The 144179-nt window shown below is 51.0% G+C and overlaps 1 protein-coding gene and 1 long non-coding RNA gene across 2 annotated transcripts; both read right to left on the reverse strand.

Moving 5' to 3' along the window:
• Positions 1-7355: 7355 nt before the first annotated feature.
• Positions 7356-8454, reverse strand: LOC138521892 (uncharacterized). Its single transcript, XR_011283161.1, has 3 exons — positions 8391-8454; positions 7944-8010; positions 7356-7449 (listed from the first exon to the last, which is right to left on the reverse strand). It is a non-coding gene; the product is annotated as an uncharacterized lncRNA (long non-coding RNA).
• A 19554-nt stretch (positions 8455-28008) lies between these two features.
• On the reverse strand, positions 28009-94170 carry LOC138520526 (E3 ubiquitin-protein ligase TRIM39-like). Its single transcript, XM_069632873.1, has 7 exons — positions 93744-94170; positions 82570-82665; positions 63325-63555; positions 57999-58021; positions 30743-30855; positions 28147-28167; positions 28009-28049 (listed from the first exon to the last, which is right to left on the reverse strand). The coding sequence occupies exons 1-7, from the start codon at positions 94155-94157 to the stop codon at positions 28009-28011; spliced, it is 939 nt and encodes a 312-aa protein (XP_069488974.1). The 5' UTR covers positions 94158-94170.
• Between the last annotated feature and the right edge of the window lie 50009 nt (positions 94171-144179).

Consider the following 144179-nt stretch of genomic DNA (forward strand, 5'->3'; position numbering starts at 1 on the left):
TGGGCTGTTCTGCGGATTTTCACCCAGTAGGTGGGGGCTTGCTGGAGACACTGCTCACTCTCAAACGTAGGTGTGCTTTCACCTGTTTTTAAATTTGCATTTGAAAGTATTTAAAATTGCACTGTGAAAGTAGTTAAAAATTGCATTGTGAAACCTGGGCCTTTTACCCCCCTATACAGGACTCTCAAACTTAGGTGTGTTCTTCTCCTGTTAAAACTTAAGCGCCTGTCTTCTTGTCCAATTGTCAACTTGTCTCATCTCCCTCTTTCTCGTCTGCTTGCACCCTGCCCTGTGTCCTTCCCCCAGTGTTCTCCCCTACCCTTCCCCACTCCTTACTCTTCTCTCCTCTCCCTACCTACTCTATGGTGCTCTCTGGCTCTCCTAACTTTTCTAACTGCTTCTCCATCGACTATCCTGCCCTCCTCACTAAATCTGGCAGGAAGAAGTTTAAAAAGGACATCCTGGTCTCCAACCCAGGCCTCCCTATCACTGACACCTATACCAGTGCCTCCTCCAGGCAAACTTTCACCGACATCCTCTTTGTCGTTACCTCGCCAGACCTATGGACTCTACATATGGTCTCTGTGCTTTCTCCCTTCTCTTCCTCTCCCATTAATGGTGTCACCCGGTGGGAGGCCCTCTTGGCCTCCTTCCACTCCTCTAGGGTCATCATTAATGTTTACTTGAATGGTACCGTCTTTGTCAAAGGCCCTCAAGCCAACCTTGTCCTCTTCAATAGATGCTTCCTGCGCCTCATCAATTTCCTTTCTTCTCCTGCTGTCCCCTCTCTCCCCTCCACGGCTTCCTCGCCTACCCCTGCTGTCTTCTGCTTGGCTACCTTGCCCTCTCCTCCTTCCTCTTTTGTCCCCCCTCGGGCTGCTTCTACACCTCTGCAGGGTGTACCTCTGATTTGTACCCCTCTCCGGAAGACTTTCAAGATGGCAAACTTCTCCACATTGCCACTCAAAACTCTTGCTCAGCTGTCAAACACTCCTCTGACATCTGCCGCCTCCTTCAGGAACTTGACTTCGAGGTCCTCAGTCTCACTGAGACATGGTTCACGGCCAGCTCTGTCACAAGCTTTGACACTCTCCTCCCTGATGGCTATAAGATCCTCTCTGTGGCCAGATCCAACCGCTCCGCAGGGGGTGTAGCCCTGATCTTCCCCGAGTGGATTCCTGCTTCTGTCATTCCTACGCAGGACTACTCCTCTTTTGAATGCCTCGTCTGCAGGCTTTCTCTCTCTCCTGGCCATTCCCTTACTGTGGCTACCATCTATCGGCCACCTGCTCAGATCTCCTCCTTCCTCTCTGAGTGGGTGGACCTCTCCTCTTCCTTCCTGGTCTCAACCACTTAACTCCTCCTTCTTGGAGACTTCAACGTCCACCTGGATGCTTTTTGTCCTTCCACTGGACTCTTTTGTGACCTCTGTGACTCTCTCTCACTCACTCTCTATTCTCCCCTCTGGCTCGACTCTGCAGGGCACACTCTGGATGTTCCGATCTCTTCAGACCTTCCCCTTTCGTTCCCTGTCACCACTCGTCTCTCCTGGAGTGATCACTTTCTCCTTTCCTCCCATCTCACCCTCTCTACCCCTCATGCCAAGCTAACTCCAGCACTGCCACCTACCTTCTCGGTTATCGCACCCATGAAGCGTGTGTCAGTTGAGGTTTTCACCGCCACTTTCTTACCCCCACCCCTGCCCCCTTGGCTGACTCACACCCTGACACAGCCCTTTCCATGCTCCACTCTGCTATATCTGATACTCTCGATGTTCTTGCCCCTGTCATGAGGATCCGCTTGAAGCCCAAAGCCAAGTGCAACTCTTGGTACGACTCAGACCTCGTCACCCTTAAATGTAAGACGCCTGCTCCAAAGGCAATACCGGCTCTCCGTCCGCACCAAGAAGAGAGCCCGCATCCAAGCCCAGGTCTCCGCGGCATGTAACAACTCGGCCCAACTCTTTAAAATAAATCTGCAAGGAGCTGGCCAATCCTGCTGTAGTCTCTACCTCTCCTGTCCCCTCCCAGGCCCTCTGCACGGCCCTACCTTCTCATTTCATCTCTAAAACTCAGGACATCCTGTCCTCTCTGTTCCTTTCCTCCGCTTGCCTTCTACTCCCTGCTCTTCCTTTGGCCCGTCTTCGGCCACCTCTCCTCCCTCCTCCTCTTCCTTTTCCCTGTTCTCCTAAAACGAGGTTTCTAGACAAGTCTGATCTATGAAAGTCTGGTCAAAACAGGTTCAACCCTGTTCCTCCAAAACCATCAAGGACCACATTGACACCCTGCTCTGGCTGACTTCTGCAACCACTCATTTGACACTGGAGTCTTCAACCTCCCCCCTGAAGCACTCCCTTGTGCACCCTCTACTTAAGAAACCCTCTGCCGACTCTTCCTGCCCGGCTAACTATTGTCCAATCTCCATCACTCCTTTCCTAGGCAAACTCCTGGAAAAGCTGGCCATCTCCCAGCTTAATCTTCACTCTGAATCTGTTGGTTGTCTCCACGACCATCAGTCTGGCTTCAGAGCTGCCAGAAGCACGGAAACTGCTCTCCTGAACATCCGTGAAGACCTGCTCTCCAACCTTGATTCCAACACCCCTGTGTCCTCATCTTAGTTGATCTCTCTTCTGCCTTTGACACGGTCAACCATGCCATCCTGCTCAGCCGTCTCTGTGATAACCTGGGTATCACCCATCCATTCCAGCTCCTCTGCCGCCTCGGCACCCTACGTGTAACCCCTGGGATGCGTCCCCTCTGTACAGCGCTCCGTTGCTTCCCAGCTAGGGTTATGCTCTGCCCCTGCTCTTCCTACCCATTCCAGCTCCTCTGCCACCTCGGCACCCTACGTGTAACCCTGACGAGTGCAGCCCCTCTGTACAGCGCTCTATTGCTTTCCAGCTAGGGTTACTCTCTGCCCCTGCTCTTCCTACCCATTCCAGCTCATCTGCCACCTCCACACCCTACATGTAACCCCCAGGGTGCGTCCCCTCTCTACAGCGCTCTGTTGCTTCCCAGCTAGGGTTACGCTCTGCCCCTGCTCTTCCTACCCATTTCAGTACCTCTGCCACCTCCGCACCCTACGTGTAACCCCTGGGGTGCGTCCCCTCTGTACAGCACTCCGCTGCTTCCCAGCTAGGGTTACGCTCTATAAATCCCCTGCATACACACATTCACTCTGGACATGGACAGTACGTTTCTTCCTCATAGGTGAGGATTGGTTGTCCAATCAGATGTGCAGATTGCGGCCCATGGCGTCCATGTTCCTGCCGGTGTAGCTCACTGACATGGGTGGAGTCATTGGATATGGCGGGGAGGGTCACTTTCTAAATGCAAATAATGATTTCATGAAAAACAACCATCGTAGAAAAAGCTTGTGTGTGCGCGGGCGCAAGTGTGTGTGGTGTAATATCCTGTGTAAATAAATCTATGGAGGAAGCCTGAGGAATGACACCAGAGGGGACTAAGGCAATTGTACAGCATGGGCGCAAATGCAAGAAGGGTTTTGATAATGCCCGAAAAAGAATACACAACATATAATGGACAACTTGGTATGTACATGTCATTCAACCCTCCCATGATTCAAGGACTTATAAAACAGTGAATTTAAAGATTATTTGGGAATGGGATTTTGCAGTGCCACCCGTGAATCGCTAGGGTGATAAAGTTTACAGCTAAATTGTATACTTCTCTGTACCCCAAGTCTCCTGTAACAGAATAAACCGGCGAGTGGAGCGGGACAGTGAGCGGGCTGTTCTGCGGGTTTTCACCCAGTAGGTGGGGGCTTGCTGGAGAAACTGCTCACTCTCAAACGTAGGTGTGCTTTCTCCTCTTTTTAAATTTTCATTTGAAAGTATTTAAAATTGCACTGTGAAAGTAGTTCAAAATTGCATTGTGAAACCTAGGCCTTTTCCCCTCCTATACAGGACTCTCAAACTTAGGTGTGGTGTTCTCCTGTTAAAACTTAAGCGCCTGTCTTCTTGTCCAATTGTCAACTTGTCTCATCTCCCTCTTTCTCGTCTGCTTGCACCCTGCCCTGTGTCCTTCCCCCAGTGTTCTCCCCTACCCTTCCCCACTCCTTACTCTTCTCTCCTCTCCCTACCTACTCTATGGTGCTCTCTGTCTCTCCTACCTTTTCTAACTGCTTCTCCATCGACTATCCTGTACTCCTCACTAAATCTGGCAGGAAGAAGTTTAAAAAGGACATCCTGGTCTCCAACCCAGGCCTCCGTATCACTGACACCTATACCAGTGCCTCCTCCAGGCAAACTTTCACCGACATCCTCTTTGTCGCTACCTCGCCAGACCTATGGACTCTACATATGGTCTCTGTGCTTTCTCCCTTCTCTTCCTCTCCCATTAATGGTGTCACCCGGTGGGAGGCCCTCTTGGCCTCCTTCCACTCCTCTAGGGTCATCATTAATGTTTACTTGAATGGTACCGTCTTTGTCAAAGGCCCTCAAGCCAACCTTGTCCTCTACGATAGATGCTTCCTGCGCCTCATCAATTTCCTTTCTTCTCCTGCTGTCCCCTCTCTCCCCTCCACGGCTTCCTCGCCTACCCCTGCTGTCTTCTGCTTGGCTACCTTGCCCTCTCCTCCTTCCTCTTCTGTCCCCCCTCGGGCTGCTTCTACACCTCCGCAGGGTGTACCTCTGATTTGTACCCCTCTCCGGAAGACTTTCAAGGATGGCAAACTTCTCCACATTGCCACTCTAAACTCTTGCTCAGCTGTCAAACACTCCTCTGACATCTGCCGCCTCCTGGAGGAACTTGACTTCGATGTCCTCGGTCTCACCGAGACATGGTTAACGGCCAGCTCTGTCACGAGCTTTGACACTCTCCTCCCTGATGGCTATGAGATCCTCTCTGTGGCCAGCTCCAACTGCTCCGGAGGGGGTGTAGCCCTGATCTTCCCTGAGTGGATTCCTGCTTCTGTCATTCCTACGCAGGCCTACTCTTTTGAATGCCTCGTCTGCAGGCTCTCTCTCTCTCCTTGCCATTCCCTTACAGTGGCTACCATCTATCGGCCACCTGGTCAGATCTCCTTCTTCCTCTCTGAGTGGGCGGACCTCTCCTCTTCCTTCCTGGTCTCAACCACTCAACTCCTCCTTCTTGGAGACTTCAACGTCCACCTGGATGCTTTTTGTCCTTCCACTGGACTCTTTTGTGACCTCTGTGACTCTCTCTCACTCACTCTCTATTCTCCCCTCTGGCTCGACTCTGCAGGGCACACTCTGGATGTTCTGATCTCTTCAGACCTTCCCCTTTCGATCCCTGTCACCACTCATCTCTCCTGGAGTGATCACTTTCTCCTTTCCTCCCATCTCACCCTCTCTACCCCTCATGCCAAGCCAACTCCAGCACTGCCACCTACCTTCTCGGTTATCCGACCCATGAAGCGTGTGTCAGTTGAGGCTTTCACCGCCACTTTCTCACCCTCACCCCTCCCCCCTTGGCTGACTCACACCCTGACACAGCCCTTTCCATGCTCCACTCTGCTATATCTGATACTCTCGATGTTCTTGCCCCTGTCATGAAGATCCGCTTGAAGCCCAAAGCCAAGTGCAACTCTTGGTACGACTCAGACCTCGTCACCCTTAAACGTAAGACGCCTGCTCCAAAGGCAATACCGGCTCTCCGTACGCACCAAGAAGAGAGCCTGCATCCAAGCCCAGGTCTCCGCGGCATGGAACAAAACGGCCCAAGTCTTTAAAATAAATCTGCAAGGAGCTGGCCAATCCTGATGCAGTCTCTACCTCTCCTGTCCCTCCCAGGCCCTCTGCACGGCCCTACCGTCTCATTTCATCTCTAAAACTCAGGACATCCTGTCCTCTCTGTTCCTTTCCTCCGCTTGCCTTCTACTCCCTGCTCTTCTTTTGGCCCGTCTTCGGTTTCCTCACCTCCCTCCTTCTTTCTTTTCCCTGTTCTCCTCAGACAAGGTTTCTAGACAAGGCTGATCTATGAAAGTCTCGTCAAAACAGGTTCACCCCTGTTCCTCCAAAACCATCAAGGACCACATTGACACCCTGCTCTGGCTGACTTCTGCAACCACTCATTTGCCACTGGAGTCTTCCCCCTCCCCCCGGAAGCACTCCCTTGTGCACCCTCTGCCGACTCTTCCTGCCCGGCTAACTATTGTCCAATCTCCATCACTCCTTTCCTAGGCAAACTCCTGGAAAAGCTGGCCATCTCCCAGCTTAATATTCACTCTGAATCTGTTGGTTGTCTCCACGACCATCAGTCTGGCTTCAGAGCTGCCAGAAGCACGGAAACTGCTCTCCTGAACATCTGTGAAGACCTGCTCTCCAACCTTGATTCCAACACCCCTGTGTCCTTATCTTAGTTGATCTCTCTTCTGCCTATGACACGGTCAACCATGCCATCCTGCTCAACCGTCTCTGTGATAACCTGGGTATCACCAATCGGGCCCTGGCTTGGCTGACCTCCTTCCTCTCCGATCTACCCTCCCAGGTCCAACTTGGGTCCTTCCTCTCCTCCATCTCTATCTCTACCTGTGGTGTTCCCCAGGGGTCTAACCTCTCTCCCTGGCTGTTCAAACAATACCTGGCACTTCTCGCCCACTGCATTGCAGCTCTCTGCCCCAACTTTCAGTGCTATGCGGATGACACTCAACTCATTTTTAGGCTCCCTTCTGCCACCTCTTCTCCCTCTCTCATTTCTGATTATCTGTCCGCCATCCAGGAGTGATGCGCCACCAATGATCTCTGCCTTAATGCCAGTAAGACAGATTCTCCTCATCGGCACACCTGCTCCCTCCTTTCCTGTCGCTCTCTGGCCGGCCTCTCTTGGCCCTCTTCCTGCTCCCACCTGTGAGGCTAAAAACCTCAGGGTCATCTTCGACTCCACACTTTCCTTCTCTCCTCACATCTCTGACGTCTCTAAGAAGTCACACTACCAGCTGTACCTCCCCAGAGGTATTCTTCCTTTCATCTCCTTCTCCCAGAAGCTCACTGTCTCCAGAACTCTGGTTCTCTCTAGGCTGGACTACTGCAACAGCCTCTTTCTTAATCTGCCTGCCTCTACTCTCTGCCCTTTGCAACTCATCGAAAACAGGACTGCGAGACTTGTCCTTGGCCTCAAGCCCAGGGATCGTATCTCTCCAGGACTGAAATCTCTTCACTAGCTCCCAGTGGCGGCGAGGATTAAGTTCAAAACCAATATTAGCAGGTTGTTGGGTGGTTTAACGCCGACCTACACAGTCTGCGACCCGATGATAGATTCTCATACGTCAATGTACTTGTCGCATTTGGCAGGAGAGATAGAGGTACACACCCCCACCTCTAAGATATGATATGATAGTGTGACTCTCCTTTGTACAAAATGCACCAAACTTAGTTAGAGTTGGTTTCCAAATTTAAGATTTATTTGTAAGTGCCCTTCATGGTAACACGTGTTTCGGCAACACACGGGTGTCTTTTTCAAACCAGGGCTATTGAGTCAATTGTCAAAATAAAACATTTATATTGTTAAATGTGCCAATTTCATGATCAATATGTAAAAGAATAATCAACAATGTGCATTACATTTTCATATTTTGCCAATACAAGTGTTATAATTATCACAAATGTGTTTATAGGCAGAGAAGAAACATGGGGATGGGTTAAGGGGAGGATAATTAGGGTAAAAAATGCACACAGAGAAAAAACAAATGAAAAATCAGAATTAATGATATAAACGCAAAAACCTTCTAGTGATATTGTTTTTATCTAATGGTTGTTACTAACATGGTTGCGTGAGCTTTGATCTATGCACTGTTAACAATTCTTGAAATTCATATAACTCAACGTTCAATTATTGCGACTGACATTATAGATTTTTCGTGTCCCGTGAGACACAGGGTACAAATTGCCCTTACTCAGAACAAAATACAATACTTAGAACACTTATTCTGCACCTTTAGCCATTTGGTTCTGATAATGTTACCTGTTTGCTTGATGCTAGATAATGTATAGATTGCCGTCTGTTCCGAAATAGTACTCGGGGTAAATCCCTGAAAAAAATGATTCCGATTACCTGATGATATGCCTGAATTGTTTGTGACTTGTTATAAAGTGCTGGCTGATATTTTTGCTTATTCCTTTCTTACTTTAGTATATCATGCATACCTTGTTTACTTTACTTTAACAACGGCTATACAGTTTCTTATTTCTATTAGAAGAGATGCTATTGTTTTATTTTTGCATGCATGTTGAGCGAATCGGACGCACAACTGAGGCGGCTGACTAATCGCATCGAAACTTACATATTTGACGCGTTTGTGTAAACGCATTCTCGCGTATCATACTGCCAAGCAGTGTACAGCATCATAAGCTCTTTGGCTTACTTGTGCAAATGGGGAACGAACGAAACGGAGAAAGAAGAAACGCTTACCGTGCAGGTGCGGGCGTCTACGCCTTATGGATCAACCTGCATCCTCTCGGTTTCGCTACTTTTGAGAGAATGGGGAGTTCGTGTTGTCGGCAGGCGTCATGGCAACGCGTAGTCCTTCCTTAGGGTTTATAGTCATAATTTAGAAAACAATAATGTCGAAAGTCATTTTTTAGAAAAAGAAATTTCGAAAAAAAAAAATTCGAATTTATTTTTCAATACGTTTTTTTTTCTAAATGGGGGGGTTCCCCCCCAACCCCCCTTTTTTTATTTTACCCATTTTTTATACTTACCAAAGCCAAAAAATACATATAAATAAAAAAATAATACATTCGACATTTTTTTTAGACATTTTTTTTCGTCATTTTTGTCATTCGACATTATTTTTTCTAAATTATGACCGACCACCCTTCCTTAGTTGTCATGACCCTGTCTAAGCGGCAGGGGCGGCGGGGAAGGACAATTACGGCTCAGCTTCCCCCAAAGAAACGGCACTCTCCCCGCCCAGGAGCACCTGCAAGGGCAGGAAGGCTCGGATACTACCAAGGCTGGGAGAGTTGGGCCTACTAATGGACTCTTGGGAAAGGAAAAGGGGGAAGCAAGTTCTTGGGACACGGAGTAGTCGCCGCACCTGGCAGACAAAGTTTTCCACAGATATGTACAGTTTGGTTTTATGATTGTGGAATAAATTCTGCGGCCTTCTTATGCCAACAAACAAACAAGTCTCATTCTGCACTTTCTGGGGGGGAAAGGGCAATGAGTTATGATTATATGTTGGTTGTCATATGGACGGATGCCGGGGTTATGCCAGGTCCGACGACACGGAGCCCGGCGGAATGGAGGAGGCACCCCCGATAACCCGGGCGGCGTCCTTCTCAGTCCCCAGCCCCTTCCCCCTTGGAAAGTGGGGGGGGGGGGGTTGCCGGGCCAAGGCGGCAAAATTGGGAAAGCCCGCGAAAGAAATGCGCGGCAAGCAAAAGAAATGCCACCGAAAGCCGAAGCGCGGCAAATAACGAAGCAAGCCCGCGAAGGGCAACAAAGGGAAAGGGGAGGGGTTTCCCCTTCATAAGGAGCGGGGTTCCCGCTACTGACAAGAAAGCAGCTGCAGCCGAGGGACACCCGTGCACTTCCACGGGACTGCAGCAGAGGGTTTTCTTTTTCCCACCCACCAACCCTACGAACAGAACAATCAGGAAACGCCTGGTCGTCGGCGTCGCAGGACGACAAGGCGGTGTGGCGGTGTTTGGCCAGACAAACACAGTAGACAGACTCCGGAAGAGCCAGGAGAATGCAGGAAGGGTCTTCGCTCTTCCCAGACCCAAAGCCCCTTGGGAGCCTAAGCGGCAGGGGCGGCGGGGAAGGACAATTACGGCTCAGCTTCCCCCAAAGAAACGGCACTCTCCCCGCCCAGGAGCACCTGCAAGGGCAGGCAGGCTCAGATACTACCAAGGCTGGGAGAGTTGGGCCTACTAATGGACTCTTGGGAAAGGAAAAGGGGGAAGCAAGTTCTTGCGACACGGAGTAGTCGCCGTACCTGGCAGACAAAGTTTTCCACAGATATGTACAGTTTGGTTTTATGATTGTGGAATAAATTCTGCGGCCTTCTTATGCCAACAAACAAACAAGTCTCATTCTGCACTTTCTGGGGGGGAAAGGGCAATGAGTTATGATTATATGTTGGTTGTCATATGGACGGATGCCGGGGTTAATCAGGGGATGGGGATGGAGAGGATGGGGGAAGAAAAGTACTTCTGTTTTGGATGGGTTTAGGTGGAGAAAGTGGGAAAGCATCCAAGATTGCATGGAGTTTTCTGATACTCTTGGGAGTGAAGAGTATCAGAAAACTCAGAAAAGGAAAAGAACGGAAGAGGAGGAGAAAGATGACCTGCCCAGAAGACAGAGTACCAGAGAGGTCGGATTTAAACCAGGTAAGGACAGAATCAGAAATGCCCAGGGGGGAAAGAGAGGAGAGTAGAGTGGGGTGTCAAGGGGTCTTAGGGGCTGAAGTGGCATGTTACAATCGCCCACTAAAAGAATGCGCAATTCATTTGAATACTTCCCTCTAGCCAGTCTTCCTCTGTTCTCCACCAGATCTATGATGCTATGGCAAGGAGATTATAGACATTGAATAAGATGACCGGATGTGCCAGTTCTCCAGTAAAATGCGTCTCTTGTAGCTCATTGGAGCCGGTATCAAGAGCTGTGGTGTCATAATTGAGTGTTGAGTCAATCCATGGGGTTAAACCTCCACAGGGTCGACCTTTAGGTCCCTTTTTCGCTGTAGTGTGAAAGGACTTACATCCTTGGAGATCTAGTTCCGTTAACGCCCAGGATCCCTGCAGACAATTGATTTGCCACTGCCTTAGATAATTGCACCATTCAGCATTTACCATATATTTAGCAAGAACCGCGATGATCCAGGATGTCAGTCTATCAGTGTCCTGGAGTATATCCAGCTCACTGGTATAGCGTGTGGTAGATACATGCGGGCTGGGATTGGTAGCTAGGCAATCAATGGCGTTGATAGCTCACTGCTATAGCGAGTGGTAGGTTCATGCGGGCTGGGGCGTCGACAGCTCACTGGTAAAGCGTGTGGTAGGTTCATGCGGGCTGGGGCGTCGACAGCTCACTGGTGTAGCGTGTGGTAGGTTCATGCGGGCTGGCATTGGTAGCTAGGCAATCGAGGGCATCAACAGCTCACTGGTATAGCGTGTGGTAGGTTCATGCGGGCTGGGATTGGTAGCTAGGCAATCAATGGCGTCGACAGCTCACTGGTATAGCGTGTGGTAGGTTCATGCGGGCTGGGGCGTCGACAGCTCACTGGTGTAGCGTGTGGTAGGTTTGTGCGGGCTGGCATTGGTAGCTAGGAAATCGAGGGCATCAACAGCTCACTGGTATAGCGTGTGGTAGGTTCATGCGGGCTGGGATTGGTAGCTAGGCAATCAATGGCGTCGACAGCTCACTGGTGTAGCGTGTGGTAGGTTCATGCGGGCTGGCATTGGTAGCTAGGCAATCGAGGGACTTCGCGTGGGTGCGTTATGATGAGGAGTTTAGAGCAAGGTTGGCGGAGGACAGACAGGCGGTTTGGGGGGAGATAGATATGGATCTCTGGTTGCAATGGATGGCGCCGACGAGGCCAGCTCCAACGGTACACACGGCAAGCAGTTTACCCGTGCCTTACCGGCCCTTTCTTGGTCGGCCCGCCCCAGAAGGGGCGGGGGTAGGAGGCAAGGGTCAGCCCTCAGCAGCATGTTGGGCTTTCAATAAAGAAGGCTGCACGAGGTGGATGTGCAAATTTAAACACGAGTGCAGCAGGTGTGCGGGTCGGCATCCGGTTACAGATTGTTTTCAGGCAGGGGACAGTGGGTCAGGGCGAGGAGCGGGGCAAGGAGGTGGGGGGGGAAGGACCGCATGCCAGGTAAATTGGAGTGTTCTGGTAGGTCGGGCTCAGTTTATCGGAAAAGGGGGGGGCACAAGGTTGGATGAGAGGTTTTGGGGGTGATCCAAAGGGGGTAGGAGAGGGGTGAGGAGGAAGACGCTTAGGTAGGGCAAGGGAGGGCCACACGGGGGATGTAACTGTGGAAATTGTTAAGGGGTGGTGGCCGTCGTTTGGAGGGTATGTACGACGGTGGCGAAGCCCTCACGGTTGCCGCACGACAAGGTGAGTAAGCTTTAGGCTGCATGGACGGGGGTGCAGGAGCGCCTCTGGTGCAGCAGGGGGAAGTGATGAGATGGGTCTGCATGGATGGGGGTGCACTAGGGCCCCTGGTGCAGCTAAAAAAAAAAAAAAAAAAAAAAAAAAAAAAAAATGGAGCAACGAAGCAAGGTGCTGGAAGAATACGTTATGTGGGATGGATTGCATGGACGGGGGCGCAGGTTTGGCCCCTGGTGCAGCAGTGGAGAGGAGTAAGGCAGGATAGGGGCCTGCATGGATGGGTGTGCACTGGGGCCCCTGGTGCAGGTGGGAAACAGGGGGTAATGGACGCGAGGAGCTGGAAGATTAAGTTGTATGGAATGGACTGCATGGACGGGGGCGCAGGATTGGCCCCTTGTGTAGTGGCGGAGAGGAGTAATAAAGAAAAGGGCCTGCATGGACGGGGGTGCACGTGGGCCCCCGGTGCAGGGTGGGCAACGCAGGGCCATATTAGTAAGGTGAGGGAAGGTGGGGGGCAAGGGTGAGCAGGCGGGTAATAGGTTGGAGGAGAAAGGGGGTCTAAATGGGATTAGGTGTATTGTTTAAAGGTTAGGTGTGAAAGGTGCGAAATATTGGGGGACAGGTAGAAGAGGACCGGGGGTGTTTCCGTAGAGGGATAAGGGGATGGCCAGGAAGGATAGGTTCCTGAGGAAGGTGTTACTAGTGGTGTGGGAAAGGTTAGGAGGTTGTAACTCATTCATTTAGGATGGGTGCAGCATCTGAAGGTAGCAGGCTGGCCTATTCAGAGGAGTAGGTGAAAAGTTTGGGACGCTGGAAGCAAGGGAGATACAAAGGGTATGTCAGGGACCTGGGCAAACGGGATGTTTTTAAAGAATTGTTTCAGTGGGCAGCAGGAGTGTTGCATTTAGTAGGATGTTGTTGATTTATAAGTGATTTTGTAATTTCTTTTTCAGATGCTGCTAGGAGGCCGGGCCAGATGTCACAAATCTGGTTGTGGGACATTCTAGGGTTAAGTGGGCGGGGAAAGAAGCTGAGAAAAGGGTTGTTGGCAGGCAACTGGGTTGCAGCTATAAAGATGTTTGGTAAGATGGTCCGGATTAGGGGGGATTGCGATGGGATCAGTTACTTCCTATGCTGGCTGGGTTGAGGGAACGATATGGGCCTCCAGATGTGGCGATTATTTATGCTGGGGAAAATGACCTGGTAAGGGATACGGGTGTGGCTCTTCTTAAGAAAATGAAAAGGGATTTGTTATGGGTACCAGAATTGTGGCCTCAAGCATTTGTAGTGTGGACTAAGTTGTTGTCGCAGAGAGTTTGGAGGGGAGCGAGAAGGGAGGGAGCGATAGAGCGGGCAAGGAAGGGGATAAACAGAGAGATGGAAAATATTGTGCCTCAGTGGCGGTACAGGTTTTGGATCATAAGGAAATAGTTTATGAAGGATTCATGATATTTAGAGAGGATGGTGTACCCTTGTCGGTTTATGGGAATAAGCATTATCTGGCGGACTTGAGCTCTTGGCTTGGAGATTGGTTAAAGAGTTGGAGGTAAAGAGAACTGGTGGGGCGGTGGGGCAGAAAGAACACCTTCGTGGAGGGTTTTTCTGGTGCCGGGGGCATGGCCCCTTTAGATGTGGGGGGAGGGAAGCACAATGGAGGAACGGCGCGGGAAAGGATGGGGTGGTGCTGTTTGCACAAGCGGGCTACCCCGGGGGAACAGGTATTGAACCTGGAGGGGCATGGCCCCGGGGAGAAAGCGGGACGCATGGAGAAGGGGTAAGGAGACGGTAGGGTCCGAGGGATAGTTAGGGAGAAAGTGGGTTTATTTAATTATTTAATTGTTGGGGAAAATGAAAATGTTTAATTATTTAATTGGTTGTTTAAATTAGTTTGTTAGTCTGTAAGGCCATGGAGCCAGTAAGCGTTTAATTGTAAGCTTTGGCCTGTCACATTAGAGCGACCTTTTCCACTTTAAATGAGTCTGGGTTTTTGTGCAGTAAGCCAAAAGGAGAGGTTGCAGGGGATGTTGAATCCTAGAGGCTGTGCCTAGGGGTGAGTGGGGGGGTGAATCCATCAAGTCATTTCCATCAGCATCCTTTGGACTGGAGCTGCTTCATAGATCCCCCGAGGAGGATGAACTCGGTCTGGAGACGAGGTATTGCCAAGTATCACATAGAACATGGGTAATGCCATGGACCCCACACAGTAATGAAGATGACAAGGATGGTGAGGTAGGGATTGGAATAAAGATGTGAAGAGCAGAAGCTGAACACAGCTCCTGTGTATCAAGCATCGAACAGTGAAAAGGAGCTACCTCTGGGGAACTAGAGGCTAATACATAGCTTCACACTAATCCAACTTCCACATGTGATGCACACTATGTGTCTGCTACATATGACCTATTCTGCTTAAAATGACGTCTTGCAGTTTATTAATACACATCTAACCAAATAACACACAGAGTAAATGTCACGAGGTAGGGTTGTGTGATACAAGTTCCTTTAACGTTGTTATTCTGAAATTCAAAAGGTTTTTATGGGAACAACTAAACCATAACGTCCCTTTAACGTTTCTTTCACTTGATATATCACGCAGACTGTTCATGAGATAAACTGGAGAAGATATAAGGAGTAAGTGAAGAAAGTAAGATAAGGCGGTAAAAGGAGCAGAGAGAAAAATTATCCAAGTTTTTTGCAAATGTTTAGAGAAGGGGAGATGGTCAGAGGTAAGTGCAAGTAGTTAGTAAAACCATCTCAGAAAATAAAATAATGAATTGATAGTTGCCAAGAGTCAATAGTGAGACATAAGTACAATCCAAACATAGAAAGTAACATATCATTGCAAACATGAATGTGTATGTAGTTAGTGCAGCTGTGTAACAGGATATAATAAACTAATATACAGCTGAAGACCATGGGGTTTGAAAAGATGTCACCAAGAGAGAGAACAGCAAAAAGAAAACCATAAAACAGCTTGTTTTGAAATAAATACTAACATGTATTAAGGCCTACCAATGGATGTAAATAACCCCTTCCTAAATGTGCCACTAGGGGCCAGTGTTGGCTAGGGAATGGAAGACCAGCAATTACCGAGAAAGATGGTGATTCATAACCAAGTAAAGTGGCTTTCCTGCCATAGAGATGAGCCGTAAAATATAAGTGAAACTCCAAAGGGCAGGAAATATCACTGAAGAAATGACTCCACACCAAGCGCCTATAGCAGGACATTATATAATAAATATTGCACATAAAACTTATATTGAAAAGCCCTTCTTGTGCGGAAGCGGGTGACGAATGAGCAAAGTTGCAACAGTTTTGCAATATAAATGTGAGAGCCGCATATATGGGGGTGTAGATAGGCTGGGAAGATGAGGGGGGGCAAAGGGGGAATGCAAAGGGTGTCTCAACTCAGATGGTAGATATATGCATTGAACCATCTGGATCAAAATACCAGTGCCCCCCCTTTCAGATACAGGACAGTACCCCAGCCCCCCTCCCTCATTTCTCTCCCCACTAAAGAGGCAAAAGTACCCTGCACTTCTTAAACATCCCAGGACAGCGCCCGAAAGAAGTAGTTGCCCCCCCCACTTTGCAAGAACTTCAGACCCGCCCCCCCCAGTAAACTGTCAGCTGAGCCCCCCTACAATGGACACTGCAAGGACGAGACACTGCCCCACAGCTCCCCCTTACCTTTATATACCGCTGGCCAGGACCCCCAATCCACCCTCACAGACACAGCCCCGCCAGTGCCCCATCCTCACAGACAGTGCCCCCACACCTGCAGCCCCCCCCTTACCTGCTTCCCCCATGCCCCACCCTCACAGGCAGCCCCCCTTACCTGCAGCCCCCCTAGACACAGCCCCCGTGCACCCCTCCACAGACACAGCCCCCCCTTACCTGCTGCCGGGCTCCGCTGCTCTCAGTCCCCTCCTGCCCCCGGGAGGATCCGCAGCCCCCCCTTGGGGCTCCAAGTTCTGAAGTAGGGCCGCAGGGTGCGGGGGAAGGAGGCCCCCGGGAAGGTGAAGAGCAGAGCCCGGTCCTGAGCATCGTAGACCGAGAGCCTGCCCGCCTCATAGTCCAGGCAGAAGCCTAGGACCCTGGGGGAACGCGGGGGGTCAAGGGGGTGCGAGGGCACGTGTCAGCCCTGTATTTACCATCCCGGAGCTGCACTGTCCAGAATCCTCCCTCAGGTGATGCTGTGAGCTGCCACTCTTTCCTGGGCACAGACTCATCACAAACCCCCAGCTCCCAGTCCGTGCTGCCCCCCACCTCCACCTCCCGGTAATGCCCCCCGGAGCTCAGCCCCTCCCTCCCCAGGACGATGCATTGATAAGTGAATCTCTGGGGGGTGTCGGGCAGGTCCTGGGCTCGGGGTCCCCGTCTCACGCTTCTCCCGTCCGCGGACACGATGAGCTGGGGATTCGCGGTGCCAGGATCCAGAGTCACCTCCTTCTTCTTCTTAATTATCGGAAACGTGGGCGGACCCACGCAGGCGCTTCCCCATCCTATAGGATGATGTGCACCGTACCCACTAATTATTATTTGACTCTATTTAAGCTCACAACTCCTCCCACCTCCCCGTCTGCCTCACAAAATCCAACATCACACTACTCCTCCTCCTGCCTCCCTCCCCATCACCTCCCAGTATAATCTTCTCACTCAGCTCAGCCACTCCCAGTGCATTCAACCGAACCCTCATCAATTCTCTCTCCATAACATGTCTTTCACACCTAATCAAAAAATGTCCCACCGTTTCAGGTACCCCACACACCGCACAGTCCCTTGATTCACGCTTCCCTATTCGAAATAGACAGTCGTTCAGCCCCACATGACCTATCCTCAACCGATTCAGCATCACCTCCTCCCCCCTCCTCCATTCTGAACTCCCTGCATCCACCTTCACCGACACTTTCCCACGAACACCGAACATCCACCTGCCCTTCACCCCATTCACCCACCTCTCCTGCCATTCATCCAGGACCCGTCTCATCATCACAGCCTTCACCTCATCCACACTCAAAGGCAACCTCACCTCAATCGCTTCCCTCCTCATACCCTCACCCGCCGCCAGATCCACCAACTCATTTCCCAAAATGCCACTGTGACTGGGAACCCACGCCAACTCCAAATCCATACCTCCGCGCACACACCGATCAATCTTCATCCTAATGTCCAAAATCACATCCTTCCTATCACCATCCCCTGCCACAATCGCCTGTAACCCACTCAATGAATCTGAGAACACCACCACTTTCTCATACCCCAACTCATACACCCTGTCAATCACCAAAGCAATCGCCACCAACTCAGCCGTACAAATAGACACATCATTCGTCAGTCGTCCTATTTTATACTCCCCAATGCTTTCTAGATAATACGCCATTCCCACTCTCCCAGACGTAGGATCCTTTGAACCATCCGTAAACACCTTATATCCTTCCTTTCCTGCCACATACTCCTGACCCAAAGCTTTGATCTCACCGCGCATACCTCTCTTCTTCGATACCACATTCGCCAACTCCAAACACACCTTTGGAGATCTCATCATCCACCTCGGCCTTCTCTCCAAATCCGTATCAGTCACAATCATCAAATCACCCACACCCCACTGCACTCCCTTCTCCCACATGTGAAACCCAAAAGTGCCCCCCTTCCTCCTCCACCGATCCCTGTAATAGTGAAACCTCCAGTTATACTTCAAACATTCACGCACCGGATGAGCCACACTCTTCGCACTACACTTCACCCACCATCTCATATTTAACGCATCCCTCCTCAACCCCAATGGCATCTCTCCCACAAGCACCTGTACCACATTCACTGGGGAGGACCTCATCACACCCGAACACACTCTCAATGCCCTCGCCTGTACTCTGTCTAACCGCAACTTCTGACTCGACGTATAACCCACTGACACCTGACACCCAAAATCCATCACACTCAAAATCAATCCTTTATACAACATTCTTAAACACTTCTGTTGCGCACCCCATTCTTTCCCAGTCACCGCCCTCAACAAATTCAGCCTGCGTTTACATTTATCCACCACACCATCCACTTGCACATTCCAATTCAACTTTCTATCAAGAATCACCCCCAAGTACCGAAACTCTTCCACGCTCTTCACCCTCACACCTTTCAAAACCAAATTCAACTCCTGCTGCACTCTTTTCCTTGAGAACACCATACTCACACTCTTATCCACAGATACCGAGAAACCCCATTTCCCACACCATTCCTCCATGCGTACAATCGCAGCTTGTAACCGTCTCTGTACCAACAACAAACACCGCCCTCTTACCCAGACCACACCATCATCCGCGAAGAAATCCACCTGGCACCCAATTCCTGCCAAAGCTCGAATCAACCCATCCACCATCGCATTAAACAGCATCGCACTAATCACACTCCCCTGAGGTGTCCCATTCTCCATCTTCCAAACTTCAGACAACACCCCCCTCACTCTCACCTGAAATGTCCTATCTGCCAAAAATGCCTTGATCCACCGAAACATTCTTCCCTTCACACCCATCTCCAACAGTCTCACTAACAACCCTCCCTTCCATACCATATCATACGCCTTCTCCAAATCCAAAAAGAACGCTCCCACCAACTCTCCATCACATAATGCCTCCTCCACCCCAGTCACTAATCTCACCAATGGATCAGCCACCGACCGATTCCTCCTGAACCCACTCTGAAAGTCACTCAAACATCCATTCGACTCTAGATAAAACCCCAATCGCTCAACCACCATCCGTTCCATAATCTTACACAACACAACAGTCAACGCAATCGGTCTATATGACTTACACTCTGTAGGAACCTTACCACCCTTCAAAATCGCCACTACAATCGCTCTTTTCCACATCTTCGGCAAAACTCCATTCTTCCAGATCTCATTGAACAACGCTAATACCTCCAACTTACATTCCTCAGGCAACTTCTCCAAAAATACATACATAATTCCATCCACCCCAGGGCTAGACCACTTCCCCTTCCGAATCGCTCCATTCAACTCTACCATTGAAAATGAAACCTCATATTGCTCCTCCCAAGACCCAACATTCGCCACCACCTCTCGCGTTTCCTCCTCTACCGCACTCATTCGTATCCTCACCTCTTCTGGGAAGTTCCTTGAACTGTGAACCCCCGCAAAGTATTCCCCCAACAAATTCGCCTTATCCCCATCCTCACTAATCACCTCTTCTCCTTTCAACAATACAGACATACCACCCTGCGACCTCATTAATCCGGACATCCGCTTGAACTGTTTCCAAACCTTACTCACACCAGAATCACTCCCCAGGGACCCACAATAGCCTCTCCAATATCCTCTCTTTCTTTCCCTAATCACCCTCTGCACCACCGCCTTAGCCTTCTTATATTCCACCAAATCCAGCAACATTCCCGTTCTCACCGCTCTTGCCCTAGCCTTCTTTCGTGCCGCAACTGCTCTTGAACATTCCACTGACCACCAAGGAACCTCTATCTTCCCACCCTTCCCCTTCTCAACCTCCGGAATTGCTGCCACAGACGCTGCTTTCATTCCTTGCATCAAATGCTCATTCCATTCATCCAATCCCCCCTCTCTTCCCCTTGGACCAATCAAATCTCGACACACTCCTTTGTACACCTCCCAATCAGCCTTCTTAAAATTTAACCGACTTCCAGTCATACGTGACCTGGTCCCTACCTCACCCCTCACAGTTACCAAAATAGCAGAATAATCACTCCCCATGTCTCCATCCTCACGCACCTTCCAATCACATTCTCCTGCAATTGCAGCAGTCACCCAGGTCAAATCCAAGCACGACAGCTTCCCAGTCCTCACATCCAACCTCGTACCCGACCCATCATTCAGCAATACCAGACTCAATTCATCCGCCATGTCTTCCAACAATTCTCCATTCATATCTGTCCTATCACTATCCCACAACGTGTTGGCACTGTTAAAATCGCCACACAAAACACACAGTCCCACATGTCCTCTTATCACTCCAGTCAACACACCCACTTCCACTACCTCACACGGATTATAATAATTCAGCACCAATACTTCCGATCCTCCTACCCGAATCCCTACCCCAATCGCCTCTACTGCTCCATCCACCACAATCTCCCTTGCAAACAACCCCTTTCGAACTGCTAAAGCCACACCCCCCTCTCCCCTCCAACCTATCCTTACGAAACAACTCAAAACCTGGTATCACAAACCTCAAATCACCCCTCAACCACGTCTCTTGAATACAAACCACATCAACATTCAACTCCTCACACAATACGGCTTTCAACTCCTGTCCATTTCTCAACAAACTCCTCGCGTTCCACTGCAAAATCCTCATGCCGGCACCCCACTCTGCTTCCGCACTTTAGCAACATTCTTAAACACATCTTCTTCTGATACATCTACAACATTCAAAAAACCTTCTCGCGGCTTCCACTACTCCTTTCGTAAGGTCTGATGAACTGATGGACGCATTCCCCTGAACCAGATCTAGCACATTCACTATAAAACACAAAAATTCTGTTTTCGGAACAACCACCATTTCTACACCTTTCACTTCACCCAGCACTTTCTTTCTTCCCACAACCTCATCCACCACCAACTTTTTCTCACTCGACTCACTCACTACCCGTACTGGTTTCACCTTTGCAACAGCCTGCGTATAAGACAGACCTTCCGCCGCCCTCACCTGAACCACTTCTCTCGCCACCCTGTAACTCTCACATCCCCTAAATGCGGAAGAATGCTCCCCCCCACAATTCACACATTTCTCTGGAGTCCCCTCCTTACATTCCTTTATATCATGCTCTCCACCACACCTCCCACAATGTCTCTCATTCCTACATGCTCTTGCCACATGTCCAAACCGTTGACATTTATAACACCTTAATGGCATTGCCACATATGCCTTCACACGATACCTCTGATAAGCCATCTCCACCACCTCCGGACACTCCGTTCTCTCAAATCTCACTGCCACAGTTGTAGACACCACATCCCTATGTGCATCCCTCCTCCCCAACCTCCATGCCTCCACCACCCCCACTCCCGATAGTTGCTCCTCTACCTCAGACATACTCATAACCACTGGCACTCCATACAGCACTCCCTTACAAGACACTCCACTTTGATCAAACACTCTTACCGCATGCCTACCCAGACAATGTATCTCCAGAATCTTTGCTTTGCTAACAGCATCCAACCCCTCCACCAACAATCGACCCCCAGCCACCACTTGTACCCGGGAAACATCTCCCACTGCTGCCTTCAACCATCTAGCGATCTCCGTTGGATTCACCCCCAGAAACGTCTTATCACGATTTTCAGGTTTCAACACTACCTTCCACACTCTATCAGACTGCATCTTTTCTTCAGACATACTGCTCACTGAGGCTTCCAGCCCCTCCAAAATGCATTTTTCTGAAGCCCCCAACCCTGAGATGTCCCGGACCAGCCCCCCTTCATCATCCCTCTGAGGGGATCTGCTGCGATGCCGTCCCTCATTTCTCCCCTTGCCCCCCTCCACAGGTGTACATTTCACAGAAGAAGCCTTCCCCCTCTTTGTCTCCTCCTCCTCCACCCCCCTTTCTTTTCAACCTTCCCTTTCCCCTTACCCATTCTTACCGCCTCCTCTGAGCACTCTCACTCCTTGCATCCGACTCCAGAGACTGCTCCTCCTCCTCGAACCCAGCACCCTCCACCCAGTCACCGCTCTGCCCTGCCTGGGTCCCCCTTCTCTGAAAGTCTCCTCTCCTCTGTAACAGAGCCACCGTCCCTAGTTCCCGATAGAGGAACGGATCTCTGCTAGCGTTCCTCCACAATGTCCAAGCCGACTCTCGTGTCTAAACGTGTGTTCCAAGCCTCGTTCCACTCAATCACGCTCCGGCTCCATTGAAAACCTCCCTCCTTCCTCCTCGGTCTCAGGCTACCGTCCGGAAGTAAGAGACCAGTTTCCCAGAGAAAGAGAGGACCTCCGACTTCCCCCCGTTCTCCTCAGTCACTCCCTCCACAGCCCGTAGCGTCTACTTCCCATTTCAGAAACGGACCATAGCAACGCTCCAATGTCAGCATCCACCGCCTACTCCGCAAGGCTCCTCCAGAGTCACCTCACCTACAAGAGAGAAGCCCGGCTCAGAAACCAGCCAATCACAGGGCGCCAACAGCCTGTCAATCACACCACAGTGAGAGCTCAGCCAATTACAGCCTTCCGTCCCCAGACACCTGCAGACCCCGCCCACAGCACAGGGGGAATGAGGCTGTTCCCCGATTATTAAATGAAACCTGAAGTGACCCCCAAATTCCAGAGAACCGGGAGACCTCTCCCTCCTCCCCACAATTCTCCCCACTTCCTCATTCTCCACCTCCATCAGTCACCTTCATCTCAGGCCCCACGGGGTCTTCGGGTCTGCAAGGAATGGGGGGGGGGGGGGGTCAATGAAAATGAAGAAACAGAGAGAAGAACGCAAGAAGGGAGGAAAGAGACAGCCAGAGGAGAGAGCAAGAAAGTAAAGGGACAAGCAAAGATAGAGAGACAGGACAATGGCAGAGAGGAGGGAGAGGGACACAGAAGAGAGACAGGCAGGGAGAAGAGAGAGTCGCGTATAAGAGATCCGCAGAGAAGAGAGGGAGAGACGAGACAGCAAAGAAGAGGAGGGAGGGACACAGAACAGAGGCAGAGAGGAGAGTGGGAGGGAGAGGGGCACAGAAGAGAGGCAGGCAGGGAGGAGACAGAGAAGAGAGGGGGAGACGAGACAACAGAGAAGAGAGGGGGAGACGAGACAGCAGAGAAGACAGGGAGAGAGGAGTCACGGACAGAACGGAGAGACAGACAGTAGAGAGAGACTCAGAAAGGTAGACTGAACAACATGCTGAGAGGAGACCGACTGTGAATGTCGGATAGAAATAAAGAAATATTGCAGATTAAAGACAGAAAAGAGAGAGCAATAACGGCAAAGAGACACGAGAGGGAACCGCCGAAGATGCAGAGAGAGCGGCACATGGAGGAAAGGATGAGTGGAAGAGAGAGACACGTGAAGAGGGAGAGAGCAACATGGCCATGATGAGAAGCAGAGAGAGGAAGAGAGGAGAGACAGTGAACGGGAGACAGTCAGAGGTGGAACACAGAGAGACACTTCTAATCCCTCTCATATTATTCGGAGAGAGTCCTCCCACCTCGCAGGCAGCCTCGTGATACAACAGAGTGAACTCCTGGAAAATCCCCCAAAATCCCCAAACCCCCCTCTCTTCTGACATCTTTACACACCTCACTCCCAGCCAGAGAGTGACCTGCAGCTCTGCCGAGCAAAGGAAGTGAAGGGGTGAAGAGAGAGCACAGAGGCAGACAGCGACAGGCAGAGACTGGGAGAAAAAGGCAAACACAGAGAGTGGGACAGGCAGAGATGAAAGAAAGAGACAGATCGGAAGGTAGGGGAGAGAGATGCGAGAGAGAAACAATAGGAAAGAGAGACAGACTAACAGAGAAACAGGAAAGAGAGACCGACTAACAGAGAAACAACAGGAAAGATAGAGACAGGCTAACACAAAGAAACAACGGGAAAGAGACAGACTAACACAGAGAAACCACGGTAAAGGGCAACAGACTAACACAGAGAAAGAACGGGAAAGAGAGACGAGCACAGAGAAACAACAGGAGAGACAGACTAGCACAGAGAAAAAAACAAGAGAGAGAGAGAGAGAGAGAGAGAGAGAGAGAGAGAGAGACTAAGAGAGAAACAGGAAAGATAAAGACTAGAGGAGAGCGAGTGAGGGTGATAAGGGGAGTGGGGAGGACTTTGAGGCACAGTAGTAGGAGGTGAAAAGGGACATAGAAAGAAGAGAAGCCAAGCAAGAAAGACAGAGAGACAAACTAACACACAGAGGAGGAACGGCAAAAAGAGAGAAATAGCAAGAAAGAGACATGTAGTGACAGGAGACGAAGAGAGAAAAGGGCGGGAAACTAACAGCGGAGGCCAGAGAAATACAGGCGAAGAGAAAGAGGTGACAAGAAGAGAGTGACGGAGGGAGACCGGGTGAGTGACAGAGGAGCATGGACAGAAACTTAACCAGGAAGACACAAATGGAAAGACAGAGACAGGCATACAGGAGAGAGAGAGAGACAGACAGACGGTGACAGAGGAGAGAATGCAGGCCTGCAAAGGGGAGAGACACTAGGAAAAGAACAGAGGAGGCGGAAGAACAGAGAACATGGACTCAAGAGAAGCAGAGACAGAAGAGATGGAGAGAATGTGAGTGGGAGAGGAAGACAGAGGGGGCAGAGAGTGGGGAGTATGAAAGGGAGATAGAGGGATAACGGGAAAAGGCAGAGAAAAAGACACGCAGAGACGAAATAGAGGAGCCGGTGACCAATAGGCAGACAGCAAGGGAGATAGAAATCCCAGCAGAGGGAGAGAGGCAGGGAGGAGAGAGGGAAGGAGATAGAAAACTAAAGAGGAGGGAGAGAAATGAAGAAATAAAGGTAGGACTGTCGCCTTGGTCCCCCGCCCACACCCCTCTGCACTCGTTTTGAGGGAAGACAGGCGCTTCTCTCATGTTTTTAATGCAAATGCTGGATATTGCTTGAGATTCCAAAGGTGAGGGATTGGATGAAAGTATGAAATAAACCCAGAGGGGCAGAGAGAGAAACACAGCAAGAAAGAAAGATTAGCAGGCAGAGAAACACAGCAAGAAAGAAAGACAGGGAGAGAGAAACAGCATGAAAGAGGCAGTCAGAGAGAAACACAGCGATAATGAAAGACAGGCAGAGAGAAACCCAGTGATAATGAAAGACAGGCAGAGAGAAACACAGCAATAATGAAAGACAGGCAGAGAGAAACACAGCAATAATGAAAGACAGACAGAGAGAAACACAGCAATAATGAAAGACAGGCAGAGAGAAACGGCAATAATCAAAAGGCAGGCAGAGAGAAACACAGCAATAATGAAAGACAGGCAGAGAGAAACACAGCAAGAAAGAAAGAGTCACAGATAAACACAGCAAGAAAGAAAGACTTGGAGCAAAGGAACAGAAAGACCGGGAGAAACAAGCAGAGATGAGAGACTGAGAGAAACAAGCAGAGATGGGAGACAGGGAGAAACAAGCAGGGATGAGAGAGAGAGAGAGAGAGAGAGAGAGAGAGAGAGAGACTGGGCGAAACAAGCAGAGATGAGAGACAGGGAGACCGGGAGAGGAGTCAAAGGAGGGATCAATCACTAATGAACCTTCTAACAAATAAAAAAGAATGGTAAAAAGTGCAAAAAGGCGGCACACATGAAAAAGGCTCATACTAAATAGGATGATTCCAGGATGGGCAACAATCCTGGCTTGATTAATTCCAGCTCCAGAGTTACTACCCTTGTGATCAGTGATCAGGGCTCATATGACACTCTACCATTAGAAGGAAATAGGATCAAAGTCTCCACTTAACATCCTACTAAAAAACAAAACTACATCAAAAGGCTTCCAGCTGCTGAGTCCAATACTCTTTCTACTAGAGGTGTCTCCAGAAATAAAGACGGCATCAGCAAGAACTGCCGTTTCCCCTAAAAGCACTGGCTCATTTATACAGATTACAGAAACTATTAAGTGCCAACCATTACCAGAAGATTCCCACACTCTGCAAGATTTGGAAAACCCTTTTCAAGAGGACAATCATGGGATACCATCTAACGCCATTGCTTCAGACACGCAACCTAAACGGCTCCACCTAATATCCATCCATGAGGAAAATGGCGTCGTTAAATCAGTAAATGGAAAGAGGGGCCTCTACCAACCTAATTCTAATTCGGATGCTGACTGCTTGGCCCTCAAAGTAAAGAGACGTTTTTATGTTAGTCGGGACTATTATCCAAATCGAACAACCATCTTCCATTTAGTTCATGACATCATTCCTCTGCGGTGTCTACAAACGGAGGACATCGTGATTGTTGACCTCATAGAAGACGTACTATGCTAGCGCAATATTTTATTTTCACAATCCCGCTGGACTAGATTGTGTCACGTCACATGATGCTAATTTGGGAAAATTAGGTTATGACTGTTCTATTATTAAAGCTCCATCTAGAAAGTTTGGGCTGCATCTAGTTAGGGGGGTACTGAAATCTAGTAGACTTGTTCGTTTGCTTTCAACTAGACCCCTAAATCAAAACTATCTCCCAGCTCACAAGCCAACGCTATTTCTGTCGCCATTGATGCTCTTGGGTTAAGCCATGTTGATATTCACTCTCCCTTAGAAGAGAAAGAAGGGTTGGCTGCTACCAGCTGACAGTGGTTATCTTCAATTCTACAACCACAAAATCCACGCAGATCCTAGCCTGTCTTTTACCATTTTCTCCTGGAACACCCGAGGCTTCTCCCACTTCACTGAACCGGATGGTTTATTTGAGAACATCCCCAATTTCTGTGTAGTGGCATTACAGGAAACCTGGCTCCAGGATAACTTGGAAATCGGCGGCCGCCATTCCATTCAACCTATGGCCACAAGGGGACTCAAGGGTGACCAAAAGGAGGATTGATCATTAGTGTTGATAACACTTACCAAATCACCAAGATCAGCACTTCGGGCGACTAAGTGCTTGCTGCTATTATTAATTGGGCCCCGAAGTGTGGCAATACAACTTCTCTATTAATCATCAACATTTATGATTTACTCCCGAGGCTTTATCATGCTAAACGGTCTTTGGCCAGGGGTTTCGCCGGAGTATACCAGATTAACTGATAATAGTGCATCGACTATCGAGAAGGTCTTTGTAAACATCAACATGTACCCAAATATGAAGATCCTAACAAGAACAGAAAGGGACCACTTTCCCCTCCTCTCCTATATAAATTACACTGAGCCGGTTCATGATAGTGACCCTATCAGCAACATTACTATAAACCAAGGGCGAGTTGGAATCCAGGTAATATCAAGGCCGTTTGCTTGATAAGCGATCTTGAATTATATTCACAAGCCACTTGCAGTGCAGAGGCCTTAATCAACCGCAGCATCGCTTTCCTGCGAGTTGCATTGCAGACGTGGGCCTGATTCAGAGGTGCATGTTAAAATGGAAAAGTGATGTGTCTCTAGGCCTGATTCAGAGATGCATGTTAAAATGGAAAAGTGATGTGTCTCTAGGCCTGATTCAGAGGTGCATGTTAAAATGGAAAAGTGATGTGTCTCTAGGCCTGATTCAGAGGTGCATGTTAAAATGGAAAAGTGTCGTGTCTCAGTTGAATGACACATGTTTCCAGGAAGAAATGGATTCTGATGTAATCCGAGAGTGGCGGCAATATATCAAGTCTGCCACTCCTGCAAAGCCGTGATTTACAGCATAGCCTTGCCAACCACCTCATGTGTAAGGGGCTGGCAAGGACTGATTTCTGAAGTTTAGAGCACACTTTCTGCACCAGCCTAAAGAGGCGTTAATTAACGGCACCCTGGAGGTGTTGTTAGTAATGAAAAGAGGCAGCATTCCTTACAAAGTGTTAGCTTTTTCGTAAAAAAATTCTAGGACTGTCTGAAATAAGTTTTCTTTTCAAGCTGCCAGCGCCACATTTTCTGCGTTACAGAAAGTGCTGCCGAGACTCTTCAAGCTGCCGACACTTTCTGTACTGTAGAAATATGTCTTTTCTTTTTGCATTTTGACCAGAGGTGCTCTGCACACGGTAACCCTGCAGCGCTCCATCTGCACATATTTTACATGTTTTTTCATGTCTGCTGCCCGACATCTCTCCTCCACGCTTCCTATTACCCTCAGAATGCAGGTGGGAGGATTTGGGGGGGGATCTCGTATTACTGTTTCCTTTCCTATGACCAAGTGTCGCTGCAGGGGACTCAAGCTGCCTCAACTACTGGTGACTCTATGTGACTCATTTTCCTTTCCTATGAGCGATCGTCACTGCAGGGGACTGTGGCTGCCTCGCCTAACAGTGACTCCTGAGATCCAGGAGGCCTCATGGAGGGTTAGAGTTTGGGATTTGTAAATCACAAGTACTCACGTTCACAGGATTTCACGTATCTCCAATCTGAAAGTAAGAAGAAAATGTAGGGTTTGTGAAATCAGACAAACCAGCGAGACATTGAAGTATGTTAAATATATTTATTACCATTAATTAAACGTACCCATTTCTGCAGGAAATGTTTCTGTAGTAAAAGAAAAACAAGTGATGTATTAGATCCCAAACGTTTCTACTGTAAAACATAACCCAGCACTCCCTGCCCTTCCCCCAATGCCTCCCCTCCAGCTACCACCACTGCACCCCCACCACCTTGGGTGTCCAATTGTAATGTTTTGACATTTCCTCCCCGGCATCCCATAGAGGAGGTCACACACCCACAGATCTCACTTTCTCAGAGCTTAACATTCTCAGCACACAGTAAAGGACCAGGGAAAAGGGCATTAAGATCACAGATAATGTAGCCTCTTTATTGGATCAGGCATATCATGCCACTAAATCTGATAAAAAGGACCTCCTATTTTAAACCCAATACTGGCTCAGTGTCCTTGCAAGCAATACTTTGGGGGGATTTAAAAGTGACCCCGAGGTATTGCATTACCCCCTACCTGTGCATCTCTCAAATCGGAACGATTGCAATTGACTGCATTGGGAGAGTAACTTCATGCATTGGAACAAACATACCCTATTACCCCAACACCACAAGATCTAAAGGCGTTGCCAAGTTTCAGGTTCAAGCCGACCGTGAGGCTAAATTATTATCTGAGCCGGTCCGAATCCAGAAGTCTGGGGAAGCCGATATGCCCGAGACAATGTTGGCCAGACTGTTGTGTCGCGAGTACGGTCAGACCTGTATTCAAACTATTCAGAGGCCAAGGGGTCCCTGATGCACCGCTCTCAGGATATCATTCATGTCTTTATTGGCCTTTTGGGGTTCTCTCTACTCTACTCTAATCAGGAGACATGGTCTACTGAGGTGGTAAAGAGACGATATTCAGAATCAGCCCTATGGATAGATTCTCAGAGGCCACCCTATTCTGGTGAACAGGACGACACTAATGTCTAGCCAAACTCTATGAAGGTAGTGTGACTGGGCAGTAAGGCTTAGACTTGGGAGAGTGTGGGTGGTGATGGGTTCAATTAAGCACAGAATGTATACAAATGCACTACTATTTATTAGGCCTTGAACCATCTCTTATCAATGAAAATCACTGGGAAGCAAAACTACTAACCGTACACTATCAACATATGTACATGCGTCATTACGACCTCCAACACATGGTATAGGGCGACAACAGCCCTTGCAGCCGCGACTGCAGAACCGCTCAGTTTCCACTGCAGGAAGAGGAGGGTCCAAGCCACACATATTCTACCGGATCTGTCTTTTCACCACAATACTTCTGACCGAAATAAAATCTCTTTATTTTTGCAACACATTTTTTTAATGAAAGAAGTCTTTTGGCACGTCTCCTTTTAATATCAACAACCGTTTGGTTTATTTTTTCTGCATTATAATTTATTTTAAAGTTGTGTTCCTCCCTTCTCTAAAGTAAAATGGTAAAAGACTGGTTAGCCTTTTATTGTCCCCTTCTAACTTCTCCCGCTCCCCTTCTTTAATGATTTGTGCTAGTCCTTCCATTTATCCTTTTTTAGGAGTTATTTTGACTAACTAAATTGAATATTTATAATTTAATTTTCCAGTTCATCTTTTTTCACACCACTACATATTTTGCTAGATTTGATGAGTTTTATGTAATGAGTTTTATGTACAAGTCAACGAGTGCATTATCAGTGAAATGTATATGCATTTAGTTTTTTCATCCAGTCATGGATGACCGGTTCATTTCTTATAATCGACTCCACAAAAAACATGGTTTTTGCTTGTCGGGAACCCCACCAATCAAATACTCATCCAATCAAACACTCATCCAATCATGGTTCATCCAATCAAACACTCATTCAATCATGGCTAGCTAACATGGACCTCAAAGAGTTCACGCCAAAGCTATCCCCAAGCGACAAAAATGCCCAGACGGCTTGGTAGCAACTAGCCGGACTGCACACAATCAAATCTTTCTAGCCAGCCTTGGGTTTCAGGGTTGCAGTAGTCCTCAGTTCTAGCCCACCTGGAAGTGGAAACCTACTCCTCTCTGACCTCCCCCCTCAACCCTCGCACCACACGAATCATCGGCATCAAACAGTTTGACTGCATTCCCCCAACCTTTCTAACTGCCCAAATAATCTTTAAAATAGCCTTTATTACATACAAGGCTGTGGTAACCCAGCCACACATGTGCCTAGCAAAGGAACTGGTCACATTAGGAAGCCAGAGCAATTCCAGATGCCACACCCTGGCAAGACTGGAAATAAATACATGCCCAAAAGCAAATGGACAGGAAGAGAAAGATCCCCCATTATGCGCCAGCACTGTGGCACACGATCCTAACCGCGCAGCACCATTATGCCTGCAGTTTACGAAAAAACGGAAGACCTTGCTATATAAGGAATTTCTCTAAAAACTCGGTGCACCAGGTAATAGCATTCAGGGTATGCGGCTCTCGGCACCTGGACTCAACCATTGTGACGCTCCCCATTGCTTGCTATCTACCTGTGCGCTATACAAGTACAAGAATGCCAACGTGTTTGTTTTTCATTTAGCTGTGCATATTTACATGCATTTCAATTAAACAAGTGCGTTGAGATGGTTGGAAAAGCCTTCCCGATCAGCATCACCTCTTGGGTGGGCCTGGACTCATATCTACCTTTTAATTCTGTGAGCTTTTCCTGCAGGTGGGCATGTCGCGTGGTGCTCTGCAGCGTCGTCTCCATTCCAGCGGCATCTTCCTGGGGCTTCAGAGCCTTCACTTCACTGCACCTGAGAATTATAGAAAGATGCTGCATATAACCCTCAGCCTCCAGTGACAAGTGAGAGTAATGGGGTCTAAACGGTGAGATAAGGGGGGGGGGGAGAGACGCCATTCCTAAAGATGGGAAAGGAAGGCTCTGAATAAACATGCACGAAAGGGAGGGGAGGTATATCCCCTGTAAAACAGAGGGGTAGACAGCACCACACGTGTGATAAATGAGAAACAAGAGACCGGCAGGGGAGTGAGGAAGGGCAAAGGAGCCACTACTGGGAGGCACATTCTGAATGAGAGACCCCCGGAGAGCAGAGTGTGGTCTGGGGAATCTCTACATTCTGAATGAGAGACCCCCGAGGAGGAGAGGGTGGGCTGGGGTATATCTACACTCTGAATGAGAGACCTCTGGAGAGGAGAGGGTGGGCTCAGGAATCTCGACATTCTGATACATTTTGGTATGAGAGACCCCTGGGGAGGAGAGGGTGGGCTCGGGAATGTCTACATTCTAAATGAGAGATCCCCGGGGAGGAGAAGGTGGGCTCAGGGATATCTACATTCTGATACATTTTGAATGAGAGACCCCCAGGGAGGAGAGGGTGGGCTCGGGAATCTCTATATTCAGATACATTTTGAATGAGAGACCCCCGGGGAGGACAGGGTGCGCTCGGGAATCTCTACATTCGGATACATTTTGAATGAGAGACCCCCGGGGAGGGCAGGGTAGGATCGGACTCTACATTCTGCCGGCCTGGCAAGAAATAGCGACTATTTTGTGTAATGGTGACTCGCGTAGCATTTGGGCCATCTTGGGTGAAGCAAAGGGATGCATTAAACAATCTATGATTAACCCCATTAATGAGCATGAGTGGGTGGTGTTCCTGGCTCAGCGTAATTCCTTCCCCCGGGGCCATTACCTTCTCAGATAGAGTTTAAACCGTCTGGTTTGGTATTTAAGATTATTGAAGAGGACATATATATGAAAATTAAGAGTTTAAAATCTTCTCGGGCTCCTGGACCCAATGGCTTGATGGCATAATCCCCATTTTTGGTCCTCCCTACTTGAAATATTATTTGATAAGGTCCTCGCTGAAGGCACAATTCCGATCTCATGGCAAACTGCAATTCTTGTTCCAATACTAAAAAAAGTCTCTCCCCTGGACCCTGTTAACTACCGACTGCTATCTATGTTGGACTCTACTGGGAAGCTTTTTGCTTCATTCCTTCTTAAGGAATTACAAAAGTGGGTAGAACATGGTAGTATTTTGGATAGATACCAGTGTGGATTCATTGGTTAAGCAAGCACAAGGCCCAAATAATCCCCCTTTATATGCTGTTTTTATCGACTTTAAAGCAGCTTTCAATACAGTCAGGAGGGATTTGCTCTGGCGCAAATTAGATTTATTAGGCTGCCCATCGGGGATACTCTATTACCTAGTTACTACACAGTAACAACACGGTGTGTCTGAGACTGGATAGTGGTGGGGCTATGACCAGCCCCGTTATTCAAATCTGTGTGGTTAAGCCCGGCGTTGTGTCACGGCTCCTCTATTATATAATCTCTATGTCTCAGACCTTCCCCTGTTTTTGTCCCAGACAAGAGGCTGTCCCCCTAAAATAGATGACACGCATTGCACGGTACTGGATTATGCAGACGATCTGGTGCTCCTGGATCACACTTTCAGTCGCATCCAACGCATAGCCAACGCTCTCTGGGCCTATCCGGATAAGAACGGGCTTGTTATTAACAGGGGAAAAACACAGTTTATGTTATTTGCTGGCAAATGAATAGCCAGACCCAGGCTGCTGGTGCAGGACACTGAGATTGCCTATACTTTGCAGTACAAATATCTGGGGGTCGAATTTGAGGCTGGAGCGGGCTTTAAAATATGCATCGAAGGCCGTGCTAGGAAGGCAGCACAATTGACTGCACTTGCTAGAAGAAGGGCAGGATATTCGCTGGCTGGAATAAGACAATTGTATTTATTTATTTGCATTTGTATAGCGCACATGCAGCCCAGAGGCATCGTGGCGCTGTTACATGATTGCGTAGCAGAGTTTTGGTTTAAGTTGGTTACATGCGACTGTGAGGTCTCTTGGTTACAGGTACATAAGTAAAACATACAAGGATTACAGTGGACAGCATTCAATTACTATTCAATTGTATCTACAGTGTCTTGTTCCGGCTGTCATTTACGGCCTGGAGAGTCTGGTAGATATTGATTTAAAGTGTCTCCAGCTGATTGAGGGTAGATTTTGGAGGAAATTACTGGGTTTACCTAAGTGTGTCCCCATGGCTATACTGAGGCTCGAGCTGGGTATTGATTCACTCAAATCTTTGGTCCTGAAGAAGAGATCTATCATGCACATAAAAATTGTGAATGGACCATATAATCCTCTCCTAGAAAGGAACAAGTTACTTACCTGTAACTGTTGTTCTCCAGCATGGGTCTGGCATGGATTCACACGCTCATAAATATTCCGTCGTCAGGCTGGGAATCCTTGGTAAAGGAAAAAATCTGTTTAAGTTTCATTTCTGAACGGTCTTTCTCCTAACAACCAATCACTGAGCTCTGGGTCATACTGCCCCCAGCCAATGACTGCCCTCCACCCAAGCCCCTCCCCTGGCAGCCATCTTCAGATTTGGCAGCACGTAAAGTGGCAGTAGGACCAAGAGAAGAGCCGCAGAGGGGTAGGCGGGAGGGTTCGCATGTGAATCCATACTGGAGAACAACAGTTACAGGTAAGCAACTTGTTCCTTCTCCAGCATGGGGTCTGGCATGGATTCACATACTCATGAATAAAGAATACATAGCAGTACACACATGCACAACCACGGGAGGTGGCAAGGCTCAACATAAGCATCTCTTACCTCCTCACCAGGCTCACCTTCAAGCCAACAGGTTGTGCAGCACTGCTTGGCCGACTCTGGACTCCTCCCTGGGATCCCTGTCGATGCAGTAGAATCTTGTGATGGTGTGTGTCGACCTCCACGTAGCAGCCCTGCAGATGTCCAGCAGGGGCACACCAGACAGGAACGCTGTTGTAGCAGCGATCACTCTGGTAGAGTGGGCTCTCGGACAGCCAGGCAGCGGTCGGTTTGACAACCAGTGACAGTGCGAGATACAGCCGGAAAGCCACCTGGAAATGGAAGCCTTGGCCTTCCCATGGTTCACAGGACCAAAGTTAACAAAAAGCTGAGAAGTCTTCCGGAAACTCTTCGTGCGGGCCAGGTAGAACTTCAGCGCTCTAGCCACATCCAGCGAGTGCAAAGTCCTTTCAGCCGGCAACAAAGGAGTCGGAAAAAACACAGGTAACACCAAGGGCTTGTTTAGATGAAAGTCCGACAGCACCTTGGGCATGAAGGAGGGGTGCGTCCGCAGCACCACCCTCGTCTCGTAGAAAGTCAAGTAAGGTGGTTTACAGGATAGGGCCTGGATCTCCCCCACTCGCCGTGCAGAGGTGATGGCCATGAGAAAAGCCGTTTTCCACGGCAAAAACTTGAGTGGTGCAGAATGCAGAGGCTCGAATTGAGGACCCATGAGCCTAGTCAGCACCACATTGAGTTCCCACGCCAGGGCAGGAGCCTTCACCGGCGGGAACGAGCGGAATAGTCCCTTGACGAATTCCTTGACCAATCGATGCAACCACAAGGATGGCCGTCCTGGGGATCTGGTGTAGCGGGAGATGGCCCGGCCCAAGATGAATCTTAAAGGAGGCGTGGGCCAGCCCCGACTTGGCCAACAACAGCAAGTATGGAAGCACCTGAGGGGCCTTGACCCTCAGAGGGTCGCTCTTCTTAGAACGGCACCAAATAGCGAATCTCTTCCACTTCAGTCCATAGCATTTCAAAGTAGATGATGCCCTAGCCTTGGAGAGAACTTCCTTGCAGTCCGCCGGGAGATCATAGCCACTGAATTCTAGCGCTGCAGGAGCCAGGCCTTCAGGTGCAGAGACCCTGGGTCGTGGTGAAGCATGGCGCCTCCTTCTCAGGCGAGAAGATCCGCAACCACTGGCAGCTTGACTGGCGGTGCCGCTGACAGGCCGAGAAGGTCCAGGTACCAGACCTGCCTCGGCCACGCCGGTGCGACGAGAATCATCCGGCACTGGCACTGTTTGAGTAGACTGATGACTCGAAGTAAAAACGGCATTGGGGGGAACGCATACAGAAAAAGGCCTTCCCAAGGGAATGAGAATGCGTCCCCTATGCTCCCCTCCTGGGGAAACTTGCTGGCAAATCTCTGGCATTTGGCGTTCGGATTGCCGCACAGGTTCTCCACTAGGTCCTGCCGGAGCTCCCACTCGTGGCACAAGCGGAGTTCTCTGCTCAGTGAGTCGGCAACCGTGTTCTTGACCCCCGCCAGATGAAACGGGACGAGGAACATTCCCTGAGTGACGGCCCAATGCCATAAGTCCTGCGCTTCTTTGGAGAGCGCTGGAGACCTGGTGCCCCCCTGTTTTCTGATGTAAAACATCGTGGTGGTGTTGTCTGTGAAGATCCGCACCATCTTGCCCCTGAGGGACGGCAGGAACGATCTGACGGCCCAAAAAACTGCTTGCAGCTCCAGTACGTTGATGTGCAACAACTTCTCCGGCAACCACAGGCCCCTGACGTGGAGACTCCCGGTGTGGGAACCTCATCCCTCCAGGGAGGCGTCCGTCATCACTGTCTCCGGATACGATGGGACCTGGAAATCTGCGCCTCCGGTGAGGTGTGGGCGAATGCCCCACCATCTTATCGCTCGACGGAAACCCTTGTCGAGAGCGATCTTGTCTTGGAAGCTTCTGAACACCTGAATCCAACGGGCGTCGAGGAACTCCTGCAGCGGCCCCATCTGCAGCCGGCAGGGCTGGATGAGGTAAATGCATGACGACATCATGCCGAGCAGAGACTTGATGGTCCTCACTGTGGCGACCGTCATAGCGAGCAGCCGTTGCACCATGCCCAAGATGGCCGCCACTCTCTCCTCCGACGGTGACGCCAGGCATGATACTGTGTTGAGACGGGATCCCAGGAACAGCGCGTCCTGAGATGGAGTCAAGCAGGACTTGGCATAATTCACTGAGAACCCCAGATCTGTCAGCAGGAGGACGGTCCTCGCTGTGTGTTTGACGGCGGTGTCGCGGGAGCCAGCCCGGATGAGCCAGTCGTCCAGGTAGGGGTAGACGTGGATCCCCTGCAGCCGCAGATGTGCCGCCACCAGCGCCAGGCACTTGGCGAAGACCCTTGGCACTGAATTCAGTCCGAAGGGAAGGGCCTTGAACTGATAATGCTTCCCTTGAACAGCGAAGCGCAGAAACCTGCGGTGACCCTTGTGTATCGGGATGTGGAAGTACGCATCCTCCAGATCCAACGACGACAGAAAGTCCCCCTCTTCTAGCTGTCCGAGAACGTGTTGAAGACTGACCATACGGAACTTCTGAGACTTTATGTACTGACATCGCAGGTCAAGAATCGGCCTCTAGCCCCCGTTCTTTTTGCGCACGAGGAAGTACAGCGAGTAAAATCCAGAGCCCCGGAGTCGCTTTGGAACCAGCTCTATCGCCCCTTTTCGTAGCATGGCCCGGACCTCCAACAGCAGTTGCGGGACGTGGTTTTCCTGCCGGGCCACCGCTGGTATTCGGGGACACTTTCACTGGAATTCTAGGGTGTGTCCATGGGTGACAGCATCCAGCACCCATCGGTCGGTGGAGATTGACTTCCACATGCTGACGAAGCTCGCCAGCCGACCTCCCACCGGGGTGCACGGGTGGGGGCCTGATGTCACAGCCGGTTCAGTCCTGCTTTGGGGCCGCCTTGGGAACCCTGGCGGCGGCGACTCCCTCCACCGAAAGCCTTGGAGCGGCCCTGGATAGAGTCCTGGGCTGAGGAACGGGAGGGTTGGCGCTAGAAGAGGAGCCCCCACCGTAACCCTTCGAAGAATGGGGAGACTTGGATGGCCGTTGCTGCTGCAACGTGCCTAGGGCGTGTGCCGTCTCCGTGTCCGCCTTGATGGCCTGCAGAGACTCATCAACAGCCTTCCGGAAAAGGTTGTCTCTGTCAAAGGGCATGTCCAAAACCCCTGTCTGGACCTCCTGGCGAAAATTAGTGGCCTTGAGCCAGCCCCGGCGACGAAGGCAAATGCTGTTGCCCATCTGGCGGAAGCCCGCGTCGGCAATGTCCATGGCCACCGTAATGACGTGGTCGGACGCCACCTCGCCCTCCTGCAAAATCTTGATTGCTTCTGACCTCTTGGCATCGGAGAGGAAGTCCAGCAGGGGTGCTATTTTGAAGCACAACTCCCGGTCGTAGCGCGCTACGTTTGCGAGGGCATTGACGGCCTTGATGGTCGTTGCCGCCGAGTAGATAACCCATCGTCCCATTGCATCCAACTTCTTCCCTTCATTGTCCGGAGGAGTGGGTGCAGCTGAAGAAAAGCGCCGGACGACTTCTTCTTGGCCACTGCCGAGACCACCGAGTCCGGAGAGTGCTGGGCCCGCAAGCAATTGGGGGCAGAGTCCGGGACCCTCTACTTCTTCTCGAGGTTGTCCGACTTCGCCGGGGACGTTCTTCATGAGGGCCAGGCCCTCGTCCCAAATGTCATCCATGAGAGGTACCGAAATTATGGTCTTCCTCTTCGCCTCCCGAAGTTGGTAAGGGAAGCCTTCCCTCTTCTTCTCCTCTGGGGCGAGCTGGAAAAGCTCCGAAGCCCTGGAGATCATCACGTGGAACGAGCCAATTTCGTCCGGCGGTGAAGACCTGGGAGGTGGCGACGGGAGGTCACCCAAACCCCCGTCGTCGTCCGTGCCAGTCGTTGTATCGCTGGATAGCCATATCCAGGTACGTCTCCTCCCTCTGGGGGGAAGACGGGAACGCAGGGTGGCAAGGAGGAGGAGGGTGCCTCTTCCTCTTCTTGGACGGTGGCTCCCCCGAAGCCAGCGTGTCGGCCGGCAAGGGGGCCGAGGGAGGGTTCACTGGTGTAACGGGCATCCTCCTCTGGATCTCAGAAACCAGTGTGTGCAGGGTAGAGAGAATGACCACGAGAGGTCCCTTTGGGGCGGCTGAGGCACCAGGTCCCTAGGAGGCCCCTCGGGAGTCAGGTGGGGGGAAGCTGTGGGGCAGGGGTAAAGCCATGACCCTAGTCATCCTGCTGCCCTTCGTCGTCCTCCTCGACGGTGTCTTTGCAGTCATCACCCTCACCGTCGCCCTCCTCTGCGCCCTAGCCATAGGGCGTGGCCTCGACGTTACCTTCGTCACCAACCCCCTCATGGATGGTCTGAAGGCAGATGAGCTCCTCCTCGGAGGAGATATCCGTGCCCTGGAGTACCTCCGTACCCCCCCTTTCTTCACGTCCAGTGTGGACAGTCACGGGGAGAAAACCGGCATCTGCTTCACCGGGGTCCTCTTGATGGGCTTGAAAGACATTTCCCTCCTGGCAGGGAGGGAGACTCTCACCTTAGGCAGCGTACCCCGCGGGTCTGCCTCCGCGGCCTTCACGAGGGAAGCCACCACCACCTCAAGGGAAGGCGGGGCCTTCGCAGGGTGCGCCTGATCCTTCACGGGCAGGGCCGGTGCCTTGTCCTGACGGGCCTTCTTCTCCTTGGGGGACGGGTCGGCACCACGGTCCCCCTTGGCCTTCTCCGTCGCTGACTTCTCCAGGGCTACCTTGAGCTTGCCTGGATGGTCCGACTTCCTCTTAGACGTAGCGCCTGAGAGCTGGCTGGTGATAGAAGAGGCCGGTGACGACGAATGCTCCCTGGCAGCCGAGGAGCCTGCCGCAACAGCGCTCCCTGAGGCAGTGGACTTGCGGTGCTTGGCCTTTTGTTGGACCCCCGCGGGAGGGGCGCCCTCAAAGTTCTTAGAAGCCCGCTCAGGTTTCTTGGTACTGGGAGAGGCATGCTGCTGGGACCCACCTGGAGCAAAGGCCTTGGACTTCAGCCAATCCGCCATTCGTTTATGCTGATCCCGCAGCGTGCGAGGCGGCATCTCCTGGCAAAACGCACAATCTTCTTCCATGTGCGTCGGGTACAGGCAGTAAAGGCACTGGGAATGCTTGTCGTCCGCGAAAACATTCCTCGTGCCGCATGTGGAGCAAAGTCTGAACAGAGGGGCTGAATCCTTCTTCTCCTCCGACATGGTCCACGGGGTGTAGGCCCGAGAATCTTCTGGAAGCCTCCACGAAGAAACTCGACGAAATCCGCCCTTGAGGGGCGTTGAAGAATCTGAGAAACGGTCCTCGTCAATCGGAAGGTAGATCGATGGAGTGCAAGGCTCAATAAACCGAAAAATAGAGCAAAATCTCTCAAAAAGCAAAAAAAACGCAGCAAAAGCACGAGAGCTAAACACAAGGACTCCCAACACTGGAACGTGCAGTAAAAATCTGAAGATGGCTGCCAGGGGAGGGGCTTGGGTGGAGGGCAGTCATTGGCTGGGGGCAGTATGAGCTCAGTGATTGGTTGTTAGGAGAAAGACAGTTCAGAAATGAAACTGATTTTTTCTTTACAGAGGATTCCCAGCCTGACGACGGGGAATATTCACGAGCATGTGAATCCATGCCAGATCCCATGCTGGAGAAGTCTAGGTAATTTAGAGCAGAGATTGGAAATGAAATCCAGCTTTAGAAAGAGTGTGAACTCTTTATTTAAAGATATAGGTTGGATGCCCAAATGGGGAGAAGAATATTTCAATCTCCGGCGTTGCTTTGAAAAACGCCTAGACTTGTGGGACTGGAATGAAAATGTTGTACATTTCAGCTTGTTGAAAAGCTATACCTTTGAGCCTGATATGTTATGCACCTTCAAGAAGATGCAATCCTATTTAGTCTTATCTCCTTCAATTCAATTGAGGAGATTCATTCTTCTATTACGTATTAATAGGATTCCGGTGTAGAGTGTTTCAGGCCATTCACTTGCTCTGCCGGAACAGGAGTGTTTATGTCGTGTGTGCCTTGAAAAGGCACACACTGAGTCAGCTACACATGTTTTGACAGAATGTGCAGGATTGGGTCCAGTATACATGAAACATTTGAGTAAATTCGTATACCAACTTGACACCATTAAGGATCTGTCATTCTGGGAGAAATGCTTAAATACCTATAATAGGGGTTTGCATATTGCCTTGTATAGAGTATGGAAGGTGGTGGAAACACATTTAATTACGGTATATAAAGAAGGAAATGAAAATGCACTTTAACGTATCTACGCCCCGGTTAAATGGGGCACAGAAGGTGACGAGGATATGGTGACCCTGATTATTTCAATATTTCAATATCTCAATATATGCTGCCAAGTTGCTGAGTTCCTTATCAGTTTTTCGTTTATTGTTGTACTGTTTAAATTGTTTAAACTTGGTAACCTGCTTTTATGTATTTTAACACACTATTGATACATCTTATTTATTAAATATGCATGGTGGCAACTATGAATTTGACACTGATTGTGATTAATTGCCGATTGATTGTTGATCGTCTGATACAGCGGCTTTCTAACTATTTAACTATCAATGTCAATAAGTGTATGTATAAGTGCATGTCAATTCTGGTTTTACTTCTGTGTATTGCTATTTTGTGTATTATTTATTGTATATGTGTATGTAAGGATGAGGCAGGAGGACCGGAATTTAGAAATTAACAGCCTTTTATTCAGGAAAAAAAAAAAATCAAATATATTTTCAGTTCAATCTTCTGCTCTTTCCTTGGTAGGGATGCACTTGTAGCCTTCTTAAGTTAATCCTCGTAGGCCCAAAGCGTCTCCGGTGTGGCTCTCTCTCTCTCAGCTCGGACGTTCTGAAAGGAATCAGATGAAACACACACAGTCCGTTGTTAGTTTCTTCCTTATATAGGGGACAGAAGGCTCTTGGCCAATCAGAATGTACTTGGTGGTTAAGTCTATAAATATCCCCATAAGTCCCGCCCCCTTCCTCTCTGAACGAAGGTTGCCAAGATGTCTCCTTCCCTGTTCCAGTTAATTTTCCCTTCCACGTGCTGCCACCGACCGGAGTACCAGGTAAGTTTAATGTTTGTATGCCTGAGCGGGAAGCGGGTATTATTAAGTTTGTGTCTTTTCCTTCGTGGGTTACAGTTACTGCCTCGTCAACCCCCTCCCATCTGGGTTCGCTCTTTGAGTGTTCCGTTTTCTCTGATGTAACCGCGGCCGGGATCCGTCCCGTATTGCCGCTGTTATGTGGTTTAGCCTTGTCTGGGGTTCCCCTCAAAAGCCGCCCTGCCTCGCGGTCAGCAGGTAATTTATGCTCCGGCTCGCGACGGGGGTTTACTTTAGCCTCCGCTTCGCGGCCGTCACTTAATGCAGCCCCGGCCTCGCGGCCGGCATTCTGGCGGCCGGCATTCCACACAGCCTCGCGGCCGTCACTTAATTCAGGCCCGGCCTCCGCATCCACACGTTCACAAACCCTCCCCGAAGGATCGAGCCGTTCGGGTTGATCTACACTTCTGGATAAGTAATCCCGCACCACCTGGAACGCCGCTGGTCTGTGTAGGGTTTTGAAACAAAAAGCCTGGAGGGTAAGAAACCAACGCAGTATTCTTTGGTTGGAATCTTTATGAATTGCGGCCACTGTAAAGGGGCGTGGTCCGTGAATACCGTAAAAGTTCGCCCCAAGAGGTAATACCTCAGAGTCTCCACAGCCCACTTGATCGCAAGGCACTCCTTTTCAATAGTCAATTATGCCATTTCATGTGCCAAGAGTTTTCGACTGATAAAGGCAACAGGGTATAAGCTATCCTCAACCCCCTGTGAAAGCACTGCACCTAGCCCGGAACCGGATGCATCCGTCTGTAAGAAGAACTCCTCTTTGAAATCGGGACACCGTAGAACCGAGAGAGTTGAGATGGCCTTATTTAACTGATTGAAGGCTTGAAGGGCCTCAGGGTCAGAGTGCAAAGTTTGTTTGTAGGTAGATTTCAGGGCCTCTGTCAATGGAGCTGCTATGGAAGAGAATAAAGGGATGAATCTCTTGTAGTAACCTACAAACCCTAAAAAGGCTCTGATTTGTTTGCGGTTACTCGGCATAGGAAGCTGTAGTATGGCATCCACTTTGTCCAACTGAGGTCGGATTTTCCCTCCTCCAACCAGATATCCCAAATATCTGGTCTGTTGTGCTCCTATTGTGGTTTTCTTTGGGTTGATTTTTAAACCGGCTTTGTCTAGTTCGGTTATTACTTTTTCCAGATGGATGAGATGATCGTTCCAACAGTTGCTAAACACTATTATCTCATCTAAATAGGCTGAACAGTAGTCCCCATGAGGTGATAATATCTGGTTCATTAGTGAGTGGAAAGTAGACGGTGCTCCATGTAGGCCAAACGGTAATACCGTGAACTGGTATAATCCAGATGGAGTCACAAAGGCTGTTTTGACCTTGTCCTCTTGTCTTAAAGGGATTTGCCAGTAACCTTTAGTAAGGTCTATGGTTGTCAAATATTGGGCCGCCCCAGCTTCTCCAATAATTCATCTATGCGAGGCATAGGATAGGCCTGGTAAGTTGAAATGTGATTTAGTTTCCTATAATCCATACAAAACCGTGTGGAACCGTCCGGTTCTGGCACTAACACTATTGGAGACGACCAATGACTGGTAGAACGTTCGATGACTCCCAGTTTCAACATTTCTTCTACCTCATGCTGGACTGCAGCCCTTTTACTTTCAGGCAGCCTATATGGTCTTGTTCTAACAAATTGATTCGGAGGGGTCTCTATTTTGTGTTCCATAAGGGTGGTTCTGCCAGGTACGAAGGAAAACACATGCTTTAAAGGGGAAAGGAATCTCAACAGTTCTGTCTTTTTCTCTTTTGTTAACTCTGATCCCCATTGAACTGACTGAAGTGCGGTTGGCTCTGACTCTTCTCCGGTATCGGATATGCACATGGTCTGGACTACCAAGGGTTCTTTCCACTCCTTTAATAGATTTATGTGATAGTTCTTGTTTTTTTCTTTTCTGTCTGGTTGTTCTATTAGGTAGTTGACGGGTCCTTGTACATCCAAAACCTTATATGGGCCTCTCCATTGTGCCAACATCTTGTTGTAGGAGGTAGACAACAACACCAATACCTTATCCCCCTTTTGGAAAGACCGTACCCGAGAGGTACGATTGTAGTATTTCTCTTGGGTTGTCTGGGCTCTGCCAAGGTTCTCTTGAGCCACTTCTCTCAATTTTGTTAGGTTTTCTCGTAATTCTATAACATAGTCTGTCAAGTGGGTTTCCTCTTCCTGTTCTTCCCATTCGCTTTTTGCAATGTCCAGGACTGTTCTTGGTTTGTGTCCAAACAACAGCTCGAATGCTGAAAATCCTGTAGAGGACTGAGGGGTATCTCGCAATACCATAAGGACCCAGGGTAAGGCTCTGTCCCAGTTTGCTCCTGATGGCTCAGTGACCCTTTTTAACATCTGCTTAATGGTCTTATTATACCTTTCCACAAGGCCATCCATCTGCGGATGATAAACCGACGTTCGAAGTTGCCTAATCTTTAGTTGTTGTCATACCTTCTGCATGACCCCTGAGACAAAATTCCTTCCTTGGTCTGTGATTATTTCAGCCGGTAGACTTACCCGGGCAAAGAAAGGTACCAAGTGGTTACATACATTAGTCGCACTGATACCCCGCATGGGAAAGGCCTCAGGGTATCTGGTGGCATAGTCCACAATGACCAGGATATATTGATGGCCGTGACTGTTAGGTTCCAGTGGGCCCACTATATCCATCCCTACCCGAAAAAAAGGTTCTTTTATTAGAGGCATTGGATGTAATGGAGCCTTCGGGGGTATACGGGGATTAGTCTTCTGACATACTACACACTCTTCACAGTATCGACCCACGTCTCGATACACCCCTGGCCAATAAAACCCTTTAAGCACTTTCTCTTGGGTTTTTTCCCTGGCCAGATGACCCCCAGTGGTATCATCGTGAGCTAGTTGTATCACGGTTGTTCTAAAACTTAGGGGAACTAACAATTGTTCAATTTCATCTGTTGTTTGACCCTTTGTCACTCGATATAGAAGTCCCTTTGATGATTTGAACCAAGGATAGGTCGATCCTTTCTCAGGTGAAACAATGGACTGTTCCCATGCTGTTTTCAGAGTAGGGTCCGTCCTCAGTTCACTGCGATATGAAGGATGCTTAACATCGGGTAACCAGTCTATCAAGCCCGTAAATTTGTTCCCTTCAGTCCACTCCCTTTTTCCCTTTCTGACTTCACTCCTGCTTTTCTTGTGAGGTTTTAGGGCCGCACTCCCTAAGTCTACTTGGGAAAATGGGGCGGTTTGTAGCCACTCAGCCCCTTTTACACACTCTTGGAAGGATGGCAGGTCTGTTCCTAATAACACCGGGGTTGGTAAGTGAGGCATGATGGCTACCTTCATTATAGATTCAACCCCCTTAACCTCTATGGCAACTTCCTTGGAGGGGTAGGTCTTAGTATCACCATGTACACATTTGATAGGTATTGGAGCCATCGTCCCAGCCCCATTTCCACTTACTTCCGGTCTGACTGCCGTCTGTTCACTTCCGCTATCAAGCAGGGCTTGGCTGGGCGTCCCGTTCACTCTCACGTTCAGGAAGTAGGGGTCTCTGCTTCGCCTGAATTCTTTTCCTTGAATGTACCCAATTTCCATTGGTTCCGCTGGTTTGGGTTTTTTCGGGCAAAATCTTGCAATATGTCCCCAGTCCCCACAATCGAAACACTGTGGTTGTCTGCTTATGCTTGGCCAGGTTGCAATCTTTGGTTCCACCCGTGGGGTTCTGGGTTCCACTGCTCCCGGTCCCTTCATAATAGTGGTTCTTGGTAACTCGAAAGTCGTTCCCCGGACCGAACCTGCCTTCTGGTAGGCGGAAGCAATGTCTATGGCTTCTGCCAACGTGGGTCGGTGGTGCTGTCTCACCCACCTTTGCATGGGTGGGGGTAGAGCCTCAGTAAATTGCTCCAGTTTTATTTTATCCACCACATCTTGAACAGTACTATTAGCTGGTTTTAACCACTTGTCCGTTATATCCTGGATACGATAGTACAACTGATGGGGTGTTTCCCCTGGCTTTAACTTGGTCTCTCGGAGCCTTATTCTGTAAGCTTCATCATCCATTCCCATACGTTCTAGTATGGTCCTTTTAATATCTGTATACGCGGTATCTCCAGCTGGGTTAGCCACTTGATAAGCCCCTTGCATGGTTCCTGTTAGTAATGGGGCTATGATGTGGCCCCATTTCTCCACTGGCCACTGGGCGTTTCGGGCTACTCTTTCAAAATTGGTAAAGAAATAGCATGGATCCTCCCCGGGTTGGAACTTCTGTAGGACTGCCGTTGGGGCCATAGGGTTTCCTCTAGTTACCACAGCCTCAGTCACCTTCTTTAAAGCATCTTGACCGGCGACCTGCAATTGTAAGGCTTGCTGCAGGGTTTGGCGATCAGTCTGGGCCTGGTGAGACTGCACTTGGATTGCTTGTTGAAGTTGCTGTTGTCCTTTAGCCAGGGCTTTTAGGATGGCCTCCATTTGCGTGCTGCCTGATCCCACCGCTGCCACCAAATTTGTAAGGATGAGGCAGGAGGACCGGAATTTAGAAATGAACAGCCTTTTATTCAGGAAAAAAAATAAAAAAAATATATATTTTCAGTTCAATCTTCTGCTCTTTCCTTGGTAGGGATGCAGTTGTAGCCTTCTTAAGTTAATCCTCGTAGGCCCAAAGCGTCTCCGGTGTGGCTCTCTCTCTCTCAGCTCGGACGTTCTGAAAGGAATCAGATGAAACACACACAGTCCGTTGTTAGTTTCTTCCTTATATAGGGGACAGAGGGCTCTTGGCCAATCAGGATGTACTTGGTGGTTAAGTCTATAAATATCCCTATGAGCCACGCCCTCTTCCTCTCTGAACGAAGGTTGCCAAGATGTCTCCTTCCCTGTTCCAGTTAATTTTCCCTTCCACGTGCTGCCACCGACCGGAGTACCAGGTAAGTAATGTTTGTATGCCTGAGCGGGGAGCGGGTATTATTAAGTTCGTGTCTTTTCCTTCGTGGGTTACAGTTACTGCCTCGTCAACCCCCTCCCATCTGGGTTCGCTCTTTGAGTGTTCCGTTTCCTCTGATGTAACCGCGGCCGGGATCTGTCCCGTATTGCGGCTGTTATGTGGTTTAGCCTTGTCCGGGGTTCTCCTCCAAAGCCGCCCCGCCTCGCGGTCAGCAGGTAATTTATGCTCCTGCTCGCAGCTGGCATTTACTTTAGCCTCCGCCTCGCGGCCGGCATTCTGGCATCCACACATTCACAGTGTAAAGTTTTACATTAAAACTATAACACATTAAATAAATAAAATAAAGATACATTTTTAATGAGAGACCCGCGGGGGGGGTGCTGGGGAATCTCTACTTTCTAAATGAGAGACCCCCAGAGAGGAGAGGGTGGGCTCGGGGACCTCTACATTCTGATACCTTTTGAATGAGAGAACCCCACGGAGGAAAGGAGGGGGTTCAGGAATCTCTATTTTCTGATACAATTTGAATGAGAGACCCCTGGGGAGGAGAGGGTGGGCTTGGGAATCTCTTCATTCTGAATGGGAGACCCGCGGGGAGGGGAGGAGAGGGTGGGCTGGGAATCTCTACCTTTAGATGATAGATTCTCAATGACAGACCCCCGGGGAGGAGAGGGTGGGCTCAGGGATATCTACATTCTGATATATTCTGCATGAGAGAACCCGGGGAGGAGAGGGTGGGCTTGGAAATCTCTACATTCTGATACATTCTCAATGAGAGACCCCCAGGGAGGGGAGGGGGGGCTCGGGAATCTCTTCTTTCTGATACATTTTGAATGAGAGACCCCCGGGGAGGAGACGGCGGGCTTGGGAGTCTCTACATTCGGATACATTTTGGATGAGAGCCCCCCAGAGAGGAGAGGGTGGGCTAGGGAATCTCTACATTCTGATTCATTCTGAATGAGAGCCTTCCGGGGAGGAGAGGATGGCCTGGGGAATCTCTACACTCTGAATGAGAGACCCACGGGGAGTAGAGGGTGGGCTTGGGAATCTCTACATTCTAATACATTTTGAATGAGAGCCCTTAGCAGAGGAGAGGGTGGGCTCGGGAATCTATACATTAGGATATATTTTGAATGACAGCCCCCGGAGAGGAGAGGGTGGGCTGGGGAATCTCTACATTTGGATACATTCTGAATGAGAGACCCCAGGGGAGGAGAGGGTGGTGTGAGGAGTCAGAAATGAGAGTCGCATACAAGTCAGCCATGTTTTGGGTTAAAGACTTATTGAAAATAAAAGGGTTGGGAAAAGGCCCCTCTGACCCAGCACTAAGAGGAATTTACCTACCTAAAACCAAAACTAAAGATCTGTCTGAGTCAGGAAGTCAAAACAAACTGCGCAGTGTCCAAATCTCTATTCTGACCCTCACACTAAAACTAAACTCTATGGTGAAAAAGGGACTTGTCTTTAACCTTAAGTGATTTGAAAAAGTGTTAATAAAGTAAGAGGACTTAAATAAAAAGTGCCTTCAAGGATGACGTTCTTGACTCCAGAGGGTAATTCCCTTCCACTGGATTTTTCTTTACTCCTTGAGGGTGTTTCACACACAACTGTTCTTTGGGTCTCTCATTGCCACGTATAACACTTGCACAAAAACGGTTTGGTTTCAAAATCTCGGTTTCGCTCAAAAACAGTTCTTTGGGCCTCTTCTGGCCAAGCACAACATATGCACAATAACTCTTGGACTTTACAATTGTACTTTCTATCCAGAACAACTGTTTGGGCCTTTTTTTGGCCAGGGCAGCACTTGCACACTTTACTTGTTTTACTTAACAATATTGGCTTCTTTCAGAACAGTTCTTTGGGCTTCTTTTGGCCAAGTACAATGCTTGCACACCAATTTTGTTCTACACACTTCAATTTGCCTGGCATACTCCCCTGCCAGGACCTCTGCGTTATACAATTGAGACTGCCTGGTGTACTCTCCTGCCAGGACTTCTACTTAATTGGGTCTTCTGCCTGTTCCAAAAGCTGCTTGTTTTTGATATTGGATAATGTATCTTCTTGATATATCATCTTCATTCTGCTCTTTTCATATTGACACTGTGTACATTTACACGTTAGAAAGGGGTTTATTTTCGATTTAAATGCCCTTTCCTGCACATGTCATCTCTCTGCTTTCTCTCATGTATTCAACCTTCAATTGTTCGCTTTCGGCACTCTCGCTGACACGCCTCAGTGTCCCTGTTGCTCTCAGGAGGACTCACCGGTCTATGTAGGCGTTGGTTTCTCCTCTCGCGGGCAGCCAGTGAAGGAATCCCTGCAGACTCCCTCTCACGTTCTGCTTTCCTTCACTCGGCGGTCCTCCGTGGCTTCCACTCGACACACCTGCTGTGTCTCGGCTCTGGTAAGCAGAATACTGCTGTTCACCAATGCCCAGGAACTCTTCACCAGCTCCAAGCATTCTCACAGCATCCCACGGCTTAGCAGTTCCTTCGTCCTCTGGTGGTGCACCGCCTGGCCCCACCATACCGGTTCTGGCTTCTCGTCTCTCCGCCTCGTGCAGAGAGGTGCAACGCTCCCTCGCCAGTCGCCACAGCAGCTGCCTTCCATTCTCAGTTTGGGATGCTTAAATTTCCCGGGCACAGGTGTGTGTCTGGAAACACTAGAGCGCTCACTAGGTTGGCAGTCTTTCCTATTCCACATTGCTCGATCTCCCTTCTTCGTCCCAGTACTTCGTGAACTCAGGGAATAGAAGTCCAATGATTTTGGAGGAGCATTAAACGGTTTTGATGGTAAATCACTTTTGATGGACTGATAAGTGGAATTGAAAAAAGTAATTGCATCAGATTGGCAAGGTTGGTTCACAGATCTGATAAAAGGGGTTTTGCTGCTCTTCTTGGGAAAGGGAGTGTAAACATGGCAATACGCCATGAGGTTTTCAGACATGGGGAGGTTATTCTCAAGGGAACATTGGGAATACCATTTGTCACCCGATGGAGCCATGACAGCTCCCCGGAGGCTGTCTCCTCCCATGTGATACTCCCTCATACTACCACCCCCAGGGTTTATTTATTTATTTCATTTGTTACACGCCCAGACCCTGGGGTATCACAGCGTGGTTACAGACATCTTAATAGTTGGTCATACAAGCAAGATAGTTGGTCATACAAACAATACATGTAAAGAATAGCGGAAGGCAGGTTATACAGGTTAAGCACGATAACGTTGCAGATTTGGGCAGATGGACATTATGCTAGTGTAGGAAAAAAACAAAATAAAACGGGTAGTAGTATTGGTTGAATAACCAGGTTTTCAGTTGCTTTTTGAAAGTGGGGAATGAGGTCTCTTTTTTGATGTGAATAGGGAGGGAGTTCCAATGTTTGGGTGCTAGTACTTGGAAACTGCTACCCCCTGCTCTAGTATTGTTGTAACGGGGAGCCAGTAGGAAGTGATTATCATTAGATCTTAGTGTTCAAGTAGTTACTTTTTTCTGAACTACATTATTCAGATAAATAAGTGCTTTTTTGTTAAGGCATTTGTGTGCAATACAAAGCGTTTTAAAGATTATTCTGGCTTCAATGGGTAACCAGTGTGCATCCTTACTAGTCTGCGAGATGTGATCAGACTTTTTTATTCCTAATGCTGCCCTTAGTACTTGTTTTGCATGAGTTGTAGTTTGGCGAGGTTGGCCATTGAGCTTCCTAGCAATAGTACATTGCAATAATCCAATTTAGATAAAACCAATGCTCTGGCTAATGTGAGGCAGTTGGTTGGGGTCAGGAATTGGCGGCTTAACGCTATCAGTTTAGAAGTGTATGCGGTAGATGAAGAGAGGGTACTGATACATTTGGTCATCGTGAGGTTAGCGTCTAGGTAGACACCTAGTGTTTTGACTTGCTTGAGTACTGGAATTGGTGAGCCGTCTATATTGATAGAGGTGTAGTCCAGGTGAAGTGAAGCTATTTTGGTTGGTGATCCTACGATGAGAATTTCAGTTTTCTCATCGTTAAGACAGAGACTGTTTAATGCCATCCAGTTTTGGGTGATCGTGTAGATTTTGTTGATGACCAGGGTGTCCTGATCATAATTCCTTGAGATGGGTATACGGATATGGGTGCCATCTGCAAAATTGGTATAGATGATACCCATATCGTCAAGGGCAGAGAAGAAGAGCTTGGTGTATGCATTATACAATGTAGGGGAGAGGCATGAGCCCTGGGGGACTCCTATGGGCACTGGTATAGGATCAGCAGCTTCCTTGCCTATGGCCACTCTGGAAGTGCGTTCTGCCAGGAAAGATTTCACCCACATTGTGGCATCACTGGAAAAGTTAAAATCATTGGCTAACGAGGTGCAGAGTTTATCATGGTCCACAAGGTCAAATGCTGCAGAGAGGTCTAACAGCAGGAGGATGCAGAGTTTACCTGAATCTCTAATTGTGTCCATCTGGATTTTGAGGTCCAGGAGGGCCGTTTCCGTGCTATGGTTGGGCCTGAAGCCCGATTGTCTGGTTCCTAGCAGTTGGTTCTGTTCAAGGTGTGCTTGGATTTGTGTGTATGCTATTTTATCAATGAGTTTGAGTAGGAATGGTACCGTTGTTATTGGTCGATAGTTAGTAGGTACTGTGGGGTCCAGTGTTGGTTTTTTGAGGAGTGGGTTGACCCAGGCTTTTTTGATACTGGCTGGGACTGTATTAGAGTTAAAGGAAGAGTTGGCAAAGTTGGTAATAGTGGGGGTGAGGGTACTTGCGCATGCTTTAACTAGTTTAGCTGGGACCCTATCGCCTTTGCAATTGGTAGCTTTGAGTTTGGTGATAGTGTTGAGTACTATTTCTTGTGAGACTGGGCTGAAATGAAAAGGAGGCATTGGATTATCGAGAGGGGTTGGTGAGGCGTTGGTGATTTCGGAGTTTTTGTCTGCTAGAAGCAATCTTTTGGTGGTAGTTTTATTTTGTAGCAACGTGATTTTGGCGGCACGTGCGTCTTGAATAGTGGTGCACCATTCTTTGCTGGCCTTTTCTGTGGTGGTGTTGGGTGTTGGATTTTCTAATTCTCTGAGGATGGAAAAGAGTTCTTTGGCATCAGAGGAGGCATTGTTAATACGTGAGTTGTAAGCGTTGGCTTTGTGGGATATTATGGCTGATATATAGATTTTGTTTGAATCCTCGAAAGCTTTGGCGGAATCAGAGGTGGGATGTTTGTTGGAGGCATGTTCAAGAGAGCGTTTGGTTCTTCTTAAAGATGCTAGTTCTTCGTTGAATCAGAAGTGGGACCTTTTGTCCGTGCGGCATGTTTTACTTGTCATAGGTGCTACTTCGTCGATGGTAAGGGAGAGGCACTTGTGGTAATAGTCTGCAATGATATTAGGATCATCACTGGTGACTGAGTTGGATAGCAGATTTTTTTGGAGGGTGGGGGTGAAGTTCTCTACAGTGAGCTTGCAGGGATTTCTGGTTTTGACGGTGTCCAGTAGTTTAGGTTTGGGAGGAGGGGGAGCATCAATCATGATGGTAAATGTTATAGAGTGATGGTCTGTCCAGCCAATTGGGGTGATAGAGTCAATGGTTAGTCTAGTGTTTAAGGTCAGAATCCAGTCCAGAATTCTACCCTTGATATGAGTGGGATAATTCACCATTTGGGTAAAGTTCATGTCTTTAAGAGCTGCTTGTAATATTGCAGCTTTGTGGTCTTGGTTGTCATTATATCCTAGGTTCAGGTCTCCAAGGATAGTGCACTTTGTATTGGGTTTAATGAAGGGAGTGAGTAGAAGGGGATTATCTGTTTCTGGGTGACTATTTGAGCTAGGAGTTCTATATATCACTATGATATTGATAGTAGTTTTCTCATTTATGGAAAGCTTTGCGAGCAATAATTCATAACCTGAGATGTCTTCAATGGATATTGATCTGAGTTGTATGTTAGTCCTGGCTATAATGGCTACGCCTCCACCTATGGCATGTGTTCTATCCGATCCTAGGATGTTATAGTCAGGTGGTAAGGCCAAAGCAAGCAAAGGGCCTGAGGCTTGGTGAAGCCAAGATTCTGTGATTATCAGGAGATCCAGATTTTATTCAGTGATAAGATCATGCATTTCGATGGCATGGGCTCTTAGAGACCGAGCGTTGATAAGAGCGCTTTTGAAGTTGGATGGTGTCTCAGGCTTATCTATTTTGTCATTGTTAGGTGGTTGGCATTGAACCTCCTTGGGTGGGATGATCGAGGCCTGGGCATTACGTAACATTTGTTTTTTGCTAAGTATAGAGTAGTTGGACTTGCGTGGGTTGGGCGTTGTGATAGGGAGTGGGTAGTGATTGTGTTTTGGTGTGTGATCTGAGGCGAAATAATCTGGCACTGCCAACAATAGGGCTAGTATTGGGGTCTGCTGGGAGCTTAAGAGTGGAAAGGTGATTGGGTGCAAGGGTAAAGCTAGTTGCAAACGGAGGAGTGGATGGCAGGAACGGAGTTGGGCAGGGTATGGGGTGGTGTCTGGGGCATGCTAACCTAGATAATCCGTTTCTGAGGATCAATAGGTGATTACCTGTGCATAGAATGCTTTCTGGGACCACGTAGTATGGGAACATGGTGATAAATAACCAAACTAACATCACTATGTCTAGAGTGGGGTGATCCTATGAGAAGTAGGTATGGCTATATTTGATATTCGTAAACTTAGCGTATGGTGTAAAGTTCAGGTGAGGTAAGGCAAGTGGGCTAGGACCGATAAGGTCTCAGGATTCTGAAATGTCAGGGTATACTAGATGCAGAGTGTCAACAATAGCGGTATTTGCAGGGCATGTTAAATGCAGTATATAAACCAAAAACAAAGAATCATGGTGTTGGCTAAAAGGCAATGCGAAGGTTGACTAATATGCAGTACAATATCAGCAGCACAAATATCAAGGTATGCTAGATGCAGAGTGTCAGCAATAGCAGTATTGTTAGGGCATCTTAAATGCAGTATATTAATCAAAACATAGAAACATGGAGGTGCAGTGAGTTGGCAGTAACGTAGTTAATGGGGTATGCTAGTTATGACAGTATATTCGGATCAGAGCATTAGTAGAGGCAAGATGATCGGGATGTAATATCCTTCCAATTAATGATTTAGATCAGTGGAGGCATCTGCGTGGGCTACAGAGGGGCGAGGAGCTGTACCACAGAGGAGACTAGGCAATTTACCAGGCTGTTACAAGTTTACATAGGCTAGTGCGGTATACAGGATGAGGATTAAATAAAAGCAGGTTGTGCTGAAGGGGGCAGTGCAGGTGGAGAGCAATGGTGTTTGTAATTTTAGAACCGATTATAAGGGTGTTCTGTCATACAACATTTCGATATCTGAGAAGAGGCACACGTTATTGTGCAGTACCTGAGTGTCTCGTAGTCCGGAGTGCATATGATGCAGTGTTTAGGTGCCGAAAGGCTAGATGAGGAGTTCCACAGACAAAATGCAGTGTGACATGGCGTATAAGAGCGTCCTTGATACGGCCGTAGACAGACCAGAGACAGGCAAGCGCCTTATAGTGCGCGCCTTGGATTTGCGAGCCGGCTAACGCCTTCCAGCGATGACGCTGGGGTTAAAGGGGGAAGCTGGCCCAATCAGCGTGGCTCGCCGCAGTGCTTGTTGCTAGGCAGCGGCCCTAACAAAAATACATGCAGCCATTTTGCAGCTTGTCGGGTGGTTCACGGATGATACGAGTCAGCTGTTGAGGTCGCTGAAGGCTGATCTTCAGCCCGGATTGCCCAGGAAAGACAGGCTGCAGCTCAGTGCTGCTTAATGATTACTGGCGTGCTCCTCTCTGGGGGTGATGGTGAGAGGGCTCCTGCCCTCTCACGTCCTCGGTCGTTAGGATCAGGTAGCGGCTGCCGTGCCCTTGCCACATGAGAGGAGGTTACCACCAGGAGATCAGTGATGACTCAACCGGATTCATCACAGTGGGCTTGGGAATTTATACATCCTGATACATTTTGAATGAGAGACCCCCGGGGAGGAGAGGGTGGGCTCGGGGATCGCTACAGTCTGATACATTTTGAATGAGAGACCCCCCCAGGGAGGAGAGACTGGGCTCAGGAATCTCTACATTCTTAATGAGACCCTCCGGGAGGAGAGGGTGGGCTCAGGAATCTCTACCCTTAGATGATAGATTCTGTGTGAGAGACCGCCGGGGAGCAGAGGGTGGACTCAGGGATATCTACATTCTGATGCATTTTGAATGAGAGACCCCCAGGGAGGACAGGGTGTTCTCGCAAATCTCTACATTCTGATACATTTTGAATAAGAGAACCCCAGGGATATCTACATTCTTATGCATTTTGAATGAGAGACCCCTGCGGATTAGAGGGTGGACTCGAGAATGTCTACACTCTGAATGAGAGACCCCGAGGGAGGAGAGAGTGGGGTTGGGAATCTCTACATTCTGATACATTTTGAATGAGCGACCCCCGGGAAGGAGAGAGTGGGCTCTGGAATATCTACGTTCGGATACATTTTGAATGAGAGACCCCCGGGGAGGAGAGGGTGGTGTGAGAAACCTGAAGGTGTCTCACTTATTAGACCCGGGGATCTGTCATCCAGGTGGCCAGGACGTGGCCATCGATATGGGGTCCATTTCCTGGGGATGGACCAGTGCAGGAGGATCACCTGGGTGAGGGGTCTTCGGGGAGTGGAAGTGGGACACTGAAGGGTGAGACGCGGTATCCACAGCCTCATGACACCTTTTCCCCAACCTGCTCTGTAGGATATCTAGAAACTCAACCCCCCACCCCCTTTTTTGACACACACACTTTCTCGCAGACCGATTACCATGACAGACAAGGGACTAACAGCCATATACCTGACATATCCCAACACAAGAGTCAGGCAGAGTCAGGCAATTGCCGCTAATTACACACACACCTGACTGCCCTTTCCCTTCCCCATAGGGATAAACACACTCTAGGCAAGGCCAAAAGCATGAGGAAGCAGCGATTCCAAGACGGCAGTTCAAAAGAAGGAGAAAGGCGGCGAGACCTGAAAGGACGTCAAGGAGGGAGTTGCCTTTGCCCTTTTCATCCCAGACCCACAAAGCCTCTGACAAAAGAAATATAAGACTGGAATTGCAGCTGGCGAATGGTGTGACGGGTGTCAGCGGTACATGGAACCCTCCTGCACTGATTGCCAAGGCGGGGAGACGAGGTTGCCATCGTGGTACCGTCCTTGACTCCAGCGGCAAAAGAAACACCAACGAGTTCAGCACAGCCGGTGAGTCGGATGAACCGGATAGGGGACCGGACTGTGTTAGGCGAAAGGTTGCAGTGGCAACATTAAGAAGAATAAAAATACAAAACTCTTTTGTGATCGAACTTGGTACCAGTGATAGAATGGTCCGGCGTCACGTAGGCACTCGTTCGGAGGCCTCTGGCTGTTACCACCAGTCCTGAACAAAGAGACTGTGTTGAACGGAAAAGGTATAGAAACAACAAGTACCAAGACGCCATAGGGAAGGCCGACGTGAGGTGTCATGGTGGTCATACAAGTGTCCAGCCAAACCCCTTGTACAATCGAAAGTCCTTGACACGTTGATAAATGTTTAAGTATCCGAGGGAATAGTGAAACCCGCACTTGTCAGACACTAAGAGCGACCCAGCGAGACATGATTGCCCTTCAGAAGTCTCTGTGAGTGAAGTTGGCAAGTGCTTTGGAATGTCTGAGCCCAGATGAGGGGGACCTAAACTAGCTGGATGTTTAAAAAGACATTGAGACTCTCTGATATTACAGGTAAAGAGATTTCGATTGAAAATGCAGCAGATTGTGATGACAAACGTGAACCCGACTGAGGGATGTCCACAGTGAGTGGTTGGTGAGTGGTTGGTCTGAGCCCGACTGAGGGAGGCTAACATTGTGAGAAGGATCGGAGCCCAGCTGAGGGGGATCCACGGTTGAAGAGTAATCGCACGACGTAAAGAGAAATAGAAGGAACTTTTATTTTGTCATTTTGTGATACATCAGGCCCTCTGAAGCCAGAGACTTTGCATGAAAGATTCTCGGACACAGACGGTCCTGATATAAAAAGAAAAGAAACTGTAACCTTGTGCTGGAGAAGCGCAGGAGTGTCCTGTGCTCACGAGTCCCGTCTTGCCCCATGCTAGAAAACGTGGGAAAGAGAGACCCCGGCAATAACATCCTGACTTATCATTTTGTGAACACTTTTCTTTCTTGTGAACATTATCCCACACATATTTTGTAACATAGCAGTAAGGATTGGCAATAGGTTTCTTGGTATAGGCCTTTTTTATTTGATTAGACTCCACTTGGACAGTATTATTATTTGATGGTCATAGCTTGCTCCCATCTTAGATTTAGGTTTAGATAAGGCATTTATCTCACCCATTGTACAGTTTAATAAACACCCTTGAACTGTGATCACTTTTGTTTTTCTTGCTTTGATGCCATGCCTTTCATTCAGTGGGCACAGGGATCTCTACATTCTGGTACATTCTGAATGACAGACCACCTGGGAGGAGAGGATGGGCTCGGGAATCTCTACATTCTCATACATTCTGAATGAGAGACCCCCGTAGAGGAGAGGGTGGGCTCAGGAATCTCTACATGATTCATTCTGAATGGGAGACGCCCGGGGAGGAGAGGGTGTGCTCAGGAATCTCTACATGATACATTCTGAATGGGAGACGCCCGGGGAGGAGAGGGTGGGCTCAGGAATTTCTACATGATACATTCTGAATGGGAGATGCCCAGGGAGGAGCGGGAGGGCTCGGTGATATCCACATTCTGATGGAATTGGGGGGTAAAGGAAGGATTGCCCCCTTTTGTATTGCTTCACTGTCATATCTTTATGTTTAAATACTAATGGCGAGATTTGGGGGGAGTCGACGTTTTTGTAAATTAAGTTTAAGTATATGAGGTCGAGATTTAGGCAAGTGATCATTTCAATACGACTTTTAGGGCAGGTGAGATTTTAGTAGGTGATTAAAAGACAGATCACTTTTTGACATATTTTTCATTGTATTTGTTTACTGCCTATTTTTCACTGAGGCGGAGGTTGCAAGGGGAGGGGTTGGCGGGCTCAGGGAACAGGGATATTAATGGGCCTCCACCCATCTTTTACAGAAAGAAACAGTGAAAATCAAATCAGTGATGAAAAATGCCCGGTAAAAACACATAGAACCCACAGGGGTGGAATTTAACTTCACAATTCCTGGGATGAGAGCGGTTCTTTTAAAGATACCTCTCTCTTCCAAGTCATTCCCAGGAAAAAACTGCCAGGGACATTTTCATGGACACTAACAGGGAGAGCTTACTTCCAATTAACTATCTGAAGCGACAGGGAAAGTCTTAAGGGGCCACTAGATAACTTAGTGGCCTGCAGAGGACTATTTGTTAGAACCTCTGGCCCAAAGAAAGTGCTGTTAATAACAGTGGTACTGGAAGTAGTGTCTCTGATTCCAGTGGTAGGCTGGCTGTGCACTATAATGGAATGGACATACTAAGTATTGGAGGGAAATACCCCTCTCCCTGTCCCCTTTCTGGGGCTTGACCCTCCCACATTAAGCAAAGCTGAAGACATCTCTGGGGTGTCTCCACAAGGGCAGGTCTCCCAGTGACCAGAGGCCATGCTTTAGGCACTCTGCTCATCAGGCTTTTTAGGGCAGCTGGGCTGACCTCTGGGGTGGACAGTTTTTCCACAGCCCCAGCAGGTGCTGGGGAGTCTGGGAATTACTGAGGAACCACCACTCACCTTTGAGTTAGTGGTGCCATCCTTCTTTTTGGACCCAGCCATAAGGGGTTACCCACTTCTACTTTGAGGCCCTGTAAGAAGGGAGAATGTTGGCCTGCCTTACCTGTCCCCTGATCACTGTGGTTAACTCTGTGAGAGACCCACAAGTCAGCCATCTTTGCTAGTTCCCTTGGATCGCTGATAATGGAATTAGCTAAGTGCTAATACAAGTCAGGGAAGCAAGCATACAGGGGGCATATAGGGTTATACAGAAGGCGGGCCCTGCACTGTGAGCTTAGAGAGAGAGAGAGAGTGAGAGGCTTGCAAGGGGTAATGTAAAACCCACAGTCTCTATTTTTAAATCACACATAGAAATGCTAAAACTCCCAGAAGTTAAGATGGAGCCGGGGTCTGTAGTGTGTAATAAATGTGAGGAACAGAGGACATCCACCGGGATAAAAGTGAGTCCAAATTGTGGGCACATCAAGGCAAGAGGAGACGTACCTGCTCAAGACACTCTTCACATCCTAGGGAGAGAAAGAGAAAGAGGACAAGATAAATAGTCATCCTACATTGTTCTAAACATTGATTTCCATTTTACAGAGACCCTGAACTGTGATTCAAGGAAGAGTTAGGCCGCTGCATTATCGAGTCTAGGAATCAGTTGAGCCTTCTGCGAGGTTTCTGGTCAGACAATGTTTGTGCTGGGAACTAGAGCCACTGAACTAAAGGTGGGGGGAGTAACATTCAGCTCAGACAAGTGGCCCAGAGCCTGACATTACTGGGATATTTGAGGTTGCACTTAGATGTAGTGACTGTCATACAAACAAGGCATTAACTGCGATTAGATGGCATCACTGAGAGGTCCTGAGGTCGCACTTTGCATCTGCAGAACCTACACAAATGGGAATGAACATGACATACAGTGGATTTACAGGCATGCCAGGCACTAACTGGCATTAGAGGAGTTTGAAGCTGCACTTTGCATATGATGGCAACAACTGCACAAATGTGAGACTGCACATACGGCACTCAGCATTAGAGGGCATTTGGACTAGACTAGCTGTCATAATGCAGCATTCGCTGACCTAGCGATCTCTCTCTCTCTGCGCGCTGTCTCGCTGACAATTTCTCCCTAGATCCATGGTATGGTACAGGCTTTCTCTCCCTCTCTCTCTCTCGGTCTCTCTCTCTCCCCATCAGTGCCGTCTGTTTTTCTCTCACCCCATTCCCCATCGCTCTTGCTCGCTCTGTGTCTCTCTCTCTCTGCCTCCCCCTATCATTCCATCTCTCTTTCTCCTGGCTCTATCGCTGTAGCTTGCTCTCTGTCCTTTGCCAGCTCTGTGGGTGTGCCGCTCTCTTTCTCTTACTCTCTCTCTCTTATCTCTCTCTTCTCTCTCTCTCCAGCTCTGTGGTTGTGCCACTCTCTGCAGGGTGGTGTGTCAGTGGGTGAGAGCAGTCTTTCATGCTGTCCCTCTCGCTCAGAGGTGTATTGTGAAGTGCACTCTCTTGGTTCTCTCTGTCTGGACAGTGTGGTGTGCTCACTGACAAGACAAGAGTTGCAGCCAGATATTTGTCAATTGAGCGAAGGTGCCACGGTATTTCACCCCATTCTGCCCTGCAGGGTAGGAGCAAAAGGTGAGACACCATCTCATTTCAGAATATCCCTTCATAATAGTAGAACAAGGATTAATAAAATATAGTGCCTTGAAGGGGATAAGCAAGTGATGTTCCTATATTGTATTCTGTGAGGATATGGCATACATTACTTAATGTAATCGTATTTCTGATGCTTGTACCTGCTTAGATTCACATGCTATGCATAGTCTGACATCTAGTGGTAGTTGCAGAGTATTGCATGACTTGTTTTCGAAATTCGAAACGGGACGTCGACTGGGCGTGTCTGTAAGAATATCCCTTGTGTGACATGTACGGTACCCATGGACGGGTATGCCCAGACGTGGGTCCCGTGCCTGCTGGGCCTAGAGACCCAGGCTACTCCTCACTGATGAGGCCTAACAAGACCGAAACATGTTTGGGGATGCTTGTGGTCTCGTGCAGAAGGGATGTGACCTAGCAGTTCGGGCTGGACTGCCCCTTTTGGGGTGGGACCAAGCCTGATTTGCATATGGTCTTTCCCCTTCTGTAATGGCTTGGCAGGTGAAGAACGATGGTCTGGAGGGTTGCCCAGAGCAATGCCAGTGGTTAAGATTCATTCAAAACCTTCCAGCCATCACCTCTTTGTTTTCACTTCCACTTCTGCCTGGGTCACTTTATACCAGGAATTCCACTTCCACTTCTGCCCGGGTCACTTTATACCAGGACTTCCACTTCCACCTCTGCCTGGGACACTTTATACCAGGACTTCCACTTCCACCTCTGTCTGGGTCACCTTATACCAGGACTTCCACTTCTGCCTGGGGCACTTTATACCAGGATTTCCCCTTCGACTTCTGCCTGGGTCACTTTATACCAGGACTTCCACTTCAACTTCTGCCTGTGTCACTTTATACCAGGACTTCCACTTCCACCTCTGTCTGGGTCACTTTATACCAGGACTTCCACTTCTGCCTGGGTCACTTTATACCAGGATTTCCCCTTCGACTTCTGCCTGGGTCACTTTATACCAGGACTTCCACTTCCACTTCTGCCTGGGTCACTTTATACCAGGACCTCCACTTCCAATCTATCCCATGTTTTAGGATGCTCCGAGGTCCCAACTCCCCCACCCCCTCCTTTTTACAAAAACACTGGACAGAGGGTGACTGACAGTAACAACATCCACTTACACACATCATACTGGACCTGTCCCGCTAATCGGGTCAGGCAAATTCAGGCACTCGATGCCAAGTGCATACACCTGATACCTATTAGCTCTCCTCACATGAATAAAAGGCAGCACCCAAAGACACACTCTGAGCAAGGCAGAACACGAGTATGAGCAGGGTTTCTGGGAAGAAGGCAAGCCTACTGGAGCAGAACGACAGATCGAGGGACGGAAGCAGTGGGTCAGAAACCCCAAGAGTTCCTTACCAGAGGTCGTTGCCTCCGACAGGCCGCGGACAACACGTGCAGAAGGCCAGATCCCACAAGTGAAGATTTCATTGTGTTCAGAGCCTGCCGGAGACCCTCTCAGAAGAGACGCTCACAGCCGGTGAGTTCGGAAAGCGATCTGAAAGACCGGTGTGTGTTAAGAGGTTTTTGAAGTGGCAACATTTACCGCAAGTGGAGGCTGCGCGCGTGTGAATGAAACGCAAGGAAAGGCAGACCTCTGAATGAACTTTAAAGTGAACAAGTAGCTGCGAAGACAGCGATACTAAGGAACGGAGTGGTCTGGTGAAAGGAAGTAGCCCACTTGAAAGTCTCTGTTACAAGTGAACTGTTTGAAACATAAGCGTATGATCAGCAAAAGTGAAATAAAGAAGAGAACTCCCAGAGAAAGGGGGGAAAGTGAAAGTTGAACTGTGAACATTTAGTCGAAGTGGTCCTGCGAAGGTCATAGTTAAATCCATCGCACAATCGAAAGTCTTCGACTTGCTTGAATTGAAGAGACATTCTGAAAAGGAGTCCGAGCCCGACAGAGGGAGACCCAAAGTGAGACAAGCATGGGGAAGGGAACCCCATTGCTTGTTTGTGTGGAACTATATTCTGAAAAGGGGTCTGAGCCCGACAGAGGGTGACCCGAAGTGAGACAAGCTTGGGGAAGGGAGCTTCCTTGCTCGTTTGCCTTGAATTACATATGTTGAGGGGTCCAAGCCCGACAGAGGGAGACCCAAAGTGAGACAAGCTCGGGGAAAGGAGCCTCTTACTTCTTTGTGTTAATCTTTATTTTTTGTGAGTTCTGAGCCCGGCAGAGGGGGACCTTCGGGAACTGTTTTTGATGAAATCTTGTTTTGAAGCCAATGAAAAGAGACTTAAACGTGGAAGGCCAGGCGGGCCTCGATCGACGTGGTGAACTGTTTATTGTGATAGAAGCTGAGCCAGAGTGTGTCATCCTGCCTACAGGGACAGCCTTATTCCATGAGGTTTAACATGGGGATGAGAGCTTGTTCAACCACACTTACTTATTTCAACATTGATTTTCCTTTCGCATACATTTCTTCTTTTTACACTTTTGTACAAAGAATAGGGCAGGCATTAGGTTTTGTTAACATAGGCCATTTTGATTTGACAGACTCCACTAGGACTGCGTTATTAATTATTTGATGGCCGAGACGACTCCCATCTTAGTTATAGGGCAGACTAGGAGTTTCTCCAACCCCAACCATTTCAATAAAGGTTTTACAAATTGTACCCATTGTGTCAGTGTCATACTTGTGATACCATGTCTCCCCTACAGCAAGCAATGTCTCTCTCCTGAACATCAACTTTCATATAGGGCCACTTTTCAACCACTCTTGTCTTTTTGTTAAGGCACAAGCCAAGTACTTTCAATTCAACCTCTATTGGCTTTGACAATGTTAGTTATGACTAGTTGCTGTTCCGTTCACACCATAGTCATTCATTTACAAGCTCTACCTTTAAAGATGTTATATTAGCCTCTTTTCCTCTGCTAGCAACAGTTATTCTCAAAGAAACCTTTACTTTAGCTTATTTTGGCTGAGGGCAAAGCTTATCCAACTCTTGGCTTATTGTAATGCTTGTTTTCTTTGGGTCGCAATATTGAGGTTTAACACTCGTTTTCACAGGATACAATGTTATTGTGACTTTACTCAGGTTTGGTCTTTGTGTTAAAATCACTTTTAGGCACACGCAACTATTATTAACTTTGTTAAAGCAGTCTTTTATAATGTTCAACACCTCCTTCGACAGCGAATTCGTCTATACGCGAGTGCTACAATTGTTGCACTCCATTGTCTGACACAATCCGGTCAGCTTCAGTCAATTTTACTCCCTCACAAGTGAAAGCAACTGGTTACAGTTGCCTGCTTGACAATGCCTGAAGGCTAAAGAACGCGCACAAACACTCACCGGCTTCTCGGCCCCTGTCACTGGCTGCTGGACTTCTACTACAGTGGTTTTCTCGTCCAGGCACACTTCCCTCAGCAAGCTGCCTTCGGTCCCACCACAGAGGCACAAAGTTCGGCTCAGCATGACCCCCTGGAGCACGCCAGCCTCCAGGCAGGGTCTGCTACATGCTTCTTGCTGCGAAATCTCTCAAATCAGGTTAACAAGGGGGAAAGCTTTCAAATCGTAAGCTTCCCGCTGTGCAACCTCTGCAATCCAGGCTTTGGGGGGAAAGGACCAACTCAGGGATAGTAACTGAAAAAATCCTGGTGTCCTTTATTTCCTCACACTTCTGTGGATTCTGCCAGCAACGTGCTTTCCTCTGCCACTTTCTACTGGCCCAGCTGCTTCTGCTGCAGCTACAACTGCTACTGCCCCTCCAGCCACAACCACGACTAATGGCCTGCACAAGAGGGAGCTTTTTAAGCCTCTCAGCCTCCCTCGGGTGTGCTGTTACGCCTAATTGCATTCCCTTCAGGTCTGCATTGCTCTTCAGCCCATTTCTTCATCCAAGTACTCTTGGGATTATGCGACTTGGAGTCCCAAACAGCAAAGTTAGTTCTAAATGGTGATTTTCTATTTTTGACTTTAGAACTATTTTGCTTATATATTTTTACAAATGCTTCATCCTGTTTCTTCACAGAAGGGAAAGGCAGTTCATGTAGGCCACCATTTAGAGGTTTCCTTTCTCTGTACCTTTGGGAGAAGGTTTTTTTGTTAGTTAGTCCCTGTCCTGCTGCTGATACCTCTGTTCTAGCTCTGGGATCAGGCCCCTGTGGGTGGATTGCTGCTCTAGTTCTATAGGTTTCTGATCCCCTCTCACCTGCAGTAGATCCACGTCCTGCTGCTGGCACTTCCTCTCCAGCTCTGTGATCAGGTCCCTGTGGGTTCGTTGCTGCTTCTCCAATCGGGTCAGTTTCTCCTTAATCTTCTTCATCTTCTCCTCTTGCTCCTTCTCCAGTCTGCTGAGCAGCTGCTGTTTCTCCTTCTCCAGAAACTGCTTCAGATGCTCAAATGTACTAAGGATTCTCTCTCTCTGCTTCATAATGTTTCCCTTAAAAATAGATTTAAACAAACAATAAACACATATTATATGTCTGATTATTATATTAACTATCATAACATATTTTACATATAACACCTGTAGTGGTTCCCTCTCAATAACTCTTAAAATCATAAACCTAACACACATGAACTACTAATTGGCAAAGATTATTTTTTATAAACCAGTTTTTATTACTTTTTTCCATATTCCAACATTATTCCTCATATCCTTGTTCAAATACACATTCTTTTTAGTGTTGACCATTCGTCCTATCCCATTCCTCCTTACTCTCCCTCATTTTACCCCCTTCCTTCCCTTGCCCTCTATCCCCTGCCTCCCCCCTCTTGTAGTATCTTGTACCGATGTGCCCCTTCTCTCAGGCATCCATGTCCCATTTCCCCCATATCTTCGGACACTTCCTCATGCCCCGCCCCTATTCCTGTACGTGATCTGCTCCATTCTGATGCAATGGTCCATTCCAATCTATCAGTTTCCCAAAGTGGGCATTTCCTAGGTCTCCCATTTTGCCACTAGGTCCCTTTTTACCACCATCAATGGTATGTGTATTAGTGTCTCTTCCCCTCTACTTCCTTCAATCTCCCCTCTTATATGCTTATATACAGTAACATCATTTTAGGAATGTTCCTACTTCCCTTCTACATTTGAAACACCGGCCATGCGTTACTCTACCCCTGTTATGCAGTCTATCTCTGGAATGGTACACTCTGTGCAGAATGTTGTATTGTATGAGCCTCATCTTGGGTGATACATTAACCTCTCTTGTAGCCACTAGCGCTTCTATCTATTTTTCCTCCTCTATTGTTCCAGGGTCTCTTTCCCATCTCCCTTTCAGGTGTGACATGGGGGAGGGGGTGTTTTTATTTATGACTTGATATAGTGTGGTTATCCCTTTCCCCTCTATTTTATCCCTGAATAGATTAATCTCCGGGGGATGGGGGGTGTTTGGGGGAAGTCCAATTCCCCTTCAAATTGAGCTTGTACAGTGTGTTTTAGTCTCGTGTTTGTGAAGAATTCTTCCAGGTCCCAGTCCATATTTTTTTCCTGCATTGTTCGGCATGGGTTATCTCTTTATTATCCACTACATCTCCCAGTCTGCATATTTCCTTTTCCACCCAACGTGGCTGCCTCCCTAGCTTTTGTATCTCTTTAATATTGGGATTTACCCACAGTGGGGACATTCTGGTAGCTTTCCCCTTCCATCCCATAGCGTGTGCGACTTCTTTCCTGATCTGCACCAATCTCGGTCCTGCTGGGGGGAGAGTACCCTCTTTAAGGGGGTTCAGCCTTCCATTCGCGACAGTTTCAGTCTCGTGTGAGCTAGATTACCCCCTCCAAATACCCACTCATTTGCTACCACCAGATGGGCCGCCCAGTAGTATTTCCATATATCCGGCAGTCCTACCCCTCTGTCACATACCGCTTTTGAGAGCATCCGCAGGGCTATGCGTGGATTCTTGTCACCCCATAATAGTCCTCTAATTATAGCTTCGATCCTTGTGAACGGTGCCTTGGGTATTTTCACCAAAGTGTTCTCCAAGACATATAGCCGTCTAGGCAGTGCCATCATTTTTAATAAATTGACCCTTCCGAGCAGTGTTATAGGTAGGTTAGCCCAATGTTCAGCGTCTTCTTGTAGTCTGCGACTTATTGGTTCTAGATTATTTTTAAGAAACAAATGTTCATCCTTTTGCACGGTTATACCCAGATACTAAAATCCCCCTTGCTCCACCCGGAGGGGGCATTCCTCAGGGACTGCATCTTTCCCCCCTGTACTAGTATTTTGACTGATTCTCCCAGTTAACTCTCAAGACCGCAGTAAATTCCGAACTCCCGTATGGTATCCATTACCCTCTGGCCCGTTCTTCTGCGATCCCCTAGATATATCAAACGATTGTCTGCATATAGAGAGATTCTATCTTCCCAGTTCCTGAGCCATCGGAATCCTTGTATTGTTGGATCCGCTCTAATGCGCTCGGCTAGTGGTTCGATCGCTATGAGGAATAGCAGCAGCGACAGTGGATATCCTTGTCTCATGCCCCTCTGGAGCGGGAAGATATGGGATGCGTGCCCATTCCCTCTAACTTTTGCGAGTGGTTGTGCATTTAGTAGTTTCTTCTATCTTATGAAGTTGGGGCCCAGGCCTACCTTTTCCATTGCTGCTCACAGGAATTCCCGTTGCACCAAACCAAAGACCTTCTCTAGTGCCATTATTGCGTGGGGACCCTCTAATGAGTCAGTAATACTAAAGTGTTATGTGCCCTTCTCATGTTCATCATTTTGCTCTTCCTGGAACAAAACCACATTGATCTGAGTTCATTAGCTTGCTTATTACCCCTACTAGCCTTGTTGCTAGTATCTTGGCTAGGACCTTTGCCTCTCCATTCAGCAAAGATATGGGACGGTACGAGGCACATTTATCGGTGGGTTTACCTTTTTTGTGTATTATCACTATTGTAGCCGTTCTCACGTCAGAGTGTGCCTTGTGCACAGCTTTCCATGAACATGTCCCACATTGGCTTGACCACTTTGTCTCCGATTCATTTCCATAATTCAGTCGGGATTCCATTTGGTCCTGGGGTTTCACGTAATTTAAGCTCTTACTTGCCTCGTGTACTCCCTCCATCGTTATCTCAATATCCATTACTTGTCGTGTTTGTTCAGCTACCTGTGGCAGGTTTAACCCATCTAAGTATCTCCCAATTTCGATCCCTGTAGGCCCTGGGACCGCACTGTATAGCCCCTGGTAAAAATGTGCGAAGTCGTCTACTATTTTTTCCCCTTCCGTGTAGATTGTTCCCTCCTCATTACTGATGCCCCTAACCCACCTGGACTCCTCCTCCCTTTTCTCCAACCATGCAAGCATCCTTCCACATTTGGTCCCGAGTTCATACACTCTGGCTTTCATGGCCCAGCATGCCTTTTTTGCCTCATCTGTCACCACTTCTTTGTATTGCCAAGCAACTTTTAGCATCTCTTTTTTATATTCTATTGCTTGTTCGTCTACGTGCCTCTATTCTGTCCTAGCCACCTCTTCTTCTAGTGTCTCCAGCTTTTCCTTTCTTTCTCTCCAATATCGCCTTATTGCCACCTCTGCCCTTCCCCTATTTACGGTTTTATACTTCCCAAAGTGTGCAGCCATTCTTCACTGTGCCCTCATTCAATTCAAAGTATGTCTCCGTACAGTCTTTCATCTCCTCCCGTATTGTTTCGATCCCTAGATGGTATGTGTTCAGTCTCCATTCCCCTTTCCCCTTCAGTTCCTCCCCTCTTATCGTAATATAGAGCGGGGCATAATCCAATATGCCTCTTGTCAGGTATTCCGCTTCTATTACCCTCCCGGTGATGGTACATTGAACCAAAAAGTAGTCTACGTGAGATATCGAGTCGTGTGCTGAGGAATAGTACGAGAATTGTCTTTTACCGGAGTGTAACCCTCTCCGGATATCCCGTAATCCTGTTGCCTCCAAAAAGGTCACCAGCTTGGTGCGCGTCTACCCCCCGGGCATTTCCCCCATCTGAGGACATCTATCCGCCCGTGAAGGACGTCAGTAAAGTCACCTCTCACTATGGTTACATTTGCACCATGTGTTGCCAGCATCGCCTGTATTTTGTTAATTAAGTCTGGTTTTAATGGTGGAGGTGCGTACACGTTCAGTATGGTAATTGCTTCCCCCCATAATTCCCCCAGTCACTACCAAATATCGTCCTTCCCTTCTCTCTCTCCACTTGACCAACTGGAATGGAATGCTATGACTGATGTGGACTGCCACCCCGCTGGATCCTCTGTAGTATCCTTCATGTTCCACCAACGTGTATTGACCGCTGCCCAGAAACCTACTCTCTGAGCCATCAAGTGCGTTTCCTGCAATAGTAATATGCAGGCTTTCTGCCTCATCAAATAGTTTGTCAACAGCCCCTCTCTTAATCTCATCATTTCGGCATTTCACAATCCTACATTCTCCTTGCATCGTTCCGTGTAGTGTCATTTGCCTCTGTGTTGTACTTTCCCAGGTGTGAGATCCCTTGCCTTGTTGTTAAGTCAAGATGTATACCGAACTGCATTTGTGCATGTCTAACTACCCATATTCTCTCGCTCCCTGCCGCTTGACCTCTCGAACAAACCCAACAACACCCCCCTCCCCCACCCTATACTTCCCCCCAACTTGAAGCATCTGTTGACCCCAAAACAACTATCGCTCGTCCCAACCCTTGATAGGGGCCTCGGGATTTGCAAGGGGGGCTATGCCTGCTGGCCGCTCTACCCAAAGTCTTGAATTTTACCCACTTGAGTTTGTTGCTTATTCACTGTTGTTGCTCTCATGCTCCCCCTTCCCACTCCACCCCCCTCCTAGGACCACATTAATGTCAATTATTTGCAGTCTATCTTGCATATATGCTGTTTCCTGACTTCCAACTGCTTTTCCCTTCTCCCTGAGGGGGCCATTTCTGTTCCTGCATTTTTGTTTTGCCCGTTCTGCTTTATCCATTGCTGCGGGACGATTGTTTCTGTCCAGTCCCATGCATCAGTAGGGCGCGTGAAGAACCTAACTCCCTGAGGGGCGCCGTGTTGCTGGATAAATTGTGGCATACTTCATTTCTTTTTCCCCTAGCTACCTGTGCACCGCGTCAAAGGATTGTTGCGCGTTTTGTACCACTTTGGTGAAGTCGGGGTATATTGCAATCCTTGCCCCATTATACTCTAGAGTTCCCTTCTTTCTTGCTGCTTGTAAGATTACATCTCGATCGCGGTAATTTAACAGTTTGGCAATGATTTGTCTTGGTGGGGCGCCTCGCAGTGGCTCCTCAGTTGGTACTATGTGCCCTTTCAATTGAGAAACAATTAGACAGCCCATGTGGGCCCATCTTTCTTCCATCTGCTGCGTCCTTTTCTACATTTTTATCATGTCTCAACGGGGTCATAACATCTTCGACAGACGATATACGCTCTTCCGCTTCTCCTACTCGCGGCGCTGACACTTATGCAGGTACCATCTCCGGAGACTGACATCCAGACCTACTGCATCTATCCTTTGCTCCAGCTGTGTCTTTGCCTCGTGTACGGCTCTCAAGATTTCCTGGGTAGCCTGAGATTCTGCGTTTCCCCTGTCCTCCATTGTCGACTATGGTCTTGTCTCCGGTGCTTATTGTGTTTTGGGCCCTCCTGTCCTATATGCGTCAATCTTAGACTGATGGTTTGGTTTCTTGCCCTTATACTTATCCATTTTCATAATTGGGTGTAGCGTGGGTATCACTCTTTTGCCCGCTGTATAGTCTTCCAGAGAATTCCCTCCGCACTCTGTCCTGCCCCGCTCCCTCTATCTCCTTTGTTGCTGTGCCTCCTGGTAATAACGCCTTTTTCCAGCCCCTCTTATGCAGGGCTTCCCACGGCTCCCAGCGCCTGACGATGGGTTGTAGTAGCTACTTGTGTTCCTTGCCGGTTGGCGCTAGGTACTGTGAGAAACCAGAAGGTGTCTCACCCGATAGTCCCAAGGGATCTCTCTCTCAGGTGGCCCGGTCACGGCCATCCCTTTTGGATCCAGACCCTGGGGGTGGGTCAGTGCGGGAGGATCATCTGGGTGAGGGGTCCTTGGGGAGTGGGATGCCTGATGGCGAGACGCGGTATCCCTTGCCCGCTAACACCTTTAACCCCTCCTAGCAGGTAGGATACCGGGGAACTTTAACTCCCTCCCCTTCCCTACACGAACACTGCTACACAAACTGCCCACTCTGGGAGAAAACAGACTAATACCCGAGCAATGTACCTGACCTGTCCGAATACCATGGTCAGGCAGAGTCAGGCAATTACCTTTGACAATACACACCTGACTTCAATTGAACCTCCCCACAAAGATAAAAGGCGGAGTACGAGAGCACACTTTGAGCGAGGCAAAGCACACAAAGGAGCGGTTCTTCCCAGGCAGCAACTGAGCCGATGGAGAGAGACGGCAGACCGAGAAAGGAGAACAAGTCAGGAGATACCCTTGATCTTTTTGACGAGTGATCGTTATACTCCTAGGAACTTGAAAGCAGCACGTGTAAGGCCAACAAGGGAAACCGAAGAATCCTGCATTGTGTGTCTGAGATATCCGAGGCCCGCCTGCATGAAAGGTCTCTGACTGATGTATCCCACAAAGAAGTGGCAAAAGGAACTGTAATATGTCAATGTGAAAACGAAGAATAGAAATCAAATAAGAATTAATCAAAGTGGTCCTGCAAGGATATAAGTAAAATCCATTGCACAGTGGAAAGTATTTGATTATGAATAAATGCATCAAGGTCTGAGCCCGGCTGAGTGAGACCTATTGTGAATTTATCGAACTGTGAAATAAGAAGAAAGCAAGAGTGCAAGGTCCGAGCCCGATCGAGGGAGACCTATTGTGAATCTGTGTATCAAAGGGGTCCGAGCCTGGCTGAGAGAGACCTAGGGTAAACAGTGCACCCGAGACTTTGTAAGCGTTAGACTCCTGAAGAGAAAGTAACTTTGATGTTGTGTTTTGTATCCAAGCCATTTTACGAATGAGAGACTTTATTGGGAATGAGACTTTGTCGCAGAAGGCCCTGGTTTATATCCTGACCTGCATCCTCGTGCTGGAGAAGCCAGAATCTGTGCTAAGCTCGAGTGTGCCACCTTGCCCCGTGCTGAAAACGCGGGGAAGGGAAGCTAATTGCCGGCTGTCCTGAAATATTCTTACTTGAATACTCTTTCTTTTGCATACATCATTTTCCCACACCATTTGTATTTAGAAAAAGGGATTGGCAATAGGTGTATTAGCATAGGTCCTTTTGATTTTGAAAAGACTCCACTAGGACTGTGCTATTTTTACTTTGATGGTTGTAGCCTGCTCCCATCCTTACATTTAGGGTTAGATAGGCGTTCATCCAACCCATTGAAGTTCAATAAACACCCCATAACTGTGATCACTTGTGTCTGTCTTCACTGTTTGATATCATGCCTTCCTTACAGTACCCAAGCCCACTGTAAGTATGTGTGGTTGTTATTAGTAGACCCGACCCCTCATTGGTGCTAGTGTCTGGCTGCTAGTGTACTGTGTCAGCTAGCGGTAGGTGGTAATCCATAGCTGGCTGTGGTTGTCGATGTGTTCCAGAGATACTGCAGTCTCTGGTTCTATAGTTCCGCTCCCAGGTGGGAATAGATGTGTTAGGAAGTCACGGACACTGACAGGAGTCGGACTCTGGGAGGGCGAGGTCCAGTTTGCTTCTGCAGGTAAACTTTCTGTTGTCACCGAGTCTCACTCCCTCAAAGCACTGTGAATGGAACTAAGCTTCAGGATTCAGGACTCTGTGATTCCAGGAGGGGTAGCCGGGGTGGGGGGGGACTCTATCTCCCACCTCCACACAGAGGACTGTGTTGATATTCCAGCTCCAGCCTGGTTCCAGGCCCCTGTGCCCCTCTCTCTGCGTCCCAACCTACCGGTCCACTACTTTCAGCCTGAGCTCCTCCTCCCAGCCATTCCGGAGCTCACTCCGTTCACTCCTCCACAGGTCCTCCCCGACCTCCAGACTTCACCCACGTGTGCCACAAGGATTCACCTCCTAATCGATTTTGTTCCAAGGTTTAGCACTGCCGTTTTTGGTGCAAATACCTTTTGGGCCCTCAATACCGGGGCGGGCGGCACTTCTCTGCTGCTACTCCATTTTCTGTGCAACAGCACCCCCCCACCCCCAGATGGGCAATGATGTATCAGCTAATGGTCAGCAGACTGACAGTAACATTCTAGTTCATAGATTGTTCCTCTAGAAATGGCCGTCAAGTTCATGCAAGGACTGGGTGAGAGTACCGGTCTAGTCATTCCACTATTATGGATCAGAATGGGTGTTAGAGGGGCACAAATACCAGAACCTCTCTCTGTCTGGTTTAGAACATTGTTATTACCAATATGTGTACCCCTACAACTTTTTTCATTTGCACACATCCAGTTTCGCTGTGCTCAATAGTATGTGATCTCCCTCAGAGACAGTTGCTTGGTTGTTCCAGCAGCCGAATGAGATTGCTGGTCTAGCAGTGGGAATTCATCCTTGACGACAATTGCTTAGCTAGGGACATAAAATACTGGGTTTGTTCAAACGAGAACATTCTTGGGAGGTGGAAATACTGGAGAATTCATGACGGACTGTGCCGTGATTATGGTAAGTAAGTAACTAGTTCAGTATTGTTGGTTTTTTAGCAATATGTGTCAATTTTAAGAAAATTAGATCGACAATAGGGGTAGTAACAGGTATACCTTTATCAACAGGCATGAAGTGAGGTTCAAACTGAATATCTATAACACAGAAAGTTTGATGGTCCTGTGACACAGAATTACGGTTCCATGTCATTTCATCGCGGGATGTTTTTTCGCAGGGTTTTTTACCGCAATTTTTTTTTCTTGAAAAAACCCATCGAATTTTTGTTTTTATTATTTTGGGGGCAGGGGGGTCCCCCTGAATCCCCCCATTTTTGAAAAAATTAGATGCGTTTTTTTGAAAAAAAATCGCGGTACAAATATCCGCGAAAAAACATCCCGCGACGAAAGGACGTCGTACTAGAATTACTTACCCTAGTGCTGGGAATTCTAGACATGATCTCTTTCTAAATTAAATCCGACAAGAAAAAGAATAGTTATTTTTGACAACATTTTTGATATAAAAAATATGTTCAATGACTTTCAGATTGAAGAACTAATGCATTTCTAATGCTTGAGATCTATAAAATTAAGAAATAATCTTTGTGCAAGGATGAAAGCCAAGATAAAGACGTGACACTAAGGTTTTTTTAAATTTTAAACTTTAAGATAAGGAGCGCTGTTCTTGAGTTATCAGCATCATTCGATCATATGACATATTATTCATAAATTCATTATATGCTACAAAATTAACGGTAGCCCCTGTCATTTGTACTCAGGGGATTTACCATTATGGGGCAATGATGGAAAGGATACTAAAATAGTAATCTCACCAGGAAAGGTAATTATAATTTCCTCAGAGATACATACCACATTGAAAGTATATAACAGTAATTTGAGATAATAACTCTCTCCCTTTTTTAAAATACTTTTGTCACCTGCAGATTTCTACAAAAAGGGTGTATGTGTGAACCCAGAATGTGAGGATAGAAGAAGCAGAAATGTTAAAATTGTAAAAAGAAAAATCAGCCTATCCATTACAATGCTCTGTTGAATCATTTGTGTGTTTACATAGCGTTGGAAATTATATATACTCCCAATGAATGTTCTGCAACAATGAGTTGTGAACTGAAACATGTTGAGGATTCTAAGAAACAAAGTTTCCAGGATATGGGCCCATTCTTGTGGATAAGCCTTAAACATTGCGTTTGATAGTCCATCTGGACCCGTTGCTCGTGAGTTAGTAGCTTTAGCTATAATCTCCAAGATGTCATCCAAGTCAAAGGAAAGTATCCACTCATGATTTGTCACCCTTTCCTTGAACATTGTCGTTACCAAATTCAAGGGTGAATAGTGCAATAAAATGGGCTACCCAGGTCTCGTCGGTTATGGGGTTAACTTGTAAAGCCACATGTTGTGTTTTATTCATAAAGTTTAACAGAAACCAAATCTCTGCACTGTTTTTGCTGGCAATAGCTGCCAACATGTGTTCAGCATCTCTTTGGGCTAAAATGCTCCTAGAGCCTCGCTACCAATTACCCTAAGTCTAAAGTTTGTATGGTCTCTGGGGGGAATGGACCAGCAGCGGCTTCCATCATTATCGCTCCTGCTAAAATGGCTGAATCCAGATTGTCCGTAAACGTGATTAAGCGCTCACTTGTCACAGCATTCAAAGATTCATGGAAATCCACTGCTGGGTTTGATTGTGCTGGCACAACCCCTGTCAAAGATCCACGCGCTGCCATTTGAAGGAAGTTGTGAATGTCTGAGGATGGCCGCAGTAGAATAATCGGCGGCAAGGCACTTAGCGGTTGCAGCAGAGGCATCAATGGACAGTTAATTGTAGAATCAGTTGCAAGGCGAGGTGCTTGGAGCAACTTTGCCAGCCTTGTGCACTTCAATACATAGGCATAAGACCTATTCCCTATTAATTAAGTTATATTAGGTTAACAAAATAGTTGGCCACTTACTCCTGTCTCTATACAAGGGTTGATGTCAGAAGAGTGTTCTGTTTCAGTACGGTAAGGCCTTCGTAGGAGCTCTGCAGAAGCACCTCCCAGCCTAACAGCACTCCGAGTGCACTCTACGAGTGTGCGCATGCGGGTGTGCGCGGCCCGCACCTTTTATGCAATCCCAGGTGCTTGTAGGCAGGATTTACAGCATCCAGTAGAAAAAATAAAGTCCTTTGATAAAACAGCGATACAATGATTAAAAGCTCAGGGAGAGAAACGTCTTCTTTCTCGCAGTCTCTGAAGTGATGCAACCAAACAGCACTCTGAGTGTAGTCTACAAGTGTTGGTTTCTCCCCTGCACCTGAAGGGCAGTGGGCCTGGAGGATGAGGTAGCTTGGCGTGCATCCTTTGGCAGAGGGAGGTGGGGGGAAGAGGCCAGGTAGTGGGCCTGGAGGCAGCTTGGCATGTATCCTTTGGTAGATATGATGGGTTATTTATAACACGCTTAATACCCAGAGGTTTCTAAGCCCGGACCTGGGGATCGAACCTGTGTTGCTCCGTGTCGTCTTGCTTCCAAGGCGAGCACGTTGCCTCTGAGCTATCCTCCCGAGCTTGGGGGAGCTTGGGGCTTGGGCGTGCAGGGCAGTTGCCCTGAAGGCTGAGGTAGCTTGGCGTGTATCCTGTGCCAGTGTGAGCTGGAGCCGGGAGGCAGGGCAGTGGGCCTGGAGGCTGAGGTAGCTTGGTGTGTATCCTTGGCAGAGGGAGCTTTGAGATGGAGGCAGGGCAGTGGGCCTGGAGGCTGGGGTAGCTTGGTGTGTATCCATGGGCAGAGGGGGCGGGGAGTGGACCTGGAGGTTGAGGTGGCTTGGCGTGTATCCTTTGGCAGAGGGGGTGCAGGGCAGTGGGACTGTTAGTGTAGAGTAGGCAGCACGATGACGGGGTGTGTGCTCTACTCTCTTAGTGGTGAGCGGGCACAGACAAGTGTGTGTCCTTTTTAGTTATACTCTTTTGGTGGGGGCAGGAAGCAATATTTTCTCTGGGCTCTGTCTCTCTCTCTCTGTATTTCTCCTGCTCCATACTGAAATGTGCTTCACAAAGTTATGTGTTGCTTGAAACGCCATCTCTCACTGGCTCTCTTGAAAGATGAAAACATTGCTCCAAATTTCTCTGTCATGCTTTCTTAATTTGTAGCACGTACCATGCATCCTATTTTAGTTTTTCATAAAAATATCTCTTTTATTATTTCGGTACTTACCAATCTTGTACACATCTCTCTTTACAGGGAACACATATCTAAAACATTATTTTATACACATTCATTTGGCCAGACAGAAAAAGGCCTTCAACATAACAGCTTATACAGGAAAAATAAAACATCTTTCTTAGACACAAAATCTGGACACTGTTGAATTACAGTGTCTTTTTCCAGTTCATTTCCTTAGTTGTATAGGGCCTACCAATTTAGAGCAGTGCTGGTGGTTGCTGTATAGAAAAGTCGACACAGTGTTTTTCGGCCGTCTCGTCACCAACGGTGGTGTATTAGATAAGCAGCCTTCATCAGGACGATGATGTGATTTTCAATTACACAAGCATATATGTATTGTGTCTTATTCAGTAGTGGCCTGTCCCGTTCTTTTAGCAGGTAGAAAACCCTATTATTGGGCGGAGTCCAAAAATGGAAAACAATGCGTCACCAATCTTAGGGAGGAAGACTGCAGCCACGAGTATAAATGGTTGTGGGGATCCAGAATGCACGTCCCCGAGAATGGGAGTGAGTATCTTTTGGAGCCCGACACCTTTGTCACGCAAGCCCCTCCACCCCACTACAGGCTGTTGTCCCGAGAGCGATAGTCACAGAACAGCAGCAGAAACAGTCGCAGGTGAAAGCAGCCCACGAGAAGGCCGGTTGCAGGAAAGAGGGGTTGGGCAGCAGCACCAAGCAAACCCAGGCCTTCACTGTCAGAGCGCTGATGAAGAACTCTGTGGTGAGCGGTCCGCTACGTTTACCCACATCGGAGGCCACCGCCATATATGCTGTCACATTGCAGGGAAATAAGAGGTGGATGCTCTGACAGGTGAAAGTGCAGCCTCAAATGGCTTCTCTGGGTGCAGTACGCCATGTTTTGGCATGAGCCTTTTGGCGCAACACTTAGGGCGCAGAGCCCCTTTCGCAGCAGCCAGATTGGCGCAAAAACAAATTTGGCGCTGGCCTAACAAACAGGCACAGGATAACAAACTGAATACGAACTGTGGGGTTCATAAATATATATATTGCCCCCACGAGGACAAGTTGTCCACGTATTGGGCAATAATGCCGTCCCTCGAGAGCAGTAATATCTCACATGTATGTACTTTAAATATCAAACATATTTTTTATATATTGGCATGGAGCTAGGCCCTTAGCCAAAATGCACTTCATCTTTGCACCTTTGCAGGGTTTGAAACTGAGATTCGATGAGAAGGAACTAAAACCAGCTCCTGGGTGTCGGGCATCACCTTGTAGGCAGGAGCACCGCAGGTGAACCAGGAGCTACCAGAGATGCTCCTTAAAATGTTTGTCCATTTTGTATGAACCATTGTGTTTGAATGTGTATTAGATGTGTTCTAATTCTTCTTTATTAACATTCTCAAATACTCAAAGTAAATGTCAGATTTACATGTTTGGAAGGTACCAGTTTGCCCAAATGTAGCTCCTGGTAGCTGTTGGTTTCAAGCTAACCAGGCCTTACTATGCTAGAAGCAGGATCTAAATAGCTTCCAGCTCCCCTCAATTTCGAACCCTGCCTTTGCATGAAAATGAAAAGCTGGAAAGAGCAATTGAGCTGAAAGCGCCTAGGTCATGCCATCCAGTTGGCAGTGACGACGTGCATTTCAGAACCTAGGGTGAGTTTTCCTGGAGAGGTTTTCGCCTGACTGTCACTCCCTCCCGTATAGGGACGAGGCGTGCAGCAGGTCACTTGCAGATCTCTCGCGAAGCAGGACATTTTGGTGCGGCTGTTCTGCTCAGCAGCCTGCATGCCAGGGCACCGCCACATTGATACGAAAGTCACTGCGCCAAAACATGCCGGTGCCTAATAGTCCCTGTGCCTGTCGGCTGTGCCCTAACGGCTGCGCCCTAACGGACGTGCCGAAACATCCTGCTTCGTCTGGGTGTGCCTTGCTGGTGGTGTGGTGTTGCTTTGTTGCCATCAAGTGGAAAAAAGTGTGAATTGATGTTACACAGACTTGCTAAGCATTATATACAGGATAATGTGAGGGTCAACCTCTGCACAGCAATGGAGGACCACTCCGTTACCAATGATAATGCCGGACACCGGTGCAGCGTGTAGACACGTCTTTATTTAACTTAACACTGAACTCCCCTTTCACCCCGGAATCCTTCCCTAGCCCTGCGTCACTTCCTTCCCCGCTTGGCCCAACGTGGCTCCTCCCCTAACCCAACAACAGCAATGGGCTGTGCTACGCTGCACAACATTACATCTCCCCCTTTTTAACACCATAGATAAACATTTTACCCCATCTCTTCAATCAGTCGATGGGGTTTTATGCAAAATCGCTGAGGGCGTCTCTCTTGTCCTGGCGCTGCTGCCTCAGGATCATCACCAGGTCTGGCAGCCTAGTCCCCTGAGTCTGAGCTATTCCGGTTAGCTCGGGTGGGGTACCACGTGTGCGTGTCTTCACCTGGGCATTTCCTGAAATGCGAGGTGTTTCATGTGATTGTCTTGCGAGACCCTCCTTGTGTCATCAGCATTGTTCCTCTCTTATGTGTTATGGCCAGCCATTCAGAGGCAAAAGTGGGATCTTCCTTCTGACCTCTAGGTTGTCGCACTACCACCTGGGCTCCCACCACTATGTTATTTACCTTGGCTCCCCGCCTGGCATCAGCCCTGTCCTTAATTTTCTTTTTCTCCTCCCGATAACGGGGCCGGGCCGGTTATAGTGAGCTCTTGGGGAGAGTAATCGGGCCTTCTGGCAGTCAGGTACATACTGCTCTCCCAAACATGAGGTCAGCAGGACACACTCCTGTGGTGCTGGGCGCGGTGTGTCGGTACTCTCTGAGCAGCTGTTAAGGGTTTGTTCGAATGGGCTATTGGTGACGTTGGCCACCTGCAGAGATCGTTTGATGTTTGCCATGAATCGTACTGCAATTCAGTTGGCTTGTGGCCATAATGGTGTGATCCTCCTATGTTGAAAACCCATATACCTTGCAAAATTTGCAAAGTCCTGACTAGTAAATGGAGGACCATTGTTGAATTTGATGACTTTGGGGATTCCATCATATGTCGAGAGCATCTGATCCAGCACAGGTATGACACAGGTGGCAGATGTGGACTCAATCACCCGAAGGAGGGCGTGGTGGTCCGTGATGACTGAACGCTTTTCTGTAGAGAAACAAATGAAAATACTCACAGGCCCACACAAGGGCCAGGCTCCCTTTCTCGAGCCTGCAAGTATGCCTACTTTGTGTGCATGAGGCTCCGGCTGGCATATGTCACTATGTACGAGTTGTGTGGATTATCCTGGTCCTGTTGTGTCAGAATGGCACACAGGCCGACTGGGCTGGTGTCCACGACCACCTCTGTGGTTCTGTCAGTGTGGAAATAAGCCATGTTCCTCTGCCTTCAAAATGCTATTACGGATGTTCTCAAAGGCTTCCTGGCATTCCTTTGTCCTTTGAAACGCCTGGTCACATTTCATGAGGTGTCTGAGAGACGTACTAATGGTGGCGTAGTCCTGCAGGTATCTTGAGCAATAGCTAGAAAGCCAGAGGAACGAGCGTAGCTCAGACACATTCTGCGGTCTTGAGGCGGTGTTGAGCGCTGCTACTTTGTCATGGTCAGGTCGCATGCCTCGTTCAGAAAAGAGGTGTCCGAAAAATCTTAATGAGCCCTTGCGGAACACGCATTTGTTTTTGATCATTGTCAGCCCCGCCACCTCAAGCGCTAAACATAGTCGGTACAGTACGGCATCATGTTCCTCTGTGGATCTTCCAAAGACCAGGACGTCATCCAAGTAATTTAAGCAGTTAGGGATGTCGTATGACCTTGTGAAATTCGTCCTGAAAGATTTTGTGTGCAGATGATATTCTGACACTGAGTCATTTATATCAGAATAGGCCCATATGTATCAAGAATGTGGTGATGTATCCCGACTCAGGGACAATTTCTAGCTGGTGATATCCCTTTGTGAGTTCTAGTTTCGAGAACACCTTTGCTCCGTGGAGTAAGTGAACCATGTCTGTGATGTCTCTCTCTTTGTATCGCCTCATTTGCCCTTCTCATATCTACACATAGCCGGATGGACCCTTCGGCTGCTTTTTTTGGGACCGGAACTATGGGGGATACCCAGGGTGTGGGCTCTATGGCGGGTTCAATGGCGTGTTGGTCCAATAGTTTCTTGAGTTCGTCCTCCACCTGTTTCTGTATGTTGACTGATATGCCCCGATAGTGTTGGGCTATCGGCTAGACGTCAGGATCTATATGAAGTTGTATTTTGCAGTTTCTGAGCTTTTGCCGAGCCCTTTGAACAGTTTTGTGAATGTCCTTTCAATGTCCAAAAAGAGGTCAGGGCGCCCCTCTGCAAGAAAGAACACGGCATGATAACCTGTCCTGTGGGAATGTACCCACTCAGAATCTTCAGCCACATGTTTTACCTCACTGTACCTTTCACAAAGGAGGACTACCATTTGCATATCAGTCTTTGTCCTTCACTCTTGAGCAGTCCAGCACTGAAATGCTAGGCAATCCTCCTTTGAACAAGAGTACCAAACCAACAGCAACCCCAGACACGTGTTTCTGCTTAGTCCGGGCTCATCAGTGAGGTGGAGCTGTGCCTCTCTGAGGACAGTAAGCAAGGGATTCACGTCTGGATAACTGTAGGTAACTTAGGGTGACCAACCCCAAGTTCCTTTTAACTTTAAAAAGAGGTCAGGGCGCCCCTCTGCATGAAAGAACACGGAATGATAACCTGTTCTGTGGGAATTAACCCACTCAGTCCACAGCGACATGTTTTACCTCACTGTACCTTTCACAAAGGAGGAATACCATTTGCATATCAGTCTTTGTCCCGCCCACTTGAGCAGTCCAGCACTGAAATGCTAGGCAATCCTCCTTTGAACAAGAGTACCAAACCAACAGCCACCCCAGACAGGTGTTTTCAACTGGTAGGGGACGTGTACCAGCCCCATGTCTACTGCGGTCTTGAAGCTGAGGATACACCCACTGTTGGTCTCTGTCTTGAGCACATGAAGCTGGAGGCGTGCTGCATGTGCTTTGCATGAGCAGACTGCTGAAATTACTCCTCTGCATGGCAGGGATGTTGTGGACCCATACAGGTAGATGTCTATTGTCGACCGTCTTAGCTTTGGGGCTGTGGGAGCCTGTTGTATGCCTCTTCACTTAGGATGTTTACCGTTGTCGATGAGGAACTCAGCGGGGATCTCATTAATGTGCATGATCAGCGTTGGGCTATGCTCCTTAGCCACATAATTGTTCAGTGTCCATATGTAGCCCTTTTTCCTCTGATCATCTTTGGACGATAGAGAGTCACTGCTTGGCGTGGATCGTACTTTGATGTAGCGAACATGTCGCCTGGAGCGCCACTGTCTGTGTCCATCAGATGCTGGTTGACTGCAGGGGTATGATCTGGTGCTCTTGAGGTCATCCAGCCTGCATCTTCTTGTCTCACTTCCAGTCCCAGCCTCGTGTGAGCTTGCCTGCGTGGCTCTCCACCTCTCTTACTATGGAATGGCATCCACAGCAGGTCTCTATGCTATTGTTCCATTATCTGTAACTTTCGGGTGACCCCTTATATCTCTGACCCCCATTTATGCTTTTTGTTACTTTCATAGGACGCCCCATGTCGGCTTTCCAGCTCATCCACCTGGCTGTGGATGTCTAATCTCTCCCGCCTCCAGCACTTCTCAGTGGATGTCTTGTATCTCTCCCCTCCAGCTCTGCTCCCCGTACTCTCAAAGGATGTCTTGTATCCCTCCCCTCCAGCTCTGCTCCCCGTACTCTCAGGGGTTGTCTCATATCTCTGCCCTCCAGCCCTGCTCCCCGTACTCTTAGGGGATGTCTCGTATCTCTCCCCTCCAGCTATGCTCTCTTCTGCTTCCTCACCTTGAATCAGATGTTCTGCGGGCTCTGCACATTTGCGGTCCCTACTTCAGCTGAATCTGTGTTTCTCCCAAAGGTAAGCCACTGGGGCTCACATCTCCAGCATTGGCCCCAATATCATGCCAATAATTTCATTCTGTGTGCGAGCGCTACTGTTTCTGAATTGTTTGCCGTGGATGGAATGCTCTGCATAATTGAAGTGCTTTGTTCACTATGGTCACGGAATGCCGTTTGACCGTTTAGCACTTGTTTTTTTAACCTGGTGCCTGACAATTCAAGGGCACCTCTGTTTCATCCCATATGGCCCTGTGGCACTCGGCCACATCCAAGATGGCGGCTCGCTTACTGCATTGAATCCTGCTGCATTGACTTCCTTCAGTGAGCCCGCCCCATTGGCTACTTCGTTTTCTTCTTCAACCATTGGGTGCACCAGCAGTGCGGAGCCGGCCCTTCCTCAAAGGCCTGCATCTAAGGCCCCTGTCTTCTTCATGTCCACTACCAGAATGCTACTTGATGTATTTTCTTGTCACCCCTGCATTCAAACTTCCTTGACGCCGCGACCTCACTCTACCTTGAAATCTGGACTTCCATAACACTTCCTCCATAACTATGGGTACATTCCCTACTCTTGGCACGTTTCTACCCCCTTGTGCCTCAGCCCCCCTCTCTGCTTGTCCCCCATGTTTGCACCTCTGATTACACTGCATGTTCACACCCACTTCTAACTTCTGTATCTGGGTGCTTTCCAAACTTTGCTGTGTTTTCATGTATTTAGCTTAATTCAGATTTGGCTGTGTTTTCATGCATTTAGCTTAATTCAGATTTGGCTATGTTTTCATGCATTTAGCTTAATTCAAATGTGGCTGTGTTTTCATGCATTTAGCTTAATTCAAATTTAGCTGTGTTTTCATGCATTTAGCTTAATTCAGATTTGGCTGTGTTTTCATGCATTTAGCATAATTCAAATCTGGCAGTATTTTCATTCAGTTGGCTTAGTTGCAATCCTCTTTTTTGCCTATCCTTACCTCTCTTTCTATCCTTTTTCTCTAACTCCCCCTTCGTTGCCTGTATGCTTGCCTGTTGTATCTCGCCCCCCCCTGTTTGCTTAGATGTCTGCTTAATTAAATCCCTCTTCTTGCTGTCCCCTCATTTCTCCTCTCCCCCCTCCCTTCACTGTATCCTTAGCACTTACTATCAGAAATGTCGCCGAACTGTATCATAGCAGCTTGTTTGTCTCCTCCCCCCTCACTTGTTTTTTCCTCCCTCTCCCTGTCCAGCACTATCTGAATTGTCGTCAGGCTAAGTAGGATAGTTGCTTGTTTTGTTCTCCTTCTCCCTGTTTCCCCTCCCCCCACCTCTTGTTAAATTCTGGCACTACCAAAATTGTCATCAGGCCTAGTAAGGTAGCCGCTTGTCTGTCTCATTCTCCTTCCCACCCCCCCAGCCCCCTTATCACTGTCAAAAGCTCTTGCACTATCTGAAATGTCGCCAGGCCGAGTATGATAGTTAATTTCACATTCTTAATGTATCAAGGACTTATAATAATGTCACTGTATTCTCCCTTGTTCCCTCCCTGCCTTGAAGCGCTTTGAAACACATTGTGTATAGGCGCTATATAAATAAACAATCAATTCAATTCAATACTCTCAGGGGATGTCTCCTATCTCACCCATCCAACACTGCTCCCTGTACTCTCAGGGGATGTCTCGCAATCTCACCCACCCAGCACTTCTCCATGGACTCTCGAAGGCTCCCTTGAGCCTCTCTGCTCTGAGCCGCTCTACACATATATGAAGCCATTGCTCTCACCTCAAGCTCGGATGCTTTCCTGCTTTCTTCCTCTACCCACTCCTGCAGGTCCTTCAGCTCTTGTTTCAGATGCTCCATGTGGCTGTAAAGTTTATCCTACAAGAATAAAACCAGTTTGTTAGTCAAAAGATTTCCTGTAAATAAATAATCTACACAGACAACAAGACAGAAGGGTCCCAGGACAGCCTCGCTCTTTCCCTACACCTGTATATAGTCTATGAAGAAAGCCCCCTGTATTTACTCTTAAGCACACTTACAGTCTACAATGTATGCTCCCTCAGACTCCCTGCTGCTCCCATAGGCTAATGGACAGTCTATAAAGAATGCTCCCTCAGGCTCCCAACTGCTCCCATAGGCTAATGGACAGACTATAAAGAATTCTCCCTCAGACTCCTAGCTTGCTTCTCCCACAGGTTAATGTATAGTCTATAACAGAGGTCTTCAAACTGTGGGGCGCGGCCCCATCCCAGAGGGGTGGCAGGGGGAGGGGGTGGCAAGAGCCCAGCATGAAATGTAAAAAAACAACTAAAAAAAAAATATATATTTTTTTGGGAGATTGGAGGAAATGGGCAGGGGCGGCTCACATGGTCGGACTGGACAATAAAACTGTCTCAGGCAGCAATGAAAAAGCAGCCTGCAGTTGCAAATGGATATTCATTCCTTTAGTCACAGACTGTTTGAATAGTACCCAAGGGGGTGTTTTTTGTTAAGCAAATTGTGATATTTAAAGAATTTTCATTCAGCAACAATGGTCAAAATTACCAGCTGCATACAGAAGTAACTCATCAAGCTGGCCTACATTGGCCAAAAAAAGGGCCGTTTTGACTGGCTTACACTAGCATTTTGCATTTTTGGTACGGGCATTGCCCTATAGGCCAGTACGAACCTGGCGGCTCATCCATAATGGGCGAAGGGGCGTCCGCCCAGTGGCCCCCCCACCCATTATGGAGGAGCCGAGGAGCCATCCCAGTGAAACACTGAGCACTCCCTCGGCTGCTTTTTACAGCTGAGGGAGTGCTCCTGGGCTGGCTGAACTGTATCCCTTTGACAGTTCAGTTCCCCAGCCATACATGCTCACTGAGCCATGCAAGGCTGGAGGCGTTTTGCTTCGCCAGCCTTGCATAGCTCATTGGAAATACTGGCTAGGGCACAGCATGTCTGTATGTGAGAGGAGGAGCTCCTGCACCACCTCACACATACGGACAGAGCAAACTGGAGCAGGGCATTTCAGCACCCACGTGCAGGCCCCTGCAGAAGGTACGTTTATGTTCATTTATTTTTTATTTAAATATTTGTATGGATGCGTGTATGCTTGTGTTATGATTGAGTGTATGGTGATGGGTGCTTGTATGAATGATAGAGGGATTGTTGTGTGAATGTGCGTGTATTTGTGTGTGTGTGTGTGTGTATGTGTGTGCGTTTGTTTTGGTCCGTTGAGCTGATTTTGGCGAGTGGGGGGTAGTGGGGGGGGGAGGAGGGTTGTACAACAAAGGCATTTTAAAAATGCCTTTTTTGCACAATCCCCTACCCAGCTGGCAAAATCAGCTCTCCTTCTGAGGTGCTGTGGAGCCCAGGGGATAGGAAAGGGATATTGTTTACTGGATATCTATCATAGATGTCCAGTCAAAAATATCATGCTTTCCCCCCTTGGCCCCCCATCGCGAATTGCAAACTGTTTGGCTTTTTTTTAAAGTATGCTCTAAAGTGCAACATTTTAACCCATTATTTAAAAATAATTCACAGTAGGGAAACCCCCCGAACCCCCCTTGATTGGTTCGGGCTCCCTCGCTACGCTCGGTCGCTATGGCATTTACGTAGGGAATATTTATGATCCTCCACTTAAAAAATGTACCAGCTCCCACTGGCCCTCGGACTGTGTTGGGAACGGGGTGGGGGGAGCCCAGGGACTGTGGTGGGAGCAGGAAGGGCAGGAGCACTGGGATAGTGGTGGGAGCAGGGTGGGGAGAGCCCAGGGTCTGGGGTGGGGAGAACCCAGGAACTGGGTAGGAGTGGGATGTGGGAGACCAGCGACTGTGATGGAAGCAGGTGGGGGAGCACAGGAACTATACTGGGAGTAGGGTGCAGTGACGGCGCGCAATAGTTCATAGCCATTTGTACATACTGCCCATTTGGCATTTTTGGGGGGGCCCGGCCTGCCCAAATTTTGCTCAGGGGGGGCCCAGGCCAAAAAAGTTTGAAGACCACTGGTCTATAAAGAATGCTCCCTCAGACTCCTAGCTGCTCCCATAGGCTAATGCAGTCTATAAAGAATGCTCCCTCGGACTCCTAGGTGCTTCCACAGGCTAACAGACAGTCTAGAGGGTATGCGCCCTCAGACTCATTGCTGCTCCCATAGGCTAATGGAGTCTCTAAAGAATGCTCCCACAGACTCATAACTGCCCCCATAGGCTAATGCAGTCTATAAAGAATGCTCCCTCAGACTCTTAGCTTCTCCCATTTGCTAATGTACAGTCTATAAAGAATGCTCCCACAGACTCCTGGATGCTCCCATAGGCTAATGTACAGTCTATAGAAAATGCTCTCTCAGACTCCTAGCTGCTCCCATAGGCTAATGTACAGCCTATAGAGAATACTCCCTCAGACTCCTTGCTGCTCCCCTAGGCTAATGTAGAGTCTATAGGGACTGCTCCCTCAGTCTTCTAGCTGCTCCCATAGGCTAATGTACATTCTATAGAGAATGCTCCCTTAGACTCCTAGCTCCTCCCCATAGGCTAATGTACAGTCTATAGAGAATGCTCCCTCAGGTCTTCTAGCTGCTCCCCATAGGCTAATGTACAGCCTAAAGAGAATACTCCCTCAGACTCCTTGCTGCTCCCCTAGGCTAATGTAGAGTCTATAGGGAATGCTCCCTCAGTCTTCTAGCTGCTCCCATAGGCTAATGTACAGTCTATAGAGAATGCTCCGCCAGTCTTCTAGCTGCTCCCATAGACTGGTTTACAATCCATAGCTCATCCATCTTGGAAGACACTCTGTTCATAGAGTTCCTAAGGTCATCAATCCTCATACCCTTTCCCCCATTAAATATGAATGGTGACACCACCCACGACACATATGTAACCAGATCCGAGATCCTTGACCTGCCACAAACACACCTGGTTCTCCTCAGCAGACCCTCCTACAGCGGGAGACTTATGGTCCTGGATATTGCACCCTCAGCAGGAGCACCCACAGAGAAGCTTGGGATATCCACACATGGCACACGTGAGGTCATATGTGAGGTCACATGCTGGGCACATGCCAGGTTACATGCATTGCAATGATCAGAGAGTGAAGGTTAAGCAGAAACCTTAACATTGGGTGAAGTGGGGCAGGGGGTGGGGGCTGAAGTCGAGTAGCACCAGCCTCGCATGGGATGGGGCTGCGCCCCAGGGCTGGGTCCAACCATTGCCCATCTGCAGAGAGCTCGCCATTGGGTGAAGTGGGGGGCTGCAGTCGAGCAAGAGGACTGGAGTCAGAAGAGGGGCTGGAGTCAAAAGAAGGGAGATTTTAGCGGTTAATTGGGGGAACAACCTCCATTTATGTATTTCCTTAAAAGAAGGGCCTCATTAGAAGTGAACCCACAGGGGCGTGGCTTGGAGCGCCATCGATGTGGTCGCTCCCTTGAGGCCGCCCGTGGGATGTCCGCCGCCGCCGCCAAATTCAAGCGGTTCTGACCGTGTGTCCAAGTCGCCAATGACATCTACGGCGATCGGAACCGATGAGGCACAACCTGGCTTACAATGATCTTCGATCACAGCTGCGTTCGCCTAGAACTTAGCGACCGCTCCGCTCCCCCGCCGCCATTTGAAGAAACCAAGATGGCGGCCGCACCGGAACTTAGCAATACACTGCGACCCTGATGGCGACGAACCTCAGGGGGACCGAGGGGGAGCGGCAGACGGAGGTTACCTGGCGAACAAACGAGAACTTGTTGGGGATGGCACTCGGCCGGGCCGACAGAGGTAACACGGAGGCCACGAGATAAGCCCTGAGAGCCGCCCAGAAAAGCCCAACCTCGCGGGCTCTCCTTTCCCGCACCTCTCGATACTTCCTGGGGCGCCCCGGCCCACCCATCCAGTCACAGCCTTGGCCTCGCCGCAATCCTTTCCAGCCTAAACCGCCAAACACGATCATCATGTCTAGGCAAGCAAAGGTTGGCAAAGGGGCAGATATCTCCACCATGCTCGCTACGCTAGACAAAAGCAGGAAGCAGGAGCCTCCCAAACTCACTACACAGAAACAACAAGAGGACGGGGGATCTCTCGCCACCAAAGGGGACCTGATAGCCTTCATGGCGGACATCAAATCGGAATTCCGCTCATGCCTATCGGAACTCACCACCAAAATTGAACAGACGGACCAAAGGGTTACGGAGGCCGAACAAAGGCTCGGAGAAATCGAAGACCACTCACGGGATCACGCCACCACTCTAGGGGAAATGCGAAAAGCCATTGACTCCTTGCATCAGAAATGTGAGATCCTGGAATTTAAGCAGGAGGACCTAGAAAACAGGGCACGCCGCAACAATCTACGCATCCGGGGGTCCCGACCTCCGTTCCCGACAACAAGTTAGCGGACTACGTGGGGCGCTTCTTCGAGGCCCTCCTCCCAGACTTGGATAAATCTCAGCTCTTGCTAGATCGCACCCACAGAATTCGCCCACGTCGCGGGGCGATCTCCGACCCCCCCCCAGATGTTATCACAAGGGTCCACTTCTTCACAACCAAGGAAGCGATCTCGGCGATCAGCCGCCAAGGGGAGGAAATTACTTTTCAGAGTACGCCACTCCAAATATATCAAGACCTCTCACCACTCACCCTTCAGAAAAGAAGAGCACTCCGACCATTGGCACTGTTCCTCCAGGAGCAACAAATCTGCTACAGATGGCTGTTTCCGGCGGCGCTACAATTCACATACAAAGGCACCTTACGCCGGATCAGCCACTTGGAGGACGCGGAGAGAATCATGCATCCTTCCTCGCCCCAGGAACCCTCCACACCAACCCCGGAGGGTGCTGAGGCCCCTGGGCCGCTTTCCTCCCCGAAACCTAAACGTACGCCATGGTCATCCGCCTTGCGGACCAACAAAAAGAAATGAACAATGGCGTCCCCCGTACCTCCAGGTTCCAGTTATACCCCTCCCTGGCCTCCTCAGTCTAGGCCTAAATTCGGATCCGCCACATAACGATTCATCTGACGACTGATGATGGCGGAGACGGCGGACCATGCCCACGGCTCATACCCACTCCAAGGACACTTTCCAACTTTCGTGCCTTGGACACCCACGGTACTCGATCCACGATGGGACAAATGGCCCTGTTGGCCAAGGGTAGACCCCTACCTACAATGTCGGTCTACCCACCAGTTAAAGTTGCAGCCCCCCGTTGGGGCTTTGCGTTAAAACCTCAAGTGCAGGATGGTACTACAAGATCTTGTGACAAACATGGCAGCTGAATCACCGACCCTGACCCCCCCCCCAATTCACGGGGTAGAGAATGGGACACTTCTGGACCACCAGGTTCTACGAATCCTCTCCCTAAATGTTAATGGGCTAAACTCCCCCACCAAACGAAAGGCAATTTTATTAAAGCTCCAGGATGAAAACGCCGCGATAGTCATGCTCCAAGAGACCCACTTGTTGCCAGCGGATGTAATTCGGCTTCGCTCTCAATCATTTCCGCTCCAATTTTTCGCCTCCGGCTCAAGCAAAGAGGGGGGTACGCCGATTCTCTTTAGAAAAGTCTTGAACCCACAAATCCTGGAAACAAAAACATGCTCGGAAGGCCGATACACAGCAGTTAAATGCCTCCTGTTTGGGGACCTGTACACCTTCATCTCAGTATATGCCCCTAACTCGGGACAAGCACTCTTCTACGACTCCTTGGGCGCGTCCCTCGCTGGCTTTGTGGAGGGCCAAACAATCGTCGGAGGGGACTTCAACGGGGTTCCCGATCCCACTAAGGACAGGTCACACCCCCCAAATCCAAGCGATTTCGCCCAAGCTCTCAGCCTCCTCCGGTTGTTCAGGTCTCTGGAGATAATAGACTCGTGGCGGGTGTTTCACCCCGACGAAAGAGACTACTCCTTCTACTCATTTGTTCACCGCACTTTCTCAAGGATTGACTTATTTCTGATCTCCCCACACACCTTTCCCTCAGTCAAAGAGGTCTCCATTGGCCCGAGGGCCATGTCTGACCACGCTCCAGTGTTCTTGGAACTCCGGGTTCAGGACCCCAAACTTAATAGCCCCCGCAAATGGTCTCTATATGACCCGATCCTCAACGACATGGCTACAAGAGACAAAATCGCGTCAGTGATTAAAAATTTCTTTGACGAAAATCCAGCCTCGGACACCTCAGTGGCAAATAACTGGGACGCCATGAAGGCAGTGATCAGGGGCTCTTTCATCGCTCAAGGGGCGGCCTACCACCGAAACAGACGCCAGACTCGAATTGCTTTGGAGGACGAGCTATGGGAGGCTGAGGCAACCCACAAGGAAAAAGGCTGGTCCCCAAAGACACAACGGATCATGCGAATGGCGAGGAAGAAGCTTGAAGCCCACTACGCGGAACAAACCACCCTAATGATGGCAAAAGCCAAACAATCTTACTACGCAAAGGGCAACAAAGCGAATAGGTTCCTGGTGGCCAAACTAGCCAAACGGAGACGCATCAACACGATTGCAGGCCTACGGGACCCTGAGGGGGTCACTCGATACTCGGAGCCCGAAAAACAACAACTAGCAACAGACTACCTGACCCAAATCATGAAGGCAACCCCTCGTGACCGACCGCAACAGGTGGAATACCTACGGAAAGCAGCGGTTCCCCGTCTCGCCAACACGACGAGAGACGAATTAGAGGAGCTCATCACGGGAGAGGAGGTCGAGGAGGCCATCAAGTCGCTTAAAACACGAGCTCCGGGTCCAGACGGCTTCTCGACCAGATTCTATAAACTTTTCAGGCCACAACTGACCCCCCACCTGGTGAACCTGTTCAGCTCCTTCAGGGACACAGGCGCGGTCACCCCATCGATGCAGGAATCAACCACCATCCTCCTGCCCAAACCGGGAAAGGACCCAAGGAGTCTAGCCTCCTACAGACCGATAGCACTCTTAAACATTGATGCCAATATATATTCAAAGATCCTGGCAAATCGCCTGAACCTCGTGCTCCCGAAGATCATTCGTCCCGACCAAGCAGGCTTCATCCTCCACAGGTCCGCGGGAGACAATATACGAAGAACTCTGAACCTGGTGGACCTCGCCTCTCGGAACTCCCAAAAACTGGTCTTAGTGGCTCTGGACGCAGCTAAGGCATTTGATCGAGTTGACTGGCCCTTTATGAAACTTACCCTAGAGGCCTTCGGCTTCGGACCAACCTTTCAGTCAATGGTGTTGGCCAACTATAAGAGCCCAAGTACGAGTCTAAGGATTAATGGGCACAGCTCAACTCCGATCCCCCTATCATGCGGAACCCGGCAGGGCTGCCCGCTATCACCCCTACTCTTCGCGCTCACCATGGAGCCTCTGGCCCAAAGGATTAGGGGAAACGATCGAATTAAAGGGCTACAGGTTGGCCCCAACCAACATAAAATCGCCCTATACGCGGACGATGTCCTACTCACGATCTCGGAAGCCCAATCATCATTGAGACAGGCAATACGTGAACTTACCATCTATGGTGAGGTCTCCGGCTTTACTATAAACTTTGATAAATCCTCGGCCATGGGCGTCGGGCTCACTCCAGCAGAACGGGAGCCACTGGTGGCGATGTGCCCGATGACATGGGTGAAGAAGGCCATCCCCTACTTGGGGGTCCACATCCCGGATTGTCCAAGAGACACATACAAAGCTAACTTCCCCTGCCTGCTGAAAGAACTGGAAGGTGACCTGAAACGGTGGGAGACCCAAGAGATCTCACTGCTGGGGCACATCACAGCATGCAAGATGAACCTACTACCGAGGTTCCTATACACCTGCGCCTCACTCCCAGTAGCGATCCCCACACCAACCCTCAAGGACATCCAAAGGAAAATGCTGAAATTCATCTGGAAAGGTAAGAGAGCGAGAATTCCTCTCAAAACGATGCTAGGGGGCAACTAGCACAATTTCAGGCATGGCAGATCGTGACAAACCGCCCCAGGTGGGTGGAGCTGGAACAATCACAAACACCTTTACCCTTGCGATTCCTGCCACACGTTTCGCCCCCCCTTAGAACACACTGGGGAGACCTCCTCCTGTCAACCAAACACACCCTTAGCTCCTGGGACTGGGCTTTAAAGCAAAAGGGAGTGCCCAGAGGACCGGGCCCACGCTCGCCGGTCTTCTATAACCCATCTTTCTCACCCGGAGCGGACCTTCGCAATTTCCGGAATTGGATGGAGGGCGGGCTGGAGACCATAGACCAGCTATATATGGGAGGGACTCCCCTCACCTTCGCCCAATGTAAGGAGAAGTTCCAACTTTAGGAAAGGGACAGATTTACCTATATCCAGCTGCGCCACTGGTGCTCGCACCCCCAGACTCTGCAGGCAGCAACTCGCCCGCCCACCGCCCTGGAGCTAACACTGGGGGATCTTCCAACTCGAGGCAGGGTATCCACCCTATATAGATGCTTCTTGAGAGACTTCCTGTCCACAAAAACCCGCAGCATGGCTCAATGGGAGGTGGACCTGGGCCATCCGATCGAGGACCAAACCTGGGTAGACATCTGGACCAGAACGCACACCTCCTCCACGTGCGTTACCAATAGGGAATGTGCGTACAAGGTGCTCCTCCGATGGTATTACCCACCCCTTCGACTCCACCACATGAACCCACAGATGGATCCTGCCTGCTGGAGGGGATGTGGTCACCCAGGCTCTTTCTTTCACATGTGGTGGACTTGCCCAAAGATACGACAGTTCTGGAGGACATGCCTAGAGACCATCGCACAAATCACAGGAAAGACGATCCCTCTAGAACCTGAACCAGTCCTGCTGGGGGCCCCGATCCCCTCGATTTACCCACGCTCCACGTCCAAGTCTAAACTATTGACACATTGCCTCCTGGCGGGGAAAACGGTGTTGGCTAGGACCTGGAAATCCCCAGAAGGACCTCACATAACCCAATGGTGGTCTAAACTCTGGGACATCCTGATCGCGGAGAAGGTCACGGCAGCACAGGCGGGCTCGCTCCACCGCTTTCAGAATGTCTGGAGCCCGGTGCTGGAATACGACCAGCGCTTCCCCGCCCAGACGTACAAACCGACCAGGGCCCGATGGATCTTGCAACACCAAGTGGATCCGGGAGAAGGCATATAAACCCTAGGGGGCGGACCAGACATCCCGGACTGAAAACTCGGCCTCCAAACATGGGGATGAGAGAAGCCAGAGGGAGGAGGGAAAGAAGATACCCGATGGGGGGAATAAGGACGGGGGTTTAAAGGACTTGAATACGCATTGCTTTTGATATATCATGTTTTGTATATTTACCATCCTGCCTTGATTTAAAATAAACGAAGTTAAAAAAAAAAAAAAACTGAACCCACACCTAAAATCTGCTGCTTTGACATGGAGTTAATACTAGCATGTAAAGTGGCAGCAACTGTCCATGCAGAATTACTGCATGTCCTGTGGGATTCCATAATGGGGAATAGCAGCAGCCATGCAGTGTATTACTGACCAAGACATACCACACACACACCCTGTACTCTGTGGCAGCCTCCACACAGTATGAGATGCAAGGTCCCAAACATGCCACACACACCATTATACTGTTGGGCAGCCTGGAACTCAGTAGGAGATTTAGGGTCCCAAGACATGCCACTTACACCCTCTGTACTCTGTGGCAGCCTTTACTCGGTATGAGATATATACTCCCAAGGCTTGCCACATACACCCCATGTGCTCTTGGGCAGCCCCCACTCACCATCAGCTTTAGGATCCCAAGACATGCAACATTCATCACGTGTACTCTTGGGCATTCTCCACCCAGCACCTTAGGTTCTATCCATGGTATGTGTACTCTCTGGGCGCGGGGGCATCGTGGGACATGTGGTTCCTGTCTGGTCACATATGCAATTTTGAAGTGACCGCCGGTAAGGAAATGAATAGTACAAAGGGCAGCGGGTAAATAACTTTAATATATATTAAGTATATTTATTATATATGTATATATTGTATATGTATATATATATATATATATATATATATATATATATATGGAGGAGAGAGACAGTGAGTCCGGCAGCAGGGGCTCGTAGCTGTTGAAATGCGAACAGCGTTCCCCAATCCAAAGGATGATGTCACTCTCGTCTGCGGCACGCTCCCAGCACGCTCTCCAGCAGCACGCTCTCAGCCTGGGTTGCTGCATTGTTTGTCGACCTCTGTTTTCTTCTATGGTAGTGCGGATGCTACCAATGTGTACATTTGGTCAGCCTTATTCTGTGGCAACCCTTTGGTCCCAAGCTTGTTATATGAACATCGTGTGGTCTTGGGCATCTTACTATAGACGACACAAGGTGTGACCTTTGTGAGCTCAGACCCTTCACATACTATGCATGGTGTGCCCTTAGGCTGCCTCCTAAATTGGACAAACAGCGTGCACCCTAAGGTCACAGACCCGTCTAATGCACACCGTGGTACTTTGGACAGACACTTTGATTCCTGCCCCTTTACATACTCTACTTGTGCTCCTGGGCACCCTTATGAGGGGGCAGGGAGGGTGCCTTTTGCCACCAGTCAAGTCACACACAGTGTGCTCTTGGGCCCTTCTTTATAGGACACACTGTGTGAGCTCTATGCTGCAGAGATACCTGGCACACACTCAGGTGTGTGGTTCTCTTCACTGTGCAGCTGCACGTGCTGGACCTCCTCCTTTAGGGGTACACTGTGGCTATAATGAGTGCCATCACATCCACAACGCATGTCCCTATAGCACACATACCTGGTACTCCTGGGCAGCATCAGAAATGAAGAGCAGTGTGTGAGAATGCACCCATGTCCCAGACTTACAGCACACACATACCTTGTACTCCTGGGCAACTGCTGGGATGGAGGCACAGTGTGAGAACCCCACCCTCCACCCAACCCCATGTCCCTATAACACACATACACCTTGTACTCCTGGGCAGCCTCAGAAATAAAGAGCACTGTATTAGAACACACCCATGTCCAGACCTATAGCACACATACCTTGTACTCCTGGGCAGCCTCTGGAATGGGGAGCACTTTGTGAGCTCTGTGACCCTTGGATTCCCGGCAGATCACACAGATGGGTCTCTGGTCATCCCCGCAGAAGAGTTTCAGTTTCTCTTCGTGTTCTCTGCACAGGTTCTCCTCTTGGGGGGTGTTGCTGGAGGCGTGAAGCTGTTTGGCTATTTCCACCATGTTTGCTGCTAGCCAGTTGGGTCGGAGGGTTTTGCTCTGTGAGGTTTTCTTGCACTGAGGGCAGGGGAAGTTTGCCTCCAGTCCCTCCCAGCACTGAGTGATGCAGGACAGGCAGAAGGCATGTCCGCACTCCACAGACACCGGCTCTGTGAAGTATCCCAGGCATATGGAGCAGGTGGCCTCCTCCTTCAGGCTCTGGAGATGGGCTGCTGCCGCCATGTTCCTGCTCAACTGCAAAACACGAAACACGTTACTTTTGGTTTCGTTTCTCATCAGAGCCCCTGAAGGGGGCGTGTCAGTCCTTCTCCTTCCTTATACACCTGTGCGACATGCCTATCAAGGTGGATGGGCGTGTCCTGTCTAGAGCAGGCACTGGTGTGGACTTGGAACAAAGATACCTTGGAAAATACTTTAGAAGAGCCCCTCTCCCCCTATCAAGCACATTTTTCCATATTCGTATTTTCCTATGTCTTCTTTTTGTTAGTGTGTTTTCAAGCGCCATGAGTTGTAGAGCTGCTTCGGAGCACTGTCCAGAGTTATGTAACACCGGATAGCACCTTGAAACGCATTTGCCTCATGTTTAGCTTCTTTATTTTGTGCCACTTTATTGTGCAAATGGTGTGTGGTCACAAATTGTGGGTCTGCCACAGTTTTTCCTGATTCCACTTCCGAAACCCGGCACAGAAGATGTTCTGGTTTCATAATTTAGAGACCGAGAAACCAGTCCCCAGGTAATCCAATAAGCGACCCAGGCAGCGATGCTAGAGGCAGGATGTATTCCCATGCAGCTGCGACCCAGGCAGCAATGCTAGAGAGAGGCAGGATGCAGCTGCGACCCATGCAGCAATGCTAGAGGCAGGATGCAGCTGTGACCCAGGCAGCAATGCCAGAGGCAGGATGTATTCCCATGCAGCTGTGACCCAGGCAGCAATGCCAGAGGCAGGATGTATTTCCATGCAGCTGCGACCCAGGCAGCGATGCTAGAGGCCAGATGTATTCCCATGCAGCTGCGACCCAGGCAGCAATGCTAGAGAGAGGCAGGATGCAGCTGCGACCCATGCAGCAATGCTAGAGGCAGGATGCAGCTGTGACCCAGGCAGCAATGCCAGAGGCAGGATGTATTCCCATGCAGCTGTGACCCAGGCAGCAATGCCAGAGGCAGGATGTATTTCCATGCAGCTGCGACCCAGGCAGCGATGCTAGAGGCAGGATGTATTCCCATGCAGCTGCGACCCAGGCAGCAATGCTAGAGAGAGGCAGGATGCAGCTGCGACCCATGCAGCAATGCTAGAGGCAGGATGCAGCTGTGACCCAGGCAGCAATGCCAGAGGCAGGATGTATTCCCATGCAGCTGTGACCCAGGCAGCAATGCCAGAGGCAGGATGTATTTCCATGCAGCTGCGACCCAGGCAGCGATGCTAGAGGCAGGATGTATTCCCATGCAGCTGCGACCCAGGCAGCAATGCTAGAGAGAGGCAGGATGCAGCTGCGACCCATGCAGCAATGCTAGAGGCAGGATGCAGCTGTGACCCAGGCAGCAATGCCAGAGGCAGGATGTATTCCCATGCAGCTGTGACCCAGGCAGCAATGCCAGAGGCGGGATGTATTCCCATGCAGGTGCGACCTAGGCAGCTATGCTAGAGGCAGGATGTATTCCCATGCAGCTGTGACCCAGGCAGCAATGCCAGAGGCAGGATGTATTTCTATGCAGCTGCGACCCAGGCAGCGATGCTAGAGGCAGGATGTATTCCCATGCAGCTGCGACCCAGGCAGCAATGCAAGAGAGAGGCAGGATGCAGCTGCAACCCATGCAGCAATGCTAGAGGCAGGATGCAGCTGTGACCCAGGCAGCAATGCTAGAGGCAGGATGTATTCCCATGCAGCTGTGACCCAGGCAGCAATGCCAGAGGCAGGATGTATTCCCATGCAGCTGCGACCCAGGCAGCGATGCTATAGGCGGGATTTATTCCCATGCAGCTGCGACCCAGGACGCGATGCTAGAGGGGGGATGTATTCCCATGCAGCTGTGACCCAGGCAGCAATGCTAGAGGCAGGATGCATTCTCAGGCAGCAATGCTAGAGGCAGGATGTATTCCCATGCAGCTGCGACCCAGGCAGCAATGCTATAGGCGGGATTTATTCCCATGCAGCTGCGACCCAGGGAGCAATGCTAGAGGCAGGATGTATTTCCATGCAGCTGCGACCCAGGCAGCAATGCTAGAGAGAGGCAGGATGCAGCTGCAACCCATGCAGCAATGCTAGAGGCAGGATGCAGCTGTGACCCAGGCAGCAATGCCAGAGGCAGGATGTATTTCCATGCAGCTGCGACCCAGGCAGCTATGCTAGAGGCAGGATGTATTTCCATGCAGCTGTGACCCAGGCAGCAATGCCAGAGGCGGGATGTATTCCCATGCAGGTGCGACCTAGGCAGCTATGCTAGAGGCAGGATGTATTCACATGCTGTTGTGACCCAGGCAGCAATGCCAGAGGCAGGATGTATTTCCATGCAGCTGCGACCCAGGCAGCGATGCTAGAGGCAGGATGTATTCCCATACAGCTGCGACCCAGGCAGCAATGCTAGAGAGAGGCAGGATGCAGCTGCGACCCATGCAGCAATGCTAGAGGCAGGATGCAGCTGTGACCCAGGCAGCAATGCTAGAGGCAGGATGTATTCCCATGCAGCTGCGACCCAGGCAGCGATGCTAGAGGGGGGATGTATTCCTATGCAGCTGTGACCCAGGCAGCAATGCTAGAGGCAGGATGCATTCCCAGGCAGCAATGCTAGAGGCAGGATGTATTCCCATGCAGCTGCGACCCAGGCAGCGATGCTATAGGCGGGATTTATTCCCATGCAGCTGCGACCCAGGGAGCAAATCTAGAGGCAGGATGTATTTCCATGCAGCTGCGACCCAGGGAGCAATGCTAGAGGCAGGATGTATTTCCATGCAGCTGCGACCCAGGCAGCTATGCTAGAGGCAGGATGTATTCCCATGCAGCTGTGACCCAGGCAGCAATGCCAGAGGCGGGATGTATTCCCATGCAGCTGTGACCCAGGCAGCGATGCTATAGGTGGGATTTATTCCCATGCAGCTGCGACCCAGGGAGCAATGCTAGAGGCAGGATGTATTTCCATGCAGCTACGACCCAGGCAGCTATGCTAGAGGCAGGATGTATTCCCATGCAGCTGTGACCCAGGTAGCAATGCCAGAGGCGGGATGTATTCGCATGCAGCTGCGACCCAGGCAGCTATGCTAGAGGCGGGATGTATTCCCATGCAGCTGCGACCCGGGCAGCAGTGCTAGAGGCAGGATTTATTCCCAAGCAGCTGCGTCCCGGGCAGCAATGCTAGAGGCAGGATGTATTCCCAGGCAGCTGCATCCCATGCAGCAGTGATAGAGGCAGGATGTATTCCCATGCTTCTGCGACCCAGGCAGCGATGCTAGAGGCAGGATGTATTCCCATGCTGCTGCAACCCAGGCAGCGATGCTAGAGGCAGGATGTATTCCCATGCAGCTGCGACCCAGGCAGCAATACTAGAGGCAGGATGTATTCCCATGCAGCTGCGAACCAGGCAGCGATGCTAGAGGCAGGGTGTATTCCCATGCAGCTGCGACCCAGGCAACACTGCCATAGGCGGGTTGTACTTCCATGCAGCTGAGACCCAGGCAGCAGTGCTAGAGGCGGGATGTATTCCCATGCAGCTGCGACCCGGGCAGCGATGCTAGAGGCAGGATGTATTTCCATGCAGCTGCGACCCATGCAGCAATGCTAGAGGCAGGATCTATTCCCATGCAGCTGTGACCCAGATAGCAATGCTAGAGGCGGGATGTATTCCCGCGGGATGTATTCCCATGCAGCTGCGACCGGGGCAGCAATACTAGAGGCAGGATATATTTCCATGCAGCTGCGACTGAGAAAGCAATTCTAGAGGCAGGATGTATTTCCATGCTGCTGCGACCCAGGTAGCAATGCTAGAGGCAGGATGTATTCCCATGCAGCTGTGACCCAGGCAGCAATGCTAGAGGCGGGATGTATTCCCATGCAGCTGTGACCCAGGCAGCTATGCTAGAGGCGGGATGTATTCCCATGCAGCTGCGACCCAGGCAGCAATGCTAGAGGCGTGATGTATTCCCATGCAGCTGCGACCCAGCAGCAGTGCTAGAGGCAGGATTTATTCCCAAGCAGCTGCGTCCCGGGCAGCAATGCTAGAGGCGGGATGTATTCCCATGCAGCTGCATCCCAGGCAGCGATGCTAGAGGCAGGATGTATTTCCATGCAGCTGCGACCCATGCAGCAATGCTAGAGGCAGGATGTATTACCATGCAGCTGTGACCCAGATAGCAATGCTAGAGGCGGGATGTATTCCCGCAGGATGTATTCCCATGCAGCTGCGACCCGGGCAGCAATACTAGAGGCAGGATGTATTTCAATGCAGCTGCGACCGAGAAAGCAATGCTAGAGGCAGGATGTATTTCCATGCTGCTGCGACCCAGGTAGCAATGCTAGAGGCAGGATGTATTCCCATGCAGCTGTGACCCAGGCAGCAATGCCAGAGGCGGGATGTATTCCCATGCAGCTGCGACCCAGGCAGCTATGCTAGAGGCGGGATGTATTCCCATGCAGCTGCGACCCAGGCAGCAATGCTAGAGGCGTGATGTATTCCCATGCAGCTGCGACCCAGGCAACAGTGCTAGAGGCAGGATTTATTCCCAAGCAGCTGCGTCCCGGGCAGCAATGCTAGAGGCAGTATGTATTCCCAGGCATCTGCATCCCAGGCAGCAGTGATAGAGGCAGGATGTATTCCCATGCTTCTGCGACACCGGCTCTGTGAAGTATTCCAGGCATATGGAGCAGGTGGCCTCCTCCTTCAGGCTCTGGAGCAGGGCTGCTGCGGCCATGTTCCTGCTCAGCTGCAAAAAAAGTGAAGTTAAGTTTCGTTTCTCATCAGAGCCCACGAAGTGGGCGTGTCAGTCCTTCTCCTTCCTTATACACCCTGGAGGAGTGTGAGGTCTTTACTGGCTGTGGGACACGCCCATCAAGCTGGGTGGTCGTGTCCTCAGTATAGCAGGGACTGGTGTGGATTTGGAACAAAAAGAAACCTTGGAAAATGCTGTAGAAGAGCCCCCTCCCGCTATCAAGCACATTTTTCCATATTGGTATTTTCCTGTGTCTTCTTTTTGTTTGTGTGTTTTCAAGCACCATGAGTTGTAGAGCTGCTTCGGAGCACTGTCCAGAGTTATGTAACACCGGATAGCACCTTGAAACACATTTGCCTCATGTTTAGCTTCTTTATTTTGTGCCACTTTATTGTGCAAATGGTGTGTGGTCACAAATTGTGGGTCTGCCACAGTTTTTCCTGATTCCACTTCCGAAACCCGGCACAGAAGATGTTCTGGTTTCATAATTTAGAGACCGAGAAACCAGTCCCCAGGTAATCCAATAAGCGACCCAGGCAGCGATGCTAGAGGCAGGATGTATTCCCATGCAGCTGCGACCCAGGCAGCAATGCTAGAGAGAGGTAGGATGCAGCTGCGACCCATGCAGCAATGCTAGAGGCAGGATGCAGCTGTGACCCAGGCAGCAATGCCAGAGGCAGGATGTATTCCCATGCAGCTGAGACCCAGGTAGCAATGCCAGAGGCGGGATGTATTCCCATGCAGGTGCGACCTAGGCAGCTATGCTAGAGGCAGGATGTATTCCCATGCAGCTGTGACCCAGGCAGCAATGCCAGAGGCGGGATGTATTCCCATGCATGTGCGACCCAGGCAGCTATGCTAGAGGCAGGATGTATTCACATGCTGTTGTGACCAGGCAGCAATGCCAGAGGCAGGATGTATTTCCATGCAGCTGCGACCCAGGCAGCGATGCTAGAGGCAGGATGTATTCCCATACAGCTGCGACCCAGGCAGCAATGCTAGAGAGAGGCAGGATGCAGCTGTGACCCATGCAGCAATGCTAGAGGCAGGATGCAGCTGTGACCCAGGCAGCAATGCTAGAAGCAGGATGTATTCCCATGCAGCTGCGACCCAGGCAGCGATGCTAGAGGGGGGATGTATTTCCATGCAGCTGTGACCCAGGCAGCAATGCTAGAGGCAGGATGCATTCCCAGGCAGCAATGCTAGAGGCAGGATGTATTCCCATGCAGCTGCGACCCAGGCAGTGATGCTATAGGCGGGATTTATTCCCATGCAGCTGCGACCCAGGAAGCAATGCTAGAGGCAGGATGTATTTCCATGCAGCTGTGACCCAGGCAGCAATGCTAGAGGCAGGATGTATTTCCATGCAGCTGCGACCCAGGCAGCTATGCTAGAGGCAGGATGTATTCCCATGCAGCTGTGACCCAGGCAGCAATGCCAGAGGCGGGATGTATTCCCATGCAGCTGTGACCCAGGCAGCGATGCTATAGGTGGGATTTATTCCCATGCAGCTGCGACCCAGGGAGCAATGCTAGAGGCAGGATGTATTTCCATGCAGCTACGACCCAGGCAGCTATGCTAGAGGCAGGATGTATTCCCATGCAGCTGTGACCCAGGTAGCAATGCCAGAGGCGGGATGTATTCGCATGCAGCTGCGACCCAGGCAGCTATGCTAGAGGCGGGATGTATTCCCATGCAGCTGCGACCCGGGCAGCAGTGCTAGAGGCAGGATTTATTCCCAAGCAGCTGCGTCCCGGGCAGCAATGCTAGAGGCAGGATGTATTCCCAGGCAACTGCATCCCAGGCAGCAGTGATAGAGGCAGGATGTATTCCCATGCTTCTGCGACCCAGGCAGCGATGCTAGAGGCAGGATGTATTCCCATGCTGCTGCAACCCAGGTAGCGATGCTAGAGGCAGGATGTATTCCCATGCAGCTGCGACCCAGGCAGCAATACTAGAGGCAGGATGTATTCCCATGCAGCTCCGAACCAGGCAGCGATGCTAGAGGCAGGGTGTATTCCCATGCAGCTGTGACCCAGGCAACACTGCCATAGGCGGGTTGTACTTCCATGCAGCTGCGACCCAGGCAGCAGTGCTAGAGGCGGGATGTATTCCCATGCAGCTGCGACCCAGGCAGCGATGCTAGAGGCAGGTTGTATTTCCATGCAGCTGCGACCCAGGCAGCAATGCTAGAGGCAGGATGTATTCCCATGCAGCTGTGACCCAGATAGCAATGCTAGAGGCGGGATGTATTCCCGCGGGCTGTATTCCCATGCAGCTGCGACCCGGGCAGCAATACTAGAGGCAGGATGTATTTCAATGCAGCTGTGATCGAGAAAGCAATGCTAGAGGCAGGATGTATTTCCATGCTGCTGCGACCCAGGTCGCAATGCTAGAGGCAGGATGTATTCCCATGCAGCTGTGACCCAGGCAGCAATGCAAGAGGCGGATGTATTCCCATGCAGCTGCGACCCAGGCAGCTATGCTAGAGGCGGGATGTATTCCCATGCAGCTGCGACCCAGGCAGCAGTGCTAGAGGCAGGATTTATTCCCAAGCAGCTGCGTCCCGGGCAGCATTGCTAGAGGCGGGATGTATTCCCATGCAGCTGCATCCCAGGCAGCGATGCTAGAGGCAGGATGTATTTCCATGCAGCTGCAACCCAGGCAGCAATGCTAGAGGCAGGATGTATTCCCATGCAGCTGTGACCCAGCAATGCTAGAGGCGGGATGTATTCCCGCAGGATGTATTCCCATGCAGCTGCGACCCGGGCAGCAATACTAGAGGCAGGATGTATTTCAATGCAGCTGCGATCGAGAAAGCAATGCTAGAGGCAGGATGTATTTCCATGCTGCTGCGACCCAGGTAGCAATGCTAGAGGCAGGATGTATTCCCATGCAGCTGTGACCCAGGCAGCAATGCAAGAGGCGGATGTATTCCCATGCAGCTGCGACCCAGGCAGCTATGCTAGAGGCGGGATGTATTCCCATGCATCTGCGACCCAGGCAGCAGTGCTAGAGGCAGGATTTATTCCCATGCAGCTGTGACCCAGCAATGCTAGAGGCGGGATGTATTCCCGCAGGATGTATTCCCATGCAGCTGCGACCCGGGCAGCAATACTAGAGGCAGGATGTACTTCAATGCAGCTGCGACCGAGAAAGCAATGCTAGAGGCAGGATGTATTTCCATGCTGCTGTGACCCAGGTAGCAATGCTAGAGGCAGGATGTATTCCCATGCAGCTGTGACCCAGGCAGCAATGCCAGAGGCGGGATGTATTCCCATGCAGCTGCGACCCAGGCAGCTATGCTAGAGGCGGGATGTATTCCCATGCAGCTGTGACCCAGGCAGCAATGCTAGAGGCGTGATGTATTCCCATGCAGCTGCGACCCAGGCAGCAGTGCTAGAGGCAGGATTTATTCCCAAGCAGCTGCGTCCCGGGCAGCAATGCTAGAGGCAGTATGTATTCCCAGGCAGCTGCATCCCAGGCAGCAGTGATAGAGGCAGGATGTATTCCCATGCTTCTGCGACACCGGCTCTGTGAAGTATTCCAGGCATATGGAGCAGGTGGCCTCCTCCTTCAGGCTCTGGAGCAGGGCTGCTGCGGCCATGTTCCTGCTCAGCTGCAAAAAAAGTGAAGTTAAGTTTCGTTTCTCATCAGAGCCCACGAAGTGGGCGTGTCAGTCCTTCTCCTTCCTTATACACCCTGGAGGAGTGTGAGGTCTTTATTGGTTGTGGGACACGCCCATCAAGCTGGGTGGGCGTGTCCTCAGTATAGCAGGGACTGGTGTGGATTTGGAACAAAAAGAAACCTTGGAAAATGCTGTAGAAGAGCCCCCTCCCGCTATCAAGCACATTTTTCCATATTGGTATTTTCCTGTGTCTTCTTTTTGTTGGTGTGTTTTCAAGCGCCATGAGTTGTAGCGGTGCTTCGGAGCACTGTCCAGAGTTATCTAACACCGGATAGCACCTTGAAACACATTTGCCTCATGTTTAGCTTCTTTATTTTGTGCCACTTTATTGTGCAAATGGTGTGTGGTCACAAATTGTGGGTCTGCCACAGTTTTTCCTGATTCCACTTCCGAAACACGGCACAGAAGATGTTCTGGTTTCAAAATTTAGAGACCGAGAAACCAGTCCCCAGGTAATCCAATAAGCGACCCAGGCACCGATGCTAGAGGCAGGATGTATTCCCATGCAGCTGCGACCCAGGCAGCAATGCTAGAGAGAGGCAGGATGCAGCTGCGACCCATGCAGCAATGCTAGAGGCAGGATGCAGCTGTGACCCAGGCAGCAATGCCAGAGGCAGGATGTATTCCCATGCAGCTGTGACCCAGGCAGCAATGCCAGAGGTGGGATGTATTCCCATGCAGGTGCGACCTAGGCAGCTATGCTAGAGGCAGGATGTATTCCCATGCAGCTGTGACCCAGGCAGCAATGCCAGAGGCAGGATGTATTTCCATGCAGCTGCGACCCAGGCAGCGATGCTAGAGGTAGGATGTATTCCCATGCAGCTGCGACCCAGGCAGCAATGCTAGAGAGAGGCAGGATGCAGCTGCAACCCATGCAGCAATGCTAGAGGCAGGATGCAGCTGTGACCCAGGCAGCAATGCTAGAGGCAGGATGTATTACCATGCAGCTGTGACCCAGGCAGCAATGCCAGAGGCAGGATGTATTCCCATGCAGCTGCGACCCAGGCAGCGATGCTATAGGCGGGATTTATTCCCATGAAGCTGCACCCAGGCCGCGATGCTATAGGCGGGATTTATTCCCATGAAGCTGCACCCAGGCCGCGATGCTAGGGGGGAGATGTATTCCCATGCAGCTGTGACCCAGGCAGCAATGCTAGAGGCAGGATGCATTCGCAGGCAGCAATGCTAGAGGCAGGATGTAATCCCATGCAGCTGCGACCCAGGCAGCAATGCTATAGGCGGGATTTATTCCCATGCAGCTGCGACCCAGGGAGCAATGCTAGAGGCAGGATGTATTTCCATGCAGCTGCGACCCAGGGAGCAATGCTAGAGGCAGGATTTATTTCCATGCAGCTATGACCCAGGCAGCTATGCTAGAGGCAGGATGTATTCCCATGCAGCTGTGACCCAGGCAGCAATGCCAGAGGCGGGATGTATTCCCATGCAACTGCGACCCAGGCAGCTATGCTAGAGGCAGGATGTATTCCCATGCAGCTGTGACCCAGGCAGCAATGCCAGAGGCGGGATTTATTCCCATGCAGCTGCGACCCAGGGAGCAATGCTAGAGGCAGGATGTATTTCCATGCAGCTGCGACCCAGGCAGCTATGCTAGAGGCAGGATGTATTCCCATGCAGCTGTGACCCAGGCAGCAATGCCAGAGGCGGGATGTATTCCCATGCAGCTGCGACCCAGGCAGCAATGCTAGAGGCGGGATGTATTCCCATACAGCTGCGACCCGGGCAGCAGTGCTAGAGGCAGGATTTATTCCCAAGCAGCTGCGTCCCGGGCAGCAATGCTAGAGGCAGGATGTATTCCCAGCCAGCTGCATCCCATGCAGCAGTGATAGAGGCAGGATGTATTCCCATGCTTCTGTGACCCAGGCAGCGATGCTAGAGGCAGTATGTATTCCCATGCTGCTGCAACCCAGGCAGCGATGCTAGAAGCAGGATGTATTCCCATGCAGCTGCGACCCAGGCAGCAATACTAGAGGCAGGATGTATTCCCATGCAGCTGCGACCCAGGCAGCGCTGCTAGAGACAGGGTGTATTCCCATGCAGCTGCGACCCAGGCAGCACTGCCATAGGCGGGTTGTACTTCCATGCAGCTGAGACCCAGGCAGCAGTGCTAGAGGCGGGATGTATTCCCATGCAGCTGCGACCCAGGCAGCGATGCAGAGGCAGGGTGTATTTCCATGCAGCTGCGACCCAGGAAGCAATGCTAGAGGCAGGATGTATTCCCATGCAGCTGTGACCCAGATAGCAATGCTAGAGGCGGGATGTATTCCCGCGGGATGTATTCCCATGCAGCTGCGAACCGGGCAGCAATACTAGAGGCAGGATGTATTTCAATGCAGCTGCGACCGAGGCAGCAATGCTAGAGGCAGGATGTATTTCCATGCTGCTGCGACCCAGGCAGCAATGCTAGAGGCAGGATGTATTCCCATGCAGCTGTGACCCAGGCAGCAATGCCAGAGGCGGTATGTATTCCCATGCAGCTGCGACCCAGGCAGCTATGCTAGAGGTGGGATGTATTCCCATGCAGCTGCGACCCAGGCAGCAGTGCTAGAGGCGTGATGTATTCCCATGCAGCTGCGACCCAGGCAGCAGTGCTAGAGGCAGGATCTATTCCCAAGCAGCTGCGTCCCGGGCAGCAATGCTAGAGGCAGGATGTATTCCCAGGCAGCTGCATCCCAGGCAGCAGTGATAGAGGCAGGATGTATTCCCATGCTTCTGCGACCCAGGCAGCGATGCTAGAGGCAGGATGTATTCCCATGCTGCTGCAACCCAGCCACTGATGCTAGAGGCAGGATGTATTCCCATGCAGCTGCGACCCAGGCAGCAATACTAGAGGCAGGATGTATTCCCATGCAGCTGCGACCCAGGCAGCGAAGCTAGAAGCAGGGTGTATTCCCATGCAGCTGCGACCCAGGCAGCTCTGCCATAGGCGGGATGTACTTCCATGCAGCTGCGACCCAGGCAGCAGTGCTAGAGGCGGGATGTATTCCCATGCAGCTGCGACCCAGGCAGCGATGCTAGAGGCAGGATGTATTTCCATGCAGCTGCGACCCAGGCAGCAATGCTAGAGTCAGGATGTATTCCCATGCAGCTGTGACCCAGATAGCAATGCTAGAGGCGGGATGTATTCCTGTGGGATGTATTCCCATGCAGCTGCGACCCAGGCAGCAATACTAGAGGCAGGATGTATTCCCATGCAGCTGCGACCCAGGCTGCGCTGCTAGAGACAGGGTGTATTCCCATGCAGCTGCGACCCAGGCAGCACTGCCATAGGCGGGTTGTACTTCCATGCAGCTGCGACCCAGGCAGCAGTGCTAGAGGCGGGATGTATTCCCATGCAGCTGCGACCCAGGCAGCGATGCTAGAGGCAGGGTGTATTTCCATGCAGCTGCGACCCAGGAAGCAATGCTAGAGGCAGGATGTATTCCCATGCAGCTGTGACCCAGATAGCAATGCTAGAGGCGGGATGTATTCCCGCAGGATGTATTCCCATGCAGCTGCGAACCGGGCAGCAATACTAGAGGCAGGATGTATTTCAATGCAGCTGCGACCGAGGCAGCAATGCTAGAGGCAGGATGTATTTCCATGCTGCTGCGACCCAGGCAGCAATGCTAGAGGCAGGATGTATTCCCATGCAGCTGTGACCCAGGCAGCAATGCCAGAGGCGGGATGTATTCCCATGCAGCTGCGACCCAGGCAGCTATGCTAGAGGTGGGATGTATTCCCATGCATCTGCGACCCAGGCAGCAATGCTAGAGGTGTGATGTATTCCCATGCAGCTGCGACCCAGGCAGCAGTGCTAGAGGCAGGATCTATTCCCAAGCAGCTGCGTCCCGGGCAGCAATGCTAGAGGCAGGATGTATTCCCAGGCAGCTGCATCCCAGGCAGCAGTGATAGAGGCAGGATGTATTCCCATGCTTCTGCGACCCGGGCAGCGATGCTAGAGGCAGGATGTATTCCCATGCTGCTGCAACCCAGCCACTGATGCTAGAGGCAGGATGTATTCCCATGCAGCTGCGACCCAGGCAGCAATACTAGAGGCAGGATGTATTCCCATGCAGCTGCGACCCAGGCAGCGATGCTAGAAGCAGGGTGTATTCCCATGCAGCTGCGACCCAGGCAGCTCTGCCATAGGCGGGATGTACTTCCATGCAGCTGCGACCCAGGCAGCAGTGCTAGAGGCGGGATGTATTCCCATGCAGCTGCGACCCAGGCAGCGATGCTAGAGGCAGGATGTATTTCCATGCAGCTGCGACCCAGGCAGCAATGCTAGAGGCAGGATGTATTCCCATGCAGCTGTGACCCAGATAGCAATGCTAGAGGCGGGATGTATTCCTGTGGGATGTATTCCCATGCAGTGGCGACCCGGGCAGCAATGCTAAAGGCAGGATGTATTTCCATGCTGCTGCGACCCAGGCAGCAATGCCATAGGCGGGATGAATTCCCATGCAGCTGAGACCCAGGCAGCAATGCTAGAGGCGGGATGTATTTCCATGCAGCTGCAACCCAGGCAGCAATGCTAGAGGCAGGATGTATTCCCATGCAGCTGTGACCCAGATATCAATGCTAGAGGTGGGATGTATTCCCGCGGGATGTATTCCCATGCAGTGGCGACCCGGGCAGCAATGCTAGAGGCAGGATGTATTTCCATGCTGCTGCGACCCAGGCAGCAATGCCAGAGGCGGGATGTATTCCCATGCAGCTGAGACCCAGGCAGCAATGCTAGAGGCAGGATGTATTCCCATGCAACTGCGACCCAGGCAGCTATGCTAGAGGCAGGATGTATTCCCATGCAGCTGTGACCCAGGCAGCAATGCCAGAGGCGGGATTTATTCCCATGCAGCTGCGACCCAGGGAGCAATGCTAGAGGCAGGATGTATTTCCATGCAGCTGCGACCCAGGCAGCTATGCTAGAGGCAGGATGTATTCCCATGCAGCTGTGACCCAGGCAGCAATGGCAGAGGCGGGATGTATTCCCATGCAGCTGCGACCCAGGCAGCAATGCTAGAGGCGGGATGTATTCCCATACAGCTGCGACCCGGGCAGCAGTGCTAGAGGCAGGATTTATTCCCAAGCAGCTGCGTCCCGGGCAGCAATGCTAGAGGCAGGATGTATTCCCAGCCAGCTGCATCCCATGCAGCAGTGATAGAGGCAGGATGTATTCCCATGCTTCTGTGACCCAGGCAGCGATGCTAGAGGCAGTATGTATTCCCATGCTGCTGCAACCCAGGCAGCGATGCTAGAAGCAGGATGTATTCCCATGCAGCTGCGACCCAGGCAGCAATACTAGAGGCAGGATGTATTCCCATGCAGCTGCGACCCAGACAGCGCTGCTAGAGACAGGGTGTATTCCCATGCAGCTGCGACCCAGGCAGCACTGCCATAGGCGGGTTGTACTTCCATGCAGCTGAGACCCAGGCAGCAGTGCTAGAGGCGGGATGTATTCCCATGCAGCTGCGACCCAGGCAGCGATGCTAGAGGCAGGGTGTATTTCCATGCAGCTGCGACCCAGGAAGCAATGCTAGAGGCAGGATGTATTCCCATGCAGCTGTGACCCAGATAGCAATGCTAGAGGCGGGATGTATTCCCGCGGGATGTATTCCCATGCAGCTGCGAACCGGGCAGCAATACTAGAGGCAGGATGTATTTCAATGCAGCTGCGACCGAGGCAGCAATGCTAGAGGCAGGATGTATTTCCATGCTGCTGCGACCCAGGCAGCAATGCTAGAGGCAGGATGTATTCCCATGCAGCTGTGACCCAGGCAGCAATGCCAGAGGCGGTATGTATTCCCATGCAGCTGCGACCCAGGCAGCTATGCTAGAGGTGGGATGTATTCCCATGCAGCTGCGACCCAGGCAGCAGTGCTAGAGGCGTGATGTATTCCCATGCAGCTGCGACCCAGGCAGCAGTGCTAGAGGCAGGATCTATTCCCAAGCAGCTGCGTCCCGGGCAGCAATGCTAGAGGCAGGATGTATTCCCAGGCAGCTGCATCCCAGGCAGCAGTGATAGAGGCAGGATGTATTCCCATGCTTCTGCGACCCAGGCAGCGATGCTAGAGGCAGGATGTATTCCCATGCTGCTGCAACCCAGCCACTGATGCTAGAGGCAGGATGTATTCCCATGCAGCTGCGACCCAGGCAGCAATACTAGAGGCAGGATGTATTCCCATGCAGCTGCGACCCAGGCAGCGATGCTAGAAGCAGGGTGTATTCCCATGCAGCTGCGACCCAGGCAGCTCTGCCATAGGCGGGATGTACTTCCATGCAGCTGCGACCCAGGCAGCAGTGCTAGAGGCGGGATGTATTCCCATGCAGCTGCGACCCAGGCAGCGATGCTAGAGGCAGGATGTATTTCCATGCAGCTGCGACCCAGGCAGCAATGCTAGAGTCAGGATGTATTCCCATGCAGCTGTGACCCAGATAGCAATGCTAGAGGCGGGATGTATTCCTGTGGGATGTATTCCCATGCAGCTGCGACCCAGGCAGCAATACTAGAGGCAGGATGTATTCCCATGCAGCTACGACCCAGGCTGCGCTGCTAGAGACAGGGTGTATTCCCATGCAGCTGCGACCCAGGCAGCACTGCCATAGGCGGGTTGTACTTCCATGCAGCTGCGACCCAGGCAGCAGTGCTAGAGGCGGGATGTATTCCCATGCAGCTGCGACCCAGGCAGCGATGCTAGAGGCAGGGTGTATTTCCATGCAGCTGCGACCCAGGAAGCAATGCTAGAGGCAGGATGTATTCCCATGCAGCTGTGACCCAGATAGCAATGCTAGAGGCGGGATGTATTCCCGCGGGATGTATTCCCATGCAGCTGCGAACTGGGCAGCAATACTAGAGGCAGGATGTATTTCAATGCAGCTGCGACCGAGGCAGCAATGCTAGAGGCAGGATGTATTTCCATGCTGCTGCGACCCAGGCAGCAATGCTAGAGGCAGGATGTATTCCCATGCAGCTGTGACCCAGGCAGCAATGCCAGAGGCGGGATGTATTCCCATGCAGCTGCGACCCAGGCAGCTATGCTAGAGGTGGGATGTATTCCCATGCATCTGCGACCCAGGCAGCAATGCTAGAGGCGTGATGTATTCCCATGCAGCTGCGACCCAGGCAGCAGTGCTAGAGGCAGGATGTATTCCCATGCTTCTGCGACCCAGGCAGCGATGCTAGAGGCAGGATGTATTCCCATGCTGCTGCAACCCAGCCACTGATGCTAGAGGCAGGATGTATTCCCATGCAGCTGCGACCCAGGCAGCAATACTAGAGGCAGGATGTATTCCCATGCAGCTGCGACCCAGGCAGCAGTGATAGAGGCAGGATGTATTCCCATGCTTCTGCGACCCAGGCAGCGATGCTAGAGGCAGGATGTATTCCCATGCTGCTGCAACCCAGCCACTGATGCTAGAGGCAGGATGTATTCCCATGCAGCTGCGACCCAGGCAGCAATACTAGAGGCAGGATGTATTCCCATGCAGCTGCGACCCAGGCAGCGATGCTAGAAGCAGGGTGTATTCCCATGCAGCTGCGACCCAGGCAGCTCTGCCATAGGTGGGATGTACTTCCATGCAGCTGCGACCCAGGCAGCAGTGCTAGAGGCGGGATGTATTCCCATGCAGCTGCGACCCAGGCAGCGATGCTAGAGGCAGGATGTATTTCCATGCAGCTGCAACCCAGGCAGCAATGCTAGAGGCAGGATGTATTCCCATGCAGCTGTGACCCAGATAGCAATGCTAGAGGCGGGATGTATTCCTGTGGGATGTATTCCCATGCAGTGGCGACCCGGGCAGCAATGCTAAAGGCAGGATGTATTTCCATGCTGCTGCGACCCAGGCAGCAATGCCATAGGCGGGATGAATTCCCATGCAGCTGAGACCCAGGCAGCAATGCTAGAGGCGGGATGTATTTCCATGCAGCTGCAACCCAGGCAGCAATGCTAGAGGCAGGATGTATTCCCATGCAGCTGTGACCCAGATATCAATGCTAGAGGTGGGATGTATTCCCGCGGGATGTATTCCCATGCAGTGGCGACCCGGGCAGCAATGCTAGAGGCAGGATGTATTTCCATGCTGCTGCGACCCAGGCAGCAATGCCAGAGGCGGGATGTATTCCCATGCAGCTGAGACCCAGGCAGCAATGCTAGAGGCAGGATGTATTTCAATGCAGCTGCGACCCAGGCAGCAATGCTAGAGGCAGGCTGTATTTCCATGCTGCTGCGACCCAGGCAGCAATGCCAGAGGCGGGATGTATTCCCATGCAGCTGAGACCCAAGCAGCAATGCTAGAGGCGGGATGTATTTCCATGCAGCTGCGACCCAGATAGCAAGGCTAGAGGTGGGATGTATTTCCATAGAGCTGTGACCCAGGCAGCAATGCTAGAGGTGGGATGTATTTCCATGCAGCTGCGACCCAGGTAGCAATACTAGAGGCAGGATGTATTTCAATGCAGCTGTGACCCAGGCAGCAATTCTAGAGGCAGGATGTATTCCCATACAGCTGCAACCCAGGCAGCAATGCTAGAGGCAGGATGTATTCCCATGCAGCTGCGACCCAGGCAGCAATACTAGAGGCAGGATGTATTTCAATGCAGCTGCGACCCAGGCAGCAATGCTAGAGGCAGGATGTATTCCCATACAGCTGCGACCCAGGCAGCAATGCTAGAGGCAGGCTGGATGTATTTCCATAAAGCTGCGACCAAGCCAACAATGCTAGAGGCAGGAGGCATTTCTATGCTGCTGTGACCCAGGCAGCGATGGTAGAGATGGGATGTATTCCCATGCAGCTGCGACCCAGGTAGCAATGCTAGAGGCAGGATGTAATCCCATGCAGCTTCAACCCAGGCAGCAATGCTAAAGGCAGGATGTATTCCCTTGCAGCTGCCTCCCAGGCAGCAATACTAGAGGCAGGATGTATTCCCATGCAGCTGCGACCCAGGTAGCAATGCTAGGGGCAGGATTTATTCCCATTCAGCTGCGACCCATGCAGCAATGCTAGATGCAGGATGTATTCCCATACAGCTGCGACCCAGGCAGCAATACTAGAGGCAGGATGTATTCCCATGCAGCTGCGACCCAGGCTGCGATGCTAGAGGCAGGATGTATTCCCATGTAGCTGTGACCCAGGCAGCGATGCTAGAGGCAGGATGTATTTCCATGCAGCTGCGACCCAGGCAGCAATGCTAGAGGCAGGATGTATTTCCATGCAGATGCGACCCAGGCAGCAATGCTAGAGGCAGGATGTATTCCCATGCAGCTGTTACCCAGGCAGCAATGCTATGCAGGATGTATTCCCATGCAGCTGTGACCCAGATAGCAATGCTAGAGGCAGGATGTATTCCCATGCAGCTGCGACCCAGGCAGCAATGCTAGAGGCAGGATGTATTACCATGCAGCTGTTACCCAGGCAGCAATGCTAGAGGCAGGATGTATTCCCATGCAGCTGTGACCCAGATAGCAATGCTAGAGACAGGATGTATTCCCACGGGATGTATTCCCATGCAGCTGCGACCCGGGCAGCAATGCCAGAGGCAGGATGTATTTCCATGCAGCTGCGACCCAGGCAGCAATGCCAGAGGCGGGATGTATTCCCATGCAGCTGCGACCCAGGCAGCAATGCTAGAGGCGGGATGTATTTCCATGCAGCTGCGACCCAGATAGCAATGCTAGAGGCGGGATGTATTTCCATGCAGCTGCGACCCAGGCAGCAATACTAGAGGCAGGATGTATTTCAATGCAGCTGAGACCCAGGCAGCAATGCTAGAGGCAGGATGTATTCCCATATAGCTGCGACCCGGGCAGCAATGCTAGAGGCAGGATGTATTCCCATGCAGCTGCGACCCAGGCAGCAATGCTAGAGGCAGGATGTATTTCCATGTAGTTGCGACCCAGGCAACAATGCTAGAGGCAGGATGTATTCCCATGCAGCTGTTACCCAGGCAGCAATGCGCAGGCAGGATGTATTCCCATGCAGCTGTGACCCAGATAGCAATGCTAGAGGCGGGATGTATTCCTGCGGGATGTATTCCCATGCAGCTGCGACCCGGGCAGCAATGCCAGAGGCAGGATGTATTTCCATGCAGCTGCGACCCAGGCAGCAATGCCAGAGGCGGGATGTATTCCCATGCAGCTGTGACCCATGCAGCAATGCTAGAGGCAGGATGTATTTCCATGCATCTGCGACCCAGGTAGCAATGCTAGAGGAGGGATGTATTTCCATAGAGCTGAGACCCAGGCAGCAATGCTAGAGGCTGGATGTATTCCCATGCAGCTGTGACCCAGGCAGCAATGCCAGAGGCGGGATGTATTCCCATGCAGGTGCGACCTAGGTAGCTATGCTAGAGGCAGGATGTATTCCCATGCAGCTGTGATCCAGGCAGCAATGCCAGAGGCAGGATGTATTTCCATGCAGCTGCGACCCAGGCAGCGATGCTAGAGGCAGGATGTATTCCCATGCAGCTGCGACCCAGGCAGCAATGCTAGAGAGAGGCAGGATGCAGCTGCAACCCATGCAGCAATGCTAGAGGCAGGATGCAGCTGTGACCCAGGCAGCAATGCTAGAGGCAGGATGCAGCTGTGACCCAGGCAGCAATGCTAGAGAGAGGCAGGATGCAGCTGCGACCCATGCAGCAATGCTAGAGGCAGGATGCAGCTGTGACCCAGGCAGCAATGCCAGAGGCAGGATGTATTCCCATGCAGCTGTGACCCAGGCAGCAATGCCAGAGGCGGGTTGTATTCCCATGCAGGTGCGACCTAGGTAGCTATGCTAGAGGCAGGATGTATTCCCATGCAGCTGTGATCCAGGCAGCAATGCCAGAGGCAGGATGTATTTCCATGCAGCTGCGACCCAGGCAGCGATGCTAGAGGCAGGATGTATTCCCATGCAGCTGCGACCCAGGCAGCAATGCTAGAGAGAGGCAGGATGCAGCTGCAACCCATGCAGCAATGCTAGAGGCAGGATGCAGCTGTGACCCAGGCAGCAATGCTAGAGGCAGGATGCAGCTGTGACCCAGGCAGCAATGCTAGAGAGAGGCAGGATGCAGCTGCGACCCATGCAGCAATGCTAGAGGCAGGATGCAGCTGTGACCCAGGCAGCAATGCCAGAGGCAGGATGTATTCCCATGCAGCTGTGACCCAGGCAGCAATGCCAGAGGCGGGATGTATTCCCATGCAGGTGCGACCTAGGTAGCTATGCTAGAGGCAGGATGTATTCCCATGCAGCTGTGATCCAGGCAGCAATGCCAGAGTCAGGATGTATTTCCATGCAGCTGCGACCCAGGCAGCGATGCTAGAGGCAGGATGTATTCCCATGCAGCTGCGACCCAGGCAGCAATGCTAGAGAGAGGCAGGATGCAGCTGCAACCCATGCAGCAATGCTAGAGGCAGGATGCAGCTGTGACCCAGGCAGCAATGCTAGAGGCAGGATGTATTCCCATGCAGCTGTGACCCAGGCAGCAATGCTAGAGGCAGGATGTATTCCCATGCAGCTGCGACCCAGGCAGCGATGCTATAGGTGGGATTTATTCCCATGCAGCTGCGACCCAGGCCGCGATGCTAGAGGGGGGATGTATTCCCATGCAGCTGTGACCCAGGCAGCAATGCTAGAGGCAGGATGCATTCTCAGGCAGCAATGCTAGAGGCGGGATGTATTCCCATGCAGCTGCGACCCAGGCAGCAATGCTATAGGCGGGATTTATTCCCATGCAGCTGCGACCCAGGGAGCAATGCTAGAGGCAGGATGTATTTCCATGCAGCTGCGACCCAGGCAGCCATGCTAGAGGCAGGATTTATTTCCATGCAGCTATGACCCAGGCAGCTATGCTAGAGGCAGGATGTATTCCCATGCAGCTGTGACCCAGGCAGCAATGCCAGAGGTGGGATGTATTCCCATGCAACTGCGACCCAGGCAGCTATGCTAGAGGCAGGATGTATTCCCATGCAGCTGTGACCCAGGCAGCAATGCCAGAGGCGGGATTTATTCCCATGCAGCTGCGACCCAGGGAGCAATGCTAGAGGCAGGATGTATTTCCATGCAGCTGCGACCCAGGCAGCTATGCTAGAGGCAGGATGTATTCCCATGCAGCTGTGACCCAGGCAGCAATGCCAGAGGCGGGATGTATTCCCATGCAGCTGCGACCCAGGCAGCTATGCTAGAGGAGGGATGTATTCCCATACAGCTGCGACCCGGGCAGCAGTGCTAGAGGCAGGATTTATTCCCAAGCAGCTGCGTCCCGGGCAGCAATGCTAGAGGCAGGATGTATTCCCAGCCAGCTGCATCCCATGCAGCAGTGATAGAGGCAGGATGTATTCCCATGCTTCTGCGACCCAGGCAGCGATGCTAGAGGCAGTATGTATTCCCATGCTGCTGCAACCCAGGCAGCGATGCTAGAAGCAGGATGTATTCCCATGCAGCTGCGACCCAGGCAGCAATACTAGAGGCAGGATGTATTCCCATGCAGCTGCGACCCAGGCAGCGATGCTAGAGACAGGGTGTATTCCCATGCAGCTGCGACCCAGGCAGCACTGCCATAGGTGGGTTGTACTTCCATGCAGCTGCGACCCAGGCAGCAGTGCTAGAAGCGGGATGTATTCCCATGCAGCTGCGATCCAGGCAGCGATGCTAGAGGCAGGATGTATTTCCATGCAGCTGCGACCCAGGAAGCAATGCTAGAGGCAGGATGTATTCCCATGCAGCTGTGACCCAGATAGCAATGCTAGAGGCGGGATGTATTCCCACGGGATGTATTCCCATGCAGCTGCGAACCGGGCAGCAATACTAGAGGCAGGATGTATTTCAATGCAGCTGCGACCGAGGAAGCAATGCTAGAGGCAGGATGTATTTCCATGCTGCTGCGACCCAGGCAGCAATGCTAGAGGCAGGATGTATTCCCATGCAGCTGTGACCCAGGCAGCAATGCCAGAGGCGGGATGTATTCCCATGCAGCTGCGACCCAGGCAGCTATGCTAGAGGTGGGATGTATTCCCATGCAGCTGCGACCCAGGCAGCAATGCTAGAGGCGTGATGTATTCCCATGCAGCTGCGACCCAGGCAGCAGTGCTAGAGGCAGGATCTATTCCCAAGCAGCTGCGTCCCGGGCAGCAATGCTAGAGGCAGGATGTATTCCCAGGCAGCTGCATCCCAGGCAGCAGTGATAGAGGCAGGATGTATTCCCATGCTTCTGCGACCCAGGCAGCGATGCTAGAGGCAGGATGTATTCCCATGCTGCTGCAACCCAGCCACTGATGCTAGAGGCAGGATGTATTCCCATGCAGCTGCGACCCAGGCAGCAATACTAGAGGCAGGATGTATTCCCATGCAGCTGCGACCCAGGCAGCGATGCTAGAAGCAGGGTGTATTCCCATGCAGCTGCGACCCAGGCAGCTCTGCCATAGGCGGGATGTACTTCCATGCAGCTGCGACCCAGGCAGCAGTGCTAGAGGCGGGATGTATTCCCATGCTGCTGCGACCCAGGCAGCGATGCTAGAGGCAGGATGTATTTCCATGCAGCTGCGACCCAGGCAGCAATGCTAGAGGCAGGATGTATTCCCATGCAGCTGTGACCCAGATAGCAATGCTAGAGGCGGGATGTATTCCCGTGGGATGTATTCCCATGCAGTGGCGACCCGGGCAGCAGTGCTAAAGGCAGGATGTATTTCCATGCTGCTGTGACCCAGGCAGCAATGCCATAGGCGGGATGAATTCCCATGCAGCTGAGACCCAGGCAGCAATGCTAGAGGCGGGATGTATTTCCATGCAGCTGCGACCCAGGCAGCAATGCTAGAGGCAGGATGTATTCCCATGCAGCTGTGACCCAGATAGCAATGCTAGAGGCGGGATGTATTCCCGCGGGATGTATTCCCATGCAGTGGCGACCCGGGCAGCAATGCTAGAGGCAGGATGTATTTCCATGCTGCTGCGACCCAGGCAGCAATGCCAGAGGCGGGATGTATTCCCATGCAGCTGAGACCCAGGCAGCAATGCTAGAGGCAGGATGTATTTCAATGCAGCTGCGACCCAGGCAGCAATGCTAGAGGCAGGCTGTATTTCCATGCTGCTGCGACCCAGGCAGCAATGCCAGAGGCCGGATGTATTCCCATGCAGCTGAGACCCAAGCAGCAATGCTAGAGGCGGGATGTATTTCCATGCAGTTGCGACCCAGATAGCAAGGCTAGAGGTGGGATGTATTTCCATAGAGCTGTGACCCAGGCAGCAATGCTAGAGGTGGGATGTATTTCCATGCAGCTGCGACCCAGGTAGCAATACTAGAGGCAGGATGTATTTCAATGCAGCTGTGACCCAGGCAGCAATTCTAGAGGCAGGATGTATTCCCATACAGCTGCAACCCAGGCAGCAATGCTAGAGGCAGGATGTATTCCCATGCAGCTGCGACCCAGGCAGCAATACTAGAGGCAGGATGTATTTCAATGCAGCTGCGACCCAGGCAGCAATGCTAGAGGCAGGATGTATTCCCATACAGCTGCGACCCAGGCAGCAATGCTAGAGGCAGACTGGATGTATTTCCATAAAGCTGCGACCAAGCCAACAATGCTAGAGGCAGGAGGCATTTCCATGCAGCTGTGACACAGGCAGCGATGCTAGAGAAGGGATGTATTCCCATGCAGCTGTGACCAAGGCAGAAATGCTAGAGGCGGGATGTATTCCCATGCAGCTGCGACCCAGGTAGCAATGCTAGAGGCAGGATGTAATCCCATGCAGCTTCAACCCAGGCAGCAATGCTAAAGGCAGGATGTATTCCCTTGCAGCTGCGATCCAGGCAGCAATGCTAGGGGCAGGATGTATTCCCATGCAGCTTCAACCCAGGCAGCAATGATAGAGGCAGGATGTATTCCCATGCAGCTGCCTCCCAGGCAGCAATACTAGAGGCAGGATGTATTCCCATGCAGCTGCGACCCAGGTAGCAATGCTAGGGGCAGGATTTATTCCCATTCAGCGGCGACCCATGCAGCAATGCTAGATGCAGGATGTATTCCCATACAGCTGCGACCCAGGCAGCAATACTAGAGGCAGGATGTATTTCAATGCAGCTGCGACCCAGGCAGCAATGCCAGAGGCGGGATGTATTCCCATGCAGCTGCGACCCAGGCAGCTATGCTAGAGGTGGGATGTATTCCCATGCAGCTGCGACCCAGGCAGCAATGCTAGAGGCGTGATGTATTCCCATGCAGCTGCGACCCAGGCAGCAGTGCTAGAGGCAGGATCTATTCCCAAGCAGCTGCGTCCCGGGCAGCAATGCTAGAGGCAGGATGTATTCCCAGGCAGCTGCATCCCAGGCAGCAGTGATAGAGGCAGGATGTATTCCCATGCTTCTGCGACCCAGGCAGCGATGCTAGAGGCAGGATGTATTCCCATGCTGCTGCAACCCAGCCACTGATGCTAGAGGCAGGATGTATTCCCATGCAGCTGCGACCCAGGCAGCAATACTAGAGGCAGGATGTATTCCCATGCAGCTGCGACCCAGGCAGCGATGCTAGAAGCAGGGTGTATTCCCATGCAGCTGCGACCCAGGCAGCTCTGCCATAGGCGGGATGTACTTCCATGCAGCTGCGACCCAGGCAGCAGTGCTAGAGGCGGGATGTATTCCCATGCTGCTGCGACCCAGGCAGCGATGCTAGAGGCAGGATGTATTTCCATGCAGCTGCGACCCAGGCAGCAATGCTAGAGGCAGGATGTATTCCCATGCAGCTGTGACCCAGATAGCAATGCTAGAGGCGGGATGTATTCCCGTGGGATGTATTCCCATGCAGTGGCGACCCGGGCAGCAATGCTAAAGGCAGGATGTATTTCCATGCTGCTGCGACCCAGGCAGCAATGCCATAGGCGGGATGAATTCCCATGCAGCTGAGACCCAGGCAGCAATGCTAGAGGCGGGATGTATTTCCATGCAGCTGCGACCCAGGCAGAAATGCTAGAGGCAGGATGTATTCCCATGCAGCTGTGACCCAGATAGCAATGCTAGAGGCGGGATGTATTCCCGCGGGATGTATTCCCATGCAGTGGCGACCCGGGCAGCAATGCTAGAGGCAGGATGTATTTCCATGCTGCTGCGACCCAGGCAGCAATGCCAGAGGCGGGATGTATTCACATGCAGCTGAGACCCAGGCAGCAATGCTAGAGGCAGGATGTATTTCAATGCAGCTGCGACCCAGGCAGCAATGCTAGAGGCAGGCTGTATTTCCATGCTGCTGCGACCCAGGCAGCAATGCCAGAGGCGGGATGTATTCCCATGCAGCTGAGACCCAAGCAGCAATGCTAGAGGCGGGATGTATTTCCATGCAGCTGCGACCCAGATAGCAAGGCTAGAGGTGGGATGTATTTCCATAGAGCTGTGACCCAGGCAGCAATGCTAGAGGTGGGATGTATTTCCATGCAGCTGCGACCCAGGTAGCAATACTAGAGGCAGGATGTATTTCAATGCAGCTGTGACCCAGGCAGCAATTCTAGAGGCAGGATGTATTCCCATACAGCTGCAACCCAGGCAGCAATGCTAGAGGCAGGATGTATTCCCATACAGCTGCGACCCAGGCAGCAATGCTAGAGGCAGACTGGATGTATTTCCATAAAGCTGCGACCAAGCCAACAATGCTAGAGGCAGGAGGCATTTCCATGCAGCTGTGACACAGGCAGCGATGCTAGAGAAGGGATGTATTCCCATGCAGCTGTGACCAAGGCAGAAATGCTAGAGGCGGGATGTATTCCCATGCAGCTGCGACCCAGGTAGCAATGCTAGAGGCAGGATGTAATCCCATGCAGCTTCAACCCAGGCAGCAATGCTAAAGGCAGGATGTATTCCCTTGCAGCTGCGATCCAGGCAGCAATGCTAGGGGCAGGATGTATTCCCATGCAGCTTCAACCCAGGCAGCAATGATAGAGGCAGGATGTATTCCCATGCAGCTGCCTCCCAGGCAGCAATACTAGAGGCAGGATGTATTCCCATGCAGCTGCGACCCAGGTAGCAATGCTAGGGGCAGGATTTATTCCCATTCAGCGGCGACCCATGCAGCAATGCTAGATGCAGGATGTATTCCCATACAGCTGCGACCCAGGCAGCAATACTAGAGGCAGGATGTATTTCAATGCAGCTGCGACCCAGGCAGCGATGCTAGAGGCAGGATGTATTCCCATGCAGCTGCGACCCAGGCTGCGATGCTAGAGGCAGGATGTATTCCCATGTAGCTGTGACCCAGGTAGCGATGCTAGAGGCAGGATGTATTTCCATGCAGCCGCAACCCAGGCAGCAATGCTAGAGGCAGGATGTATTTCCATGCAGATGCGACCCAGGCAGCAATGCTAGAGGCAGGATGTATTCCCATGCAGCTGTTACCCAGGCAGCAATGCTATGCAGGATGTATTCCCATGCAGCTGTGACCCAGATAGCAATGCTAGAGGCAGGATGTATTCCCATGCAGCTGCGACCCAGGCAGCAATGCTAGAGGCAGGATGTATTACCATGCAGCTGTTACCCAGGCAGCAATGCTAGAGGCAGGATGTATTCCCATGCAGCTGTGACCCAGATAGCAATGCTAGAGACAGGATGTATTCCCACGGGATGTATTCCCATGCAGCTGCGACCCGGGCAGCAATGCCAGAGGCAGGATGTATTTCCATGCAGCTGCGACCCAGGCAGCAATGCCAGAGGCAGGATGTATTCCCATGCCGCTGCGACCCAGGCAGCAATGCTTGAGGCGGGATGTATTTCCATGCAGCTGCGACCCAGATAGCAATGCTAGAGGCGGGATGTATTTCCATGCAGCTGCGACCCAGGCAGCAATACTAGAGGCAGGATGTATTTCAATGCAGCTGAGACCCAGGCAGCAATGCTAGAGGCAGGATGTATTCCCATATAGCTGCGACCCGGGCAGCAATGCTAGAGGCAGGATGTATTCCCATGCAGCTGCGACCCAGGCAGCAATGCTAGAGGCAGGATGTATTTCCATGTAGCTGCGACCCAGGCAACAATGCTAGAGGCAGGATGTATTCCCATGCAGCTGTTACCCAGACAGCAATGCTAGAGGCAGGATGTATTCCCATGCAGCTGTGACCCAGATAGCAATGCTAGAGGCGTGATGTATTCCCGCGGGTTGTATTCCCATGCAGCTGCGACCCGGGCAGCAATGCCAGAGGCAGGATGTATTTCCATGCAGCTGCGACCCAGGCAGCAATGCCAGAGGCGGGATGTATTCCCATGCAGCTGTGACCCAGGCAGCAATGCTAGAAACAGGATGTATTTCCATGCAGCTGCGACCCAGATAGCAATGCTAGAGGCAGGATGTATTTCCATAGAGCTGAGACCCAGGCAGCAATGCTAGAGGCTGGATGTATTTCCATGCAGCTGCGACCCAGGCAGCAATACTAGAGGCAGGATGTATTTCAATGCAGCTGGGACCCAGGCAGCAATGCTAGAGGCAGGATGTATTCCCATACAGCTGCGACCCGGGCAGCAATGCTAGAGGCGGGATGTATTTCCATAGAGCTGAGACCCAGGCAGCAATGCTAGAGGCTGGATGTATTTCCATGCAGCTGCGACCCAGGCAGCAATACTAGAGGCAGGATGTATTTCAATGCAGCTGGGACCCAGGCAGCAATGTTAGAGGCAGGATGTATTCCCATACAGCTGCGACCCGGGCAGCAATGCTAGAGGCAGGATGTATTCCCATGCAGCTGCGACCCAGGCAGCAATGCTAGAGGCAGGATGTATTTCCATGCAGCTGCGATCCAGGCAGCAATGGGAGGCAGGATGTAGTCCCATGCAGCTGCTACCCAAGCAGCAATGCTAGAGGCAGGATGTATTTCAATGCAGCTGCGACCCAGGCAGCAATGCTAGAGGCAGGATGTATTGTAATGCAGCTGCGACCCAGGAAGCAATGCTAGAGGCAGGCTGGATGTATTTCCATGCAGCTGCGACCCAGGCAGCGATGCTAGAGGCGGGATGTATTCCCATGCAGCTGTGACCCAGGCAGCAATGCTAGAGGCGGGATGTATTCCCATGTAGCTGCGACCCAGGTAGCAATGCTAGAGGCAGGATGTATTCCCATGCAGCTGAGATGCAGGCAGCAATGCTAGAGGCAGGATGTATTCACATGCAGCTTCAACCCAGGCAGCAATGCTAGAGCAGGATGTATTCCCTTGCAGCTGCCTCCCAGGCAGCAATACTAGAGGCAGGATGTATTCCCATGCAGCTGCGACCCAGGCAGCAATGCTAGGGGCAGGATTCATTCCCATGCAGTGTGACCCATGCAGCAATGCTAGAGGCAGGATGTATTCCCATGCAGCTGCTACCCAGGCAGCAATGCTAGAGACGGGATGTATTTCCATACAGCTGCGACCCAGGCAGCAATACTAGAGGCAGGATGTATTTCAATGCAGCTGCGACCCAGGCAACAATGCTAGAGGCAGGATGTATTCCCATAAAGCTGCGACCCAGGCAGCAATGCTAGAGGCAGGATGTATTCCCATGCTGCTGCGACCCAGGCAGCGATGCTAGAGGCAGGATGTATTCCCATGTAGCTGCAACCCAGGCAGCGATGCTAGAGGCAGGATGTATTCCCATGCAGCTGTGACCCAGGCAGCGATGCTAGAAGCAGGATGTATTCCAATGCAGCTGTGACCCAGACAGCGATGCTATAGGCAGGATGTATTTCCATGCAGCTGTGACCCAGGCAGCAATGCTAGAGGCAGGATGTATTTCCATGCAGCTGCGACCCAGGCAGCAATGCTAGAGGCAGGATGTGTTCCCATGCAGCTGTGACCCAGGCAGCAATGCTAGAGGCAGGATGTATTCCCATGCAGCTGTGACCCAGATAGCAATGCTAGAGGCAGGATGTATTCCCATGCAGCTTCAACCCAGGCAGCAATGCTAAAGGCAGGATGTATTCCCTTGCAGCTGCGATCTAGGCAGCAATGCTAGGGGCAGGATGTATTCCCATGCAGCTTCAACCCAGGCAGCAATGCTAAAGGCAGGATGTATTCCCTTGCAGCTGCGATCTAGGCAGCAATGCTAGGGGCAGGATGTATTCCCATGCAGCTTCAACCCAGACAGCAATGATAGAGGCAGGATGTATTCCCATGCAGCTGCCTCCCAGGCAGCAATACTAGAGGCAGGATGTATTACCATGCAGCTGCGACCCAGGTAGCAATGCTAGAGGCAGGATGTATTCCCATGCAGCTTCAACCCAGGCAGCAATGCTAAAGGCAGGATGTATTCCCTTGCAGCTGCGATCTAGGCAGCAATGCTAGGGGCAGGATGTATTCCCATGCAGCTTCAACCCAGACAGCAATGATAGAGGCAGGATGTATTCCCATGCAGCTGCCTCCCAGGCAGCAATACTAGAGGCAGGATGTATTACCATGCAGCTGCGACCCAGGTAGCAATGCTAGGGGCAGGATTTATTCCCATGCAGCTGCGACCCATGCAGCAATGCTAGATGCAGGATGTATTCCCATACAGCTGCGACCCAGGCAGCAATACTAGAGGCAGGATGTATTTCAATGCAGCTGGGACCCAGGCAGCAATGCTAGAGGCAGGATGTATTCCCATACAGCTGCGACCCGGGCAGCAATGCTAGAGGCAGGATGTATTCCCATGCAGCTGCGACCCAGGCAGCAATGCTAGAGGCAGGATGTATTTCCATGCAGCTGCGATCCAGGCAGCAATGCTAGAGGCAGGATGTATTCCCATGCAGCTGCTACCCAAGCAGCAATACTAGAGGCAGGATGTATTTCAATGCAGCTGCGACCCAGTCAGCAATGCTAGAGGCAGGATGTATTCCCATGCAGCTGCGACCCAGGCAGCAATGCTAGAGGCAGGCTGGATGTATTTCCATGCAGCTGCGACCCAGGCAGCGATGCTAGAGGCGGGATGTATTCCCATGCAGCTGTGACCCAGGCAGCAATGCTAGAGGCGGGATGTATTCCCATGTAGCTGCGACCCAGGTAGCAATGCTAGAGGCAGGATGTATTCCCATGCAGCTTCAAACCAGGCAGCAATGCTAAAGGCAGGATGTATTCCCATGCAGCTGAGATGCAGGCAGCAATGCTAGAGGCAGGATGTATTCCCATGCAGCTTCAACCCAGGCAGCAATGCTAAAGGCAGGATGTATTCCCATGCAGCTGAGATGCAGGCAGCAATGCTAGAGCAGGATGTATTCCCCTGCAGCTGCCTCCCAGGCAGCAATACTAGAGGCAGGATGTATTCCCATGCAGCTGCGACCCAGGCAACAATGCTAGAGGCAGGATGTATTCCCATAAAGCTGCGACCCAGGCAGCAATGCTAGAGGCAGGATGTATTCCCATGCTGCTGCGACCCAGGCAGCGATGCTAGAGGCAGGATGTATTCCCATGTAGCTGCAACCCAGGCAGCGATGCTAGAGGCAGGATGTATTCCCATGCAGCTGCGACCCAGGCAGCGATGCTAGAGGCAGGATGTATTCCAATGCAGCTGTGACCCAGGCAGCGATGCTAGAGGCAGGATGTATTTCCATGCAGCTGTGACCCAGGCAGCAATGCTAGAGGCAGAATGTATTTCCATGCAGCTGCGACCCAGGCAGCAATGCTAGAGGCAGGATGTGTTCCCATGCAGCTGTGACCCAGGCAGCAATGCTAGAGGCAGGATGTATTCCCATGCAGCTGTGACCCAGATAGCAATGCTAGAGGCGGGATGTATTCCCACAGGATGTATTCCCATGCAGCTGCGACCCAGGTAGCAATGCTAGAGGCAGGATGTATTCCCATGCAGCTTCAACCCAGGCAGCAATGCTAAAGGCAGGATGTATTCCCTTGCAGCTGCGATCCAGGCAGCAATGCTAGGGGCAGGATGTATTCCCATGCAGCTTCAACCCAGACAGCAATGATAGAGGCAGGATGTATTCCCATGCAGCTGCCTCCCAGGCAGCAATACTAGAGGCAGGATGTATTACCATGCAGCTGCGACCCAGGTAGCAATGCTAGGGGCAGGATTTATTCCCATGCAGCTGCGACCCATGCAGCAATGCTAGATGCAGGATGAATTCCCATACAGCTGCGACCCAGGCAGCAATACTAGAGGCAGGATGTATTTCAATGCAGCTGCGACCCAGGCAGCGATGCTAGAGGCAGGATGTATTCCCATGCAGCTGCGACCCAGGCTGCGATGCTAGAGGCAGGATGTATTCCCATGTAGCTGTGACCCAGGCAGCGATGCTAGAGGCAGGATGTATTTCCATGCAGCTGCGACCCAGGCAGCAATGCTAGAGGCAGGATGTATTCCCATATAGCTGCGACCCGGGCAGCAATGCTAGAGGCAGGATGTATTCCCATGCAGCTGCGACCCAGGCAGCAATGCTAGAGGCAGGATGTATTTCCATGTAGCTGCGACCCAGGCAACAATGCTAAAGGCAGGATGTATTCCCATGCAGCTGTTACCCAGGCAGCAATGCTAGAGGCAGGATGTATTCCCATGCAGCTGTGACCCAGATAGCAATGCTAGAGGCGGGATGTATTCCCGCGGGATGTATTCCCATGCAGCTGCGACCCGGGCAGCAATGCCAGAGGCAGGATGTATTTCCATGCAGCTGCGACCCAGATAGCAATGCTAGAGGCGGGATGTATTTCCATAGAGCTGAGACCCAGGCAGCAATGCTAGAGGCTGGATGTATTTCCATGCAGCTGCGACCCAGGCAGCAATACTAGAGGCAGGATGTATTTCAATGCAGCTGGGACCCAGGCAGCAATGCTAGAGGCAGGATGTATTCCCATACAGCTGCGACCCGGGCAGCAATGCTAGAGGCGGGATGTATTTCCATAGAGCTGAGACCCAGGCAGCAATGCTAGAGGCTGGATGTATTTCCATGCAGCTGCGACCCAGGCAGCAATACTAGAGGCAGGATGTATTTCAATGCAGCTGGGACCCAGGCAGCAATGCTAGAGGCAGGATGTATTCCCATACAGCTGCGACCCGGGCAGCAATGCTAGAGGCAGGATGTATTCCCATGCAGCTGCGACCCAGGCAGCAATGCTAGAGGCAGGATGTATTTCCATGCAGCTGCGATCCAGGCAGCAATGCTAGAGGCAGAATGTATTCCCATGCAGCTGCTACCCAAGCAGCAATACTAGAGGCAGGATGTATTTCAATGCAGCTGCGACCCAGGCAGCAATGCTAGAGGCAGGATGTATTGTAATGCAGCTGCGACCCAGGCAGCAATGCTAGAGGCAGGCTGGATGTATTTCCATGCAGCTGCGACCCAGGCAGCGATGCTAGAGGCGGGATGTATTCCCATGCAGCTGTGACCCAGGCAGCAATGCTAGAGGCAGGATGTATTCCCATGTAGCTGCGACCCAGGTAGCAATGCTAGAGGCAGGATGTATTCCCATGCAGCTTCAACCCAGGCAGCAATGCTAGAGCAGGATGTATTCCCCTGCAGCTGCCTCCCAGGCAGCAATACTAGAGGCAGGATGTATTCCCATGCAGCTGCGACCCAGGCAGCAATGCTAGGGGCAGGATTCATTCCCATGCAGTGTGACCCATGCAGCAATGCTAGAGGCAGGATGTATTCCCATGCAGCTGCTACCTGGGCAGCAATGCTAGAGACGGGATGTATTTCCATACAGCTGCGACCCAGGCAGCAATACTAGAGGCAGGATGTATTTCAATGCAGCTGCGACCCAGGCAACAATGCTAGAGGCAGGATGTATTCCCATAAAGCTGCGACCCAGGCAGCAATGCTAGAGGCAGGATGTATTCCCATGCTGCTGCGACCCAGGCAGCGATGCTAGAGGCAGGATGTATTCCCATGTAGCTGCAACCCAGGCAGCGATGCTAGAGGCAGGATGTATTCCCATGCAGCTGTGACCCAGGCAGCGATGCTAGAAGCAGGATGTATTCCAATGCAGCTGTGACCCAGACAGCGATGCTAGAGGCAGGATGTATTTCCATGCAGCTGTGACCCTGGCAGCAATGCTAGAGGCAGGATGTATTTCCATGCAGCTGCGACCCAGGCAGCAATGCTAGAGGCAGGATGTGTTCCCATGCAGCTGTGACCCAGATAGCAATGCTAGAGGCAGGATGTATTCCCATGCAGCTTCAACCCAGGCAGCAATGCTAAAGGCAGGATGTATTCCCTTGCAGCTGCGATCTAGGCAGCAATGCTAGGGGCAGGATGTATTCCCATACAGCTTCAACCCAGGCAGCAATGCTAAAGGCAGGATGTATTCCCTTGCAGCTGCAATCTAGGCAGCAATGCTAGGGGCAGGATGTATTCCCATGCAGCTTCAACCCAGACAGCAATGATAGAGGCAGGATGTATTCCCATGCAGCTGCCTCCCAGGCAGCAATACTAGAGGCAGGATGTATTACCATGCAGCTGCGACCCAGGTAGCAATGCTAGAGGCAGGATGTATTCCCATGCAGCTTCAACCCAGGCAGCAATGCTAAAGGCAGGATGTATTCCCTTGCAGCTGCGATCTAGGCAGCAATGCTAGGGGCAGGATGTATTCCCATGCAGCTTCAACCCAGACAGCAATGATAGAGGCAGGATGTATTCCCATGCAGCTGCCTCCCAGGCAGCAATACTAGAGGCAGGATGTATTACCATGCAGCTGCGACCCAGGTAGCAATGCTAGGGGCAGGATTTATTCCCATGCAGCTGCGACCCATGCAGCAATGCTAGATGCAGGATGTATTCCCATACAGCTGCGACCCAGGCAGCAATACTAGAGGCAGGATGTTTTTCAATGCAGCTGGGACCCAGGCAGCAATGCTAGAGGCAGGATGTATTCCCATACAGCTGCGACCCGGGCAGCAATGCTAGAGGCAGGATGTATTCCCATGCAGCTGCGACCCAGGCAGCAATGCTAGAGGCAGGATGTATTTCCATGCAGCTGCGATCCAGGCAGCAATGCTAGAGGCAGGATGTATTCCCATGCAGCTGCTACCCAAGCAGCAATACTAGAGGCAGGATGTATTTCAATGCAGCTGCGACCCAGGCAGCAATGCTAGAGGCAGGATGTATTGTAATGCAGCTGCGACCCAGGCAGCAATGCTAGAGGCAGGCTGGATGTATTTCCATGCAGCTGCGACCCAGGCAGCGATGCTAGAGGCGGGATGTATTCCCATGCAGCTGTGACCCAGGCAGCAATGCTAGAGGCAGGATGTATTCCCATACAGCTGCGACCCGGGCAGCAATGCTAGAGGCAGGATGTATTCCCATGCAGCTGCGACCCAGGCAGCAATGCTAGAGGCAGGATGTATTTCCATGCAGCTGCGATCCAGGCAGCAATGCTAGAGGCAGGATGTATTCCCATGCAGCTGCTACCCAAGCAGCAATACTAGAGGCAGGATGTATTTCAATGCAGCTGCGACCCAGGCAGCAATGCTAGAGGCAGGATGTATTCCCATGCAGCTGAGACCCAGGCAGCAATGCTAGAGGCAGGCTGGATGTATTTCCATGCAGCTGCGACCCAGGCAGCGATGCTAGAGGCGGGATGTATTCCCATGCAGCTGTGACCCAGGCAGCAATGCTAGAGGCGGGATGTATTCCCATGTAGCTGCGACCCAGGTAGCAATGCTAGAGGCAGGATGTATTCCCATGCAGCTTCAACCCAGGCAGCAATGCTAAAGGCAGGATGTATTCCCATGCAGCTGAGATGCAGGCAGCAATGCTAGAGGCAGGATGTATTCCCATGCAGCTTCAACCCAGGCAGCAATGCTAAAGGCAGGATGTATTCCCATGCAGCTGAGATGCAGGCAGCAATGCTAGAGCAGGATGTATACCCCTGCAGCTGCCTCCCAGGCAGCAATACTAGAGGCAGGATGTATTCCCATGCAGCTGTGACCCAGGCAACAATGCTAGAGGCAGGATGTATTCCCATAAAGCTGCGACCCAGGCAGCAATGCTAGAGGCAGGATGTATTCCCATGCTGCTGCGACTCAGGCAGCGATGCTAGAGGCAGGATGTATTCCCATGTAGCTGCAACCCAGGCAGCGATGCTAGAGGCAGGATGTATTTCCATGCAGCTGCGACCCAGGCAGCAATGCTAGAGGCAGGATGTGTTCCCATGCAGCTGTGACCCAGGCAGCAATGCTAGAGGCAGGATGTATTCCCATGCAGCTGTGACCCAGATAGCAATGCTAGAGGCAGGATGTATTCCCATGCAGCTTCAACCCAGGCAGCAATGCTAAAGGCAGGATGTATTCCCTTGCAGCTGCGATCTAGGCAGCAATGCTAGGGGCAGGATGTATTCCCATGCAGCTTCAACCCAGGCAGCAATGCTAAAGGCAGGATGTATTCCCTTGCAGCTGCGATCTAGGCAGCAATGCTAGGGGCAGGATGTATTCCCATGCAGCTTCAACCCTGACAGCAATGATAGAGCCAGGATGTATTCCCATGCAGCTGCCTCCCAGGCAGCAATACTAGAGGCAGGATGTATTACCATGCAGCTGCGACCCAGGTAGCAATGCTAGAGGCAGGATGTATTCCCATGCAGCTTCAACCCAGGCAGCAATGCTAAAGGCAGGATGTATTCCCTTGCAGCTGCGATCTAGGCAGCAATGCTAGGGGCAGGATGTATTCCCATGCAGCTTCAACCCAGACAGCAATGATAGAGGCAGGATGTATTCCCATGCAGCTGCCTCCCAGGCAGCAATACTAGAGGCAGGATGTATTACCATGCAGCTGCGACCCAGGTAGCAATGCTAAGGGCAGGATTTATTCCCATGCAGCTGCGACCCATGCAGCAATGCTAGATGCAGGATGTATTCCCATACAGCTGCGACCCAGGCAGCAATACTAGAGGCAGGATGTTTTTCAATGCAGCTGGGACCCAGGCAGCAATGCTAGAGGCAGGATGTATTCCCATACAGCTGCGACCCGGGCAGCAATGCTAGAGGCAGGATGTATTCCCATGCAGCTGTGACCCAGGCAGCAATGCTAGAGGCAGGATGTATTCCCATGCAGCTGTGACCCAGGCAGCGATGCTAGAAGCAGGATGTATTCCAATGCAGCTGTGACCCAGACAGCGATGCTAGAGGCAGGATGTATTTCCATGCAGCTGTGACCCAGGCAGCAATGCTAGAGGCAGGATGTATTTCCATGCAGCTGCGACCCAGGCAGCAATGCTAGAGGCAGGATGTGTTCCCATGCAGCTGTGACCCAGATAGCAATGCTAGAGGCAGGATGTATTCCCATGCAGCTTCAACCCAGGCAGCAATGCTAAAGGCAGGATGTATTCCCTTGCAGCTGCGATCTAGGCAGCAATGCTAGGGGCAGGATGTATTCCCATGCAGCTTCAACCCAGGCAGCAATGCTAAAGGCAGGATGTATTCCCTTGCAGCTGCGATCTAGGCAGCAATGCTAGGGGCAGGATGTATTCCCATGCAGCTTCAACCCAGACAGCAATGATAGAGGCAGGATGTATTCCCATGCAGCTGCCTCCCAGGCAGCAATACTAGAGGCAGGATGTATTACCATGCAGCTGCGACCCAGGTAGCAATGCTAGAGGCAGGATGTATTCCCATGCAGCTTCAACCCAGGCAGCAATGCTAAAGGCAGGATGTATTCCCTTGCAGCTGCGATCTAGGCAGCAATGCTAGGGGCAGGATGTATTCCCATGCAGCTTCAACCCAGACAGCAATGATAGAGGCAGGATGTATTCCCATGCAGCTGCCTCCCAGGCAGCAATACTAGAGGCAGGATGTATTACCATGCAGCTGCGACCCAGGTAGCAATGCTAGGGGCAGGATTTATTCCCATGCAGCTGCGACCCATGCAGCAATGCTAGATGCAGGATGTATTCCCATACAGCTGCGACCCAGGCAGCAATACTAGAGGCAGGATGTTTTTCAATGCAGCTGGGACCCAGGCAGCAATGCTAGAGGCAGGATGTATTCCCATACAGCTGCGACCCGGGCAGCAATGCTAGAGGCAGGATGTATTCCCATGCAGCTGCGACCCAGGCAGCAATGCTAGAGGCAGGATGTATTTCCATGCAGCTGCGATCCAGGCAGCAATGCTAGAGGCAGGATGTATTCCCATGCAGCTGCTACCCAAGCAGCAATACTAGAGGCAGGATGTATTTCAATGCAGCTGCGACCCAGGCAGCAATGCTAGAGGCAGGATGTATTGTAATGCAGCTGCGACCCAGGCAGCAATGCTAGAGGCAGGCTGGATGTATTTCCATGCAGCTGCGACCCAGGCAGCGATGCTAGAGGCGGGATGTATTCCCATGCAGCTGTGACCCAGGCAGCAATGCTAGAGGCAGGATGTATTCCCATACAGCTGCGACCCGGGCAGCAATGCTAGAGGCAGGATGTATTCCCATGCAGCTGCGACCCAGGCAGCAATGCTAGAGGCAGGATGTATTTCCATGCAGCTGCGATCCAGGCAGCAATGCTAGAGGCAGGATGTATTCCCATGCAGCTGCTACCCAAGCAGCAATACTAGAGGCAGGATGTATTTCAATGCAGCTGCGACCCAGGCAGCAATGCTAGAGGCAGGATGTATTCCCATGCAGCTGAGACCCAGGCAGCAATGCTAGAGGCAGGCTGGATGTATTTCCATGCAGCTGCGACCCAGGCAGCGATGCTAGAGGCGGGATGTATTCCCATGCAGCTGTGACCCAGGCAGCAATGCTAGAGGCGGGATGTATTCCCATGTAGCTGCGACCCAGGTAGCAATGCTAGAGGCAGGATGTATTCCCATGCAGCTTCAACCCAGGCAGCAATGCTAAAGGCAGGATGTATTCCCATGCAGCTGAGATGCAGGCAGCAATGCTAGAGGCAGGATGTATTCCCATGCAGCTTCAACCCAGGCAGCAATGCTAAAGGCAGGATGTATTCCCATGCAGCTGAGATGCAGGCAGCAATGCTAGAGCAGGATGTATTCCCCTGCAGCTGCCTCCCAGGCAGCAATACTAGAGGCAGGATGTATTCCCATGCAGCTGTGACCCAGGCAACAATGCTAGAGGCAGGATGTATTCCCATAAAGCTGCGACCCAGGCAGCAATGCTAGAGGCAGGATGTATTCCCATGCTGCTGCGACTCAGGCAGCGATGCTAGAGGCAGGATGTATTCCCATGTAGCTGCAACCCAGGCAGCGATGCTAGAGGCAGGATGTATTTCCATGCAGCTGCGACCCAGGCAGCAATGCTAGAGGCAGGATGTGTTCCCATGCAGCTGTGACCCAGGCAGCAATGCTAGAGGCAGGATGTATTCCCATGCAGCTGTGACCCAGATAGCAATGCTAGAGGCAGGATGTATTCCCATGCAGCTTCAACCCAGGCAGCAATGCTAAAGGCAGGATGTATTCCCTTGCAGCTGCGATCTAGGCAGCAATGCTAGGGGCAGGATGTATTCCCATGCAGCTTCAACCCAGGCAGCAATGCTAAAGGCAGGATGTATTCCCTTGCAGCTGCGATCTAGGCAGCAATGCTAGGGGCAGGATGTATTCCCATGCAGCTTCAACCCTGACAGCAATGATAGAGCCAGGATGTATTCCCATGCAGCTGCCTCCCAGGCAGCAATACTAGAGGCAGGATGTATTACCATGCAGCTGCGACCCAGGTAGCAATGCTAGAGGCAGGATGTATTCCCATGCAGCTTCAACCCAGGCAGCAATGCTAAAGGCAGGATGTATTCCCTTGCAGCTGCGATCTAGGCAGCAATGCTAGGGGCAGGATGTATTCCCATGCAGCTTCAACCCAGACAGCAATGATAGAGGCAGGATGTATTCCCATGCAGCTGCCTCCCAGGCAGCAATACTAGAGGCAGGATGTATTACCATGCAGCTGCGACCCAGGTAGCAATGCTAAGGGCAGGATTTATTCCCATGCAGCTGCGACCCATGCAGCAATGCTAGATGCAGGATGTATTCCCATACAGCTGCGACCCAGGCAGCAATACTAGAGGCAGGATGTTTTTCAATGCAGCTGGGACCCAGGCAGCAATGCTAGAGGCAGGATGTATTCCCATACAGCTGCGACCCGGGCAGCAATGCTAGAGGCAGGATGTATTCCCATGCAGCTGTGACCCAGGCAGCAATGCTAGAGGCAGGATGTATTTCCATGCAGCTGCGATCCAGGCAGCAATGCTAGAGGCAGGATGTATTCCCATGCAGCTGCTACCCAAGCAGCAATACTAGAGGCAGGATGTATTTCAATGCAGCTGCGACCCAGGCAGCAATGCTAGAGGCAGGATGTATTGTAATGCAGCTGCGACCCAGGCAGCAATGCTAGAGGCAGGCTGGATGTATTTCCATGCAGCTGCGACCCAGGCAGCGATGTTAGAGGCGGGATGTATTCCCATGCAGCTGTGACCCAGGCAGCAATGCTAGAGGCAGGATGTATTCCCATACAGCTGCGACCCGGGCAGCAATGCTAGAGGCAGGATGTATTCCCATGCAGCTGCGACCCAGGCAGCAATGCTAGAGGCAGGATGTATTTCCATGCAGCTGCGATCCAGGCAGCAATGCTAGAGGCAGGATGTATTCCCATGCAGCTGCTACCCAAGCAGCAATACTAGAGGCAGGATGTATTTCAATGCAGCTGCGACCCAGGCAGCAATGCTAGAGGTAGGATGTATTCCCATGCAGCTGCGACCCAGGCAGCAATGCTAGAGGCAGGCTGGATGTATTTCCATGCAGCTGCGACCCAGGCAGCGATGCTAGAGGCGGGATGTATTCCCATGCAGCTGTGACCCAGGCAGCAATGCTAGAGGCGGGATGTATTCCCATGTATCTGCGACCCAGGTAGCAATGCTAGAGGCAGGATGTATTCCCATGCAGCTTCAACCCAGGCAGCAATGCTAAAGGCAGGATGTATTCCCATGCAGCTGAGATGCAGGCAGCAATGCTAGAGGCAGGATGTATTCCCATGCAGCTTCAACCCAGGCAGCAATGCTAAAGGCAGGATGTATTCCCATGCAGCTGAGATGCAGGCAGCAATGCTAGAGCAGGATGTATTCCCCTGCAGCTGCCTCCCAGGCAGCAATACTAGAGGCAGGATGTATTCCCATGCAGCTGTGACCCAGGCAACAATGCTAGAGGCAGGATGTATTCCCATAAAGCTGCGACCCAGGCAGCAATGCTAGAGGCAGGATGTATTCCCATGCTGCTGCGACTCAGGCAGCGATGCTAGAGGCAGGATGTATTCCCATGTAGCTGCAACCCAGGCAGCGATGCTAGAGGCAGGATGTATTCCCATGCAGCTGCGACCCAGGCAGTGATGCTAGAGGCAGGAAGTATTCCAATGCAGCTGTGACCCAGGCAGCGATGCTAGAGGCAGGATGTATGTCCATGCAGCTGTGACCCAGGCAGCAATGCTAGAGGCAGAATGTATTTCCATGCAGCTGCGACCCAGGCAGCAATGCTAGAGGCAGGATGTGTTCCCATGCAGCTGTGACCCAGGCAGCAATGCTAGAGGCAGGATGTAATCCCATGCAGCTGTGACCCAGATAGCAATGCTAGAGGCGGGATGTATTCCCACAGGATGTATTCCCATGCAGCTGCGACCCAGGTAGCAATGCTAGAGGCAGGATGTATTCCCATGCAGCTTCAACCCAGGCAGCAATGCTAAAGGCAGGATGTATTCCCTTGCAGCTGCGATCCAGGCAGCAATGCTAGGGGCAGGATGTATTCCCATGCAGCTTCAACCCAGACAGCAATGATAGAGGCAGGATGTATTCCCATGCAGCTGCCTCCCAGGCAGCAATACTAGAGGCAGGATGTATTACCATGCAGCTGCGACCCAGGTAGCAATGCTAGGGGCAGGATTTATTCCCATGCAGCTGCGACCCATGCAGCAATGCTAGATGCAGGATGTATTCCCATAAAGCTGCGACCCAGGCAGCAATGCTAGAGGCAGGATGTATTCCCACACTGCTGCGACTCAGGCAGCGATGCTAGAGGCAGGATGTATTCCCATGTAGCTGCAACCCAGGCAGCGATGCTAGAGGCAGGATGTATTCCCATGCAGCTGCGACCCAGGCAGCGATGCTAGAGGCAGGATGTATTCCAATGCAGCTGTGACCCAGGCAGCGATGCTAGAGGCAGGATGTATTTCCATGCAGCTGTGACCCAGGCAGCAATGCTAGAGGCAGAATGTATTTCCATGCAGCTGCGACCCAGGCAGCAATGCTAGAGGCAGGATGTGTTCCCATGCAGCTGTGACCCAGGCAGCAATGCTAGAGGCAGGATGTATTCCCATGCAGCTGTGACCCAGATAGCAATGCTAGAGGCGGGATGTATTCCCACAGGATGTATTCCCATGCAGCTGCGACCCAGGTAGCAATGCTAGAGGCAGGATGTATTCCCATGCAGCTTCAACCCAGGCAGCAATGCTAAAGGCAGGATGTATTCCCTTGCAGCTGCTATCCAGGCAGCAATGCTAGGGGCAGGATGTATTCCCATGCAGCTTCAACCCAGACAGCAATGATAGAGGCAGGATGTATTCCCGTGCAGCTGCCTCCCAGGCAGCAATACTAGAGGCAGGATGTATTACCATGCAGCTGCGACCCAGGTAGCAATGCTATGGGCAGGATTTATTCCCATGCAGCTGCGACCCATGCAGCAATGCTAGATGCAGGATGAATTCCCATACAGCTGCGACCCAGGCAGCAATACTAGAGGCAGGATGTATTTCAATGCAGCTGCGACCCAGGCAGCGATGCTAGAGGCAGCATGTATTCCCATGCAGCTGCGACCCAGGCTGCGATGCTAGAGGCAGGATGTATTCCCATGTAGCTGTGACCCAGGCAGCGATGCTAGAGGCAGGATGTATTTCCATGCAGCTGCGACCCAGGCAGCAATGCTAGAGGCAGGATGTATTTCCATGCAGATGCGACCCAGGCAGCAATGCTAGAGGCAGGATGTATTCCCATATAGCTGCGACCCGGGCAGCAATGCTAGAGGCAGGATGTATTCCCATGCAGCTGCGACCCAGGCAGCAATGCTAGAGGCAGGATGTATTTCCATGTAGCTGCGACCCAGGCAACAATGCTAGAGGCAGGATGTATTCCCATGCAGCTGTTACCCAGGCAGCAATGCTAGAGGCAGGATGTATTCCCATGCAGCTGTGACCCAGATAGCAATGCTAGAGGCGGGATGTATTCCCGCGGGATGTATTCCCATGCAGCTGCGACCCGGGCAGCAATGCCAGAGGCAGGATGTATTTCCATGCAGCTGCGACCCAGATAGCAATGCTAGAGGCGGGATGTATTTCCATAGAGCTGAGACCCAGGCAGCAATGCTAGAGGCTGGATGTATTTCCATGCAGCTGCGACCCAGGCAGCAATACTAGAGGCAGGATGTATTTCAATGCAGCTGGGACCCAGGCAGCAATGCTAGAGGCAGGATGTATTCCCATACAGCTGCGACCCGGGCAGCAATGCTAGAGGCGGGATGTATTTCCATAGAGCTGAGACCCAGGCAGCAATGCTAGAGGCTGGATGTATTTCCATGCAGCTGCGACCCAGGCAGCAATACTAGAGGCAGGATGTATTTCAATGCAGCTGGGACCCAGACAGCAATGCTAGAGGCAGGATGTATTCCCATACAGCTGCGACCCGGGCAGCAATGCTAGAGGCAGGATGTATTCGCATGCAGCTGCGACCCAGGCAGCAATGCTAGAGGCAGGATGTATTTCCATGCAGCTTCGATCCAGGCAGCAATGCTAGAGGCAGGATGTATTCCCATGCAGCTGCTACCCAAGCAGCAATACTAGAGGCAGGATGTATTTCAATGCAGCTGCGACCCAGGCAGCAATGCTAGAGGCAGGATGTATTGTAATGCAGCTGCGACCCAGGCAGCAATGCTAGAGGCAGGCTGGATGTATTTCCATGCAGCTGCGACCCAGGCAGCGATGCTAGAGGCGGGATGTATTCCCATGCAGCTGTGACCCAGGCAGCAATGCTAGAGGCGGGATGTATTCCCATGTAGCTGCGACCCAGGTAGCAATGCTAGAGGCAGGATGTATTCCCATGCAGCTTCAACCCAGGCAGCAATGCTAAAGGCAGGATGTATTCCCATGCAGCTGAGATGCAGGCAGCAATGCTAGAGGCAGGATGTATTCACATGCAGCTTCAACCCAGGCAGCAATGCTAGAGCAGGATGTATTCCCCTGCAGCTGCCTCCCAGGCAGCAATACTAGAGGCAGGATGTATTCCCATGCAGCTGCGACCCAGGCAGCAATGCTAGTGGCAGGATTCATTCCCATGCAGTGTGACCCATGCAGCAATGCTAGAGGCAGGATGTATTCCCATGCAGCTGCTACCCGGACAGCAATGCTAGAGACGGGATGTATTTCCATACAGCTGCGACCCAGGCAGCAATACTAGAGGCAGGATGTATTTCAATGCAGCTGCGACCCAGGCAACAATGCTAGAGGCAGGATGTATTCCCATAAAGCTGCGACCCAGGCAGCAATGCTAGAGGCAGGATGTATTCCCATGCTGCTGCGACCCAGGCAGCGATGCTAGAGGCAGGATGTATTCCCATGTAGCTGCAACCCAGGCAGCGATGCTAGAGGCAGGATGTATTCCCATGCAGCTGTGACCTAGGCAGCGATGCTAGAAGCAGGATGTATTCCAATGCAGCTGTGACCCAGGCAGCGATGCTAGAGGCAGGATGTATTTCCATGCAGCTGTGACCCAGGCAGCAATGCTAGAGGCAGGATGTATTTCCATGCACCTGCGACCCAGGCAGCAATGCTAGAGGCAGGATGTGTTCCCATGCAGCTGTGACCCAGGCAGCAATGCTAGAGGCAGGATGTATTCCCATGCAGCTGTGACCCAGATAGCAATGCTAGAGGCGGGATGTATTCCCACGGGATGTATTCCCATGCAGCTGCGACCCAGGTAGTAATGCTAGAGGAAGGATGTATTCCCATGCAGCTTCAACCCAGGCAGCAATGCTAAAGGCAGGATGTATTCCCTTGCAGCTGCGATCCAGGCAGCAATGCTAGGGGCAGGATGTATTCCCATGCTGCTTCAACCCAGACAGCAATGATAGAGGCAGGATGTATTCCCATGCAGCTGCCTCCCAGGCAGCAATACTAGAGGCAGGATGTATTACCATGCAGCTGCGACCCAGGTAGCAATGCTAGGGGCAGGATTTATTCCCATGCAGCTGCGACCCATGCAGCAATGCTAGATGCAGGATGTATTCCCATACAGCTGCGACCCAGGCAGCAATACTAGAGGCAGGATGTATTTCAATGCAGCTGGGACCCAGGCAGCAATGCTAGAGGCAGGATGTATTCCCATACAGCTGCGACCCGGACAGCAATGCTAGAGGCAGGATGTATTCCCATGCAGCTGCGACCCAGGCAGCAATGCTAGAGGCAGGATGTATTTCCATGCAGCTGCGATCCAGGCAGCAATGCTAGAGGCAGGATGTATTCGCATGCAGCTGCTACCCAAGCAGCAATACTAGAGGCAGGATGTATTTCAATGCAGCTGCGACCCAGGCAGCAATGCTAGATGCAGGATGTATTTCCATGCAGCTGCGACCCAGGCAGCGATGCTAGAGGCGGGATGTATTCCCATGCAGCTGTGACCCAGGCAGCAATGCTAGAGGCAGGATGTATTCCCATACAGCTGCGACCCGGGCAGCAATGCTAGAGGCAGGATGTATTCCCATGCAGCTGCGACCCAGGCAGCAATGCTAGAGGCAGGATGTATTTCCATGCAGCTGCGATCCAGGCAGCAATGCTAGAGGCAGGATGTATTCCCATGCAGCTGCTACCCAAGCAGCAATACTAGAGGCAGGATGTATTTCAATGCAGCTGCGACCCAGGCAGCAATGCTAGAGGCAGGATGTATTCCCATGCAGCTGCGACCCAGGCAGCAATGCTAGAGGCAGGCTGGATGTATTTCCATGCAGCTGCGACCCAGGCAGCGATGCTAGAGGCGGGATGTATTCCCATGCAGCTGTGACCCAGGCAGCAATGCTAGAGGCGGGATGTACTCCCATGTAGCTGCGACCCAGGTAGCAATGCTAGAGGCAGGATGTATTCCCATGCAGCTTCAACCCAGGCAGCAATGCTAAAGGCAGGATGTATTCCCATGCAGCTGAGATGCAGGCAGCAATGCTAGAGGCAGGATGAATTCACATGCAGCTTCAACCCAGGCAGCAATGCTAGAGCAGGATGTATTGCCCTGCAGCTGCCTCCCAGGCAGCAATACTAGAGGCAGGATGTATTCCCATGCAGCTGCGACCCAGGCAGCAATGCTAGGGGCAGGATTCATTCCCATGCAGTGTGACCCATGCAGCAATGCTAGAGGCAGGATGTATTCCCATGCAGCTGCTACCCGGGCAGCAATGCTAGAGACGGGATGTATTTCCATACAGCTGCGAACCAGGCAGCAATATTAGAGGCAGGATGTATTTCAATGCAGCTGCGACCCAGGCAACAATGCTAGAGGCAGGATGTATTCCCATAAAGCTGCGACCCAGGCAGCAATGCTAGAGGCAGGATGTATTCCCATGCTGCTGCGACCCAAGCAGCGATGCTAGAGGCAGGATGTATTCCCATGTAGCTGCAACCCAGGCAGCGATGCTAGAGGCAGGATGTATTCCCATGCAGCTGCGACCCAGGCAGCGATGCTAGAGGCAGGATGTATTCCAATGCAGCTGTGACCCAGGCAGCGATGCTAGAGGCAGGATGTATTTCCATGCAGCTGTGACCCAGGCAGCAATGCTAGAGGCAGAATGTATTTCCATGCAGCTGCGACCCAGGCAGCAATGCTAGAGGCAGGATGTGTTCCCATGCAGCTGTGACCCAGGCAGCAATGCTAGAGGCAGGATGTATTCCCATGCAGCTGTGACCCAGATAGCAATGCTAGAGGCGGGATGTATTCCCACGGGATGTATTCCCATGCAGCTGCGACCCAGGTAGCAATGCTAGAGCCAGGATGTATTCCCATGCAGCTTCAACCCAGGCAGCAATGCTAAAGGCAGGATGTATTCCCTTGCAGCTGCGATCCAGGCAGCAATGCTAGGGGCAGGATGTATTCCCATGCAGCTTCAACCCAGACAACAATGATAGAGGCAGGATGTATTCCCATGCAGCTGCCTCCCAGGCAGCAATACTAGAGGCAGGATGTATTACCATGCAGCTGCGACCCAGGTAGCAATGCTAGATGCAGGATGTATTCCCATACAGCTGCGACCCAGGCAGCAATACTAGAGGCAGGATGTATTTCAATGCAGCTGCAACCCAGGCAGCGATGCTAGAGGCAGGATGTATTCCCATGCAGCTGCGACCCAGGCTGCGATGCTAGCGGCAGGATGTATTCCCATGTAGCTGTGACCCAGGCAGCGATGCTAGAGGCAGGATGTATTTCCATGCAGCTGCGACCCAGGCAGCAATGCTAGAGGCAGCATGTATTTCCATGCAGATGCGACCCAGGCAGCAATGCTAGAGGCAGGATGTATTCCCATGCCGCTGTTACCCAGGCAGCAATGCTAGAGGCAGGATGTATTCCCATGCAGCTGTGTCCCAGATAGCAATGCTAGAGGCAGGATGTATTCCCATGCAGCTGCGACCCAGGCAGCAATGCTAGAGGCAGGATGTATTCCCATGCAGCTGTTACCCAGGCAGCAATGCTAGAGGCATGATGTATTCCCATGCAGCTGTGACGCAGATAGCAATGCTAGAGGCAGGATGTATTCCCACAGGATGTATTCCCATGGAGCTGCGACCCGGGCAGCAATGCCAGATGCAGGATGTATTTCCATGCAGCTGCGACCCAGGCAGCAATGCCAGCGGCGGGATGTATTCCCATGCAGCTGCGACCCAGGCAGCAATGCTAGAGGCGGGATGTATTTCCATGCAGCTGCGACCCAGATAGCAATGCTAGAGGCGGGATGTATTTCCATGCCGCTGCGACCCTGGCAGCAATACTAGAGGCAGGATGTATTTCAATGCAGCTGAGACCCAGGCAGCAATGCTAGAGGCAGGATGTATTCCCATACAGCTGCGACCCAGGCAGCAATGCTAGAGGCAGGATGTATTCCCATGCAGCTCCGACCCAGGCAGCAATGCTAGAGGCAGGATGTATTTCCATGTAGCTGCGACCCAGGCAACAATGCTAGAGGCAGGATGTATTCCCATGCAGCTGTTACCCAGGCAGCAATGCTAGAGGCAGGATGTATTCCCATGCAGCTGCGACCAGGCAGCAATGCTAGAGGCAGGATGTATTCCCATGCAGATGTTACCCAGGCAGCAATGCTAGAGGCAGGATGTATTCCCATGCAGCTGTGTCCCAGATAGCAATGCTAGAGGCAGGATGTATTCCCATGCAGCTGCGACCCAGGCAGCAATGCTAGAGGCAGGATGTATTCCCATGCAGCTGTTACCCAGGCAGCAATGCTAGAGGCAGGATGTATTCTCATGCAGCTGTGACGCAGATAGCAATGCTAGAGGCAGGATGGATTCCCACGAGATGTATTCCCATGCAGCTGCGACCCGGGCAGCAATGCCAGATGCAGGATGTATTTCCATGCAGCTGCGACCCAGGCAGCAATGCCAGAGGCGGGATGTATTCCCATGCAGCTGCGACCCAGGCAGCAATGGTAGAGGCGGGATGTATTTCCATGCAGCTGCGACCCAGATAGCAATGCTAGAGGCGGGATGTATTTCCATGCAGCTGCGACCCAGGCAGCAATACTAGAGGCAGGATGTATTTCAATGCAGCTGAGACCCAGGCAGCAATGCTAGAGGCAGGATGTATTCCCATACAGCTGCGACCCGGGCAGCAATGCTAGAGGCAGGATGTATTCCCATGCAGCTGCGACCCAGGCAGCAATGCTAGAGGCAGGATGTATTTCCATGTAGCTGCGACCCAGGCAACAATGCTAGAGGCAGGATGTATTCCCATGCAGCTGTGACCCAGGCAGCAATGCTAGAGGCGGGATGTATTCACATGCAGCTTCAACCCAGGCAGCAATGCTAGAGCAGGATGTATTCCCCTGCAGCTGCCTCCCAGGCAGCAATACTAGAGGCAGGATGTATTCCCATGCAGCTGCGACCCAGGCAGCAATGCTAGGGGCAGGATTCATTCCCATGCAGTGTGACCCATGCAGCAATGCTAGAGGCAGGATGTATTCCCATGCAGCTGCTACCCAGGCAGCAATGCTAGAGACGGGATGTATTTCCATACAGCTGCGACCCAGGCAGCAATACTAGAGGCAGGATGTATTTCAATGCAGCTGCGACCCAGGCAACAATGCTAGAGGCAGGATGTATTCCCATAAAGCTGCGACCCAGGCAGCAATGCTAGAGGCAGGATGTATTCCCATGCTGCTGCGACCCAGGCAGCGATGCTAGAGGCAGGATGTATTCCCATGTAACTGCAACCCAGGCAGCGATGCTAGGGGCAGGATGTATTCCCATGCAGCTGCGACCCAGGCAGCGATGCTAGAGGCAGGATGTATTCCAATGCAGCTGTGACCCAGGCAGCGATGCTAGAGGCAGGATGTATTTCCATGCAGCTGTGACCCAGGCAGCAATGCTAGAGGCAGGATGTATTTCCATGCAGCTGTGACCCAGGCAGCAATGCTAGAGGCAGGATGTATTCCCATGCAGCTGTGACCCAGATAGCAATGCTAGAGGCGGGATGTATTCCCACGGGATGTATTCCCATGCAGCTGCGACCCAGGTAGCAATGCTAGAGGCAGGATGTATTCCCATGCAGCTTCAACCCAGGCAGCAATGCTAAAGGCAGGATGTATTCCCTTGCAGCTGCGATCCAGGCAGCAATGCTAGGGGCAGGATGTATTCCCATGCAGCTTCAACCCAGACAGCAATACTAGAGGAAGGATGTATTACCATGCAGCTGCGACCCAGGTAGCAATGCTAGGGGCAGGATTTATTCCCATGCAGCTGCGACCCATGCAGCAATGCTAGATGCAGGATGTATTCCCATACAGCTGCGACCCAGGCAGCAATACTAGAGGCAGGATGTATTTCAATGCAGCTGCAACCAAGGCAGCGATGCTAGAGGCAGGATGTATTCCCATGCAGCTGCGACCCAGGCTGCGATGCTAGAGGCAGGATGTATTCCCATGTAGCTGTGACCCAGGCAGCGATGCTAGAGGCAGGATGTATTTCCATGCAGCTGCGACCCAGGCAGCAATGCTAGAGGCAGGATGTATTCCCATTCAGATGCGACCCAGGCAGCAATGCCAGAGGCAGGATGTATTTCCATGCAGCTGCGACCCAGGCAGCAATGCCAGAGGCGGGATGTATTCCCATGCAGCTGTGACCCAGGCAGCAATGCTAGAGGCGGGATGTATTTCCATGCAGCTGCGACCCAGATAGCAATGCTAGAGGCGGGATGTATTTCCATAGAGCTGAGACCCAGGCAGCAATGCTAGAGGCTGGATGTATTCCCCTTCAGCTGCCTCCCAGGCACCAATACTAGAGGCAGGATGTATTCCCATGCAGCTGCGACCCAGGCAGCAATGCTAGGGGCAGGATTCATTCCCATGCAGTGTGACCCATGCAGCAATGCTAGAGGCAGGATGTATTCCCATGCAGCTGCTACCCGGGCAGCAATGCTAGAGACAGGATGTATTTCCATACAGCTGCGACCCAGGCAGCAATACTAGAGGCAGGATGTATTTCAATGCAGCTGCGACCCAGGCAACAATGCTAGAGGCAGGATGTATTCCCATGCAGCTGCGACCCAGGCAGCAATGCTAGAGGCAGGATGTATTCCCATGCAGCTGCGACCCAGGCAGCAATGCTACAGGCAGGATGCATTCCCAGGCAGCAATGCTAGAGGCGGGATGCATTCCCATGCAGCTGCGACCCAGGCAGCAATGCTAGAGGCAGGATGTATTTTCATGCAGCTGCGACCCATGCAGCAATGCTAGAGGCAGGATATATTTCCATGCAGCTGCGGCCCAGGCAGCAATGCCAGAGGCGGGATGTATTCCCATGCAGCTGCGGCCCAGGCAGCAATGCTAGTTGCGGGATGTATTCTCATGCAGCTGCGACCCAGGCAGCAATGCTAGAGGCAGGATGTATTCCCATACAGCCGCGACCCAGGCAGCAATGCTAGAGGCAGGATGTATTCCCATGCAGCCGCCACCCGGGCAACAATGCTAGAGGCAGGATGTATTTCCATGCAGCTGCGACCCGGGCCACAATGCTAGAGGCAGGATGTATTCCCATGCAGCTGCGACCCGGGCAGCAATGCTAGAGGCAGGATGTATTCCCATACAGCTGCGACCCGGGCAGCAATGCTAAATGCAGGATGTATTCCCATGCAGCTGCGACCCAGGCAGCAATGCTAGATGCAGGATGTATTCCCATACAGCTGTGACCCGGGCAGGGTTGCTAGAGGCGGGATGTATTCCCATGCAGCTGCGACCCAGGCAGCAATGCTATAGGCGGGATGTATTCCCATGCAGCTGCGACCCAGCAGCAATGCTAGATGCGGGACATGTTCATTCTGTACAGTTTATTTCTTTTCCCCAGAAGCGCACCTGCCTAAAAATAAATGTACAACTGTCACATGATGTTTAAACTCGCACCCCTCAAAGAATTGATATTCTTGTTAACGTATGGCACTTAAACACATATTGTGAGACTTGCTATGTTGCTTACTAATGTAGAATTTTGCTGGACTGACATTGTTGGTCA

This window comes from Ambystoma mexicanum, chromosome 13, assembly GCF_040938575.1.
Source record: "Ambystoma mexicanum isolate Mex_15411 chromosome 13, UKY_AmexF1_1, whole genome shotgun sequence".
Taxonomy (NCBI): Eukaryota; Metazoa; Chordata; class Amphibia; order Caudata; family Ambystomatidae; genus Ambystoma; species Ambystoma mexicanum.

Excerpts from the sequence above, each read along its gene's own strand:
- LOC138520526 (XM_069632873.1), bottom strand. The coding sequence starts at position 94,157 with ATGGCGGCAGCAGCCCATCTCCAGAGCCTGAAGGAGGAGGCCACCTGC. Across the intron at positions 82,666-93,743 it reads AGGCTGCCCAGGAGTACAAG|GATAAACTTTACAGCCACAT; the intron begins GTATGTGTGCTA and ends TTATTCTTGTAG. Across the intron at positions 63,556-82,569 it reads GGAAAGCATCCGAGCTTGAG|GGAAACATTATGAAGCAGAG; the intron begins GTGAGAGCAATG and ends TCTATTTTTAAG.